The sequence below is a fragment of the Vigna unguiculata genome, chromosome 10 (genome assembly GCF_037176805.1).
Source record: "Vigna unguiculata cultivar grain cowpea cultivar isolate G323 ecotype 2 chromosome 10, ASM3717680v1, whole genome shotgun sequence".
NCBI lineage: Eukaryota > Viridiplantae > Streptophyta > Magnoliopsida > Fabales > Fabaceae > Vigna > Vigna unguiculata.
The window spans coordinates 44,480,661-44,602,903 of NC_140801.1; the positions used below are offsets into that span (position 1 = coordinate 44,480,661).

The following is a 122,243-nucleotide window of genomic DNA, read 5'->3' on the forward strand; positions in this document are numbered from 1 at the left end:
AACTATGACTTGAATACCAAATCAAATTTATCTTTTCTTTAGAGAGTTATTTTTTCTTTTTTTTCAAATTTTGAACTCATGAAATTTTTCAAGTTTAATTTATGTAAATGCATTTTTTTCATCTTCATCGCAAACCTCCATCTTAAAAAAAACAGTTATTTTACCCTAACCCTAAACCACGTGTAAAAGGAAAATAGATTGCTTAAAAAAAAGATAGAAAATAAACTTACTTAAAAGAAGAAATTGTTCTGTCTAAAATGGTCCTTAAATCCTCAATTTCAATGTGGTAGAATTTGATTTTGAAAATAATGAAAGATTGAGATTGAAAATTGAGTAAGAAAGGAGAGGTGAGAAAGAGATAGAGGTATGGAAGAGAGAAACCAAAAAAAGAAGAAAATGAAATACAAAAGGGAAAAACTTTGTTTTCAAGCGTAAACAGAAAACATTTTTAAACTAACTTAATATACATATTATAATTATTAGATATATTATATTTTATGTTAATTAAGGAAACATAACGTCTATTGTTTATTAGAAAAATATAGACATTATTTGATATGGGTAAATATTGTTGACATTTTTTATAACAATATTTTTTATTTACCATATTTATGTTTGATTATCATATATATTTGTATCACTTTTTATTATAAATATATTAATCCTATGTGTATTTTAGACACAAAGAAAATTAACTCTATACAATTTTTTATATATTTAACTAGTATAAAATATAATTTTAAAACATATTTAAAAAGCAAAATGAAAAAGTTTTGGAAGAAGCGTGACTCTCCTTGATCATTAAGAAGGAAGTAATTTATATGTGTATGTTTATATAAGTACTTTAGATTGTATTAGATTCCTAATGAAAGAATTATTGTGAAAGAATTATTGAGGAAGATTTTGCATAATGCATTACTTGTCCTGTAATAAAGATTAGTTTAAGTAAGTTAAAATTGAATGGTGTTATTTGAACTATTATTCACTCGAGTAAAATAATCATAAACTAGTTATGAATTATAACTTTTCATGGTAAATACTTGATTCAATATATGATGGTAAATTAAAAAAATTTGAAAGAAAATAAAATATACATCAGACTAAGCATGATCAACCAATTAGTGGGTTAAGATTAGGGATAATAACCCGACAAGTGAGATAAGTTTAATTATCTCATATTCATTCTCAAAGAAAAAAATCATATTTATCTTTATACTTATATCCATACTTAACAGGTATAACATTTTTATTTGATCATCATCTCCACCGGATAACAGACCCATTTAGAATTTAGGGTTTAGGATTTAAAATTTTGTGTGAGTCTAAAAAATAATTTGATATATCCATTCAATAAAATCGTACAAAGAAAAAATAAATATATAATTAAATACGTAATAAGATGAATAGTACCTTGAAAATATAAGAATTTTTTTCTAATATTAAAATATAAACAAACTATTAAAAGATAATGAATATTATTTTAGCAAAACAAATGTTCTTTATATAAAACAAAAATTAAAGATCAAATATCAAAGATAAAAAAAAAAAGATACATTCTTCAATACTACCAAGTAAAAAGATTTATGTGATTGAACGGACATTTGAAATTGAGAATCGTATATATATATATATATATATATATATATATATATATATATATATATATATATATATATATATATATATATATATATATATATATATATATATATATATATCAAAGATAAAAAAAAAAGATACATTCTTCAATACTACCAAGTAAAAAGATTTATGTGATTGAACGGACATTTGAAATTTTTGAGAATCGTATATATATATATATATATATATATATATATATATATATATATATATATATATATATATTCTTTTTATTAAGTTTTATCTTTCTCTATAATTCCCAATCTTAATACACAATCTTACATAATTCTATTTTGAGCGTGTAGCTCTTATGTTACCGGTTTTAATCTTTTGGAGATAGAACATGGTAAATATGAAATTGTGATGCTCTTGAGACATAGATTTACAAAGTTGTCAGGATTTGTTGTTTTTAGGTATATGAGGTGCGATTGAAGTGGTCTAATACGTTTTAAAGTTTAATATTTAATTTGTATATTTTTATTGTAATACTTTTTTATATTTTTATCGACAAAAAATATATTAATTAGGGAGCATTTGAAGTGCTCCAAATCTTATACATATCTAAACACAGCCAAATAAAACTCTGTTAATCTTGAAATCAATATTAACAAAAGAACTTAACTTGATGTTCTATGAATATAACTAGAGTGAATTCATGGAATTATTGCTTCACTCTATGCTATTTAAAAATAACTTTCTAGCTATTTAAAAATAACTTCCTAGCACTTTTGTATGATTGTTTTTCTTGAGATTTTGCTTCCGGCTCAGAACTCTAGTATATTTTGAATATAATAATTTTGAATAATTATTTTTTTAGTGTTTTTGTCTATAGATTAGAATACTCTAAATACTCATCAAATTCTTGTTGATAAAGTAATAATCTAATAAAAAGTTATTATTTGTATGATTTTTAAGGAAATTTCTATTAGATGGTGATTTGACTAAAATAATCCATATTAAAATAAGAATACTCACTTTAATTCAATGCTTTATTGGCTTGGAATGCCATTTAAAGGAAAAGGTAATGTAGAACCCAAAACCCTAAAACAATTTTACACCGTTAATGTATTTTATTTGTGTTTCTCTTTCTGAAATGTATAATATTGGTGAAGAAGAAAGTTGGAGATTAGAACCTAGGAAGTGAGTTGGTGAAGGAATCGTTGACTACAAAATGGAAAACGATGCTTTTTGTTGAGCATTTATTTTAATGTAGCCGTTTGGTTTTATTTATTGTTTGTTTGTTTGTTGAGAAAGAGATGGGGTGGTTTGGTGCATTATCACACTTCAATTTTTAAGTATTAGGGTTTCTTTCAAGTTGTCCATATCTCATAGAAGAGAGAGAAGGAAGAAAATAACGTGGAGAGGGAGAAGAAGACGGAACGGTACTTACGGGACTCACCCTTAAAATAAAATTTTATTCTTCATCATCCAATGCCTCCACTATTTCTTTATTATTATTATTCATCTTCATCATCATCTTCTTATCTTTTAATGTTTCATCCAAGGAGTTCAAATACCTCTCAAATATTGTTGATGAACTCACCATTGTTATGATCAAGATGTGGTTAGAATGGCATCAAGGGTCATGCCTCCATGTTTCTTCTATTTCAAAATTTGGAACTTGTTTATGTGATTTTGTGAAATATATTCCAGAGATCGAATATTTGACGAATATAATGTCAATTTATAGTATATAAATATAAACAACTCTCATCTTACAAGTCAGTTCTATGAGAATGAATTTTAGTTAAACTCACATCCTAATATAACATCGGAGTCTATCATAACAAAACTTGTTACATAAACAAGGTCTATTAAGTCTATTGTGTCTCCCTCTGTCAAGTTGTTATTTAACTATTCACAAATATTTAGTCACATACACGAGATATATATGTTTTGATATAAGAGGGGTTACAGATTCCACATAAATCCTCACTTTATAGATGATTGTATGTGAGTTAGACTTAAACTCACTATTGATATGTATGTCTTATATGTTTACTAGGTTTTAATTGAAGATTAACATATCAAGTCTTCTCATATTTAACATTCAATCTAAGGCCAATTTTCAAAATAGTAGCCAAAATCTCATATGGAAAGGCATGTAGATAGCAATTATATGGAGAATTTGGAAACATGGAAATAGGGTTATTTTTAGGCAAAGGAGGGTGGATTTAGAAGAAATATTTGATTTAGCCCAACTGAGCACGTGACCTTGGTTGAAACACAAGATGTCAAATGTTAATTTCTTTTAAAGTGATTGGTGTTTATGTCCTTATTTATGCTTAAAATCTCTATGAAACGCTAATCTTTGTGTGCTTCTTATTGCCTTAGGTAACAAAATAACACTGGATAAACAAAGGCTTAAAGCATGGTTATAGGGGGAGACACATAATAACAAATTTGCAACTTTTGCTATGAAGTCAAGAGGAAATAAAAGAAATACCAAGTCTGGCTTTTATGAAAGGCATGCTAAAATTACAAGGTTTTAGGGTTAGTTTGGTTATCTTTGTTGTTTGTTCAGTGAAGTGCACACTAGGCTCCTTATGTATTTATGTATCTCTGGTGGGTTTTATGGATATTGAATCACGAGCAGAGTTAATTTGTTGAGTCATAACCATGCTCATATATTGAACTAACTCATGTATTTTAAGCAGCTTCTCTTTTAGTATCTTCACAAATATTATTATAAGGACTAACAATGTGTTTTTTTGTAAAAAAGGTTAGAGTATCCCGTAAGTACTTTCTATATATTCATTTATTCTTTGTTGATAAAAAAACTTTGGGAATTAATTTTGATTTTAAGTGTTAATTACTATTAATTTTAGTTTCAATATATCAGTTATTTTAAATTTATAATTAAGAAATTAAACTACAGTGAATTCATATATAAGTTAATATATTTTTTATATAGTTTATTTTATAAGTTTTTAGCTTACACATAAATTAATTTGAGCTTATAAAGGGTTAACTAATTTTTCTCGCCTTATTTTATCTTTTAAAAGCTTTTAAAGAAAGTATATTCAGATATACTTATTATTTAAGGAAGAAAAACTATATATTATATATAAACATTATTGGTATATTGTTTTCTAATCATATTTAGAGTTTCATTTTAATGCGTTTAAGGAAATATAAAATATTAAAAGAGAAACTTTAAATTGGATTCCGCAATACCAATAGTAATATATATATATATATATATATATATATATATATATATATATATATATAGCATCGTAAGTTTTGTCTTAATTTAAATATGTTATTTTCAAACATATTAAGTTATTAGTTATTATCAATAATAATTGGTCATGATTATGAGAAAACTCTGTAATATTAAAAGTTTAAATATTAAAAGTCAAATGAAGTTTGATCCGGACTTTACCTAATGATCTCTTCTATTAAAATACTAATTTCACAATTGTACGGATAATACTCAATCAAACATTAAAAAAGTATATTTTATGTCAGCACGCCACTAATCAAGATTTGATTTATAATTTGAATAACGTGTAATTTTATTTTCATAAATTTAAAAAAGTTATTTTTTTTAAAGTAGGTACATTTGGCTCCATTGAGAATTTTCTTCCACTCAAACCTCTCAATTTTGCAGGTTTTATCTACATGTTTTATCAAATTTTACAATAAATTTGATATATGAAATGATATTTTAAAATTTTACAATAAATTTTACATATCAGATAAGATTAGTGTTTGTAAGGTATAAATTTTGAATTTTTTTTTTATTGTTTGGATATGAAATTTGACAATTTGTTTAGCAGTTTTTTCATGAAAGTGGGTGAAAAATCAAGATTTACATGAATAAAACTGGGGAAGAAACTAAATTTTTACCCATCATTAGAAGTAAAGATTTAATAAACTAAAAGTAAAAATATTTGTTTTATTAGAATAGAAAAATTACATCTATTATTAATGTTAAAAAGCAATTGTCAATATCACTTGAGTTTTAAGTTTTAACTAAGTGATAGAGGATTTCACGATACAAAAAATTCATCCAGAAGTGTCTCTCACACAAAAACTAAAATGATAATAGATAATTCGTAAAAGAAATAAGTTAAATGAAGAAAAAATAAAAAACAATGCGTACAAAATAATAGTTAGAAGTTAAATGCATGAATATAAAACACTTACGCAGTTCAACGTGTACGTCAACAAAATTGTCCAACTCACTTGATTATATATAGCAATATATTATCAAAAAATAAAAAATAAAATGACTACATCATTAAGAAAACAAACACAAGGTTAGTCTCACTATAGATTATTATTTAGGTCCTCAAAGTATAGGAGACATTGATCCTAAACTTGGGTCTCAATCTTCAAACACTTGATTTAATATACAATATAGTATGTATATTAACTTTATTTTAATCTAAAAATGTATATTAATTAATCTTGTTATATTATACTAGGCGGATACAACCGACATAAGCAAATAGTCGGTTAGTCATCAATCTATAGTACTACTTTAAATAGATAATTTGTTAACTATATATGGAAAACAACATATATAACGATTAAAGCCGCCTATTTTAAACATTACATACGAATAAAGTTGGCCTACTCAAAACTTGGGAAATAACAGTGGAACTCTTAGTGTCAAGTCATAGGCCTGACACTTGGGCCTAGACATGGCTCACACAAGCCCAAACTCAAAGGATGACTCAACGAAGATGAACAAAGACCCTACTAATAAAGCCAGATAAACCATGATTAATATTTTATAAATACATGTAAACCCCAACCATTAAAGTTACACAATTCATTAATTACTAAACTGTGATTTAACTTTTGAAAGCTCTCGTTGATTTGATCGTTGGAGTCCTTTCCTGCAGGTAATCTCCAAAATATACAATCCTACAATAAGACATAAAGACATGTCCGACATGATCAAAGAGTATCCGTCTCAAGAAATTGAAGATCGGGTAAAATATAATTTATGCTTCCTGATATGATACCTTACTATTGTTTCTACAGGAATACTTATATTAAAAAGTAAAGATTTATGCACCGTTGAACTTCGCTAGATACATTCCATGCATGCACCAATTTATAAAAGAATTTAATAATTCGATAATATATATTTACAATTTTCCTTCTTCGATATTTTAATAGTAATAATGCTATTTTTGTAAATGTCTTGCCAGAAAAAAAAGTATTTAAGTTGTAAATTTGAATGGATAAGGCAACAAAGAAAAATATATGAGTTTTTACCCATATATATGTTTATATTTGAAATGAATTAAAATATTGTACTTTTGTTTATGAACTAGGATTAGTTTACAGTAGATTATATGAAATGGGTTGGGTTGTGAGTACGTGGAATGGTTGGAGAGAGAAGATGTTGATGACAGAGACAGGGACAGCGTCTGAGGGAGAAGTTGTGTGTGTCTGTGTTTTTCTTTGAGTGGAATAAGAAAATGAGGAAAATGACAACACATGAGGCGTATGATTGGGTCTCTTTCTTCTCTTCTTCTCTCTCACACCATTCTCAGTCTCCGATGGTTTTGCTTCTTCAGACACACAAACACGCCATGCTTAACCATTCCACCAACACCACTCACTCTAAATTTATGCTTCTATTACTCTTTACTTTCATCTTTTCTCTATGTTCATACTCCCTCTGCCACCTTCTTATTATTATTTATTTTATAATATATAATAATACTCTAGATTTTTTTTTTTTTTGGATAAGTAGATAATATTCTGATATCTGCTATAAAAATTGAAGGGAGATTCCTCCTGCACTAGCATTTTTTTAATAACCAATTTTTTTTTAAAACCCCAAAATAGTTCTTTAAACTTTGGTTAGAGTAATATTTCTTTCTCTTGTATTAAGTTCCTCACAACACTTAGCCTCCCACCCACCCGCCAAACACCACACGAACCTAATTTCTCTTCCCTAAGTTTTAACCTTCTCCCCATCCCAACACCCACTTTTTTTTCCTCTTTCCTTTTACCGGATTTACAACTCATGTTAGTTAAGCAAAATCGGATTTTGAAATCCAATTAGGTATGACAAATGGGTACGATGACGAGTTTTGCTATCCCATATCTATTTCTAAAAAAAAAAATACATTCGCATCCATATATCTAAAACCAACAAGTATTAAACTTTTGTCTAATCCACAACTCCACTAAGTAGCCAGTATATTTTCATACTCATACTGATACCCGTTTTCTTATTGTTTCAATATTAATTAATTAATTTTTATAAAATAATAAAAAATTACGGTAAAAATAATATAATATATCAAATATTCAATATTAAGAGGAAGATTGTTTCTTCGATATAAAATATTTAGAAAGAAATTATAATTGCATACCTTTTAAATTAAAATACCAAATAAAATTTCGTAAAAACCAAAACATTTATTAAATTTGCAAATATTAATGAAACATAGTTAATAAAATTTAAAAATATTTTTAAAAAATATAAAACAAAAATAAATATTCAAATTAAAATATATTTTAAATGTCTATTTACTTCAATTTTTAAAATTCTAATGAATCTCTTTTTTATACACTAATAAAAATTATAATATATCAAAATCATGCAAAGAACAAATATTAAACTAATAATAATAATAATAATAATAATAAAATTTTAAAATAAATCTTATATCTTTTGAAATTCAATATATGTTGAATGGTGATAAAAAAATCATGGAAATACATTAAATTTTATATTAATGTAAATAAAATTTATTTATACAATTATAGTGATAAAATTACAACATGATTATAATGAGTTATAAAATAAAAAATAATTATATAAAATATATCAAAATAGTATTCTACATGATAAAATCAAACAAATAAAAATATTAAAAAATTATCAAATGTGTCTTAGAAATAATTTGAGCGACTATTAAATGAAATTGCAGAAAGAAAAAACAATGTATAATACTTAAAAATTGGTGTTATTTAATCCTTAAGGGCAGTTAAAAAACATATGCATTAAATATATAAACTAAAAATAAAAAAATTCTATAAAGATGGGCAGTTAAAAAAACATATGCATTAAATATATAAACTAAAAATAAAAAATTTATATAAATATATTTTACTAAAATACTTGGTGAATTTTTAATAAATCTTTTACTAAATTTAATAAAAATATATATATTTGTTAATTCTTTAGTTAATATTTCTTCCTAGAGAAAATGAAGAAAGTGATGATTTTGAATTCTTGCCTTTTCCCTTGGGTTGACCAAATCATTTCACCAATTTTTTGGTGCACCAAGAAGCCAAGTTTCTTGTTAATTTTTATAATATATAGCAACAAGTTTCTTGTTTATTATTAGATGTTGACATGATAAAACTTAATGATATATTTAAATGTAGGATTTCAACTACCAACTCCACAGCCATATAAAATGATAATTGTTAGCTTTTGTTTTTCTTTTTTTTTTTAATTGTGTCTTTGAATTTGTATTTAATATTAATTGAGCTTGTTTATGTAATTTTTTTTTTTTTGGTTTTTCTTGGAAAAACTTATGAAAGAATTTCGGATTGAGTATATATATGCAGATGTGAGAATTATAGTTGATGAATTTGATGGGGAATACCAGATTCAGAATTTATTAATTTAGATATGTTTAGATTGTGAGTATACTTAGTTTACAAAGATGAAGATATTAGATTCAGAAACTAATTAGATCCTTATGGTTAATTTCAGAAACAAAAAAAATATGGAAAAGCTAAATTAAAAAGAATTGAAGAATCAATTTTAAATAAAAATGAATTGCTAAACGACCTAATTAGAAACTATTAAATATATAGTTCAAGTGCTTACAAATTAATTAGTTTAACCTATATAATATAATTAATTTTGTATATATAATTCGAAATTTCAAGTCTTCTATAGATAAGGGTGGAAACAAATCATATCATCATGCGTTGTTAGATCTACAATCTAATCTATTTAGACAAGAAGTTATTAATCTATCGCATACAATAATAAGTTATTTTTTTCAAACAAATTTAATGTTATTAATCATAATGGTAATATAGCTTATATTTTTCTTGGATGAATGAATGTTTAAGAATATTTATATTTATTTAATAATCTTACTAGTAAAAACACGTGCTAATATGTGTGTATATTTTTTTCACTTTTTTTATTCCAGCAAAAAATTATTAAAATAATTTTTTTAATTAAAAATAATTATTAAAATAAATATTTTGTATATTTTTTATTAGTAAAAAGGATAAAATAATAAAATAATTATTTTAATAAAAAACTAATTACATTTAGATTAACGGTAATTTAAAGGGTAAAATTAAAAAATGTAACTATTTTAATTTAAAATAAAGGTTAACAGAATTGAAAACAGAAAGGTGTATATAAAAAAGGAATTTATATATATATATATATATATATATATATATATATATATATATATATATATATATATATATATATATAGGTTATTGCGGTTTTTTCATAAGTTTTGTGATATTTTTTATATAATAGCATCAAAATTTGTTTTATTTTCATTTTATAAATTTAATATATATATATATATATATATATATATATATATATATATATATTTTTAGAACATAGAAGATTGATTTTAGGAGCGATTATGTTTTAAAATAATGATTTGTTTATGTCTTGAATTTCTAATTTTCAATTAAATCCGTAATAGATTTTTGTGGTAAATCCTTAATATTTTAAAATTTTTGATCGAGTTTTTCTAGTTAAATGTTTTTATAATTATGTGATGTGGTCATTATGTTATAGGATTAGTCTCCTTAAACTTCATCATATATCGTCATATTGTTATAAAATAAAGAGATCTTTTCCAATTATGTACCGTATTTAACGAAAATTATTTTTAACTTCAATTAAAATTATAAATTTCAAAATAAAAAATATAAATTATAAAAATGTTAAATATATAAATATAAAATTATCAATTATAAAATTATAAAATTACAAAAAAACCAAAATAAAAAAATTACAATTTGATAATTTAATAATTTTGTATTTTCAAAATTTCACAATTTCACAATTTTATAATTTTATAATATTATAGTTTTATAATTTTATATTTATATATTTTTAATTTCGTAATTATTAAATTATATATTTTTATAATTTTGTAATTTGTTAACTTTTGCAATTTTATATTTTTTAGTTTTTTGATTTTATAATTTTGTATTTCATAATTTTATAAATACATATTTTATATTTTTATAATTTTTATAATTTTAATTAGATTTAAAAATAGTTTTTGTTGAATACAGTCAAAATTTGGGAAACATCTCGTCACATCACAAAGTTAATAACAATATTTAACTGGGGACTCAATTAAAAAGTCTTAAAATTTTAAGGACCCAATAGACGACACAAATTTATTATGTACTCAATTGAAAGTTCTCAAATTTATCATAGACTTAAAACATAATTAAGTCTAAAATAATAAGATACTATTATTTAAATAATAAAAAACTTACCTATAAATAGAAATTTCATAGCAGGATCTCATTACTTGGAAAACACTTTATCTCTTTAAAAATACCTTTCTAAGAACTCACTCCCTTTTCTTTGGAGTTTATCTTCTTGTGTTCATTTTTTTTAAGATCGAAAACTGCTAGAGTGATGCTTGTGGCGGACTCTCCACTTTTGTCCGACCAGTTTCTTCATTTGAGTAAGTTAATTCTCTGCTCTTTTCCTTGTGTCAATTGTTCATAGACATGCATGTGAGTAATTCTAGCTTGTATGTGGCTTCTAAGTCCTTATGAGTTTTTGTTGATCAATGGTTTTAATGGTATGTCCTGATCATGTTTGTGTTGTTCCTAGGTTAAGTTGTGTGTTATGATAGTTTGAAGGGGGATTTGATACTCCTTGAGCATTTTGAGTCATCCTATAAGTAAGGGAAGCTAGTGGTTTTAGTGTGAGTGAGTTTGACTAGATTCTATAGTTCTTATTGCTATAAATTGGAGTGAATATATGGTTGTGAATATGTACTATGATGTTGTTGAAAGAATTTCAAGGAGAAGTTCTAGGTTGTGATATTTTAGTGTATGCATTAACATAAGGGTTTAATATGGAGGTATTCTTTCTCTAATAACTACTCACACTCAAATAGAGCATGATAGGTTGTGTGGTGAAGAGAAGAAGGAGGTCATAGTCACTGGACCTGTTCGATCCTAGGCACAAAGGAGACTTACCTTATGAGTGGTTAAGTGATAATCCCCTACGGCCAAACTATGCAGAGTTTGGGAACCACCACATGTGCACACCACTAGTGAGTCTAATGTCAAGTGTATGTATCCAGATAATTGAGTTTGGTGTCAACTGTTTTTGTGATTATACATATATGTGTGTTATACTGTGACATGAAATTTGTGGCATGATCTTGATTTTATATGGCTAATTATTTTAACCTAAACCTCACAACACTCCATTACAAGAGTATAAGAAAAGTCAAATACAAGTTTAAAGTGTTTTTGACTAGGGTAAGAAACACCATAAACTTAGAGTCCATTATATAGCTAATATCACCCATTCCCTTGCTTATCCTAGGTAATTTGGAACTTTCCAAGATGTATTACTTTCCTCAACTCAACAATCTCCACCCTGACTAAATAAATAGATCGTCATTGGTTATACCAGCAATCATACTCTACCATAGAAAGCATACTCACTTGGAATTAAACATCCCAATAATTTTTCCTTTCATTGCATACTTGCATCAAAGCTAACCAATGCCCATGTATAATCATCACACACCGTACATCAATGCAAATCAATGCTCATGTATAATCACCACACACCCTATGTGCATGAACACTATACACCCTGCATAAATGCTAAACAATGCTTATGTATAATCTCAGCTAGGAAGGAATCATCCTAGCACTCATAATCTATTAAACCAGATGCTTCCACGTATCACAGTCCTCCACTTTAAAATCTGATCAACCAGGTGATGCCATATACCATAATCCTTTACTCTCAAATTTAACGAATCATGGGTTGCCACATTATCTACATCTTCCTCAAGAAGATCCACAACACAACCAATAACATCTTCACCCATAGCCACCACCAGAATTCCATGCAGTCATCAAAGCACCACTGGAAAACGCAAATGTGAGCTACCGCAATAGCCATAGAAACCCAAATCTCACTCCACATAAGCTAATATCCATGAGCTACATCACATGAAAAACCGCAGAGCGCCTCCTTCATGCACCTGCTGGAAATCGCGACTCACACATACCAAATCTCCATTGTACAAAACATATATGAAATGCACTAAGACAGTACGATCCACCACAAGCACTAACTACAACCTCGTTTGTAGATCCAAGAGCACACTCACTAGGAAACACGAGTTTCACTACAGATCTAGCGCAATTAACTGTCCTTGCACTTCGTCAGATATCCACTAACCTAGCTGCAAATTTACTGCGCTAGGACGACATCTCCGCCAACCGTGAACATTCCATAAAATTTCTTTATGTGACATTTGAGAGCACTTGAAAATGTCATCACAACTACAACAACCAAGAATGATTCTCCAACAACAAGAAATTCATCTTTTATGATGTGGAATATCAGATTAAGTTGCACATAGAGCATACTAAGATACCACTTTGATGGAGAAAAATGCGTCATCATGAAAAATATTAATGTCTTTACTCTCGAGAATCATCCTACAAGTACATAAATAAATAAAAATAATCAACACTAGAGAAAAAACCATGACTGTTGTTTAACGATAACCAAAGAATAATAATACGATGTACAAACACACACAGACAAACACATGCTCATGCACACGCGCACACACATAAACACACATTTCTTGAGATGTGTTAACTAAGAAACATGTTTCAAACGTCTAAAGATGCTAAAATATCAATGAATATAAATGATTCTTTTTTTATATCTCCTTTGGGTTGAATGATGACAAAAGAAAGATAAAGTCTAAGAAAGGAATCATCAAATTTGATAACAGTAAATCATATTGGTGAATGGTGAAGAAACAAAGCTAAACAAAACTAAAAATCCGCAAAAGAAAAAAACATGTAAAATACAAAATTGAAAAAGAAAAAAATGTAAACAACAAAATTGAAAACCTTGCAAAACGACTCCCCTTAGTTTAGATATTCCACAAAAATCCAAAATCCCTTAACCATAATTTTGAGATGACAATTTTTTAAGGAAAAAAAACTATGAAAATTGTGTTTAGTCTTTAAAACAAAGTTCAAAGATAATTAATGTAAAATGGTAAAACCCAAATAAGACAAAATGAATAATGTGCTTGCTAATGTTAGAGGAAGCAAGAATCTTTATAAACAAGCAAAGAAGAAGAAGAAAAAGAGGGAATCCAATGCATTCAATGCAAGTTAAGCCAAACCAATGTATCTATTGTGAAGTGACAGAAAAGATACGTTGTTCTTCACTCATTGTTTTCACATTCACCACACATGCCCCAACGAATATTCTTCTTGAGGAGAATATATATATATATATATATATATATATATATATATATATATATATATATATATATATATATATATATATATATATATATATATATAAAGGCATAGGTGAGATTGGGATAGTTTGATCTTTTCAATTTTGTTGGAGAAGAATGAATTCACTTTTATATTGTTAACATTACGTAAAGTTAAAGAGTAAATGAGCTTTTGTTCACATTACAATAAATATGATACAAAAATTTAATGATAAATATAAATTTTATTATTATTTATATAATATTTGCAACTCCGGTTTAATTTGTTAGAAATATTGTTTATAATAGTGATAAAATAAAAGAATTGTCACAATAATTATATTACAAAAATTAAAATATATGTCATTTATTTAAAGATGTTTATAGGAATAAAATTACTTTTCTTATATCAAATTATAATTAATACAAATTTATTAAATTTTAAAAAAATTAATATTTATTTATTATTAAATTATGAATTATTATAAAAGTAAAATATTTATAACAGTAATAATGTGTCATAAATTCATTATCAGTGAAAGTTAACAGAATTTTTATTTGATGAAAATGTAATTAACATATTTATATATCGTTTAGTGACTATCTTTAATTTTTTATATTTTTTATTTAAAATGATAAAATATATATGTTACAAATAATAAAAATAAATTAAGATTTTATAAAGAGGTAAGTAGAAGAAATAAATAAAACATAAAAATATTAAAAATGAGTGGGTTAAGTTCACTCTACGATGTGAGGGTGCGTAGAGATGGTATGGACTTACCTGTTTGGTGAGGGCTAAAAAGTGAAGAAGAATAAAATGAGTGCTTTTTGTGAATGGAAATGTGGAGAAGAAAAGAGGAAACTCGAATGAATGTAAGGAACCCGGAAGAAAATGGTATCCGATGGAGTTCAGGTAAAAAATATTTGTTCTTGCACATAAATCTTTCATAAGTGGTAATTGATTTCTTTTAGCTTTCTCTTGTCCTATATGTTCACTATAAATTGCATAAATTTTGATTATATCGATTTATTTATTTATTTCAAAATATTATATATTGTTAAAGTTATAAAAAGCATTTATTCATATTAATTTTAAAAATTCAATAAAAAGAAAAAAAAATCTTTATATGTATATAATTCTTTTTTAATTCTTAATTTTAATTTTATAGTAAATGTCAACTTGACACATGATCCATGATTCAATCCTAACCCACTCTTGAATAAGAATTAATGTTAAAAATAGCCTAGAGTCGATCCCGACCTCAACCCAAATTCGGCCCCACCATTAGTCAAAGGTCAAGACGAATGGGTCCAAACCAGAGGTTGAGACAAGATAAATCATGTCAATGGTCGTGACAGGTCGACCCATGGCCTGAGTCGAAGATCAAGCCTAGTGTGACTAGGGTCGAATATCGAGATTGGTTAACGTCGCTTAGGCTAAAGGTTGACTTGGACCGATCCAGGCTAAAGTTTGAGAAGGGTCGATCTAGCTCGAAGGTCGAGACAAGCATATTCATACTAAATGTCGAGACGAGTCGACCTAAATTGAAGGTCTAATAATATATTTAAAAATAACATTCTTTTCATGTTTAAAAAGAAAGTCCATGGACCGACCTTATATACATAAGACTTTTATGTTTTCGTTTTCACATTTTTTTTGTTATGTTTTGGCGATTTGGCTTCTTCCTTTGTGTTTTGTTTTGGTTTGTATTGTTTTGCTTTTCTTTTCTGCTTTTTTAATGGTGTTCTGCCTTTTTGTGGTTGCATTTTTTATTACGTATTGTTACACTATGGTGGGAATATGTAACTCTCACTGTTGTTGCATCCTCTTCCGTTGTATTTGATTTACATGCTCTCAGGTTTTTATTTCTAATATGAGACAATGATTTTATATGTTGTTTATTTGTTTTACATTAGATAGATGTGATTAACTATTTGTTTAAATATATTGTTTGATTTTCTTACATTGAGTTAGCCTTAGTTTCTCATTTGAAATTCAATACGAAAATTATGTATTGTCCCCAAGTTTTGTTTTTGAAGAAGTTTTTTTTTAAATTAATATTATGAGAGACAATACTAATAATTTATATGTATTGAATTTTGAATTGTCCGTTTGGACTGTTTAAGAAGATAAATCACTTTCTAGTAGTTTATTAGTGCATATATATATATATATATATATATATATATATATATATATATCTTAAAATTCATGAATATTTGTTAACTTTTGTTAATTGTGTTTTGTATTGATCTTTGGGTGCATACTTGATTGTGGTTGATAATTACTTTCATTTCGTGTATCCTAAAGACCAATGCAAAATATTGGAAAAATTTCGTGAAATTTAAGATATATATTTTTTAAATTAATATATATCAATAAAATAAAGAACGTGAATCTTCTTGAATGGGATAGGGTCGCACCTTGAATACACAAGTGACATGATGTATGATGATGTGGAGACTCTATTGTATGTCGGTTCAACTAAGTTCACGCAGTTGTCAGCGATTTTAAGACTTATTAATTTGAAACCGACTAATGGATGGATGGATAAAAGTTTCATAGAATTGCTGGTGCTCTTGAGTGAAATGCTTATAGATGGAAATACACTACCCACTCGTAATTATGACGTCAAGAAAAGTCTTTGTCCGATAGGTATGGAGTATAAAAGGATACATGCATGTCCTAAAAATTGCATATTATACAGAAAAGAATTTGAAGATTTGAAAAAATGTCCAAAGTGTGGATTATCACGATACAAGTAGAAAACAAACAGTGAAGATAGTGGTCAAATAGAAAATGAAGGATCCACTTTGAAAGTAGTCCGGTAACTTCCAATGGTGCTCAAACTTAAGCGTTTGTTTGTGAATCCAAAAGATGTTAAAAACCTTATATGACATGCAACTGAGATGTGACATACTGCTTCATCATCCATTTGATTCAATGCAATGAAAAATATTGATAATTAATTTCCCCAATTCTGTAAAAAATGTAGAAATGTTCAGTTTGGTGTAGCTACCAATGGAATGAATCCATTTGGTAATTTAAGTTCCAACCATAGTTGTTGGCTCGTTATATTATTCATTTACAACTTATCTCTTGGATTGTGCATGAAGAGAAAATGAATGATGTTCTCTATGATGATATCTGGTCCAAGGCAGCCTGGAAAGGACATAAATGTATACCTCAATCCATTAGTTGAAGACCTAAAGTTGTTGTGGGTTGATGGGGTTGAATTATTTGATGTTGTTGCTTTTGAAGGGTTTTACAAGCTAATCATTCTTATCAAAGGTTAAAGAAAGCATTTGGTGGACACCAAGGGAATGACAAAGCACCAATTCCATTGACCGATCTTCAAATTCATGAAAAAGGTAATGAAGTACATCATGTATTTAGGAAAACATCCAATAAGTCATTTGTATCGAGTCATTGGAAGAAAAAATCAATATTTTTTTCTTCCATAATGGTCGAAGTTACAGGTTAGGCATTGCATAGATGTGATGCATGTAGAAAAGAATGTGTGTGATAGCTTGATTGGTACACTACTGATGAACATATAATATATAGGTATATTCATCCATTAGTTTAGAGCATTTTTATTCATTTGTGCATTATTGACCTCATTTCATCATGCATTATCTAGTTTTGGATCGTACATTTGGATTGGTACGTTGTGTGTGCAAGTTAGACACAAAACAACATGTTCCATAAGTGCCTGGTGGAGTCTTCCACGACTTGTGGATTTGGCTTCAAAGATGCAAGTTTCAAAACAGTTTGTTCTACAGGTGCCTGATAGATTTTTTCATGACCTGTGGTTTTTTGCAGCGAATTGGAGGATACAAAATAGTGTGTTCCACAGGTGCTTGGTGGGTTTTTCCATGACCTGTGGAGTTTGCTTCAGAAGATCATGCGCAAAATAGAGTGTTCCATAGGTTGCCTGTGGATTTTTCCACAACTTGTAGATTTTCTAGCGAGAAACTTAAAGATTACGTGGACTGACAAAGATTTAAAAGGAAAAGAAAATATAAACAAGAGAGATAGGGAGAAACGGTTAGAGGAGAGAGAAAATCACCTCAGCAAAGGAGAGAACGTGGGAAAAGATAAAAGGAAGGCATTCACGGAAAAAAACTTCTTCTTCTTCTCTATTTTCGTCTGCTGTTTTGGCTACCGTTTAGAGTTTTTCATTTCATTATGCAGAAATAATTTTTTGTTGGAGGATTGATATAAAACTCTAGATTATAGATTCTACTCTTTACATTTGATGTTTTGTTAATGTTCTCCATCTCAGTGCTTTGTTTATGGTTTTATCGTTTATTTATGAGCAATTTCACAATTGGAAAATTGGGGATTGTTTGCGATTATAAACAAGACAAATTAGATTATGTCACAATTGGGAAATTGGGCATATATAATTAGTTTGCAATAGAGATGATTATTGATTTTTCATGATTTTATTGAATTTTTGTAAACTGGCCTAAGGAATTGGGGGTTCGAATTCAATAAATAGATTTTACCTACTAAGGGATTAGGGGTAAAACAACTCTTATTAAACTCAAGTGGATGATTACATTACTTGCATCGATTGAGAAGGAGTAGAATTCTATAGGAAAAAGTACGAAATCAATCCTCTAAGGATTCTTCTATTGATTAAAGTTTTTGTTATAAATTTTATGCTTGCAATTATATTGATTCGCATTTACTCAAAATTACGTAAATTAGGAATCTAGTATTCAAAAAGTCAATCCCGGAGGACAATATTTTATTACTACGTTAACGATTGGTTCACTTGCCAAACGTTCTTAAACTACTGAACATTCAGGGAAAGACAAAAGATGGAGTAAATGCTCATTTGGATTTGGTTGAAATGAAGATCCAAGAAGACTTGGCACCAAGGGAGATTGTTAAGCTTACTTATTTGTCCCTTGCATGTTACACTATCTCCAGACAAGAGAAGATAAGTTTTTGCTTTTTCTAAAAAGTGTCAAGATACCTCAGGGATACTATTCAAATATTCAGAGTTTAGTGTCCATGCAAGACTTGAAGCTTGTTGACCTAAAGTATCACAATTGTCACATCTTAATACAGTAATTGTTACCGGTGGCTATTTGCGAAATTTTATCCAAAATCGTTCCACAAATTATAACTTGTTTGTGTGCATTTTTTTTCTTCAATTTGTAGCAAAGTCATTGATCTTGTAAAGTTAGATGAACTTCAAGACGAGATTGTTATCATATTATGTCAGTTGAAGATGCTTTTGTTAACATCATGGTACATTTACTTGTTCATTTGGTAAGAGAAATCAAGTTTTATGGATTGAATAAATGATATCAAATAATTGAATAATATTAATAAAACATTGACTCTGACAAATAGAAGAGAAAAGGGGAATTGTTCAGCTCCACCCATATCGGGGGATGACATGGACGAAACTCATCCATGTTAGCTATATATTTGAGATGGTATAGGAAAGACACTAAAGGCTTGTGGAAAAGCATTTAAGGCAACCACAATTCTTCATGTTATGGAGCTATCGAAGGATAAGGTTAAGGTCATGGTAGAGGAGGTTCTCATGTTATATGCTTTAGTTCTTGTGCCAATATATGAGGTATGTACTATGGCACATGCATTTCAATGTTTCCTCGACTGACTTAGAGATTTGGTTGATTCTAATTTTGACCTCCCCGTTACAAACTCTCAAACCCATCATTTACTAAGTTTTTAAGTTTACATGTTAATTATTTTCAACCTTAAATTGTATTTCATTTAAACTTAGTTGCATCGACATGAAAGTTCTCAACCCAAGAAGATTCATCTTTCTCTTTGGATGATCCTCTTGATGCATTACACCACCTTGTTAAAATCACAATTGATAAGCCGATGTAGGTTCCTTGGGATTCTAATATTTTTTGGAGAGACCTTAACATCCTATTATACTTGTATAGACAAGATGTCTTAGAGCTTGCATCGGGAAAAGAAGAATAAAATATTACCATTATTAAGTTATGAATGGTGTAAGTCTTTCAATTATTACCGTTATTTGATTTATTTATCTAGTTACTTATATCAAATCAATTTTGTGTTCAAGTATATGTGTGGTGTCATTGATAAGATGAGGTTGAATGATGTATATGGGTTCATAGACCCCCAACTCACTCATGAAAGCATTAAGTTTGATGACATCCAAGCATAAGTGACAAATGCTTTCAAACGAGGAAAAATAATTTATTTTGTCCCTTATATTGTTGGGTCAATTTACTTTGTTAACTTGTGAATATAATGTACCATTTTAATGCAAAACAGTGAATTTATTTTCTTCTCAGGCGTCATTAGCAGCTACTTATGGTTTCCTTGAGGGAGAACCTTGCCATGTGATTTTGCTCCTTGCACTGCCCTTCCCCTAACCATCTTAGACAAGTAATACATTGGTAAGAACCTCAATGTTATGAACATTATTTTTTACGTAAAAGTATCCTAAAACATTCTCTTTATCATAGTTTAATTGTTGGACATAACATGTTGTTAGGGAGATTAACTACTAAGGCAAAAAAATCTTGCATGTTTGTCCCTCTAGGTTTGGTATTTTGATCCATATATTTATAGGTGTTTGATTTGGTTTCTTTCCTTAATTATTTATAATTGTGTTGATATATTGTTAAACAAACTGGCTCTTATGAGTGCAGTTACTATGTAATGCAATGGATGATAACCATTATATGTGCTCGTATTACAACTAGTTGGGAAACGGTAATATATATTTGAATTTAAACAAATACTTTGCAACATTGTCTTTCTATATATTAATTGAAGATAATGTCTTATTTTGCAGACATTCAAGAGTATTGTACCAATTTTTTAGAATTCCATAAAATTTGGTAGGCTAGCTTGTGCACATTTTATAATTCAAATGTAGTATTTATGATATTCACTTGTTGTAATAAAAGACTTATAGATGAATTTAGATTGTGGATAATATTAGGTTTGATAAAATGTATTGTGTTGTTTATGTTCTAGTCTAGTTTGTTGAATATATGCACGTTCAAAAATGTAGGAACTATAAAAAACATAAAGTTTATTAAAAAAAAAAATAGTACATATGGCCTTAGTTGTTACACCAACCGAAGCAGAAAGTCACATATGGCCTTGGTTCCAACCACAATCGAGGCCAAACATTTTATGGATATGACTTCGGTTAACCCATAATTGAGGCCGAAAAAGAATCTTATTTCAAAAATAATTTCGTAATTTTAGGCCATAAATCGAAGCAGGATATGGAGTTTTCTGCTTCAATTCGGAATCAAGGCAAAAATCATACCCTTTTTTGGCATTGCTTTAATATGCCTCAGTTTTGGAACCAAGACAAAGTGACAAAAATAACTGCAGTCAATATCTTTTCCTGCACTGGTGTGTATTTCTTAGCCAAGAATAGGGGTTGAATTGCTAAGTACTAAAAATTATGCTTAATTAAAACTTTTAAAAACCCTTTTAATTCAAATTCAATTGACCAACAAATCAAAGTTATATTGCTATTGGGCCACACATTTCAATTGATTGAAAAATAGAAACAACATATTAATTTGTTCATGTAGTATGATTTAACATATTGAAATATAAAATCAATCAACTAACATTCTGGGAAATTATGCAGAAACACGAAATCAAAGCACATGTAACCTTACAAAGATTGATTTAGTGAAATTTCTTGAGATTTAAAGAAGAATAAGATAAGGGAGAGATGATCACACATTGATTTTTACACTAGTTCACTAAATATCTGAGCTACATCCAATTTATCAGAATAACCTGAGCTTGGTCATGCACTATATCAAAAGAAATACAAAATCCCTCAAAGATTACACTTTTGAATTAAGCAAAACACCAAGATTCTTGAATCCCATAAGAACCTTAACCCCTACACTGCAAGATCCCACTTGTAGACCTGAAATCACACTTGGAAACACTAAGAAGCACAAGAGCAACCAAACTTGAGTGGTGACTCTCCCTAGCCAACCAACAACTTGTTCTACAAGCTTCAACACAAGCAAAACTTTGCTCTAAGATTCAAAGATCTTCAATCACAAGTTGTGCACTGTGTAACCAGAGAGAGTTTTCCAAATTCGTCTCATTATTTTTCGCGCTCAGAAATCTCAAGTGTTACTCCACTATATGAAAAATCAGCTAATATAGCTTGGTCATAAGTGAATTCATCAAGTTGCTCTGTCCGTAAAATTTGTTGAATTGACTTGACTTAAGTGAAATCAACCGATTGAATAACAATTCAACTAATCTAATACAATCATACTAGAACTATATGCAACAAGTCTTTTAATTAAAATCCTTTTTAACATATTGAAAAAGGGCACACACAAGAAAAAATGACATCAACACTATGTCATATAGTCTACGAATATAATTCAAACTTCAAGATTTGTGATCTTCATGCCAATTTTAGATTCAATGCACCCCAAGCTTGATCCACAACAAATCACTTCATTTCTTCATTAAGTCTTTATCAATCTCATATAATCACATGCACTAGCTTCATCAAATCCATGCACAAAGTTCATTTGTGCTAATACATTTTGGCCTTACGAGCTTTTTCAATGGGCCCTTTTTTATCTGGTGGGGTTTTTTAGCCCAACCCACATGGAACATAGCCAAACCCTATATATTATAATTTGGTCTTACTCCTAGTAGATGTGAGAACTCTAACACATCTCTCTCACATCCAGAAATGAACATATGAAGCATGACATTAGATATTATGGGTGGTTCAAAAGAGCTCAATAACAATGACATAATATCCTTAACAAATCTCGTTAGAATAGACTTTTTTATATGACTTTGGTACCATATTAGTAAGTGGATTTATGCATAATTCAACATCATAAAATCAACTTACAAGATGATATTACACTCTACTATATATATATATATATATATATATATATATATATATATATATATATATTATTTGGCCTTATTAGTAGATGTAGAATCTCTAACAGTAGTCACCATCATTGGAGCCACTAAAGTATGTTATGTTTTAACTCCTTTTATGTGGTAATTATGACTAGAGAGATCACCGTCATATGAATCCTCCCCCCTCCTTAATTAGTCATTATTAGATCATTATGAGTAAAAAGATCACGTGTATATGCATTCCCCCCTCCTTAACTAATCATTATTTGAACCGATGGAATTGAGTTTGAGAAGTAATAAATGACTAAATAGGATGACGTCCAATGCGCAATTAGTTTGTACTAAAGGACAAGTAATAACTTGAGCAAAATGAATAATAATTTACAAATAAGTTACAAATCACAATCATTATTAGAACCAATAGAATTGAGTTTGAGAAACAATAAATGACTAAGTAGAATAACATCAAACACACATTTAGTTTGTACTAAACGACAAGTAATAACTTGAGCAAAATAAATAAGAGTTTACAAATAAACAAATCACAATCATTATTAGAACCGATGAAATTGAGTTTGAGAAGTAATAAATGACTAAGTAGAATGACGTTCAACGTGCAATTAATTTGTACTAAACGACAAGTAATAGTTTGAGCAAAATAAATAAAAATTTATAAATAAATCACAAATCACAAATGATTATTAGAATCGATGAAATTGAATTTGAAAAATATAAATGACTAACATAAAATGATGTCCAACACAAAATTAGTTTGTATTAAAGGACAAATAATAACTTAAACAAAATAAATAAGAATTTACAAACAAATCACAAATCAAATAACATATTGGTTAATATACATCATAAGTAGTTGAATAATATGCAATTGTCAATTTGTAAGAATTCGCCAATATAATGTATGAAATACGTAGTATGACAAAAATAATTAAAAAATAAAAATTACAAGGTTGTAAAAGAATCAAACTATATAAAACATCGATTTAGTTGTTAACTCGATTAAGTCACAAACTTATAGTGAAGATTAAGAATCATTGTATGACTGTAACTTTAAAAAAATAGTAAAAAATGTCATTACTTAATAAAATTGCGTTAAAAATATCTTAATACTTTAAAAATTACATACATAATTCATGGACAATCTTGAAGGAGTTGATGGAAAGATTAATCAACCCTAAAACATTTTAATAATATTATTAGAGTATTTGTTGTCATGTATAATAGCTTTAATACCGATTTATTAAAAATTGCATAACCTATAAATTTTACACCGCTAAAAAATATAGAATATTTAAATTACTTTTCCAATAATATTGAAGATTTACAATTTACCAATAAATACTCGTTAATAAAAAATAATAATCATTATTAGATCTTGTAAAATTTATTAATTTTAGATAATACTTAAAAAATAATTATAAGGTAGTTTATTGATAATTCAATTTTTATACTAACAAAGTCGATATAATACTTAAAAGAATTAATAAAAAATTCTTAATACCAATCTAAAAAAGTTAAAAGGAGAACCTATAAAAAGAAACCAACTATATTAAAAAGAGAAAAGAAAAAGTAAGACTATTAATAACATTCTACCATAAAAGTCTTTCATAAATGATTAATTTAGTCTAAATATATAATATTATATTTCTCAATTAATTTACTATGATTCTTAATTTTTAAATTAAAATCCAAACCAAAGTCATTGTCAAGAAAATAAAATAATATATTAAAAATATAAAAAGATAATTTTGATCAATCTTCCAATTATTTTTTTAATTGATTCAATTTTAAACATTTCCAATTTCTTAGTTAATAATTAAGAAAGGTCATTTCCATAATCCCTTCAATAACCGATACATTTATTTTACTATTTTAATCTTATTTGGAAAAGTTTGAGACGATAACCCCAAAACATACTAAGTTTCGGTATGTGGGGGCTATGTGCAGAAAGTATGATGCATGCACGTGCAATAAGTTGGAACGTTGCGTTTGAGCATGATAAGGTGGGGCCAACATCCAACGGTGCCTGACATCTGCATCTATCATCAGGTGGCCCTCATCCCTCTAACCATACAATGTATCACTCATAAATATACTTGTCACATATAAAGGGATGATTATGATTTGTAAATATATTTTTATGTACATTTTATTTTTACTCATGAATATAATAAATTTGATTGATTTATAAAGAAATTATCCATTATGAATAATAATTATTGCAATAGAAAAATGACAACTACTTTTATTATATAACTACAATATTATAAAATTAGTAAAATATAATTGTTTTTATATATGATTTCCTATGAATTTAATAGCTATTTTTTCATTTAAAAATTACTATTATAATTAATTTTTAATTAATCGTCTCTTTTTTTATTTATTGCAAAATGTAATGCACACATACATTTATGGACTTGTTTGTACTATGATTCATAATAGTTATTATTGTATTACATAAAAGTTATTGTATAATATATACTATATGGCTAAACTATATGCCCCATTTAGGTTGTAATTTCTATATTATAAAGATATTCATAAGAAAATAGAAATACAATATAGTTATGAATTTAACTAAACAACCTAAAGGAATAAACTTGATTGAAAATTAAGAATTAAAGCTCAATGAAATTAAATTTTAAGTAGAGACTTGGCTTCATAGACATTGTTGGAAGTTTCATATCGACTAAAGATAAGACAATTTCGTAGTATATAAGTGGAGTGCAAACCTCACCTCACCTTATAAGCCGATTTTGTGGGATTAAGTTAGGCTTTAAACTCATTTCTTAACATGGTATCAAAATATGCTTAAAAAGCTTTTCTTAGCAAGATTTCTGTTTCTTGGACCTATAGTTCCACTTGTATCTCGAGTCGCTATCGGACCACCCATTTTTAGTCCCATGCACGAGATGTATATACATCAGCGTGAGGAAAGTGTGTTTGAAGTTCCACATCGATTAAAGATAAGACAATTTCATAATATTTATGAGATACAAATCTTACCTTACAAGCTGATTTTGTGGGATTATTGTAACTTTTAAACTCTATTACTCATAAATAATAGAGTGAATTAACAAAATATGCATGTGATATTTGTAGACCCAAGTGGAGTATGCGTGTGAAGAGTTTAATAAAATATTACAAATATATGTTACTTTTAGATCATAATAAAAATGTATTTTATGTCCATAAGAAGTGAAATTAATTTTTATAACTAAAAGAATATTTCTTTCCATCAAATAACAAGTTAAAAATAAGAAACAAGATGAGTTTGAGGGTGGGGGAAGGACACGTAAGAAAGTGGAGCCTACAAACTTAGAATCTCCAAACAAAAAAATGAAAGAGAGAAACTAAAAAAACAATATAGTTAAAGGCACTTTCATGAGTCTTCACACTCACCTTAATTTAGGTGATGGTCCCTTCTCCAATTTCCCATAGACCCCACCTGTCTCTTTCACATTTTTCATAATCATAAATAAAATATTCCTTCTTTTATCGTTTTTAATACAAGACTTTTTTTAATATAATCATATATTTAAATACAATTAATTCATTTAATTGCCTTTATTAGTTTCCTTTAAATAATATTAATGCATTAAATTTAATTTTTATTATTTTCATTAATATATATAATATTAATAATAATGTCTAATTATTAATATAAAGGAGAATATTATTTGTGATTTTAGCTTGTAACAAAAAGTCTTTTCACTTACTTTCTTTTTTAGTTCACAACTTTACGTTACAACTATTACGTAGTAAATATAATGTTCCACAAGAACTAGAAATAATATCAATTCATAAATATAAGTGATTAAAAACTAGTTGAGATGTTGAGTTATTAGATTAAAGTTCATTTCTTAATATAATATTAATGTCATGAGTTGAAACCTAACCTAGTAAAAAAATTATTTGTTGAGTTTATTAATACATGTTAAAAGTTCTATATTGACTAAAGATAAGATCAATTTATAATATAAAAGTTGGTGCAAACCTTATTTTCTTAACATTTTCTTTGGTAAAATTATCTTCTTAACAAATTATTATTCAATGTTTAGTGTTTTTTGTATTAAGTGTTTTGTTAGTTCTAGGTTTGAAACTTTTTTATTCAAACAATTCTCTTCTCTGTTCTATTATCTACACCCAAATATTTTGAATCCGTTCACCTAGCTCCCCTAATCTCACTTAAGCACAAATCAAAGGTTTGAATTAAAAAGATGTTTGAGTATGCAAAATAAACAAACAAAACATTACATATTTAGATTTTGCTTACCAAAAAAATTGGTCTCTAAGTTAGTCTTTAATTAGAAAATTAATTTTTAAATTGGTTTCTAAACATAATTTTTAATTATAAAATTTACTTGAAGCGAATCATAATACTAATCTTTCGAAAGAAGTCTAATATATATATATATATATATATATATATATATATATATATATATATATATATATATATATATATATATATATATATATGAAATGCTTGAAAGAATTATATAATAATTTTATTTTATATCTTCTTTTATTTTTTTTATCATGTAAGGTAATTAGTCTAAATAGAGGTTTCTTTCTTTCTCTTTTAACTTTTATAGCTAATTTTTTAAAGCCAGTCTTTTCTTGAAAATTTTAAAAGTAAAATTGATTTGATACTGAGTTTATATTTGATGAAGTTAAATGAAACATTACAGTTTTAAGTCTTGGGTCAATTAATTTAAAATTCATCTAAACTTATCAGCTCAAATTTCCTAGATCTTTGTTAGTTTTTATAATAAAAAAAATGTATAATTGCATGACTTACGAAAGTGTGGTTCAAAAAATTGACTTAACTTTATGAACAAATTTTGAACTTAAATTTCTTTTATATGTTTGAGGCTATAATGTTCCACGTTGGAAAAACACTTAAACATTAAGATTTTCACAATAAATATTGTACATTTCTTAAAAACGATGACGGGAAGGACTGAATAAATTATTTACTTCAACATATGGATGAACATAGTAAAAGATTGTTTAGTTCATTTTTAAGGTAAGTTGATTATAAACCTTGTTCAAAGTTGTATAATTTTTTTTAATGGAACTACTTATGGAATATTATGTTTTTAATTAAATAAACTATTAAAGCATATGTATTTATAATTAATATATGTCATCAATTTTATGATTTAAACAAGTGAGTTAAATATTTATTTAAGTACATTTAGTAATATATTAAATTTTTGCATAAAGTGTTTGAATGTATGTAATTTTTTTTATAAAATTATAGTAATTAATTTATTTAAGCAATGTATTAGAAATTTTTTAACTACATCATGTAAGTTGTTCTAGGCTAATTATTTTTACACTAATAAAATATTTTTTTTTATGTATCACACGTGCTCTCTGAATTTTAACATATATATATATATATATATATATATATATATATATATAATACTATGAGTTTAACATGTTAATTAATTTTGTATAGAATATTTAATATAAAAATAATAATAATTAAATTAAATAACCTGTTAATTTAATAGGGAAGGAAGATAACCTACTATTGGTTTTTTTTTCAAATGTAAGGAAAGAAAGTCAAATATATATATATATATATATATATAATACAGTTTTATTTCTTTTAATTAATTAATTTATTTCTTACTACACCTTTGTCATGTATTTCATCAGTCTCCAAATATTTAACCCAATTTGTTTTTTATACGGGACCCATTTGGTGAGACCATTAACCTGTAATTTTCTTCATTGACTATCAATTGAAACTGTTTAAGAGATAAAACTAACTTAAAACTAAAAAAGAAATTAAAAGTTAAAGAATGAGAAAGTTTTGAATAAATATAATCCATTACTTTCAAGGATCCAACCTTTTGGAATGTTTTGCATTGTATTTTCTTTCACATGGAGGAATAATATTTATCATAATTAAATAATAAAATTTAACCTAATCGAGGTTTTGTTCATAGCCATTTTTTGTATATCTTGTTTGGTGAAGGACAATTAACAAATGATTAAATTTTTTTATTGTTAAGTGTTTCATTGATATAAATAAGTTACAATAATTTATGAGTTGTTCCAATATATTAAATATTTTTAACCATCCATAATTAAATAAATTATCTGAGACAATCATCTAATAAAAATGGTCATACATGCTAACATTGTTTATTATTAATTTGATCTGTAAAAACTATTTACAATGTGAATACACATTTAACCTGTAGGAAACGCCTTATAGTTGTAAGGTCAAAGTAATAATATTTATGAAAAATACATTAAAATCATAACTTTTTAATGAATGACTTCAATTTTAAATTAAGCGTTATGCCATTACACGGTCAAAATGTGTTTTTTTTTTATCAGTTTTTGCTATCTGATATGGTTGAACACGGTTTTCTTTGACTTCACATTTTTTTTTTCTTAACATTTAACAGTGAGTTAGAAACAGTCAAAAAGATAAGTTGAATTCAAGTATATTCTTTTATTGGTAAGTACTATAATATTTTTCAAACTCTATAACTTTTATTTATGTATATTGACCATAAAGGACTCCTTTAAAATATAGATATGAAAAAAAATATAAAATAAACATTCAACAAATCTTATTATTTTTGTGACATTTTTTTTTCTACTTGTTGCTATTATTAACTGTTACATTATACCATGAACAGAATCTTCTTATTATTTCATGATTAAGAAACATAAAGTTACACAAGAGCAACACATCAAGATATCGTACTTCTAGAAATCATTTGAAACACCTAGTACCTGGTTTTTTATTCAGAATCAATGATTATCAACTTTTTAATACCATTTTACTAGTTTCATGGAAAAACTAACAATAATAAAAATCCATGCACATAGATTATACTAATCCATCCAAAAAAAAAACGATTTTCAGGATCAATCAAAGACGTACCCTGGTATTAATTAAGCTACAATATCAATGTCTGGTTATAACTGTGTTGAGTAGTATATAGTTGTTCTGGTGTTGAAAATGTTGATATAATTAATACATATTATGTAAGAAGAAAGTTTAGAAGCACGGGATGTGGGTGAAGTTTGAAGAATAGTGATTCTGAGAGGCAACAGAGGAAGTGATAATGAGTTTGAAAGGCAAAGTGAGAGTGAGAGAAGGTGCTGACTGAAAGTGAAGGTGTTCAGAGAGATCACAGCAAAAGAGCTTAAAGATTAAGGATTATGGAGTAAGGGTTTTGGCCAATGAGTTAAGGACACACTGTGTTCTTATTTGCAGGCTTTTTTGGGATAGAGAAGAAACCTACACACACAAAAACTTGGGTTAAGAAAGAGAAAGGGACATAGAGAGGAAACAAAGCATGGAAGTCTTCAATAAAGTGGGGCCCCCAGAGAGAAGTGTGGGACCCACAAACACCGCCCATGCGCACGCTGTCTTTCTTACCAATATCTAACCCATCATCCATCATCCATCATCGATCCGATTCCTTCGACCTAACCCTAACCCAAATGGGGTTTCATTTCAACTCACCCAAAAACTAAAAAGCCAAAAGTAAAAATAAAATAAAATAGCACCACCATCTTCTTCCATATTAACCCAACACAAAAGCCACTCCAAGGTGTTTTTCTCTTCCCCCTTCTTCTCTTTTCCCTTTCTTAGGACACTCTTTATTACCTTATTCCCTCCAAACCCTGAACTACCTCTCCCTTACTCCCATAAAGGTAGCTTAGCTTCACATGCCAATCATCAAATTAACCAAGCCTCTCTACTCATACAGACCATAATCACTAAATGGTGCCTTTTTCAGCTCAAATTTTGGTGGGGTTTTGCAAACAACCTTAAATTTCTTCTCTTTCCTTTTGTGGTTCAAGGTAAGTACTAAGTAGCATGCTCCCAACACCCCAAAGGAAACAACCCAAACAAAACCAAACAAGCCCCCACAAAAGAGAGAACACCACCACCTTCTTCTAGATCTAAATTTCCAATCTTTTCAATTGGGTTCAACCTTTTTGCTTTGTGGCTGTTCATTGCTCAAGGCCTCAAAATCTAGGGTTGTGTGATAAATGGATCCTGTAGCAGCACAAGGACGACCTCTCCCTCCCCCTTTTCTCACTAGAGATCTTCAGTTACACCCTCACCACCAATTTCAGCCCCACCACAACCACCAGAACACGGAGGATGAAGCCGCCAATGGCCGCGGCCAGAAGCGGGATCGCGACGAGAACGCCGGCGCTGGAGGCGGCTCCGCCACACCCCCGCACGGCGCCGGAGACGGCCAGGAACCCGGGTCGGGAGATGGAGGAGGAAGTGAAATGGCGAGAAGGCCCAGAGGAAGGCCTGCGGGGTCCAAAAACAAGCCCAAACCACCCATTATCATCACAAGGGACAGTGCCAACGCTCTCCGATCCCATGTTATGGAAATCGCCAACGGCTGCGACATCATGGAGAGCGTCACCGCCTTCGCCAGGCGGCGACAGCGTGGTGTTTGTGTGCTCAGCGGCAGCGGCACCGTCACCAACGTCACCCTCCGGCAGCCGGCTTCCCCCGGTGCCGTTGTGACCCTTCACGGAAGGTTCGAGATTCTATCTCTTTCCGGTTCATTTCTGCCGCCGCCGGCTCCGCCTGCGGCGTCAGGACTGGCCATTTACCTTGCTGGCGGACAGGGACAGGTAGTTGGTGGAAGCGTGGTGGGACCCCTGGTGGCTTCGGGTCCTGTTGTTATCATGGCTGCTTCATTTGGTAATGCTGCTTATGAGAGACTACCCTTGGAGGAAGAGGAACCTCCGGTGGCGGTTCCGGGCACCGGAGGATTAGGGTCGCCGGGAATTGCAGGGACACAGCAACAATCGCAATCGCAGCAGCAGCAACAGCCGCAACAGCTTGTCGGAGATCCTAACAGTTCTTCTCTCTTCCATGGAGTTCCGCAGAATCTTCTGAATTCGGTTCAATTACCTGCTGAGGGTTATTGGGGTGGCACTGCTCGCCCCCCTTTTTAACAACAATGTTTCACTTTCATGGGGTTTTCGATTATCTTTGTTTTCTTCTTTTTCTTCTTTTATTTTTGTTCATGTCTCTCTTCTTCTTTTCAATTTCGACTCTCACTTTATGATCTTCACTGTTCATTCTCCTTCTTGCTTAATTATAACTTAGTTTAATTACTGTTAATTAAAGCCTTTGATCGGTGTTGTTGAGTTGCAGAAAGAATGTATAAATTCATGAAATTTTCGGTGGGGTTTCATCATTATTATTACATATCTAATTTCTCGTTAATTACTGTATATATATATGTCGTTGCTTCGAGAGGAAGCAGCTATATCATGTGCATTTTTTCTCTCTCTCTTCATGTTTTTGCTGCAATTCCAGTATCTTGTCTGATAATTTATCAGTCGATCTCTGCAGGAAGTAGGAAAAAAAAGAGAACGGTTTTCCGTTTTCTTTTCAAATTTTTCTTTCTTTTAACTGTTTGGAGTGGTTCTTCTAGGACTCCGAACCTAGTTTCAGATTCCAAAACATGATCTAAAAATACGAATAACCCCACAGTAAAACATAAATTATCATTCCACATCAAGAAAAAAGAAAAAAAAAAAAAAGAAGTCTTGGACACAATAATTAGCCTCTTGTACTTAGAAAACTAACTCAGCCACCCATCATTACCACTCTCACTCTCACTTTCTCTGATACTAACACCATCATTACATCCAAACACACCCTCAAAATTAGCACCATCATTACAACCATGTCTGATGAACAACATATTTTTCTCCGTCTTTTAAGCATTCTAGTATACTAGAAGACCACCCCTTGTATTGCATCGCTGCTGCAGCTAATTAAATGCTTAGAGTATTTTATTATTAAGTTGATAACTCTTAGACAGTAACAGATGTTGGACAGTTAAATTCATGCATTTCTAGGAATAAGGGGAATGGTGGGGGTTATGGGCTTCACTATGTTTTGTCTGTCTCTGTGTGATTAGGGTTTACTAGTATTATGGTGGCAGAGGAGAGCATTGGGTGTTGGGTCACACGTGCGCTGCTCTGGAACAAAAAAAAAAAAAAGGTTCCTTTTCGAGGCAACAACCAGAACAAACAGACCTCAAGAGCTAGCAAGAGTTAAAGCCTCTCCCTAAAGTGCCAATGGCACTAGACAAATAAAAGGGTGCAAGTAAAATCAAAACTTTGAGGTAAGTAATATATACTATATATTATATTATATATATATATATATATATATATATATATATTAATATTCATATTAATATATAGTAAGGGGAGAAACTAGAGAGATAAATAAACTCAGAGTTTTGTCTTGACTATAGAATAGATGCTCCTTGAAACCCTAGCTAGCTCTCTCTCTGCTTCTTTACACTGTTATTCCACCAATGCCAATATGTGCTTTGTTAATTTATTAATAATTTATTAATATCCATCTTTTCCTTGGATTCTATTCTTACCTCTACCTCAGTTTTTCCATAGATCATCACTTCCCAAAGATCATTCTCAATAATGAACAAACACTGCCTGAAAAAGTCTACATACAGCATTTCTTGTGTTAAGGGAACCATTTTGGATTCACTGTTCATTTTTGTTCTTCTGAAAAACATGCAATAATAATAATAATATATAAGATATGTATTTGCTTGAACTAGTTATCATTCTTCTTCTTCTTCGATGGATGAATCTCAGTTCTCTTATAATAATATCATTTTAGAGAAATATTGGTTTTTTATGTTGTTATAAGTATATACTTATTTTGTATACACTATTTGTTTACTATTATTATATTTTGGAAAGATATATAAAACACTGCTCTTATTAATATTCAAGATACAAATCCCATGACTCAGTGATAAGAAAAACATATATCTGCAATTAATTAATACACTGAATTCAATATATATTTATTTACGCTAAAGAAAAGAACCAGGGAATCTTGAATTTATCAGCACTTTAATTAGAGTCCTCTCATTCAGAATGAGAAACTGTTATGGTGTAGTAGTTTCATACACCATGTTAATTATTTTTTTTTCTTTTTTAATTTTTAGTTTTTGGACGAAGCTCTAGTTAATTATCACTTCACGTTTAGGTAGCTTAGAGCATCAAAAGCCTGGAATAAATACCAACACGTAGCTTTAGTTCTTTATCTTTGTTAATTTGATAATGAATAGCTTTTATACATGTTTTTAGATCTGTAATGTTCATATTGGTGGACCATGACTACTGTGCTTTAGATTAGATGATTATACCTTTCTGCTTCATCATGGTGAGCATCACTTGGAACTTGGAACTACATTATAATAATATAGTACAATTTATGAGATAATAACATACCATTATAATCAATGTCTTTTTTTTAGTCGAAATTATGTCGGTTTAGTGTTGTCATATGTTACATCTTCAATATATATTGATTTTAGTATTTAAAAAGAAATTCTAATATATTTTAAAATATTAAAATCGGTATATATATTAGTATATATTGATATATTTTAAAAACACAACAAAAAGATAACACTAAAAGTAAAAATTTAATAAAGAATTCAAATTCTTTATTTTCACCTCATTGTTTGTCATCAACCTTGGTATAATATCAAAGCTGACATTTCCCATTTCCATAAACATCATCTATATGTATACCAATTTCACAACTTTTCTGAAGTGTTGTTCTTCTTGGACAAATTTTGTGAGAGGTATTCGTGATATTGGATAGAGGAGAGAGATCAATTTGTTCTTAGTGAAAGTAAAATTGGAGGATTAAAAGAAAACTTAATTCAGTAATGTAGCCTACACGGTTTTAATTTCATTTGCAAAAAAATATGAATTCAACTTAGATTTTTAGCTTCAATTTTTCGTTAAACTCGGATGAAACATCTATAATTTTTTTCTTTTGCATCATAACACAAAAATCATTAGTGTATTAAAAATTATTTTTTTTCCTCATCCAATTATATGGTCAAAATTACTTATTTCAACCATCAATTTTTATTTTTATTTAACACCAACTAAGTTTAACATGGCTAAAAAATAACTAGATCACTCTCCAGGTAGATTATAGGGGTTTGATTATAAGTTATGTAAGTGGGAAATGTTTTGCTACTCAAAGTCCACTTATTCATCACCTTCAAACAGTCCTCAATTCTTTGTTATGAAATATAACGATAAATAATGTTATTTATACAATTTGAATTCAAATAGCTTGAATTTCTAAAAAAAAAAAAATTATGCTTCATAATTTCACCATTTTGACTAAAAAACAGTTTTCTTTTGCAAGTTAAAGAAATTAAGATCAAATAATGGAAATAGTTTTTCATGAAACTTCATGTGTTGTGTTGTTGCTCCAAAACAATAAATTTTTCAAGCAAGTATACTAGGTAGTATAATACAACAAGTGTCATATCTACATAGATTTGGAAGAATAAACGATGTTTAAAACGTGTTTGATTTAAATAAAACAAACAATATTTGATTTGTATAAAATGAAGTAAAACATATTTTAAGTAAAATAACTTATTTCAATATGCTAAATACATGTTGAGATAAGATTTCACCACTTATCCCTCTCTTGTACTAATCCAATTTTTACTTGTTTAGATGTAACTATTCATATCCTGAAAGTGCTCTTAAATGTAACTCTAAATCCATTCCTAGTATCTAGAGTCTAAGATCATCAAACTCTAGTATGATTTCTTAGTGACTGTTTGAATGAGTCACTTGCTTTGAGTGTAGGACTCTATAATTAGCTTGAGTCTTAGATTTCTTTCTAGCATCTAAAAATAGCAGGATAATTAGTTGGACTGCAACTTGAAACCAGTTATCCCTCAATCCCAAACCAATGAAATAAGATGAGTGACTAGTCCATCCAACAACAAGCATAAACTAATTCACAAACATGTAAATAGAAACATACTTAAATAAATTAAATAGTGCAAATACAAGACAGTTCAAAGGGTTACATTAGACATCAACACAAGAGTTTATCTCCTCATGATGGGTGTGAACAATACATAAATTGGAGTAATCATAGTTCTCTTATGCTCTCTAAAGAAATACAATGAATACAGAGAATAAGCCTAAATTCTACCTAAAAAGTCTGACAAAAGGCTCTACAAAATAAGCTCTCCAAAATAGAGGTGCAACTTTGTTTTTATACATTGTCCAGGGCAGTGCTCAGGTGCGTCTTTTGGCTCTACAACAAAGGTTTCCGTACGATATGGGTTTGCTTTATGACTTGACCTCTAGTTATGAGACTCATCTATTGAGGTAACTTCTTTGGGAAGGAGTCTCTATGACTCAACAATTTATATGGTGCTTGAAGTTTCCTCTTCATGAGGGTTTACTCTCTATGGCTCAACACAATTTCTACCAGTCAATCACATCGATTCAATTTAGCCACATTTTGCTATATCTTCTCTAAATTCTTCTGAATTTTCCACAATTCTCTCTTCTAGTCATGTATTATGCAAAACAAACTAAATTGGGGTGAATTATCAAGTTATCAACAATTAAAGCTAGATAAGTGCCAAAAATCATATAAATTTTCACTTAAATTGGGCACTTATCATGTTGCAACCCCTCAACAAAATGGAATTGTTGAGTGGAAGCATCTTCATCTTCTTATATGTAGAGCTCTTCTCTTTCAAGCAAAAATACCTAACATATTTGGGTCACATTCTCTTAAACTTGTTCGTATTATGAATAAATTATATACTCCTTTTCTAAAAAATAAATCTCCATGTGAACTTGTTTATTGTCCTAATTTCTATAATCTCAAAGTCTTTTGTTGTTTATCATACATATGTACTACCACTCTAGACCACACTAAACTTGGTTTTAGAAGTTTAAAATGTGTTTTTCTTGGATATAAATCTTGAAGAAGAGGCTATATTTTGTATGATCTTCAACCAAAGTCTTTTATTTTGTGTCTAGAAATTTGATTTTTTATGAAAATAAGTTTTCCTCTTTACCTCTTTCAATTGCCATAGTTCTTGTAGATGATACTAATACTAATTCTTTCTACTCTTATTTATGGTAACTCTTAAGTTACATTATCTGACCACAGAACTTCCCTTAGAGTCAAAAAGAGGCCACAATACTTTGATCAATACTATTGTGGTGATGTTTCCACTTCTCAATCTCCTTTCTCTACTCCTTATCCTGTGCATTTATTTATTTCCTATGATAGATGCTCCCTTGACCACACTTCCTTTTGTCACAATATTTCTATCTAAATTGTACCTTCTTCCTTTAAAGAAGTTGCTCTACTTGACTGCTAGAAAGCGGCTATGAATGTTGAATTGAACACTTTGAAAAGAAACCACACTTGGTCATTAGTTCCTCTTCTTCATGGCAACAAGCCAATGGGCTACAGGTGGGTCTATCGCATGAAACATAAAATAGATGGGAATCATATTAATTGATCTCTTTTTTCTATTGAAAAATTTAAAGCAAGGCATTCCTCTCTTTTCACATGCCACAATATGCCCCTTTATGGGATCATATTAATTGATCTTTTCCTATATTTGTATGCCAATCTAATAGCCCATTGATTTTATCACTAAAAGGGGATTTTTTGGTTTCGGTTTTGAGTTGAAGCATAAACTTCGACATTAGACTTCAATTGTCTCTAAAACTGAAGTTCAAAACAATAAAAAATTATTAAAAAAGAATAGGCTTCGGTTTTGAAAACAACCAAAGCCTATTTGACTATATGCTTCAATTTTGAAAAATAATTGAAGTCTATTGTGGTATTTAAAAAAAAAATCATTCAGTATTTCTCAAATGAACAAGAAACAAACAACTAGAAACAAATAATAGATATTCAAGAAATTTTCATGTTTTCATGATATTTATACAAACAAAAAAATCAAACTTATCATCATATCATTTTTAGGGTTCAGAAGAGGGGAATGCAAATCTAGGAACATAGTCTTGAATGAGAATTGAGTCCAACAAGGTTTGAACCTGAACAAATGATAAAAAAACAAATGATAAACATGATGATGAGAACCTACGAATGAAGGACTTACGAATGAAGAAACCTGCGAATGAAGAAAGCAAACAAGAGAGAGAAACCAAGACATAAAGCAAGAAGAGAAACAAAGAGAAAAGAGAAAACCTGAAAATGAAGTTCGTAGCAACGACATAATGTTGTGGCAGAGAAATAACTTTTCTAAAAATTTAACCCTAGGTAGAAGAATATGATTTGGTTTTTCATAGAACCTAAACCTATACTAGTATAGACTTCGGTTATTTTAGAATCAAAGCATATAGTTATGCAAATAATTTCAAAAGTGTCATCGCATTTTGAAAGACTTTGTTTTTCTTGAAACTGAAGCATATTAGATGATTTCGGATGTGTTTTTTTGCATTAATATATGCATATATAAAACTAGGCATAAATACAATTAGAATAAGGAAACTTAGTTTTGAAACTTTATTTGTAATTCAAGTCCAAACCTTTATTTGATTTAAGTTGAATGCAAACTAAATCAATATCAAATAAACAAATTTTATATTTTATATTTTATATTTTGAAAATCCTTTTATTGACTTTCATTCCTCAAAATTCAGATTTTTATTATGATATACAGGACATAAACTAAGTATTTGTTGACTATCCTCTAACACACTATAAGCCCTTGTTATGTGCCAACATATAAACTTGAATGTGTTACTTCTAAAACTTACATTACTAAACTTGAATGGAGAGATTTTTCTTACGACTATTTCTTGCCTTTTTAAAAGAAAATCTATATAAAAATATTTATAAAATAGTAAAAAATTTAAATAGAGTTAGACCATTTAGTTTCTCAAATGATAATATTCAAATTAAAACACAATTGCAAGTTTTAAAGGACTTTGTATATTACATGAAAACTTTTAAATAATGACTAATTTTAATGACAAAAAATATGTTTAGAGACTAATTTAGAGACCAATTTCTCAATTAGAGACCAATTCCTTTAATAGTCAAAATCTTGGTGTTGACTAATTTAAAGATCAATTCACAATTGAAACTATTTTAGATACTAATAATTTTTAATTTATAAATTGATATCTAATTTAATCACTATAATTATCATGATTCAATTATGTTTTTACAATAATTTTGAACTATTTTTAGATACCGATTAATTATTTTTTGACAATAAAATTGATCAATGTTCAAAAAGATTTCAGATAAAATTTTTAGAAACTTACCAAAACTGTAATTCAAAATTGAAGGAAAGTGGACAATGTCAAGCTTATCCTTTGTTGTATTTGATGGTGAGGTGTTTGTATAAAGAGTGTGATATTTAGTGGAATTAAAGCTAAACTTTGATGGTGGCACCAACCAGAAAAGTGGTTAGTGAAGTTTTTTTGTGGAATCAAGACAGGAGTTGAAGAAGAAGTGCAGAGACATAAAAGAGAGAAGTAGTGAAGATGAAGATTTTAAAACAAGGCAGAAAGTTAAAACTATGATATGATCCCATCAGAGATAAAGAGAAAACAGAAGAGAAAAAGTGTGGGGAAAATTGAAGTTGAAGGAATATAGTTCTCAGATTTTTCAGAGTATGAACAGTAAGTTGATCCATTTGGCATTGTCTTAATAGGTGTGTGGTGGTTGCTAAAGGGTGCCATTAATGCATGCATTTGAAACTTGAAAGTGAAGAAAAGCCTCTGTGTTTATCTGCAATTCATCTGGTATATAGTATTTCATTCTGCATTTTCTGATGGACTAAGTTCAATCATACTAGATTAGACCTATTCTCATAGCAGCCTTTAAAAATGTGACCACAACTTTGCTTACTACATAGGCTAGTGTTTTATTTGCAAAACCCTGCCCAATTGTATATGCAGAATTGGTTAATTATAATTAAAGGGCTAAAAATGTTTTTAGTTTCTAAATTTTAACTTAAAATTAAATTAAATTAGTTTCTGTCTCGAACTTTGATACATTTTGGTCTTCAAACCTTACAAAATGAATGGATATAGTCTTTTTAATTTAATAACGTTAAATTTTGTTGCATTTGTTATATGGTATTTCAAGCTGACATTTGAGTGTCAAAATGATCTAAACAACTTAAACACTATTTTAAAACGAAATTGACAGGTAAAAAAGATTTAACATAATATAAAAAAGAATAATGACGATTGACTTTAATTATTATATTATATTAAATCAATTTTATTTATAAAATTATAGTGATAAAATTACATATATGATAATGAGTTAAAAATAAAAATAATTATATAAAAAACATGAAAATAATATTCTACATTATAAAAATAAAAAAACAAAAATATTAAAAAATTATCAAATATATATCTTAGAAACAATTTGAGAGACCATTTGAATGAAATTGAACAAAGGAAAACAAATGTATAATTAAGGGTATGATGAGATGAAAAATAACTTAGAGATCTAAGAAAACTTTTCAAATATCAACTTAGTTGATGATTGACATATAACGAAAATAGTTTTAGCGAAATAAAAGAATTTTTCAAATGAAATAAAAAATAATAATTGAATAAAGAAGATAAATTTTTCATATTGCCTAATAAATGAAATGTTTATATTATGAAACACTTAAATTGATAGGGTTAAGGATTCTTATGTGAAAATAAAATATACAATAAATAAAAATATTAAAAAGAGAAAATATTCAAATGTGAGACATAAAAAATATTTAATTAATATAAATCATTTGAATATAATTACATAAAAGTTTGGATAACACGAGAAATATATTGAAAATAAAAAATGAATTTTATGACAAACTAAATACTAAAATAAAAATAAGAAGAAGAAATGAAAAATAGAAAAAAAAAAAAAATATATATATATATATATATATATATATAAAATTACATGATAGACGATCAATATTTTAATAATTTAAACTGGGACGGAGATATGGCGGGAATGGGTATCATTGTGGGTATGGGGACAGGAACAAGCGGATATGTATGTCTCCATCCCCATCTCCATATTCAAATGAAAAACAAGTCGGATATTTTTCATACTCATACTCAATTAATGCGGGAATTCTTCCATAAAAACAGACCACGAGTTCAGAAAATACTCACAAAAATGAGTTTATTTGTTTTCTTAGGCTTATGAAAATTAAGCTAGAGCGAGGTCAAGATATGGAATTGTGCATTATGCTTTTGGAATGTTGCGGCCAAGAGAGAACCTATCTCGGACACTATGGTCTTCAGGGACAACGTTTCTGCATGATGAAACAAAGTATACCAAGAAAATTTTGAAAAGTGGTTTCAGTGGCAGTACTCCATCATTCACCAACTTAAAACAAATAAAATGCGTAATGTGGCAAAAGTTTTTGCTCATTTACTTGCCACAGATGCTTTACCTTGGCATGTTTTAGTCAATTCTCTTTTTGTTTTATTTTCTGCATTGCATCTTAGTATTACATTGTTTAAGAGGGGATAGGCTTTAGGGTCATTTCATAATGTACTGATTTTTCCTCAGCAGCATAGTTCTGATTTTAAATTTTCATGCTTTTACTCATTCTCTGTGCCAATTAGAGGCATTTATGATCGTTTAATATTCAAAGAACCTGTTCATAACATTCACATAGCATTTTATCATGTTAATACGTGATCTTGCCGTCATCTAATTCTCACATGCAATAAAAATAAAAAAGTTAAATAAGTCTCATAAATTTATTATTGTAAGATATTAACACCACAATATATCTTTTTAATGAAATTACGTGTATTTCAATAAGTATTCTCTTTTGTGATTTAATATTTTCATCTATTAAGACTTGATTTTTAAATTAGGACAATTACCCTTTTAAAAATGTGAAAATTCCTTAAAAAAGAGAATTTTATTATTTTGAAGGATAAAATAAATTAAAACCAACTCGATAAATATTTGAATTTTGAAGACATAGATTATATAATTTTACAATATGTAACATCCCATTTAATAGCTTTTTCATACTATCAAACAAAACATTATATCATGATAGAACATAGCAGATAGTGGGATTTACAGTCATACACACAGTTTAACTATCTAATACAGTCTTCCATACTTCTGCATCTATAAGCACGTATACATAAGGTAAGAGTATATAGAAAGGATGATAAACTACATCCAAAACCTCAAAATACAGTGAAGGTTTAAACCATAGAGGAAATCCTTATCAGGCTCCAACTTCCACTCAAGAGGGGGCATCTCCATCTAGTTTCCGCTCTGCTCCCACCAAACATAGGTGATCATTGCAAAAGAGGTGATATACAAAAGCAACAACGCGAAATAAAAGGGTAAGCTAACTGAAGGAAACAATATCAACACACTTGTAATTAAAGGTATCATTTATAGCAGCAATTCAATATTAATATATATATAGACTCGACATCCGGATCGTGTAAGTGACGTCGGAGCTCTTGGTGGCTTGCACCTGCAACGGTTCCCAGACTCTGCAGAGTCTGGACACATGGAGTATTCACCCGACCGTTCCCAGGGTAAGTCCCCTCCACGTCTAGACTTGATCCAGTCTGACGACGAGGACCTCCTGCTACTCCTCACGACATAATTCATTCCACTCTATTTGAGCTTGAATGATTATTGGAGTTTCAGGATACCAACCATTATAGATTCCTTACATCCTTACACACACTACAATTTTACACTTGGATTTCCCTTGAAATCCCATTCAACTTTATCCCTTCATACTTACGTTTATCCAATTACATCATTCAATTCATCAATGGTAACAATCCAATCATACATAGTCTATATTGTACAGGAATGTTTTAAAGCATGCATTTTTATTAAGGAGAACAGATTTGAAGTACTTCAGCTGCAGTACTTCTCGCTCAGGCTAGAAAGTCTAGCCTAGGCGAGGAGTCATCTCGCTCAGGCGAGTCAGTCTCGCCTAGGTGAGACACTAACAGGGGCAAAAATAACAATCTGAACGAATTCTCGCTCAGGCTAGGCTGGCTCGCTCAGGTGAGATTCGCTATCTCGCTCAGGCGACCCCAGCTCGCCTAGGCGAGACTTCGCACAGGAACAGAAGTGCATCCCCTGATGCTCTCGCTCAGGCGAGAGTAACTCGCCTAGGCGAAAATACCAGATTACACACCTGTTCCCACATGCAACAAACCAGATTCAAACACTCAACAAGCAATTTTCACCAATACACCCCATACCAACACGAATTCATCACCTAATTACATAATTTAAGCTCATCCATGGATTTTCTATACAAATTCGAGAAGAGGAGTTAGCTTCCCTTACCTCGATATATCTTTCTAATAACTAGGGTCCTCCCACTCACAACTTCAGCTGCAACACTTAGAGAACTGGAATTACAGGTTTAAAATGAGATAGGTTTTCCACAACAGAAAGGAATTCCATCAATTGTCGAATTAAAGAGAATTGAAATGGTTGGGAGTGACTTACATGGAAAGGAGGATGAGTTGAAGCTAAGGGGAGAAATTCTGAATTTGACCTGGGTTGGATTCTGCAATAGAGAATAGTGGTTTAGGATTTTCTCTTTTGGTAGAGAGATGGCAGAGAAGAGAGGAGAAGAGTGTTTTCTGTGGTGTGGTGGCAGAGAATGAGAAGGTAATAGAAGCTGAAAATTTTGGGTCTTCACAATCTCCCCAACAACAAAAATTTTCGTCCCGAAAATTAAGACTCACCAGAGAACAGGTGTGGATATGATTTCTTCACTTCCTCCTCAAGTTCCCACGTGGAATCTCCCATTCTCTTGTCCCAGTTGACCTGAACTAGAGTGATCGACTTCCCCTTGCGCTGTCTAATCTGGCTATCACCAAGGCTTACCGGCTGAACTTCTACTGAGAGGTCTCTTCTAACTTGTAGATCCTCTGACTCAAGCACATGGGATGGATCGTACACATATTTTCTGAGTTGAGAGACATGAAATACAGAATGAAGGTTGGACAACTGAGGAGGTAGAGCGATCTCGTAAGCTACTGGCCCAATCTTTCTCAGGATCTGATATGGACCGATGAACTTAGGAGATAGCTTCCTTGAGCGAATAACCCTCCCTATACCAGTGGTTGGGGTAATCCTCAAGAAAACGTGATCCCCCACTGCAAACTCTAAAGGTCTTCTCCTCTGATCAGCATAGGATTTCTGTCTGCTCTGTGAGGCCTTCATCCTTACTTGTATCTGCTTGACCTTTTCTGTAGTTTGCCTCAGCAATTCTGGCCCCACCACAACCGACTCTCCGTCTTGGTACCAGCACAAGGGGGTCCTGCATCTCCTGCCATATAGAGCTTCATATGGCGCCATGCCAATGCTTGCATGAAAACTGTTATTATAGGTAAACTCCACCAGAGACAGGATTTCATCCCACGTGCCAAGGTGATCTAGCACACACGTCCTTAAGAGGTCCTCCAAAGACTGTATTGTCCTCTCGGATTGGCCATCCGTCTGGGGGTGGTAAGCTGAGCTCATAGTTAGTCTACTACCCATGGCATTCTGCAAGGTTTGCCAGAAACGGGAGGTGAAACGTGGATCCCTATCAGAGACTATGCTCAAAGGCACTCCATGCAGTCTCACAATCTCATTGATATACATCTGTGCCAACTTCATCATGGGCATTCTTAGGTTCACTGCGAGAAAATGGGCGCTCTTGGTTAGGCGGTCTACTATAACCCAGATAGCATCGTGGTTCCTCACCGTCCGTGGTAAATGGGTAACAAAATCCATAGCAATGTTATCCCACTTCCACTCTGGAATCTCCAACTGTTGCAGCATCTCTCCAGGCCTCTGGTGTTCTGTCTTAGCCTTTTGACAGATCAAACAGGATGACACATATCGAGCAATGTCCGACTTCATGCCCGTCCACCATAACGATTCTCTCAGATCGTGATACATTTTAGTCATGCCTGGATGCATGCTAAAACGACTCTTGTGCCCCTCTTCAAGAATCATGCTTTTCACCTCCAAATCTTCAGGTATGCAGACCCTGCCCCTGAATCTCAATATTCCATCACTCCCCATCTCAAAGTCCTTGGCTTTCTCTGTGCCAAGACATCCCGCTGTCTCCCGTAATTTGGGATCAGATAACTGTCTCTCTTTTATCAGGACGAGAAAATCATTAGATACGACTAGGCGGTTGCATCTAATGACGCCCTCTCCCAAAGTCACCTGTAACTGCATGTCTCTGAACTATTCCACCAATTCCAACTCTCTGGCCATCATATAAGAGGCATGAACTGTTTTTCTGCTTAGAGCGTCTGCCACCACATTCGCTTTCCCCGGGTGGTACAGCAGTTCAAAATCGAAGTCTTTTAAAAACTCCATCCATCGTCTTTGTCTCATATTCAATTCTTTCTAGTCGAACAGGTACTTCAGGCTCTTGTGGTCACTGAAAACTTGGAACTGAGCACCATACATATAATGTCTCTAGATTTTCAGTGCAAACACTACAGCCGCTAACTCAAGATCATGTGTGGGGTAATTCTTCTCATGACTCTTAAGCTGCCTTGAGGCGTAGGCAACCACTCTCCTTTCTTGCATCAGAACACACCCTAACCCCTGATGGGAGGCATCACAGTATACTTCAAAGGGTCTACTAGTATCTGGAATCACCAAAACGGGAGCACTTGTCAGTTTCTGCTTCAACTCTTGGAAACTATTTTCACACCGATCAGTCCAAGCAAAAGGCTGATCCTTACGGGTCAGCTGAGTTAAAGGCGCCACAATCTTAGAAAACCCTTCAATAAACCTCCGGTAGTATCCTGCCAGTCCCACAAAGCTTCTAATCTCCGTCGTTGATCTAGGACGCTCCCATTTTAAAACAGCCTCGACTTTGGATGGGTCCACTGATATGCCTTGAGCCGAGATCACATGTCCCAAGAATTGGACCGTGGTCATCCAAAACTCGCACTTAGACAGCTTTGCATAAAGCTGCTTCTCTCTCAAGATGCTCAGAACTGTCCTCAAATGCTCCTCATGCTCTTCATGAGTTCGAGAGTATATCAAGATATCGTCGATGAAAACCACTACGAACTTGTCTAGGAAAGGCCTGAAGATGCGGTTCATAAAATCCATGAACAAGGCAGGGGCATTGGTCACACCGAAGGGCATCACTACATATTCGTAGTGCCCATATCTAGACCTGAAAGCAGTCTTCTGCACATCACCAGACTTAACTCTAATCTGATGGTATCCTGATCTCAAGTCGATTTTTGAAAACACTGCAACGCCGTGTAACTAATCCATTAAGTCATCTATCCTTGGCAGAGGATATTTGTTCTTGATAGTTAGCTTGTTGAGTTGTCGGTAATCCACACAAAGCCTGGAGCTGCCATCCTTTTTCTTAACTAGCAACACCGGTGCTCCCCACGGTGACACACTGGGCCTGATGAATTGTTTCTCTAGCAGTTCCTCAATCTGCTTTTTCAACTCTGTCAGTTCAGCAGGAGCCATCCTGTAAGGTGCTATCGATACTGGCCCTGCCCCAGGTACTAGGTCAATAGAGAACTCGATTTCTCTAGATGGGGGCAAGCCAGGTACCTCATCAGGGAAAACATCAGAGAATTCCCTCACCACTGACGTCTCAAGGTGTCCGCCCTCCTTCTCAACAGATAGTTGAGTTAGAATCAAGAAACACTGAGATCCCTCTTGGATGGCTTGATCCACCTGCTGTGAGGACATCAACACAACATCATCCTCTGAGCTGGGAAACATCACCCTCTTCTCTTTGCAGTCTATGAGAATGTGATTAGCAGATAGCCAGTCCATTCCCAAGATTACATCTAAGCCCTCCAAAGGTAAACAAATCAGGTTTACCCGGTATTGACGTCCCTCAACCTCAACCCGGCACCTAGCACACACGGTCGAGGTTCTGATCAACCCAGAAGCAGGCGTGGACACCACCAGGTCATACTGGAGCTCCTTCGCCGGAAGACCTAACTCCAACACTATAGACTCTGACACAAAAGAGTGTGTCGCTCCTGAATCGTATAGTACACATAGGCTCCTACCACTAATCATGCAAGACCCAAAGATAAGGTTACCTGCTCTGTTCGCCTCTGTGCTCGTCATGGCATACACTCGGCCAGCTGCCTGAGGTCTAGAACTTCCTCATATCTGTTGTGGCTGTGACTGCGCCGAAGGTCTTGGCACCATGCTCCTGCCAGTGGGACAATCTCTGATAATGTGACCTTCCTGGCCACATTTATAACACGCCCGCCTACCACCAAGCTGAGGACAAGCGCTTCTCATGTGGGGCCCTCCGCACTGAAAACACCGAGGTCTGGGAGAAAGGTGCTGAGAGGACTGATACTGAGGAGACTGAGATTGATGTGTCTGCGGTGAAAATCTCCTGGAGCCCTGAGGCGGAGGTCTGGAATATGGTTTCCTCCTATCATCCTGTCGGCCAGTGGACCCAGATGGTCCTCCCACCTTCTGTTGTGACCGCTGCTGGGCCTCAACTTCCACTTTCAGCTTCTCCATTACTCTTGCTTTTTCTACCAAAGCAGGAAACTCCTTTATAGAGAGTGGAGCCACCATGAGTTGGAGATCACCCCTCAACCCATTCTCAAACTTCCTACACTGCCAGTCTTCTGCCATCCTCAAAGTATGGAATCTGCCCAAGTGTTTGAACTTTTCTGCATACTCGGATACAGACATCTCCCCTTGCATCAATTGTAAAAACTCCACTTCTTTGGCATACCTCACACTGTCTGGGAAGTACTCAGCATAGAACTTCTTCTTGAATAGCTCCCAAGTGATGGTCTCCCTACTGTCTTCTAACATCATTTTCATACTGGACCACCAATGAACAGCCTCTCCAGCCAACAAGTACTCAGAATACGCCAGTCTATTCTCGGCTGGACATCTTTTGGCCTCAAAAATCCTCTCCATATCTCGCATCCACTGATCCGCCTCATCTGGAGTGGTCTTGCCGTCAAAGCGGAATGGATGATGCTTGAGAAAGTCCTCCAAACTCCACTCTTGCACTCGTGGTGGTGGAGCTTGGGAAGATCCAGCCGCAGATCGATTCTCCCCTAGCTGATGTAAGGCTTCCAAGTGCCTCTGTTGGGTGGCCTCTGCTGCGACCCTAGCAGACTCCATCTGCTGCAAGGCCAAGTTGTGTTGGTTCACCATGTTAGCATTTTGCTGTTGCATGGCTGCCAACATCGCCTCAATAGTCCCCACCAAGTGAGAGCTATCCGGGTTAGGAATAGGAGGAGGAGGAGGTCTAGGTGCCATAGCTCTAGCCACACAAAGAAAGAGTCATCAGTTTATCTAACAAACGCCACAACTGTACCAAAACACTATAAGAAACACACAACAGAGACTAGGCAAGCTCACACCTACAGATCCTAAAGGAACTACTGCTCTGATACAAAAAATGTAACATCCCATTTAATAGCTTTTTCATACTATCAAACAAAACATTATATCATGATAGAACATAGCAGATAGTGGGATTTACAGTCATACACACAGTTTAACTATCTAATACAGTCTTCCATACTTCTGCATCTATAAGCATGTATACATAAGGTAAGAGTATATAGAAAGGATGATAAACTACATCCAAAACCTCAAAATACAGTGAAGGTTTAAACCATAGAGGAAATCCTTATCAGGCTCCAACTTCCACTCAAGAGGGGGCATCTCCATCTAGTTTCCGCTCTGCTCCCACCAAACATAGGTGATCATTGCAAAAGAGGTGATATGCAAAAGCAACAACGCGAAATAAAAGGGTAAGCTAACTGAAGGAAACAATATCAACACACTTGTAATTAAAGGTATCATTTATAGCAGCAGTTCAATATTAATATATATATATAGACTCGACATCCGGATCGTGTAAGTGACGTCGGAGCTCTTGGTGGCTTGCACCTGCAACGGTTCCCAGACTCTGCAGAGTCTGGACACATGGAGTATTCACCCGACCGTTCCCAGGGTAAGTCCCCTCCACGTCTAGACTTGATCCAGTCTGACGACGAGGACCTCCTGCTACTCCTCACGACATAATCCATTCCACTCTATTTGAGCTTGAATGATTATTGGAGTTTCAGGATACCAACCATTATAGATTCCTTACATCCTTACACACACTACAATTTTACACTTGGATTTCCCTTGAAATCCCATTCAACTTTATCCCTTCATACTTACGTTTATCCAATTACATCATTCAATTCATCAATGGTAACAATCCAATCATACATAGTCTATATTGTACAGGAATGTTTTAAAGCATGCATTTTTATTAAGGAGAACAGATTTGAAGTACTTCAGCTGCAGTACTTCTCGCTCAGGCTAAAAAGTCTAGCCTAGGCGAGGAGTCATCTCGCTCAGGCGAGTCAGTCTCGCCTAGGCGAGACACTAACAGGGGCAAAAATAACAATCTGAACGAATTCTCGCTCAGGCTAGGCTGGCTCGCTCAGGCGAGATTCGCTATCTCGCTCAGGCGACCCCAGCTCGCCTAGGCGAGACTTCGCACAGGAACAGAAGTGCATCCCCTGATGCTCTCGCTCAGGCGAGAGTAACTCGCCTAGGCGAAAATACCAGATTACACACCTATTCCCACATGCAACAAACTAGATTCAAACACTCAACAAGCAATTTTCACCAATACACCCCATACCAACACGAATTCATCACCTAATTACATAATTTAAGCTCATCCATGGATTTTCTATACAAATTCGAGAAGAGGAGTTAGCTTCCCTTACCTCGATATATCTTTCTAATAACTAGGGTCCTCCCACTCACAACTTCAGCTGCAACACTTAGAGAACTGGAATTACAGGTTTAAAATGAGATAGGTTTTCCACAGTAGAAAGGAATTCCATCAATTGTCGAATTAAAGAGAATTGAAATGGTTGGGAGTGACTTACATGGAAAGGAGGATGAGTTGAAGCTAAGGGGAGAAATTCTGAATTTGACCTGGGTTGGATTCTGCAATAGAGAATAGTGGTTTAGGATTTTCTCTTTTGGTAGAGAGATGGCAGAGAAGAGAGGAGAAGAGTGTTTTCTGTGGTGTGGTGGCAGAGAATGAGAAGGTAATAGAAGCTGAAAATTTTGGGTCTTCACACAATACAATAAAAAAGATTTTGAGAAAATAATTGACAAATTAAATTGTTAAATTCCTCACGATGATAGAGGAAAAAACTGAAAAAAAAAATAAAAAGAGAGGAAAATTTGCGATATAATTTTATTAACTAGAATAAGACATCAATAAATAAATTTTATTTATTTTAATTGAAGTTATTTCAAACAGTTGGAATATATCTCTTCGTGATAGAAAAAACATGAGATTCTTAACGACAATGATCTTACCTTTAACTCCATAAGACTTCCATTTTAAGTTAAAATATAGTATTTTATTACCAAATCTATTTAAGGATTATGATACTTTCTGAAAAATTTCACAAACAGTGCGATAATGTTACAATTTAATAACATATAACACCGATTCCTCTGTCAACGCTTGCAATCCCCGTCGATTCCTTTGTCACAAACCGTTGTTCAGAGCTTCAATCGGGTCGGATCATAGTATCAGTTTCAGTTCGGGTCAAGTCACCATGTTGAAGAACCATTGTAGTTGCAGCATGTCGATCACAGAACCCACTTCAGTGTTTTTCCGCTCCCTTGCCAGAACTTGCAGCAAGAGGTAAACGTAAACTCTTTTATTTTATTATTATTTTTTAAATTTATATACATTACTTTCCTTCTCATGGTTGTTTTTTTCTACACTGATCTTTACTTGTTTCTGAATATTCCTAATTTTAACTTTGATGTATGTATGGACATATATGAAGTTACTAAAATGATGTAATAGTAGATAAGGTTGTCTAATGTTTCATCGGTGTATTATTCATAATATAATTTATAGTTTTTAATGAAATTAACATGTAGAAGAGACATGAGATTGGTGGGAGTTATCTTTAGATCATATTTTGTTCATTCTATTTTGGAGAATAATCATTTTATCTTAGTCATTTCCATATTTTCGTGAGTTTAATCTCTATTTTGTGTTTGTGCAGAAAAGATGCTAAGAATACATACTGGAAGCCTCCACAAGCATCTGCGGGAAATGATTTTCACTTCCCAATTAGCAGTTCAGTGGTTAAAAATAGGTGGATTTTTGAATAATGAATTCATGTTATATTCTCTTCCATGAGTTTTCTTTCTCCTGTTAAATTGCATACAATCTGTTTGTTATTATTCCAACAAGAACTTATTTTCTGTATTATGTGTACTATGTTGGAACATTTGAAATCTCTTCTCTGGGTACAAATTCTGGAAGCCACGGGTATTGCTTTTCTAACTCAATGATTTGAGATTTAGTTTGGATACATATACAAGGCTTGCGCGTTCTATCAAGTTCTGTCTGTATCTTTGATCTCCAACGCAGTTTTATAACAAAATATATGATACAAATCTGCAACTGGCATGTATATTTTAAGTTTTAAGGAATGTGCTAAAAGAATATAGATGCTTATGCCCTTGTAGCTTTCGGATTTTGTTGACAAAGCTACACTTGCTAACCAGATTTTGCAATTATGTTCACAAACATCTCAAGCTGCACTTGTTCATGGAAATAAATTTGTATGTGCAGGACATCAATGGAGGGCATTAGGAGTCTGCGATTGATAACAGCAGTTAAAACTCCTTATCTACCTAACGGCCAATTTGATCTTGATTCTTATGATAACTTGGTGGATATGCAGATTGCAAAAGGCATTGAAGGTATTCTTGTTGCAGGCTCAACTGGTGAAGGCCAACTAATGACCTGGAGTGAACAAATAATGCTTATTGCACACACAGTTAACTGTTTCGGTGACAAAGTTAAGGTTGTTGGTAATGCTGGAAGCAACTGCACATCAGAGGCAATTAAGGCCACTGAGAGAGGTTTTGCTGTTGGAATGAATGCTGCACTTCATATAAACCCTTACTATGGCAAAACCTCTTTGGATGGTTTGGTTGCTCACTATAACAGTGTACTTTCCATAGGCCCCATCATTGTATATAACATACCTACAAGAACTAATCAAGATATTCCTCCCAGTGTAGTTCAAACCTTGGCCCAAAGTCCTAATTTGGTTGGTGTGAAGGAGTGTGTGGGAACTGAGAGGATCAAACAGTATACAGATGAAGGGATTGTTGTATGGACAGGAATTGATAAAATGAGCCATGATGCTAGATGGGATTTTGGAGCTGTTGGAGTTCAATCTGTTGCTAGCAACCTGGTTCCTGGTTTGATGAGAAAACTCATGTTTGAAAACAAGGATGTTACACTGAATTCAAAGCTGATTCCTCTGTTTGATTGGCTTTCTCAAGAGCCTGTCCCTATTGCTTTGAACACTGCTCTTGCTCAACTTGGGGTCATCAAACCAGTTTTCAGGCTACCCCATGTTCCCTTGCCTGTGGATAAAAGGATAGAGTTTATCAATTTGGTGAAGCAAATGGGTCGAGAACATTTTGTTGGAGAAAAAGATGCTCAAGTTCTTGATGATGATGACTTTATCATAGTTGGTAGATATTGAAGTAGATTACCATGTTCTACTCTTGGTATAAGTTAACACCTTTGGCCTTCTTATTCTATTGATGGCTTGGTCATGTTCAAAAACCATATCATGTAACATAGAGTCAGTTCAAACTTAAAATTCAGAGTAAAAGTTCAAATTTTAGAAAATTATCAATTTCTTGACTATGAGATTGTTACTTGATTCTGAGAGACCAACATCTAATTCAGAACAAACGAGAGTACAATTTAATTATTCTATACTTTTATTACTAAAAGTAAGATGATGAAAATTAAGAATAAAACAAAACAAATTTGTTTAACTTAATCTTTTTGCAACTATCATTATTAATAAAAAATGGAAACAAAAAATCAAATTATAAATTTAATGTCATTTTATATAATGAAAAAGTGAAAAACTAAAAGAAACTATAGGTATATAAGTGTCTATTTATATTATCAATTAGTGGTAAAACAATAGAAGTTAACATGTAGCTTTGTTTATGTTGAATAAGTATATAGAATTGTTCGGATAGAGTTCTCTCTCAGCATCTCTGGAAGGAAAATAAAATCAAATGATGAAATTAATATGTTTATAAGATAAAATTAGTTTGTATGTTAGTTCACTTATAAAGCTTACTGTTTCTTATTCTCTTTTTTTTTTTTCTTTTTTCAAGATCCAGTTTTCAATTTATACTTATTAGTTTTAACTTATAAATGAGTTAGTTTTTTTCTTCAATAAATATCTATAAAAATTTCCTCCAAAAATTATATCTAAGATAAATAAGTTATTGGTTTTAATTGAGTCTTTATATCTTAAGGATCATAATGTAAGACAGATCATGCATATCAGCCCATAACTCAGCAGTAAAAAACACCAGGGTAAACTAAAATCTAAGTCCAGATAATTATTTCTTGGATTCCATTTTCGAAATGAACATTTTATCTTTTGTAAAAGTGATTTTCAGATTATGAATTTCAGAAAAAAGCTTTTCAAAACAGAATTTTCGGAATTTTCAGAATAACATTTTCGAAACGAAAATTTTCAAAACAGAATTTTTGAAATGAAATGTTCAAAACACAATTTTCGCAATAAAATTTTCGGAACATTTGAAATACATTTCGAAACACATTTTCTCGAAATACACTTTCTAAAATGCATATATACTTTATGAAATGAATTTTCTTGAGCATCCTTATCATTACATGAAATGAGTCTTGGAAATAGCTTTCCAGAACATATGAAATATTTCTCGAAAAAAATCTTTTTGAATTCTTATAGCATCTTCTGCAGCAGCGGTCCAGTGGTGGTGATGAGAATGGCACTGACAACAACAATGAAAGTGAAGGGTATTTAAGTATTTTTGTTTATTGATGGGTGCAGGAAAAATTAATGAGGTGCAGGAAGCAATTGTCTTGGGTATATTAACTTTTATAAGCTTTTCTATGCTTAGTAGAAATTTCTTCTTACACTTCATATTTTTTAAATCCCCTGCTAAAAAGTAATATAAAATTATTGTGCGAGGAATGGTTAGGGTTTTTTATTTTTCTATGAGTTGGTCTTTCTCATATGACGGTGGTGCTTCTTTGTGGTTAGTGAGTTTGGGTGGTGGTTGTTGTTGGGCATGAGAGGTGGCTGCTCGTCACTCTTAATTCTTTAGTGTGTGAGAAGGGAAATAAATGTTACTGGTAGAACATGGGGCGTGTGTGGCATCATTATTGTTAGGTCCGATGACAGAGTATCCCTTCATTGATACCATTTGTTAAGTTTACATAGTAGGAAATTTATTGAGGAATACAACATCAATGAGACCTGAGCCCAACTACATAAGACATTGACATCATTCTCAATTCAAAATTTTAAGACAATGAGTTTATGAATCTTTATCTTATATAGTGCTTTACTTTTTTATTTCTAACTAATGTGAGATTTAAACTCACACTTATATTCTTAACAATTATAGGAATCATTAGCCATTTATTTTTTAATTGTATGGGATATGTCTTTAGGGAACTATGACCCACCCAAATATAAATATATATATATATATATATATATATATATATATATATATATATATATTAATTAATAAAATAAATTATTTTAATATTAATGTATTTTATATATCTAGTACTTTCAAATTATTATACATCAATCATGATCTCTATAAAATATTTCTTGAAAATCCACCATTTACGACAATAAAGATATGGAATATGTGAGTGTTGGGTAGGAAGATTATTTGTATACTATAACAGTGCAAAAATTCATTTTAGATAGTTTCATCGTCTAGGACAAAATATCAAAGGTAACAAGGTGTGGCCGTGTATATTATCTATTATTATAACCCATTGATCTCATGATTGGTGATCTTTTTGGCAACAGGGTTATTGTCCAAAATTGTTTGTTAATCATGTAAAAAATATAAGTATTATGTCTATTAACGAATGTTAATATTATTAAAGTTTATGGGATACTTGGAACTCTTTAATGTATAAGTTCCTAAAATTTGTGTTTTATATGTATATGCTTACAAATTATGAGGAAGAAAACAAATTATGTTATTATTATTGAAAAAGACATTATGTTTGAATCCATCATGGATGGAGTTCTCATTGAAAAGTCAAAGTCATATTAAGGAGAAATGGATGATACAATATTACATGGAAAGTAACGTGTCGATTAAATGATGTGCAAGTGTCATGATTCTTGTTATTTTGTACTTTTAATTTTGAATAATGATGGAACCAATTTATATGAAGTCCTTTAATACACATTATGTTTATGTATTAAAATCACATATGTTATAACGTCATGAGTCAAGTAGGAGAATGTTGAAATTAATTGACGAATTAATTTTATTATGCGATTCATTTGAAATATTATGATGAACCCAAATATGATTTAATAAAATATAAGAATTTATTGGTCATTATGGAATATTATAATAAAAATAAAGTAAAAACCAACTTCATGAACTTTATTATGGATTAAAGTGAAAAATGAAATTGAAGAATGTATTATTCTGAAATAAATTTTGAACGTAGGAAAATTACATATTACTTACACAATGATCAAGTTGTTTTTCCTAAAGAGAAGTTTGGAAAAATAGAGTAAACCGTAGGTAATACAAGGAATGTCTTCAAACACAGTTTTACTGTCATAGTTTTATGTAGAAATTAAGAAAAAGAAAAATAAAACCAAAGTTGGCGTCGCCCGGACTTGAACCGGAGACCTTCAGTGTGTTAGACTGACGTGATAACCAACTACACCACGACACCACATGCTTCAAATTTTCACTTAATATTTCATTTCATAAAGCAATGAATAATTTATTCCTGAAAATATATTGTACTTGCAAGTTGGTTTCTAAAATCAAAAACTTGATAAAAATGTCCCTAAAATTAAAAGGTGTCAGCTACATTTAAGCTGATATGTTAATGTGACAGTATTGTATGTTTGATGTTGAATGAGATGGTGTATGTATAAATCATGAATGTGTTGAAAACTATGGAAGATTAATTACTTGAAACTTTCTTTTTTTTTTCGGAACAAATGATGCTAATGTTTCGGTATTAGTATACTTATAACATGACGAAAATCATACTTGGACAATCCCCACTCATAACTTTTTTCTTCCTCCTCACGCCTTTTCCTCATTTTTTATCTTCATTCCAAAAATATTTCGAAATATAAAATTCAAAATGTTTTTTTTTATTATGGAACACACAATTCAAAGACTAAATTTGTATTTCAAGTTGTGCATCTAAAACCCCTTTATATTTTAGAATCTATAATTCGAAATGTAATTTTTACTTTCTAGACTGAACATTGACATATCCAAATTGTAAATTCCAAAAATTAAAATTGAAAATTTTAAGAATGTGAAAGTACAAGAAAAAAATTATGGAAGTGTCTCGACTTTTATTTTTGGAACTTCTTCATCTAAGAAGGTTCGTAGCAAAAGTTGTATTTATTTGAAGTTTTTAATCACCAAATCTTGACAACTTTAAATCTATGACTAATATGTTATATGTGAACAACTTACAATTGAACATAACATAATAGAAATTATCACAAAAAACTGAGTGAAAAATCATTTTGTAGTTATTTTTAGTGAATTTTACAAGACCAGGATCATACAGGTTAGGGTAAAGCTAAAACAGAGAGAGATGAGAAAAATCAACCTAAATGTGAAATGGAATTGGAGAGAATGAAAGTTTTAACCCAAACAAGCACTAAAACGGCAAGATGGAGTGAAACGGGTTATAAAATTTGCTCCTACAAATTTGGCGTTGTTGCACTTTAGTTGGAGGTTGTGCACAAGAGTAAGAGAAATGTGAGAGTTGGCACTTGTGTGTGTGAATGATAAAAAAAATCAAAAAACACAAGAAAAAAGAAGGAGAGAAACATAAATCATTTCAACGATAAACAAAATAAATAAAAAAATGAACAAAATGAACAAAATGAAGAAATGAGAAAAAAAAATAAATAAACCTACCTCTACAAATCGAGATATCCATGGAAAGAGGTAGAGAGCGAAAGCGAGAGACCAATGTTGAGAGGAAGAGAGTAAGAATGACAAGATTTTTTAAGATGTCTAAGGTTTATGAATAAAAGAGGAAGACATGATTGTGGTTCGAATCAGAGAGAGACAATGTTTGGAAAAATGTTGATGACAACTAGGGTTTCCAATAAAAGATATGAGGTAGCCTTGGAGGGAAATGTAAGAGTTTTAAAATATTGGACACATGTTATTTTTTAAGTGATCACGTGTTAGAATGTGATGTAACCACTTGTCATTATCTGAGTTAACCTTTACCGTGCAAGAATTGTATATTAATTTTGTTGTCCTATTCCACATAATTATTGGTCAGGACTACAAGTCAATCTGCATAAACAAAAATTATAAGAAAAAGTTATATAAATATTATAAAAATTAATCTTATTTTAAAGTTATGTTATATCTCATTGATTTATAATTAATAATAAAATTAAAATAAATTAAGTAAACATAAAATTAAGATCCACATAAAATAAATATGTAAAAGTTAAACTTTTAATTAAATAAATTATTGTCTAAGTTAAACAAATTATAATAAATAATCGATGCTAAATGCAATTTCAAATTCAAAAACGAAACGAAGGAATAACAACAAAAAATAAAAGAGTTTTATTTAACTTAGAAGTAAAATATAAAATTTTCATTGCAAATTATGTAGGTCAACCTATCTCATCCGTCATTGACCTATCTCATCAAACTAAAATACGCAGTTCATCTTACATTTTTTTTTTCGTACATGCTTGGAGCACCCGATATATATATATATATATATATATATATATATATATATATATATATATATATATATATATATATATATATACCACTGATTTTTTTATTTTTGTTTTCTCTTTTTTTTTCTCATTCTAATTATAAACATGTTTTAATCTATGCCAGATTTTAGGCATAAGTCCAATGAACAATGGTTTTAGTTTTTTTTTTCATACTTTTAAATGTTTATTATTAATTGTGATGAAATATTTCTTAATGTAACATAATTATAATATGTGTATATATAGGTATACCGTATTAGTATCCATCATTCAAGTGTAATGTTACTGTTTATTTGTTTAATTAACTAACTATTAATTACATAATTTCATTTTTATATAACTTAAATTTTATGAATAAATGTAGGATCTATGAAAAAGAGATTTTGATAAAGATGTTAATGGAAACACATTTGATTGAAGATTCCTTTTGTGTTGACTATGTGTCTATCTTCCTCTCCGTGTGAGTATATATATGTTGAAAATCATTTTAAACAAATTTCAAAATATGAAACTGCATCCACTTTTTTTTTAATATCAAATATTTAAAACTTTGGATGATGATGATGTGTTGAAAATAAAAGAATATTATATTAATATTACAAATGGCTTTACATTTTAATGAGTATTATAATGACGAAACTATTGATTTATTTTTAAAAGTAAAGATATTATAAGAACTACAAAACAAAGGCATACACCACTATAAATTATTATTCGATTACATTATCTATTCTTGAAAGGAGTGTTTTAATACTGAAGTAAACGTTTTTGTATTAACTACTTTAAAAATAATAATTGATGCATTCATCAACCCAGGTATTAAGAGTAAGATTTCAAAAATATTTAATTAAAAAAAAATTATCAGTAATTTTATGATTGATAAATATAAGAGTTGAGGTGTTTTATTAAATTAAACTATGAATATGATTTTGACCTAATCTTCCAGTTTTCTAAAACGTTGAAATACATGCTCGGTAATTTGAGTTGAGCAATGTGGTTGATGCTGAAATTTTTGACTTCCTTTTCTCCAACTTGCTGTTATACAGTAAAAAAATGGAGAAAATTTAAGGGAAAACTATAATAGAGACGTGTGTTAGCAAAATATTAAGTATTATTATATCTTATAAAACCATATCTATTTGTATTTTATATGTAATTGAAAAAAATTTAGCCGACGAAATAATAATATTAAATATGAGCAACTATTTTTCCACGCTAAGTTTGAATATAACTTTCAAAATGTGATTGATTGATCATACAAAACATCATGCCATTAATTTTTACCCAAGATAAATTTAAAAGAAAATACATGCATGATTAATTATATGAACATAAGATTAGGAAAACTTAGAGGGATTCACATTGCTAATATAACTAAATTCCTTGTAAAGGTTTACAATTAAACTCTTGCAAGAAATTAATTGACTAAACTGATAGAAAGAAGGAACTGAGGTAAAAGAAAGACACACACATAAAGAAGGATTAGTGAAATCTAAAAGTGTATTAGCTATTATTTGGTTTTGATGTTACTTTGTTGGGAAACTTCTCCTGAAGCTGAAATAAGAGAGTTTGATTCTCTTTGTGAAGAAGCAGTGCCTTCTTCCTCAACTTCTCATTCTCCTCAATGATGCTTTTGTTCTCCATGTACAACTTCAAGTTTCTCATCTTCATTTCTCTCTTCAAAACCATCTTTTTCCTTCTCCTTGCTTCTTGCACTTGTGCTCTCCTTCTGTATCATTATATATATATATATATATCATCAAAACAATATCACAATATATATAGTTTAATCATTTAATAATATGCATGTAACAAGAACGAGATGATACAAGTTGTGATGTGAAACTTTAAAGTGAGAGAAGAGAAAGCATGCAAGGAGAAATGTTGACGTTGAAAGTCGCACATTGATCAGTGATAAAACAAATTCATAGTATATGAGTTGGGTGCAAACCTCACCTTACAAGTCAATTTTAAAGGATTGAGTTAGGTTTAAGTCCACTTCTTAACATAAAGACATGACTGAAACAAATGATTACCTTTTTTGGAGGCTGAAGCGAAGGTTGTGACGGTGGTGGTGGTGGTGTGTCTTGGAAGAGCAGGGTGGGTGAAGGGCAAAAAGAAGGGGAAGATATGGTGGTTGTTGTGAAGAGAAAGAGCACATATCTTTTGTTGATGAAATGAAAAGATTATGTGAAAGTGAAGCGCAACCATTGGGGTTGAAGGGGTTTATATATAGGTACAAAGAGAAAGTTGAATTGAATTGAAGATGAGAAAAAAAGAAGACAAAGGTGTGGTTTTGTGGGGATGAGAGAGAAGAGCAATGATGATAGAAGAAGTGATGATTACAAAGGGCAGCAATAGATGAGAAAATTGAAGAAAATTTGTTGTTTCTCTTTGTTCTTTAATTTCTTGGCTCCTTTGATTGCCTAGTTAGTCTATCAAACTCAAACTTGGGTAGTGGGTAACGTAGAGATGAGATATGAGGAGTGGACACAAAAACAAACTACTACACTCCTCCACCCAACTTCCTTTTATATATACTATATTCATAAATAATGTCAATGTCATCACAATTGTGATCATCTTATTGTTTGTAGACACTTAAAAAAACTTTGGTATTGTCATCTAAAGTAAGCTAACAAGTATAAATCATGATATAAAAATAATTAAAATGTTTAAAAATCATGATATCACTTTTAATATAAAAAATTAGGATAATAAGTTTTATTTCTTATATATTGCTTCATATCTTTAATTAATTTATAGTTGACGTAATCCTTTCAATTTATATTTAGATTCCTCATATTTAGAATAGTTAAATATGATTTCTGTTTCTAAATTTGGACGCGAAATTGAAATGTGTTTTTATCCAAAATTTTGATATATTTTGGTATCTAAACTTTAAAAATGAATGAATAACTATTTTAACCTAATAACATTAATTTTTTTCTTACATCTAAAATGTTTCGGATTGTCATTTGAGTTGGAACGTGTCAAATGTTATAAACAGTTCAAACACAACCTAAAGTACAATCTAACACGTCAAAAATGTTTGACGTAATTAAGTTAAAAATATCGTAATCATTCATTTTTAAAGTTTAAGAGTCAAAAAGTATCAAAGTTCAAGATAGAGACAAGTTTTAGCTTTTAATCTAAATTTAAGAACTTATATTTAACCTTACTTAAAAAATTAAATATTTAAATAATTGGTAAACGCCACTCTTATTGAACCGGTATCGGAACACATAACACAAAATAAAAGAATTAAAATAAAAATTTGAAGAAATTTGAGTGAGCTGGATTTTGGTGATAGCACACTAAAGTGAAAAAGTTAACCTACAGTACTTTTTTTTTTTTTGCTGAGTGGAACTTCAGAAGTTTCCCTTTGAATTTAAAGATTTATGTTGAAGGATTTAAAAAGTTGAAAGAGGAAATAGACATAAAATCACGTGGGGTGTTATGAAATTGGTATGATAATTATTGTAGAAGACAATTTTGACATAATATTCAACGTGCCAACCTGCATTTACTTCTGTTGATATAGAATGAATGAATGAATGAATGGGCCATTGCATTGCATGGTTGATTATAGTGTGAAGGTATACCTATGCCTGCACTGCACCATCACTGTGCTCTCTGCATGCCTACTGTTTTCACCCACTGCCACACACACACACACTCAACAATATTCATTAATCAATGCTTTTTCTTTCTCATATAATAAACCTTCAAAATATATATATACTGTGGCTACAAAATAGGAATAAGTTTGGATTCATATGCCAGCAATTAATTTTTTTGTTTATTTTGATTAATTTAAATCAAATGATATTGGATTTGATTGGTTTAGTTTGGTTAAGGTTAAATTCAATAATTAATTAAGGGTGTGTTTGATTAGTTGTTTCTCATTCAACATGAATTTTTTATTCTTTAATTGATTTTGAAAATCAAACATGTACTAATTCTGTGTTAGAAAATCAACTTTATTCAATTCTACATCAAATTGATGTAGAACCAAACACACACTAAATTAAATATCTGAACCAATTTAATTAGTTTGATTTGATTCTTATAATGATCCCATATAACAAATCTTATTAAGAAAATGCTAGTTCAGTTTTTTTTTTTATTGTCCAGTTTTTCAATTTAAATTATATGGATAATTTTAATTATATCTTTCGATTAAAATAATATAGACGTGTCTTTATTTTTTTTACTGTAAGAAAAGCTTTAATTTGTAACTAATTTTGGAGACGAAAAATAATTAATTATTATAATAATTAATTTATAGATTAAAAATTATTGATATTTAGAATAATCTTTATTATAAATAAATAAAATAATTTATACATATATTTTGAAATAATATTTAGGTCCATGTATGATATTTAAGTGAAAAAATCTCAAAATAATCATATATTAATTAAAGAAATTTTATTCTCTGAGACGTGAAGTTTTGACTATAGTGAATTTCTTACGAACAATCAAAATTATATTTTCCTTCAATTCAATCCACTTACATCATTCTTCTGTTATGAATCTAAACGTTGTGATTTGGTGCCCTAACACGTACTTAATAAGATAAACGTTTAGTTTAAAAAGCAGGTTTTTTAGGTTTCTCTTAGTTGCACTAATGAAATCCAAAACACCGTCATTAAGATTAATGATTGCATGATTTGAAAAGTAATTCAAAGTGTCTTATCTATATGTAGTACTGACAAGATTAGCACACATATTAACTTTGCTTTTTAGCAACCTTATTAGAGACGTAATCAATATTAATTAAATGTTGAAGTTTGAAACTGCTTCCAATTATATATCCCATTTTACACTATATCGTTATGTCATAGACTAATAGCCAATTAAATTTAATATGGTCTAGGTCCCACCTAGTTCATCTTCAAACATGAGAATAAGATTTTAAACCAATTAAGAATTAAGATTTTTTTTAGTTTTCAATAAATTCTGGTTAATAAAAGATTAACCATGTGTATTACTATAGTGTTAAGAAGTGGACTTTAAACCTAACTCAATCTTACAAAACTGATTAGTAAGGAGAGGTTTCAATCCACTTATATAATGTAAATTGGTCATATCTCTAACAATGTGGAACTTCCAGCACACACTCCTCAAATCGAAGCATGTACATCTCGAACGTAAGACTACACATTAATGAGTGGTCTGATAACATATCGATAGTAAGTGGAACAATAGACCTAACAAACCATAAACTGTTATGATAGACTTTAACTTATGACTTTTATAAAAAATGGACTATGAGTAATAATGTCGTTTAGTGATTAGATGGAAGGGAAGGAAAAAGTCGTAAGTTTGATCTTCCTGCTAATAATTAGGAGAAAATACTACAAGAAAATACTTCATTAGTAACCAATTTTAGTCACCAAAATTGTTAGTCACTGTAGTGACTAATTTAGATATTAATTTACAACAAATATTGGTTACTAAAATAGTCGCTATTATAAATAAAAAAGGAATTGATTTCTAAATTAGTCTATAATTAATTAGTGATCAATTTAGCAACCAATTATAATTTTTTTATTCACAATAATGATTATTTATGTAGCCAATAGTTTTTTTTATATATATTGGTATCTAAATTGATCACTATAGTGACTAACAATTTTTTGTCACTAAAATTAGTTATTAATGAGATATTTCATTGTAGTGTATTTTTTTTTTACATTACATACATATGTATGTACGTATACAAAATAAATAAAAATTAAATAAAGGTAAAGTATAAATAATGAAGTAAAGTTAATCTTATTTAATATTTTGAGAATACCAATTAAATATAAATAAAAAAAAAATTAAAAACAAAAACACTTAAAAATACTAATAGAAGAACTATAAATCCTAAAAACTGTGCACATTTTTTAATAACTATTCTTCTTGATTTATTAGTTCTATAATTTTCAATAAATAGTAAAATAAAGTGTAGCAGTATGTGCTTAATGATTAACACTTAAAAATCAATTCAACTATGATGTTTTAAATAATTACAAAATAGACTGATTAAAAATACTGTTGAAGAATATAAAATTCTCCATAACCTACTTTCTTGTATTTATCTTTAAAAAAAATGAGTGCAGTATAGGAAGAGAGGGATACCTGTAATGAAGATGAAAGGGATAGTAGGGAATATGGTTAGGTCCATTTTGTTGTCCCTTTTCTTGAAGTAATTGAGTACCAAAGCCATACTCATTTATTTAGAAAATCAATCTCCAATTTCCCTTCATCTTCTTCTCCATCATTATGGCCACCATTTCAGCCACTCCCTCTCTTGTTTTTGTTCATATCATCATGTTATATGTATAGTGGAACCTATATACACTGCTCCAATTTTAGTATACCCACTCCTGCTCAACTTTCCTTCAACCAGTGAGAAAAAAATTAGAATATATATATATATATATATATATATATATATATATATATATATATATATATATATATATATTATTGCAATTATTTATCCCATTTGGTCGACTTAAAAAGGTTTCTTATAGTATTGATATTATCCATATTAGTGTAAACACATGTGTAATAGTGTATGTGTGTACGTATTTTTTTAAATATATATGATATTATAGTAGTAGATGATAATATTGTAATATTATTCAGTTAATATACAAGATTAATTTATATTTATTGAAAATAAAGTGAGATGAATGAAGTAAAGAATAGGAAATAACTATTCATGAATAGGAAAAAAATGAGAGAAAACAGACAATTTTATAAAAAACATGTAGAAGTAATTGTTAATTTTTAAAAATTTGACAAATGATTATAAAGGGTAAAATTAAAATTATGAGACGTGGAAACAAAAGAGGAAATCCTCTTTAGTTATAGATGGTTGTTGCTAGACGAATGTCATCTTATTCTTAGCGTGGTTTTGATTTTTGATATCTATTTTCGCCAACGTCATACGTCAACATTCTTGTAGTGATATATAGATAAATTTCAATAAAAAAATGAATTTTTTAATTTGTATTTTTTTATTAAAAAATAATATATAAAATAAGAATATTTGGAGTATCCTAATTCATATAGAGATCTTATTTACAAAGCTAAAAGAAATGACGATATTATTCTTCAAAATTCCTCATCAAAACCTATCATACAAGCATACTAAATATCAGAAAAAATATCAAGGTATCAAATTAAGTGTAATAGCATGAAGCTTAATCTATCATATATTAACAACAGCGAAATAATACAACATAATAAATATCTCAAAATTTTTAATGTGTTTCCGAAAATTGATCACAAAGTATGATGGTGAAAAATCATGAATTGATTTGTTGTGTAAATACAGTAAAGTAATTTAGCTAAAGATGCAAAGTGCGTGTTTGATTCTGCATCAAATTGATGTAGAATTGATTTTCTAATGCGAAATCAGTACGTGTTTAGTTTTTAAAATCAAGATTAAAAAATTCACGTTAAATGAGAAACAACTAATTCTTATTTTTACGTTGGAGAATTGATTTAGCTGGAATCAATTTTCTAACACTGAACCAAACACACCCAAAGTAATGTGGAGAATGTAGTTAGGAAAGGGAATTGCCATGCTAGGGCAAAGGAAGCAATATACTAATCATGGTTATTCAATTTTACAATAGAAGTTTAAAATATCATTAAAGTTTATGGTTAGAGATAAAATGTATAATATATGGAGAAAAATGAAGGCGTGATGATGTGGTTTTGAAGATGGAAGGTTAGGGCATTCGATGAGGAGAAGGACCACTCACTATCTTTCACTCATTATTTGTTGTATTACTACAGCCAGAATACTACCAAGCACTACCACCAGATATCAACATGTTCATAGTCAACTATGATATCAAAATCCCCTCATATTTTCAACAACCTTTTATTTCTACTCTATTTTCTTCTTCTTCTTTTTCCCATAATATTCATCTATATCTCTTTTTCTCAAAATTGAGACACATTTTTGTTTGGATTGTTTTCATGTATAATTAGTTGGACCAAAACGATATTTCTAATAATTTCATGTTAGATATTAATACAAATCGTGACATCAATCTTGCTTGCACCCAAAAATTTATTATAATTTGTCATTACATGAAATTCTATTAAAATAAAATGAATACAGAGCATGGGGACTACCAAATTCATAATAAAAAATTACACTTTATTAAACACATACAAACTATACTTAATACGAAAAGAAAAACTAAATAAATATATGGAAATAAAATATTAAACTACTTATAGTGTTTTCTATTAATAAAAGTTAAAAATTAGTTAATTTATTAGTACAATATTTTTTTTTTTCAAAAAAAATATAAAATTTTTTGAATTGTGTATACCTACAAAAATCCAAACACTAGCTATTATTATCTCCATGGGGAATAAGACTACCCTCGGGACCAAGACTAGTCATTCACATTTTTTTTTCTTTTGGGCAAACTAAAGAGCACGTTTAATTCTTTTTGTATATAGTTTGGTCCAAAAGCATATATTTTACTAGAACCATCTATCTCTCTTAGACACATCCACTCCTTATTTTCATACTGTTTTAAAGTTTGGAGTTTTTTTTTTTTTTATTGACAAACAATGAATATATAAATGTACACGAGACAAAGTATCTCAACCTATATATAAAAAGAAGTTCTAAACAGGGATATTGCAAATAAAACACAAACTTCCTATCAAAGTCTATCAATGTAATAGTTTCTAAAGTGGATAGTTCCCTCCTTATAATAGTGCAATTTTAACTTTGAATGCAGTCGTGAATTTGTTGATGATTGGCATTGTTTGGTCGTCTTGTATGTCCCCTGAAAAATTGTTCAACTTAAGAGGTACTGAACATTTGGCTAGCTTAAGAGGTGTAGAAATTGCACACTCTATGGCTTTGCACTTCAAAAAGGCAAACATCATTTGAACTGGTACTACTCCACAACTTCCAATTGAGATCTTAGCTACTATCGTACACAACTTTTGAGCTACTATAAAGGACATAAACATCTGCAACAATCTTTCTTAACCAAGAGAACAAAGATGTTGCGAAAGAATCCAAGCCACCTTAACCAATTCATTTTTTCCCTGCAAAAGTAAATAACTAAAGTCGAAACGGAGGCTTGCATTCTTGTTAAGCAAACACTATATGATATTAAATCCAATAAATACTTCTAAACATGAGATATTGTATTCAACCTTAATAAAATGACATCAGGTAAGCCCCATTTAGGCCTTATTTTACTTGTTAAAATTTCCAACAACCCTAAAAGCATTGTTACTGTCCCCATTTCTAGCAACCCAATATCCTACTATTAGCAAATGTCCCCATAAGTGACCTGTCTATTTTTTCTTGGTATCCAATTATCATTCAAGCTACTTTGCACCCATATGTTCCATTACTATTAATACCCTTTTTACTTATCTATTAAGTTATGGATTTTACACATATAGATGGGTTTAAGCATAAGTCAGAGTATGTGAAATTTGCCTTTATATATTTGTATTTAACCCATACTCAAACGTTTAACTATGTCATGTAGAAAATCTCTTATGCATCCACTCTTCTATTCTTGAAGATAACATTGTTCATGTGGTTCCATATAGTCGAGATGATTGCTACCCACCTATGATGCATCGATACTTCAATTTTGGTCATATATCTGTGTCCGATATTTTAGGATATTTTATCAATACTTATTAATGAAGTATCTAGTTTATGAAGTTGTAGTAGACTAGACAAAAATCTTTGAATAATTATCAATTTTAGTGACAAAAAATAATTAGTCACTATAGTAAGCAATTTATGTACCAATTTATAAACTAAACATTATTAGCAACTAAAATAGTTTAAAAAGTTATAATTGATCTCTAAATTGGTAACTAAAATAGTTTCTATTATAAATTGGTCACTAACATTAGCTACCAAGGTTTTAATTTGGATTCATAGAATAACAATCATATATTTATTATGTTTTTAAAAATTATTATACACTTTTCAATATTCATATATCATGTATCTATTACTTATCATATCCTATTATTTTCAAAATAAACGTATCGACATATCGGATATGTGTTGTATCCGATACACGTATTGTATCAATGCATCATAGCTACCCACAAACACCTCCATACTCTGTTTCCTTTTTCATTAATTTCCATTAGGCAGAAATGTTGGAAGTTCCTGTAGGCTTAGTTATGAATAACAATACTTGTCCCAACCTAATTATTACACATATTTCATACCAGTCTTGCTATCTTACAACTAAAGAACAAATGATTAGCAGATTTCTCCGTTGATCCACATATGGGACAAAGATACTACACACTTTCTATTTTTTTATTTCTCACAATTGATTGGCTTGTTACAAAATCAATGTGTTAAAGGTTTAATCATGGTTTTTTAATTTAAATTAGATTATAGCGGATACGGGCATCCACGGGTATGGATATTCACGGGTACGGATACTATAATACTCATACTCGTTGTGTTAATATGCGTGTATAAAAAACACTTGTACCCGTTACTCGTGGGTATCCATTTACAATATTTATTTCTTACCCGTTGCGGGTTTTATCCACGAATATCCGTGAGTATGGATATTTTGGACATCCCTAATGTTAATTGAATATTTTTTGTCTCACATTTGAATATTTCTACTCTTTTTTAATATTTTTACTTATTGTATATTTTCTTTTGACATGTTTTTGTTTCATTTGAAGAACTCTTTTGTATCGCTAAAACAATTTTCGTACCTCTCAACCATCAACTAGGTTGATATTTGAAAAGATTTATATGTTATTTTTCATCTTATCATACCTTTAATTATAAACTTGTTTTTATTTGTGTGGTTTCATTCAATGGTCTTTTAAATTGTTTCTAACACACACATTTGATATTTTTTTAATATTTTTATTTATTGTTTATTTTTATCATGTAAAATACTATCTTCTTTTTTTTTATATAATTATTTTTATTTTCTAACCCATTATCATACATGTAATTTTATCACTATAATTTTATAAATAAATTTTATTTACTACAATATATTAATTTAATTCAATTGCCATGAATATTTTCTATTACCATCCAACATATATTGATGTTCAAAAGATGAAATATCTATGTTAAAATTTTATTATTATTAGTTTAATCTCTTATTCCTGTGTGATTTTGATTAAGTAATCAATATAAAAAAAAGATATTTTATTAGAATTTAAAAAATAAGTAAACAGATATTTAAAATATTTTTTAATATAAATATTTCTTTTCCTTTTCTATCTTTTTAAAAATATTTTTAAATTTTATCAATTAGTTTTCATTAATGTTTACAAATCTAATAAATGTTTTGATTTTCATTAAATTTTATCTGACATTTTAATTTAAAATATAGATAATTATAATATCTTTTTAAATATTTGTTATTAAAGAAATAAACCTCCATTTAATATTAAATATTTGATAATATTATATTTTTTTACCATAATTTTATATTCTTTTATAAAAATAAACTAATTGGTATTGAAATAATAAAAAAATAAATATAAATATAAATATATATCTATTATTCGATAAAGACATAAATAAAACAAATATTTAATACTAGTTAAATTTAAAATTAGATATAAAAATAAATTAATTAAACTCATCCCACCTGGTTACCATCCATATAGAAAATGAATGAAGATGAATGTTGTCGTCCATCTCAACATTTTCATTTATCATCTTTCTTCTCTCTTTGCCACTCAATTATCCACTGTCATTCATTGTCTTCCTTCTCCTTCTCATCATCATCACTTAACTTTCTTTCTCTATTAACATCACCATCATCATCATCATCATCATATTTTATTTTATTTTCTATTCAACACTCTGTTCCCACAGTATCTGTTTGGGAAATGGAACTCTCACTGAAACTCTTTGTGGACCCCTTCCTACAACAACAATCTAGGATATGGAAAAAAAAAAAAAATCTTAACTTTTTACACTCTCTTTTGCCACCAGGGAGAAAAGATGATAAAACTATGGGTTATATATATATATATATATATATATATATATATATATATATATATATATATGAAATTAAAATGTGTATATATTTTGAATGGAAATAATTTTTTAATTTAACGTTGTTAAATGTTTTATATGTTAAACGAACTGTTAAGTTAACATTTAAATTCAAACCTGTCGATTAGTATACACAGTTCAAACACTTAAAATACTATTTGATAAATAAAAAGGTTTTAATATAACTAGATTATGTGAATTATATCTATATTAGAAGAATTATATATATTTATTTTTTAAATTTAGAATCGAATAAAAATACAAAATTGATGGAAATGAAATAAAGTAAAAACCTTTTTAAAAATATTGAACTTTTTAGTCTTTAATAAATAAAACTATTTTCTATAAAATCTGTATTCTATTTTTTGTCTCGAAACCATTATCTTGAACACTTTATTTCATTCTTCAAACACTATTAAGAACGCTGTTGGAGAATTAAAAAAATATATTAAAGATGAGAAGACTAAAATAAATATTATAGGTCCAAATCAAAATTCAAAACTATATTAAGTCAATATTTTTTATAATATTCTTCTCGGTAAAGGAACTGTTTCTATGAAATGAAAAACTCGATTTAGAATGTGATGCAAACAATCTCAAGTTACTTATGAGAAAAGTTTTTCAATTTGTTAGTTGAACATGAAATTGTTATATTAAAAATATGATTCTGTTGTGGATGTGAAATGAAAATTCATGTAATATTTTTATCAAGAAAAATAAAAGACACAGAAAATTATAATATTGAAGTGAAAGTATGTGTAGAAATTTGATATTATTGAAAAATGAATATTTTGATCTGCTTCCATCTGAAGAAAGAAAGATGATGATGAGAATATTTAAACAAGTGCAATTATAGCCCTGCATGAAAGCAGAGGCTGCCATTGGAATCTCATGCACCACTGGAAAACAATTATTAATGTATTACTTTATTGATCTTATGCTACTGTGTTTCGTATTATTAAACACTTCATAAATAATTAAATTTAAACAACTTATTGAATTTAAATTTGATATTTTTAAGTATAAATCAAAGAAAGGGTTAAATATATTTTTAGTCTATAAATTTTAATGTAAGATATATTATAGTTTTTAAATTTTAAAAATAAATAGACGTACTTCTCTAATTCAACTGTGTTAACTTTTGTTGCCATATCAAATGTATTTAAAGATGAACTTTGAGTTGTTTTCATTGTGATTTTGACATATTTCAACTCAAATTTTAGTCTGAAATACTCTTGAATAAGTCTAAAAAATCAATACAATAATTATATTTACTACGGTAAAATTCTTAAATAATAATAAATTTTAATGATAAAAAATTGTTAGTTATTATAGAAACAAATTTATATACCACTTTATAAAATAAAAAATTATTGATTATTAAAATAGTTACCCTTATAAATAAAAAATTATAATCGATCATTAATTAAATGAAAATTAATTTAAAACATCACAAATTTGTCGTTAAAATTTGATGACTAAAAATATGTCAAAATTTACAACATGACAAATTTTAATTTTAAGGAAAAAAAAAATTGAAGCTTTCATTTTTTTTGTGCTCAACTTAAATATACAAAAAGAAGAAATAGAGGTTAAAGATCCATTTTTGTATGACCATAACAAGAACGAACAAGTTATAACATAAATAAATGTTGTTGAAAAGAGGTAAAGATTGTGGGTAGACAAGAAAGATAACGGATTAAGATAAGCAGAAGCAAGAGGGAAAAGATTTCTCACAAACAATGATTATCCTAACAAGTTACTCAACAAATCCACACTTTTACAATTTTCTAAACAAGTTTGAAAAATTTTTGATGAGAAGAATTTTTCTTGCAAAATGGAAAAAGTCTGAGGAAAAGTTTTGTGTACCTTAGAAGCTTAATAAGGATGGGAAGAGATTTAGCTGTCATCCAATTACATAAATTTAAATAAAAGTGCATAGAACATTTATTATGGTTCGATACGTTAATCTTCACATCCAATAATACTTTCAAACAAAAACAAAAAATTTGTGATCAAAATAGACAAATATTTTCATGTAATTTTTATAGGAAAAATTGCAAACATATCATGACACATAATTACAAGTCTTCACGTATCCAACAGTCTTATTGAATTGTTGTAACAATATTTAAATCAATTGTTTTCTTTAATTGGAGTTTCTTATTTTTACTTCTTCATATTAATCAATGTAGAATTTTAATCAATCTAGAACTTTGATAAATACTTACCTTAGAACCAATTTTCTCATCTCTTATCTCATATCAATGATACATTTACTAAAATAAATGTTTATTATTTAAATGAAAAAAATTACTCTTTTAAAATTATACTGAATATCTTCTAAATTATATGTTTGTCAATAGATTCCAAAATTTTGCATCCAAGAATAAGTTTTGGATTTGTTATTTCTGGAAGCTTGTAATTATTTTTTTTATAGTTATTTACATATTAAATAATTTAGAATCACTTTTTTCAAAATTATATTTCAAATTAATAATCCAAAATTATATTTTGGATTCTTAATAGTTATAAATATATTAATTAAGAAATTTAGAATTTTGTGAATTATGCAATTTAAAAATATATAATAGATCATGTGTTGGAAAGTGATATATTAAATTTTAAATTGTATAAAATATTTTTTACATGAATCACAAAAATGGATGTGGATTACCATGTAGGAGATGGCCGTCAAAATGAGACCAAGAACTAGAGAATTAAGGCCACTGAAAGTGTGATTGGACCAAGTTACAACAATCATGTCAACCATCCAAACAAAAATAAACTTCTTCATAAACATTTAACAAAGAAAAAAATCATTATAAACTAAAATTAAATCGTGCATAAATTAATTTATATAATTTTTCTTATTAAATTTAACCTTTTTTGTAATTTACATATACACTTATTTTAACTTTCTTTTCTTAAAGACTCTTAAGAATAACTTAAACAAATCCTAAGAAAGGTGAAAGAGTGTTTTTTCGGTCAGGAAAATCCATACCAAAATGAATATATGCAAAATGATTCAAAATTTCCTGTGGCTCAATTCAATCTTCTATGAGATCGAGTCCGTTAATTTTTATTTTTTTTTATAATTAATCGAAAAATTGAGCCTAATTTGTTTGAAACTAATCTTAAAATCTAGAACATTTGAAGATTATGAAATTGAAAAAAGAATGAATTATTGTAACACTTTATTTTTTTAATATATTATTTAGTGTATGTAACATTTCTATTTTAATCCTAAAGTCTTGTTTATTTTATTAAATATAAAAAACTAAAATTTATTTTAAAATTCAAGTGAATAGTCCCTTTAAATAATTTAAGTCTACAAAAGGTTTTACCTATTTTAACATCACAATTCCATGGAATGGAAGGAGGAGATGCAAATAGCCTCATTCATGTAGCAAAAAAGGTTTATAGGACAAAGCTACTTTTACCCTTAAAATTACACGTATACAAATTAATTTTTGAAAACATCTCCAGACATTTTATATCTTTAAGCCATCACTGGTAAATAATTTCACGATTTGGAAAACTCATTTGTAAAAAACAAAAGCTTTCTATGACAAAAAAAAAATGCATATCTTAGAGTCAAATTGAATGTTAAATAGATAATATATTAGTAGTTAGTTAAGCACTATATAAGAATCATGATACAAAGCTAAATATAGCACCAAACTCGGGATTCAGTGTACATTTTTACTACTTTCTCAAAAATGCTTCTTTAAATTGGAAGTGGGTAAGCATGAACAGACACTCAAATCAATCTTAAGAATAATTCCCCTGTCCTAAACTTAGATTTTACAAAAGAAAAAACTGTTGAGATAAAAATTAACCAGCAAGAGGATTAGCATGTATTGTTACACGATTGAGCCTTATCTCTGCAAGTGGTCGATCTCCTGCTCCAGTTTGAGTCTGCACGACAAAAGAAGAGTATTATTTATTCGTTTGTAAGTACACAACATTCTCTAGACAAGTCGCATGAATATGACACCAAAAAAAAAATGCAGATATTGGTTGAGTTGCAAACCAAGCCAAGACCAGAAATCAGCTTAAGCTTCAACCTAATTTTTGTTTAAAAGAGAAAAAACAATTACAATAATGACAGAAGAATGAGATACCTTTTCCATGAGATCAAGAACTTCAAATCCATGAATTACTCTTCCAAACACGGTGTATAGCCCATTTAAATGTGGCTGCTTTGCGTAAGTTAGGAAGAACTGACTTCCGTTAGTATTTGGACCACTGTTAGCCATTGCCAATATTCCCCTTGCATTATGCTGAACCATAAACGAGGGCAACTTGTTAACTACAATTATTATCACAGATGAAAAAAATGCATATAATTATTGCTTCATAAAGGCAAATAAAAAATGAAAATTCTGCCATTATCTGATCTCATACCACAGCTCACAATTAACATCATAAACAAGATTATAAATTAACAACATTTGATGAGATACTTATATATAACAGCCTTAAGATGATTATATTGCAATATAATAAAATTGACTTTCATCAACCAGAAGAATAAGCCAATCAAGATACATATAAATATAGTACAATTTACAAAAAAGAAAAAATTCACAGTTAAAAGATGCAAGAAAATAACTCCTGTTTCGGATAAAGCAGCTTAGTGAATTATTTTTTCAGTTATAGGGATAACTCTCAAATAAGACAAATTGCTTTGAGAAACCTACAAAGCCACTTTACACACAAATTTCTTCAATTGTATCATCCTGACGACAGTATATCTCAGTTGTAGTCTTAATTTTAAGACATGCTAACAAAAGTGGTATTCATCCTGTGGAAACCATGAGCCATTTTCCATGCTCAAATTCCAATATTGACATTCAGAACCAACACAAGCATAAAAACATTTCAACCCTTTTGAGCAGAACTTCAAAACATTTGATCCTATCTCCTGACATTTTACTGTTAAAATACATCAAACATGAATAGAAACCTGAAAAAGAAATCATATTTTATCTTATTTCCCACCTCTTCCAACACATCAATGAATTGCTACCTGACAGAATAAAAAAACTCAAGACATGGATTCATCGTGGTTGAACTCACCTTCAGTGATTCTCGTATCTCGTCATTAAATTTCTTGCCCCATATACTGGTTCCCCCTTTGCCAGTTCCAGTGGGATCTCCACCTTGAATCATAAAACCCTTAATGTTGCGGTGAAATATAGTCCCGTCATAGTAACCACTTCCACACAGCGCTAAAAAGTTCTGGATTAAAACACATTTACACACAAGAATTCAACCGTTAGTTGCAGCCCCCTTCAATACAGAGAAACCAATAGTAAAACCACAGATAGAGGACATTAGTTATAGCGTTCGATCATTATTAAGCTAAAACACGAATTCATACATTCAGTCAGTCAGTAAACAAGAACTATTAGATGATGACTGGATTATTCATATTTTATTTCAATAAATATAACTTGAAATACACGTTTAAAATACAAACATCCTATTTACACCCTAACAGTCCGGATTCATGACTGCATGAATCAAGGATTTTTAAAATGGTATGTGATTGTAGTTGCCACATCAGCTGCATTTGTCTGCAGTTTCCTTAAGCATCAAGGACCACGAGGAAAATGCAACCGAGAAAGCAATTTAAAACTTTGGAATGATTCCACACAACTCCCGCTAATAAATTGCACAACTGACTGATCTTGCTCACAGTCACAGATAATTCCAACTATCCTAGAACAGTTTATTAGGTGTAAACACCTAAAACTTAGAACAGCTTATTCGGTACTTTTAGTGTTGGAATCAAAATTGAAATTACAGCTAGTATTCAGCACAATAAATATTTGAAGTAAAATTCACAAAAAGAGAAAGCATGCTCTAAGTATTGTCACTACTTTCCAAAATCGGGGTACCAAAACCAATTTGGGTCTTCTTTTTTGTTTTTTCAGAACAAAATTTTGAAAAAAAAATATAGAATAAGAGTAATTTTGTGCACCTCGATGTCAAATTTGCGTAATTTTGAAGTCAATTTAAAACATAAAGCACATCACATTAAAACCAATTTCACCTAATTAAACTTAAAAAACATCCATCCACACACACTTAGCGTTCTTCTCCAATCAGCATAGAAATTGTATCTAACAAAAAACTGAGTTAAAATTCATATACTAAGGAAATGAAAAATAGCCCTAAAAGAACAAGTACGCACGCGCCTAGGCTGTGTCCTCTGTTACAAACGCCAGTCGTTTCGACAATTAGGGTAACGAAAACAAACCACTTTGGGTCTTTTCTTCTCAAAAACAAATCGCAAATTCGAAAACAAATAAAGGACAGTATAACTGAAATTACGGGGAGAAATAAACCTCGGAGGTTTTGGGAACCTCGTCGCAGAAGATTTCGCACTTGATGTCACCTAGGTTTGTGTGCAGAGTCACCGACTGAAGACAAAAGATCAACACAAAAACGAAAGCAGAGTGAGTTGGAAGCAATTGAATTAACAGATAGACACAAAAGTGAATAAGAATGAACGAGTGATTCCACAAACCATTGTATTCGAACTGTTTTGATTCGAACGAACGAGTCAGTGAGTGAGTTCCGAATAAAAACCTTCGATTTTCAATAACTGGTAGATTGTTGTGGAAAGGGATTCGTTGCGTTGTGTTATTTTCTGGGTTTCGGAGTAAGCTTTTTGAAGATAATCAATTCTGCAAGAGAACCGTGTTTTGCGATTTGTCTCGGTGTTTTAAAAAATAATAACTTTATATTACTTTTAATTTTATTTGGTGTAATTAAATCTTAATATATCAATGTAAGATAGATATTATTAAGAAGATAACATAATTAATTAAAATATAAAAAGATAAACTATGTAAAATTTGTTTTAAGATTAAAATTAGAGGAATGCAAAAAACTACAACTTACAAAAGATAAAAAATGACTTGGATTGAAGAAGAAATTCCAAAAAAAATATTTAGACAAGTTGAGAATGGTTTAATTTGAAAAGTATGGGAGACTAAGGTTTGGCTGAAAAAAGTAACATAAATATTTTAAAATTGTTGTTAAATGTGATAAGTTTTATGCAGTGTTCCTTTGTATAGATGACTTGATTTGTACGAATGGACTTGTGAACTTGCGATGGTTCTTTTGAGAGAATGTGTGTTATTTGCAAGAACGGATTTGCAGGGTCGTTTGCATCTTGCATCTTCGCTGTTATGCCACAATTTGAGAGTATTATCATCAATTTTACAAAATTAACCCTGGAATTGGGTTATTTTCACCAAACACATCAACTGTTGCTAGTGGTGGTGGTGTTATTTAATGGCAACATGCAGTGGTGTGGGTGAAGTGAACCAGTGGTGGTGGTGTTATTTAATAGCAACATGCACTGGTGTGAGTGAAGTGAATCAGTGTTGGTGTGGGTGTGTGACTGAAGGAAGATGGGGTAGTGTATGTTGCGCACTGGTTACATAACCGGTACGGTGATGTGTGTGTGGCACCGTTACGTAACCAGTGTTGTGTGTGGGTGGTGATTTTTTTGACTGTTTTCTCTTCTTGTATGGTTATGTGTGATGGTTTGTCCAATGCCTTTTCCATTTTAACCAACAAATTAGGTACAAATTTTAATTTTAACTTTATAAATTTTGTCCTCTTCATAAATTTTGTCCTGTTCATACAAAATTATATTTATTTATTTTAACATTTTATATCATTTTATATTTTTTTTTAAATCCTTATTATTTATTTTTAATTATTTTTATAACATCAAATTGCAAAATCATTCTCTTTTTTCATCAAGGGTATTTTGGTAACTTTCAAATTCTATATATTCTTACAATGTTTTTTATCTATCATATCAAACAAATCTCTCACTAACTTTCACAAAATTTATCTCAAAATTCACTCATTAACTCTCACAAAATTTATCTCCAAATCCACTCATTTTATCCTCTAAATCCACTAAAAAAACACACATATCCATCCACTCAAATCTACACAAATTCATTTTCAGATTCTCTCTCAAATTCATCCACACAAAGGAACACAACCTTAAAGTTCGTGATACCATTGGACTTGTCTGAATCTAACGTTTCAAATGTAGTTCTTTGGATGAATATGGTAATTGAATTTTCAATTAAAATGAATTTTAGTACATTAACAAAATATTACCAAATCAATTTTTTAAGAATTTTAAGTATTTTGATATTTAAGTGTTCTCTATTTGTTTCGGGTACATGATTTAACATCCATTTAAACAATTTTTAAGTCTTTCAAGTCTCATGTTTTGTTGTCTGTCATGTGTTTTTGTTCATCAACCGATCAGGATACCAACTAAAGATGTTTCGATGCTAAAGTCGACGCATGATCCATTGGTCAAAGTAATAAATGTTATAATTAATGTGATACAAAAATTCCAACAATCATATCTTTAACTTGTATTATAGTTTCTCAATCATTTTGCATTGTTCTTTCTTAAAAGAACTCCCTTCTTTGCCAAATCTACTACTTTGCTTTGCTTTCTTCCATCTTCCACATGAGGTATTTTTTTGTATTCAGGGTCTTTTTTAACTCAAATTTGTAAACATGGGTCAGTTGAAATTTCTTTTGTAAAATAGGGGTAAGTCGTCAGGGTGGAGGACGACATTATAGGTGAAGTCATCCTCTACCCTACTGGTTTCTCTTTTTACTTTTTTTTAAGAAACAAAGTCGTCATCGAATAGACCAGTTTTTATTCATGTAAAAAGTGAAGTTGTCCTCATACATGACGACTTTACTTTTCATTCATAGTACTGTGGCTTTTTCTTGGAACCCCATTTTGAATTAGTGACATCTTTTACCGAGTTTCCACTATATGTTGCCCACAATTTCCCTGATTTTGCATTTATTTAGTCACCAAGTGTCTTATTTTCTTCTAATCTAAGTCTACTACACTTAAACCCAAGTCATCAAAAGAGTCATCATACTCATCTTCATATTCATATTGTAAAATCATAGGAACAGTTTTTTATGTATCTTTCTCGTCCTTATTATCTAGAATACTACGATCAGGCAAATTAACTTTGGAATTTCTTATAAAAAAAGGAAAAAAAAATCAAAAGTGAACTCTTCATGTATGAGGACGACTTCACTTTTTACATGAACAGAAACTGGCCTCCTCAATGACGACTTTGCTTTTTGAAAAAAAAAATCGGTAGGGTAAAAGACGACTTCACCTGTAATGTTGTCGTCCATCTTGATAACTTGTCCCTATTTTATAAAAAAAAATTCAACCGATCCATTTTTACAAATTTAAATCGAAAAAGATCCTAAAATACAAAAAAACCTCCACATGATGAACTTGCTTTCTTTGAAACTTCTGCTTATAGGGTCTACTCTCAACCCAAAATCTTAAGACAATGAGTTTATAAGTCTTTATTCTTATATAGTACACTACTTTCTTATTTCTGGTCAATATAGGACTTAAATTCACATTTGGATTCCTAACAGATATGTCTATAGGATCTTTCCACCCTATTTTGTTCTGTCACCACTCATCCACATGCTCTCATAGGATTACCAACAAATGCAACCTGTGGATGGGATCTACTACGGATTCTTGATCGTGCATGGATAACAGCTCATACTGTCGTGTAAACTGTAGCTTCACTTTTTTTGTTGCAGAATATCTCAAGCCCCTTCGTTATTTGGACTTTGACAATCTTCTCAAAATTAACAAGATCCACACCTTGATGTAGAAGACAACATGCCTTGAAGTTTTTTTTTTTCCGTGGTTGCTGCATCTGCATGCTCTCTAGTGTCTTCTTTCATAGTATCAATGACTTTTTGATAACCAAGAATGACCTCCATTATTATTATCATCCTGTGATCATAATTCTTTCCATCCAGAATTGACAAATTAGATGAAAAATTTCCTCCTCCAAATAAAGTCATCACACCTCTATAAGGTCCTAAAAACTTACTGCTCTAAATACCACTTATTAGCTGGTTGGTAAGGAAGGAAAGAAAGGGATAAAGGTCACTGTTAGAGAAACTTTCTCTTCTCTATATTGGATATACGTCACACTTAGTTTATACAAAAAGACTCTATTTGTAGAGTCTGTTTACATGAATCCTAATTACAAAATAATTAGGAACTATTAATTACTTGTTGAATTAGTTACTGCACAAACACCATCACTACAAACATTCTAATATATATATATATATATATATATATATATATATAAAAGGACAAAGTTTCTTTCTTAACTATGGGTGTTACATATAACATCATTAAATTCGTATTTTATTTTTAAGCATATATCTTTCATAATCATTATCATAAGTGTCACTCTTATAAATTGTTCATATTAATAAAATAAGGTTAAATTATTTCGTTGTTCTCCATTTTTGTAGAAAGATCTTAAGTAGATTCTATTTTTTTGTCTTAGGTTCCTATTTTAAAAATTAGGTTCTTTCATACTAACAAAATTAACTATGAACCATGTATCATTATGTGTTTTTTTTGTTTTTTTTATAATTCTTTAGAAAAAATATTTAAAAATTGTCACGTGTCAAGTTGACGATGTGCCACATGGTAGAGGTAGTGTGATGTGATAATGGTAGTGTCACTTGTCACTATTTAATGTGAAAATTCTCAATTTAGTCTCTATACTTGTTATTTTGTTTCAATTTCGTTACAATTTTTCCAAAACTGGAGTAATTTCATCACAAAATTTAACTTTTATATAAATGTCACAATGATATTTCTAACAATATTAAATTTTTATTTTACATTGAACTTTATTTAAATATTGTTTCAAATATTTATATATCAATAATTTATAGATAAATGTTAGAGTTAGTTTAAAAATAACAACTTTGTAAATTGAATTGTAAAATTTTAAATAAATATGTTTATTTTAAATTGTTATAAAATTGCTTTAAAATTTTATATTTGAATTTATAAAGTTTTAATTCTTAAAGTACCTCTCACATTTATCTATAAATTATAGATATATAAATATTTTTTAAAAATAAATAAAGTTCAATGCAAACTATACATTTAAATAAATTTAATTTTGTTAAAAATATCAATTATAATAAAAATACCATTATAAAATTTATATAAAAATTAAATTTGGTATATGATGAAATTAATTTCTTTTTAAAAAATTGGGAACAAAATAAGGAATTACATGTAGACTTTTCACATCAATAATGACACATGACACTCTCACTCTCCCATCACATTATCTCTGCTAAGTGACATGATGCCTGTTTGACAACACGTGATAATTTTTTTAAAATTATAAAAATAAATTATAAAATTATAAACAAAAAAAAAATGTGCGGACACATGGTATGTAGTTATTGTCATTAGTGTATTACTAACGAAAATTACTTACTTGTAACGAATTCTTCAACATAAGACCTAATTAAGACAAAAAAAAATATTTATTTGAGATTTTCCTACAAAAATAAAACTAATGAAATGATTTAACCATCAAATAAAAATTTGCAAAAACTTAAAAATAAAAATTTATCAACATATAAAATAATAGAATGTAAAGAAGTTCCAAATTTATTATTAAAATAAAAATTAAATAATATATTAAAAGACCAAAAATAAGTAGTGGAATTCCAAAAGTTTGGCCTAAACAGAATCCATATATCTCTTAGCTTCGAAAATCTACAACAGTGAATCTTTTCTTCTTCCAAAATCACCTTTTCATTTTCTTTTCTAGAATACTGGAAAATCTTTTCGGATTCTTAAATCTTTTCAATGCATATTAAACTTTTAAAATTTAACTTCATTTCTTACCTTACTAACTCTATAAAACCAAAAGATGGTTCCTTCTATCATTCTCACTTTCAACCCAGTCCCATTTTTTTTGTTTCCAATTCATTTAAGAAGTAATCCCTATATTTCTTACGTGTTTTTATTCAAGTTTTCTATTGTCAGTGTATTCAACCACACTGAAATGCCAAAATCTATCTTCACATCTTAATTCTTTTTGTGTGAATGTCTACTGGGTAATATAATCATAAGTAAATATTAACATTTCTTTCTTTTTCCGGTTGAAATTTACAGAATTACCGAAATGGAGAACAACACTAAAAAGTGTAAACTGATGTTTAAGAAGTATATTTGGAGGATCAACTACTTCTCTAAAGTGAATCGCAAAGTGCTATGCTCCGACAGGGTTATATTCAATGATCTTCAATGGTGATTTATTGAAATAATGTTTACTGTTTGTACCTCTGAGATTATTTCCTTCTGTTTGTTTTAATAAATACTTTTACTTTGCTTTTAGGCGGATTGTTATTGGCCGAATACATGGCCTTAACAGTTACTTGAGAATTCATTTACAAGTCTATAAGGGTGTAGGTGCTTCTTATCTTAGGGAGCGGAAGAAAAAATTACATTGCAATTTGGCTTTAATTAATCAGGTTGATGAAAAAATGACTATAAAAAAAGGTATTTTTCTTAGTCTCTCTAAATTTTAAGCTTTTGTTTATTGCTTTTGTCAAAGTAGACTCTAATCTATTTAAAGAACAACTTTATTTACTTTCATGATTATTATTTTAAAAGTTAGGAGAGGAGATTTTAGATAGAACAATTAGATTATGTATTAACGAGTCTACTATTTTAATCCGGAATTTCTAATCCTTGTATATGAATTTTCAGGACTTGAAGTTGAGTTTACTTCTCCCGTTTTATGGTTTCACTGATTTCTTACCTGTACATGAACTTAAAAACCCTGATACTGGGTTTATCTTGAATGATACCTGTATGATTGAAGTTGGGATTTTTATGAATAATTATGTGTGAGGATGAAGAATATCAGCCTATTGGCAAGATTCAGAATAACAATAATCCTTTATTCCATGAAATGTTCAGAAGCTCATTTGGAAATATAGAGCAAAGTTTTGTTTCAATATTAGAACAAGTATGTCTACAACATCCCTCACTTGTTGAAAGTCAAGAAAAAAGAAGTTCCAGGTTTACTGAATGGGCATTCACAGCTTTGGGTCGAGTTCTCCCTTTTTTGAGCACCAAAAAGATGAATGATATGTGATCATCTTCAAATTTTGTGGGATGAGCTCAAGACATGTGGATTTGATTTGACTTGGTTAGAATCTGATGTTGAATTTGCCTTGAATGGGAAAATTTTCATGAAGAATGTTGATGAGATGAGACAGAATGTGACTGATTTAAAGATTACAATAGAGAAGTTGAAGGCAAGTTTGATTGAAGGAGAGAACGAACTTGAAATGGCAATTAGTAAGTTGGTGAAAGCAGAAGAAAGATGTGAAGAATCAATTTGGATGCCAAATTAAGATATTGAAGGGACACATAACCTTTATTGTAGGATTACCAGATATATCTGAAGAAACAAGAAATCAAGTTAGTTTTGTTTTGCAAATGAACATGTTAGAACTAATTTTAATTTTAAGTTTTCATATTTTAAGAAATTTTTAATTTTAGTTTCAAAGTATATTTTTCACAAATTTGAATTTATTTATAACATGCTGACAAACAATAAAGCTGCTTCCAACCCATAACATTCCCCGTCTTGAGCATACCCTGAAATTATTGGACTCCAAGAAACTGAATCTCTTTTGGGCATTTCGTCAAAAACTCTCCTAGCCTCATCTAACATTACCCACCTTGAATACATTGTTACAAGCACATTCCCAACAAAAACTTCACAACCAAATCCACCCTTAACCACCCAAATAAAATCCCATGATCACCCCAACAAAATGAAAGAGCAGTGGTATATCTATATGTCACCTGATCAAAAACTATCCCACGAAAATGCATAGAACGTGCAAAATGCAAAGCACAGTATTCCAAGACACTATGTCAGGATGAGTCAAATTCTCAAATACAAGCAAAGTCTTCCCGAAATTCCCAGACTTGCAATACATTTTCATGAGAGAATTAGACACGGAAACAAGCAAAAACAAACCCACTACTCACCAGGAGTCTGTGGATTTTGACATCAGAGTTTCATCGCTCCTTGACATGCCTTGAGGGACAAGGTTAGGCATCTGGTCAAATATTGAAGAGAATGCAACTGAAACTGGTCCGTAAATGTAGCAAGAGCTTGAAGGGGGGAAGGTGGTTGCGCAAATGGTTGAGCATGAAAGGGTTAACCAAGGCAACATTTGGGTGGTGAATAAGGTCGAACAGGTGGTGTTCATGTTTTGAGTGCATGGAAGAATTTGGAGCCATGGTTGAATGATAATAGTAAGGGCACTTTATGGAGGATCTTTAGAAAGTATGGGATCACTATTAAATACCAAAACTCGATCGTAATGGTTCCCCTATAACCCAACCAGTTGCAACTGGTTAAGGTTATTTGATGCACGAACGCAACCATGTAACTTCACAGAAACAAACGAGTTTAAGTTTGCCTTTACCCGATGTGTATACATATATATGAAAAATTATTTTTTAACAAATAAATTGTGAAAATTTTTATTTTTTAAGTGGTTTTATATATGTATTTTATTTTTTTTATATTTCAAAATTATTTAAAAACTGTTATCTCATATTATAAAAAAAAATTCAAAATATTATTATTATATATGTATATATATAAAACAATTTTTTAATAACTAAATTGTGATACTTGAGACTGAGACTTTAAAATATATGAGTAGTGGACAACAGTACCACTCTCCTCCTCTTATATTTATAATGAAGCAAGTACATATGAAAAGACTACTCTAAGATACTAGGCATGATTACATGCAACAGTAGATACGGCAGTAGGTAGTTTCTCACACTCAACACCCTACACATAGGGTTAATAATACAATAGGTAATAATTCTAACAGTGATAATTTCTTTTTATAACTTAAATTGATATTTTTTATTACATTTTTTCTTTATCTCATATTATAAAAATAATTGTCAAAATATTATTTTCATATATATATATATATATATATATATATATATATATATATATATATATATATATATATATATATGGATTCATACATAATATTTGTTTACTTTTTTTATTCTCGGACAAAGTTATTAAATTATTAAATAATCTTATTAAAAATAATTATGAAAGAAAATAATTTGTACATTTTTATCATAGATAATTATTTGAATTTAAAAAATTAATTATTAAAAATAAAATAGTAGAATAAATATTTTAATTTGTAAAATAATTAAATTTATATAACATTCATTTAAAAAGTAAAAATAAAAATGTAATGATTTTAATTTAAAATAACACTTACTTGAAGGATAAATTATCCAATGTATCAATCATATCATGGCTACTTCTCGATGTTGGTAGTATATATTTATATCTTTAAACCTTTCTCATCACGGAGAGAATTTATTTGTCTCGATACAAAGACCTCATTTAGTCTCAAATCTCTCGACAACAAGCATACAACTCACAACAAATAGCCTTAGCAACCTTTCACGCAATTGACAACCTACTATAATGACGAACTAGAGAATAATTAACACACTTATTACAAAAATTAATGGAATTAGCGACGAAATTTTAATTATCGACGAAAAAATTCATTGCTAGTATAGATTTCATTTATCGATGAAAAAAATCATCAGTAAAATCCGTCGGTAATTTAAATATTTTTTATCGACGAATTTGTCGGTAAAAGGAGCGGGAAATTTTTCGCCCAAATTCGTATTGTCGATGAATTATTCCGTCAATAAAATTCTCAATACTTACATAAATTAAAATCTGTTGATAAAATTCATTGATAATTTAATTTTTTTATCGACGAATTTACCGACGGATAAATTCACCAGTAAAAGTAGCAAAAATTTTACATCCAAATTTGTATTGACGACGAATTATTCCGTCGGTACTTACATAAATAAAAATTCGTCGGTAAAATTCGTCGGTAAAATTCGTCGATAATTTAAATTTTTTTATCAATGAATTTACCGACGAATAAATTTGTTGGTAAAATGAGCGGAAAAAATTTCCTACCCAAAGCTCACCTTAAAAGAAGATGAAAAGAAGAAGAAAAGAAGAAGAAAAAGAAGAAGGAGAAGGAGGAGGAAGAGAAGAAAAAGGAGAAGAAGGAGAAGGAGGAGAAGAAGAAGAAGAAGAAGAAAAAGAAGGAGAAGAAGAATGAGAAAAAGAAAGAGAAAGAGGAGAAGGAAGAAGAAGACAAAGACGACGACAGTGACGATGATGGCGACGACGACAATGACGGCGACAACGACGACGAAGAAGAAAAAGACGAAAAAAATGAAAGAGGGAGGAGGAAAAAGATGAACATTACGCGTTATTTACCTACGATTTTTTTTGTAATTACCGATGAATTTTTCGGTGGGTAATTACCGATGAATTTTTCGGTCGGTAATTACCAATGAATTTACCGATGGATTTTTGGGTCGATAATTACTGACAAATTTTTTCGTTGGTAATTATTGACATATTTTATCGACAGATTTTCCATCAATAATTACCAACCAAACATGATTTTCGTCGGTAAAATTTTACTGAAAAATTTTTGACCGTCGATAATTCTGATTTAGCAATGAATTTTGACCATTACCAATGGATTTTGACCGTCGATAATATCAACTTTTCTTGTAGTGACTAAACAAATTATCTTTGGGCTATAATAAGATTAAGAGTGATTAGGCCTTCACAAGAATCAAGGTAAGGCCTGGACTCATTATTACCTCTATGAATACAAGTAGTTTGGTAAGAGGTAGGTGGTTCTTCTTCGATATACATTTAAGACACCTAATATTGGAATCAAAATCTAACTTGATCGTAAGAGTATCTTTTAGACATCCATTTGACAAATTAAGAAGAAAGACATAATTGATAGTACCAACACGAAAAGAAAATAAAGGCAACTGAGAAAATTACAAAAGAAATGTTAGGTGTTACTATATCAACTAGTCCTTGTAAAAACACTCACATTAACTTCAATTTCACTATAGCAAATGTCGTCTTAATACATTGTTAATCCATCTTTCTCTCTCAACTATATCAAGTTGTAATTTGACACGACACCACTTAATTAATCACAACATAAGATAAATTGTTTGATAAATATAAGCACCTTATAAGTTCACTATGTAAATTAACTTTAACTCTTCTCGATCAAACATTGTGTCACCAACAAAAATAAGTAAAGGTTCAATAATTTAATAATGCAAGAATACCAATTTAATTAGTCACGTAAATTACTAAATAAATATATAAGCAATACATGGAACTTCAACTCAACTCAACGGAAATTCACCTTTAATTCTTTATTGATATTTCCTTCTTTTTTAACATCAAATTGCATATTTCACTATAACAAAAAGTCTCATTAACAACTAATTTTAGTAAGCAAAAGTTGTTAGTCAATATAGTGATAAATTTAGATACCAATTTACAAAAGAAAAAATTATTGGTTAGTAAAGTAGTCACTATTATGAATAAAAAATTATAATTAATCTCTAAATTGATTTCTAAAATTTAGCTACTAAAGTAAATTGGTTGCTAAACATTAGCTACCAAAGTTTTTTATATCAAATGAATCAATTTCTAAATTAATCTTTAATTAATTAGTGACCAATTTAGCAAACAATTATATTTTTTATTTATAGTAGTGGTTATTTTAGTAACCAATACTTTTTTATTTTATAAATTGACACTACAACAAAAATATTTTATAACGACAGTTATTTCCTGGCGGTTCTTGATGACTGACACTGTCTTATTCAAAATTTAAATTTATATTGTATTTAAAGTCAATTTAAAACTGACGGGAAATGAAATAGTTAATTTTTCTCTTTTTTTCTTCTTCTCTTACCTTGATTTCTTTTCTCGTGAGTTCTTTCGTCTTCCACTGTTGCACACGAGTTCCTTTCGCTTTTCAAGCTTTTTTACCAATGCAAGTTTCTCAAGCTTCTTTCTCATTCTATATTAATGGAGAGCTCACCATTTCCGTGGAATCATCAATTTCGAAACTGTTATGAAACTCTCGCATTTTCTTATTAGTGTGAAATCATCTCTTCTCCAACATCTTCTCTTCTATCCAGAGCCATTTTCTCCTTCATTGAATTCTTGTGAGTGTTTTTTCTCTCTACTTTAGTTGTTTCTTTTTCTCCACGAATAATTTTGAGTTTTAGCTTGTTATAAACCTAACTTCAATTTTCGAAACCTAATTTCAATTTTTATGTTCAGATTATAAATCATTATACGTTAATATTGATTATTGGTTTCGTACTCCTTTTATTCATAGTTTTTTTTGTTTTTCCTTGAATGCAATATGATAAATAAATGTTAACCTGAACCTGCAGTATTGGGGAGGAAGCGTTAGATTGGATATATTTGTGTATATGAGTGTAAAACTTAGGTTTAAGTTAGCTCTGTTTACAAGACATGTTTAAAATAATTTTGAAAGCATGATCTTAGAATTTTTCTTTAAGTTATTAATTGGAATTGTCACTATTGTGTTTTAAAATTTTCTAGTTTGGATGCAATATATGTGATGGTGAGTGGGAATGTAATTTGTCAAGAGAATGTCAAATTTATTCTATTATGTTCAAAATTCTCAAACGACTTGAAAATTAAGAACATGTTTATAATTCTGAAAAAAATGTTATTCATAAAGGAACCCAAGTAGAAGAAGGGTTGAACCTCTTACATAAAGAAGAGGGAATAGATGTTCCAGACAACAACATTCATATTTCTTCAAGTTTCTAATTTGTTATTTTCTCATTTCCATCCTATATTTTTAGATCACCCTTTCAAAAATTTTACAGCTTCTACAGATATCCGTATAAGATGAGGAGCATATAAACATTTTGTTGCTCTGGATGATGATCAAATTGTTCTTCTAGTGGAGGCAATAACAACATATCCTCATCTTTGGAATGCTTGCGAGCAGTTTAGTTAGTGTTTCAAGCTTGGAGGTTGAAAAAATGTTTTGTTATTTTTTGTGAATGTGGATTTTCTGTTTCTCCTTAAAATACATTTGGTAGCATATGCAATTCTGACAAGGTTGATAACATCCATTTTTGAGTTTTTTGTTCTTCGGCTTTAAGTTTGTTACACAAGTGGAGTAGTGGGGACGTGGTACTAGATTCCCAAGCTGTTGAACAAGGTGATGGGCCTAAAATTAGCTTCGACGAAGGTTCTAACTTGGAAATTTAGTTTGAGACACATCTTATATAAAATGTTATGCTTATGAACATGTTTATAATTCTGAAAAATGGGAGAGAAAAATTCATGGTGTCCCGGTTCTTCTTGATCCTTCATTGAAAGCATTGGTGTAACATCTATAACTAGTGTGCAATACATTATACATGTTCCCTTCTGAATAAAAGAAGAAGAAATCTTTACATAAATAATTAAGATTCAACTGTTTACAACTTTTCTTCTTTCAACAATGTTATAGCAGCATATACATGCTTTCTTTGGGACACAGATGATGGGGAAAGCTGAAATTTAGAGGCAGAGCCATGTTCAAGTGATATTCTGCAGAAAAAGGTGCCAAATAAATGCGTGTGGTTGCTGGTGAATTAAGAAACTACACACATTGAACATATCTAAGCATCATGTTTAACTCATACACAATAAAGAAAACCATATTATTTATTATGCATTTCTTTGGCCTTTATTTTTCTAGAATAACATGTATCTAATGTTGCAGCAGGACAATAATAGCTTATGATTTATGATTATGTTAAAAAAACTCAACTAGTTAAGATAGATTTCTATCCATAATTAGTGTTGCAGTCATTGAGAGTGTACCCTGTTTAATTCATGGACCATATTCTAATCTATTATAATACTATATATTGTGCCCATCCTTTTTACGTCAAAGAGCTAATTAGGGATAAAAATTTCTCCTGTAGCCACACGAATAATTATATGAAAAAACCTGCACTTTATTTTATCAAGATGAAGTTATGTTAACAATAATATAATTAATAACAATGATAGAGACAACATAATACTATCACTTCTTTTAATTGCGTTCCACAAATTTGTAATGGAAATTGTAGTTTGAAATGTCCAAGCTCACGTACAATAATTTCATTTTTTTGTTAAAAATATATTAGCAAAAGATATATAGTTTACTAGATTTGTAAGAAGTTTCTACAGGAATAATGTAGTGAAAGAAATTATAAATTGCTCATTTTAACAAATATTACAAAATAATTGACCATACATATAGTTTTATTTAGAAAAATTAAATTTCATCACATTTTATTTCTGCAACTTCATTGCAGTGTTTGCAATATTAGGGATCCAAGAAATTTTTATGTGGCCAACATTGTTTTTTATCTAACGATCTAAAAACGAAACAAGGAAATCTAGTTGTTGTTGCGGTCATGGGAGAAAACCTACCTCAAAGTGGTTATGAAGTATAAGGGTTATGTGAATTTATTATTGATAAGAACAATGTAATTATCAAAATATATTGATAAATAGATTTTAGATTTTTTTAATTTCAAAATATATTGAAAAATAAATTTTAGATTTTTTTTATTTTAAAAAAGTCATAATTTAGTGGCGGTTCCAACCGCCGCTAAATTTTTATATCTTTTGAACTTCCTGACGATTACAACTACCACTAAATAATAAATAATTTTTTAAAACTCTAAATTTAGAGGCGGTTAAAACTGACTTTAATCCTCTTAGTGGTGGTTATTTCGGCGATTATAATAATTGACGCTATAGTACTTTTGTGGCGCCAAATTCTATGTCGGTTAATTAACTGACGGAAAAGAAAATAATGGCGGTTAAAACCGCCACTAAATACCACTTTTAACCAATGTTAAAATTCAAAATTTTAATAGTGTGATATTTAAATTGGTAAATACAATAATAACATGATCACTAAAATTAATTATTAATAAGATATTGAAACATTGTTGTTAATGCAATACTATCCACATTTATAGATACATTACTCTATAAATGTATGTGTCATATGCGATTTCAAGAAAAACTAAATTTTTCTAAAATTTATAATATAGTAAGTCGATATTAGAGGGCACAATTTTAATTATATTTAATCTTTAGTATTATTCATTTTACAAATTGATTTGGTGATTCAAGTTTTCAAAAATAGTAATAAAAAATTTAGAGCACCGAAAACACAAAATAAAATCAAGAAATCAAATGCATTGCTCGAAAGTTAAACTATTAGAGAATGAAAGTATTGAAAATTAAATTGCTGAAAATTAAAGTCAATGAATTGAAGGACAAAAACATTAAAAAACAAAAAAATTAAAGAGCAGAAAATTTAATTGTAAGAAACTAAAGAACAATAAGAACATAATATATAAATAAATCAACCACAAATTTAAGAACAAAACAAACAAAAAATCTTTTAAATTGAACTATTTTTGAACATGTGAATTGATCCTCATTGTTGAACAATGCAAACGTGACAGAGAAAATAGAAATGTGAAAAAAAAAATATGAGAAAAAAAAGAAGAAGAGAGGACAAAAAAGAGAGAAAATAAAGAACCAAAAACTCTAAAATTTTGCAAATAAGTTTTATATATATTTTATTAGTACATTGGAGGTCTTATAGATCCTAAATGATTTAAAGTTAAATTGGACCTAATTTGGAGTTCAATAAAGTTTCTGATCCCAATCACATAAGATAAGTCAATTCAAGTAAAAAACTAATATACAAGCTTTTGTAAACAATTTTTTAGTAAATATTCCTTAAATTCTAAAAATTATAAAAAGTAGTAAAAAAGTTCAAATTCAGCAAAAAATATATAAAATTAAAATTTTGAAAGTGTAGAATCTGATACAACTATAACCAATCTAAAATGATATCTAAAAAATATTTATAACTGAAATAATAAGTGAAAATAAGATAAGTTAAAAATGTAAAATTATTATAAAATCTAATTTATTACTAAAAAACTAAAATGAACTGACCACAGAAAATAAAATATTTAAAAAAATATAATCACTATATAATAAAACTATAAAAATGTATAAAAAATATATCTTATCATTCACCTATATAAGTTTCCATTTGAACACGTACACCTTTAATTCGTTGTTTATACATCATTATTCTATTGAAGACATCAAACAATGTCAAACAACACTATACATATAAATGAGAAATAAAAATGAAACTCTATAATACAATAATAGTGTATCATAAAATAAATTACTCATAATGTATACAAGTTCATGATATTTTGCTTTATACTTCAACTTTTTTATCATTAAATTAGCTTTTAAGTATATTTTATTAATCAAATATTATTTTTTCTATCTTCAATCACGTTAATTAGAAATAACACAAATCTATTATAATATATAAATAAAAAATATTTTTATCTTAAAAGATACTTTTGAAGAAATGAATAATTAAACCTATATTCATTTCTCCATACAATATTAGAGTTTTATATTAATTAACTTATTATCTCCTTCAATATCAAATCACACTTCCATACATATATCTAATCATACTCAATATATGTCCATGTTTCAAAAGAAGTTTATTTTAGATCTAATTTTGGACTAGAAATAAAGTGAATAAGTTAGACTTAAACACTATTTGTTATCATCCATTATCAATTTATATAACACAGTGTCATTAAAACTAATAATACATGAAAATTGAAAAAACAAGTGTTCACGCGCCAAACAACTTTGAAACAGTATGTATAACGTAAGGATTATTTTGTTTGTCTGAACGTGACTGCTGCAAAGTCTCGCAACGTAATAAGATGTTTGTCAGAAACTTCTGACACATCTTTCTCTCTCTCTTTCTCTCTCCACTCTCTTTCTTCCAACTTACAATTGAAGTAAATGGAGGCAAGTGCAGAAGCACTTCCGTGCCCAGCTTACCCTTTTTCAAATCCTCTTTTAACATTTTCTCATTCACACAGAAAAAGTAAGAAAAAGAAGCTTTTTTCCCCTTCATCATCACTATCAGAGACAGACCCTCTAAAGAAAAAGAAGAAAAAAGCCCTCATGTGAATGTGACAATGGAAGCTAAGCCTCTTAGGATTGTTCCCTCTTCACACAACACTTCTGGTTTCTCTTCCACTCTCTCTACTTTCCCCCATCATCACATGTTCTTCATTGCCACCTTTTCTATTCTTCTTCTTTTTTGTTTTGTTTTTCTTATTTTTGTTCTCAAGTTTGTGTCTTTTTTTGAGGGGTAGGAGGTGGACCCCGGAAGAAGATTGACATTGGACACGCGATGAGAAATGGTGGTGCTGCTGGTGGTGTTGATGTTGAGAGAAGGAGGGTTTTTATGGTCAAGGAAGAGAAAGAGAAAGAAAAAGAGTACTCTTCCAATAGTGTTGAACTTCATCTTGGGGTTGATGCTTCTCATTCTGCGCCACCAGAAATAAACCATGTGATCACTGAAGCTCAGAGGCGTGAGCTTCACCACCAAGTTTTCATCTTCAACCACTTGGCTTATAAACTTCCTCCTCCTCATCACCGTGTGCAATTCCCAAGCAACATGTCAGGTTTGTAATAAATAGCCTTTGATCAAGTTATCATTTATAATAAAGTTTTACCCTTTAAAAAAACTGTAATGTAATGTTGCGTTTATTATAGGATGAATCAGTGCCTTGTTTGATTCTGTTTCTGGAATGAATTGTTACATAGAAACTCCCTATTTCTTTGGAGTTAATTGTTGGCATTGTTTTTGTTTTGTTTGGTGCCAAGATTTAAGCAAAATGCTCTTACTAGTAGATTTACTTAGTTTTGGATACATTTGGGATTTAAATATGTTCAAAGGTAGGCTTACTTTCATAACTTTTGATGCTAAAAGGGTATGTTTGTTGATGTACTTGTAAGGTAATGATGAGTTTGTATGTTCAAAGTGGATTTACTTAGTATTGGGATCCATTTGGAATTTTGATATGTTTAAAGGTAGGCTTAGTTTCATATCTTTTTTGATGCTAAAAGGGTATGTTTGTTGATGTATTTGTAAGATAATGATGAGTTTGTTTTGTATGTTTTGTTCATTGGTTTTGGTTACAGAATACAGTTTCCTTGGTTTTGATCATGGGAATGTGGTGGATCCAGAACCTCATAGGTGCAGAAGAACTGATGGAAAGAAATGGAGATGCAGTAAGAGTGTAGTGCCTGGTCAAAAGTACTGTGAAAGGCACATGCATAGAGGTAGAAATCGTTCAAGAAAGCCTGTGGAAACATCTCAAGTTAACTCTCCTTTGGCATCAAAACCTTGTGGCAAGTCACCTACCAAATCAGCCTCAAAGACAAGATTTGAAATTTCAAATCCAAACCTCACCATGGCAATGCAACCTAGTGAAACACCTTCCAGCACCCCATCAAGGAGCCTCAGCATTGACAATTGCTCTTCCATGAACAGGTCCCTCATGGTGTTTCCTTCGGCCTCTGCGGCGGCATTCCCGGGCTCCGGCCTTGCCACTGCCGGTGCTCCTAAGGCGGCGGATAACAAAAGTTGCCTAAAGATGTGCCAGAAAGATAACCAGTCCAAGAGCCGTGTCAGTAACAGCACAGGCAATAGAAGTGATGGGAAAGGAAGCATTGTTGTTGGTGATTCTAATAGCATCTCTACTGGAATAAGCTTCTCCCCAACAAGTGTTCTTCAAGGTAATTTTGATGTAGTTGGTTGCAATAGTTTATGTTTTTTTCACTACATTTTGTAGGACTATAGAATAACAGACACATCCCCATTCTTTCAACAAACTCTAAGCCAATCAAACATGTTCCATGGAGTGGGGTCAGTGACATGACTCTGTCATGTCATGTTTCACTTGATCATGAGGCCTCATGTAGCTCAAATGTTTCTTAATAGTCTCTCTCCCATGGTCCTACCAGTCCCTACTAACACAAAACAGAATCAATAGCAATATAGCATCATATCAAGCATGTTCTGTCCTATTTACTGTCATGCTTTTTCTGTGGGGCCTAATTCAAATTTTAGAATCTCATGTAGTTGACATGGTCGTTAAGTGTACTAATAATTGTGTGCTCAATTAGTCAAGAATCTAGATGCACTTCTCCAAAACTTACTCCTAACTTTACATGCACATAAGACACCCTCATAGATACTGGTCCTTTTTCTGCTTAGAATTAGGTGTGTTCCACAAAACGCACTTATTTTTCTACACTGTTTGAGATTGTTGGTCTTCATCATGTTAAGATACAAGTCCAGAGAAGCTGAATCCTTTAGTTTGAATCACTTGTTGGAGGAGATGTAAACCAAAGATTAGTTCTTGAGTAGAGTTATGCAAAAGATTCATTGACAGATTTGTAAATATCAACATTCCATTTTAAGAATAAGGGTGAACACTGTTTACTGTCAGAAACTACAATAGCAGCATGAATGTAAACGCCATGTGAATGATTGCATTTACATATATTATTAAATAAGTTAAATATATTTTTCGCCCTCAAACTATTATAGAAAATTGTGTTTTGCCCCTAAACTAAATTATGAAGTATTTCATCCTTACTTTTTGTGAAAGACATATAAAACACCTTACATGTTATTTATTGGAACAGATGTTATACATGATTATCATAGAGTGAAGGGATGAAATACTTTATAATTTATAATTTAGTTTAATGACGAAATACAATTTTTTTGTAATAGTTTGAGAACGAAAAACATATTAACCCTTATTAAATGATGCAAGTAAAGAAAAGTTAGTTTATCCCTGCTAAAAGCCTTGACTGTGGTGGAAAAGCCTTACTCCTTCCAATCCCTATCCAAGGGATATGTATTACTAGAACAATTCTATTTTAAGAATGGGAGAATTATAAATATAGATCATGTCAAACATTTAAATATGATTGATCTAATGATCTATATATTGTTCTTATTTCTCATAATAACCATTTTGTAACTTCCTCTTATCCATGTTAAAATTCAGCAATTTCCCGACTTACATTCGTTGAGAAACAACAAAGAAATACTATGTTGTGCATCTTTAATGTGTTAATGTTATATTACTAACTTACAAGAACAACCTTTCATGTGAAAACTGATAGAACATTGTTGGTTTCTTTTGGCTGCCATTTTCAGTTTTTGGTAACAACCCTTCTTACGTGAATGACAAAACCAACAACACAGAATCTGCACCGGACCGGTGCCGGCGAACGGACGGCAAGAAGTGGCAATGCAAGAGTGTTGTTCTTCCTGGTCAGAAGTACTGTGCCACACACATGCACAGAGGTGCTAAAAAGCGTTTTGCAAGCCATGAAATAGCAGCAGCTGCTGCTACAACCACCACAACTACTTGTTCTGCCGTTACCATTGCGCGGTTGCCGAACTCTCCGGCCACAACCAACATGCAGAAAGAGGATTCCGCAATTCCAAGCACAAATCTTTCCATGTCAGTTCCAGCAAGTGCTCAATGCAATGGGAAAGGCTCTAGTAACAATGACACTGATACCACCATCAGTGACACCTTGCAAGAGTGTAGCTATACTTCTTTCTGAGACATGCTTTTTTTCTTCCTTAATCCTGCTTCATGAACAAGTAGCTGTTGTAACATTTGAGATCAATTATGTGTGAAGTGAACAAAGATCTCCATGAAGAAAAAATTCAACCCCGTGTTTTTTATCTTTTATCATGTCGTCTTCACAAAGTGATAGATCAAATTAAAGTGGACTCGTACAAGAGAGCTTCAGTGGGTTAGACTAATCATTAGCATTGGTTAAATTCTTCATTTCTTCTTTTGAACAAGTGAACTGGATTTCTCCTTTTTGTTTCCCATAAGAGTTTGACATCAAGTTCACTAAAGTAGCATAATTATTATTAATTACTATATTTGTGTTTGTTTTAGGGTTTAATATTTCTGCTATGCTTTTAGGTGTTCATTGTGGAATGGCTCTTAACAAATTTATTGGATAAGTGTTTGTCACACAAATGATAAACATCAATAGAGAGAAACATCAAATAAGACAAGTAGAAGGTGAAGACAGTATATATATAAAGAACACAAACATGTAATATATTAACACAAATAGCATAATATATTAAAATAACACCTGGTCAAACATGTTCAACATCTAAAACCATGAAAATATCACATCTCCAATATAGTTTAAATGCATGTTACATGTATTGTACAACCCATAGTAATCAACAACCGCATCCACACCAAACAAAACAATATTATTAGGCTATGTTTTCTTCATATTAAGCTCAAAATTCTTTGTAAGTGGAACAATGAGCAATGCTAATTTGTCAAACACAAGAATATGCTCCCAAAACAACTTACAAACATCATCCAACATTATGTACTACTGCTTAGAAAGATCAAAACCAAACAAATTAAACAACATATAATTAAAAATCATAAACCAACAATAATAAATGAACATACCTTTAATGGGCATAACTTCACTACAAAATATTTAAAAAAACTTAATGAACACAAAGATTCAACGGACAAAACAAAATCTCTTGGAATAAAATATTCAATTTCACGCCAATATAAAGTAAAAGCATGTAATTTAAATTTTCTATCACCATATAACATAATTACATGTATAATAAATTTCATTCAAATTATAAAATCCTAATATTTTATAGGAACCACGAAATTTTTTCTCAATATCAATATCTAGTATTTAATTTAGACGTATTAAAATAATACTATTTAATTTAATTTAATTTGTTACCTAAAAAATACTCATAATTAATGATATTTTCCTTTTCATATTTTCAATTCAAAATAATTATATTCATTTTTAATACAGGTCAAAAAAAATTAAAAGAACCGACCCGTGCCTAATACGTTTGAATGTTAAACGAAGTATAAAAATACAAAAATACAATATTAAAATAATATCATTGGAAAAAAATGGCGTCGCCCGGACTTCAACCAGAGACCTTCAGTGTGTTAGACTGACGTGATAACCAACTACACCACGACACCGTATGTTTAAAATTTGCAAAGTAATACTTTATTCATTAAATACTTAAAACTATCCTCCTTAAATATGACACCATATTATGATTTATAGATAAAATAGTAAAATTAAAATTTGTATAAAGCTTTCATTAAATAAAAAATATTTTTTTTTCCAAAATAATCTTAAATGTAAGAAGTAAAACAATTTGATAAAAATATCTGAAACCGAAAATCTTCTATCAATTAATGGTAAGAAAATAATGTCAACTGGCCAGGCACGTCAAATATTTTGGTGAAACCATTGGAAAACTTTTTTTACTCAGAAAATCTGAGTAAAAGTAAATCTTTTCCTTAAGTAAAAAAAGTCATACCATGTTCTCTTTCTTCAAATCATAAGTAATGTATAAGAAAATAGAGTTCGGTTTCTCTATTTAATTTTTGTTATTTTTATTTAAATTAAAAATACATTATTTTAATATTTTAAAAGTAACTTTAATATATTTTTAAATTTTTAAATTAATAATCATCAATATATTTTAAAGACACAACGTAAAAACGACAGATAAAAATTAATAGAAAATCCAAAATCAAGAATGAACCATAAACAAAAATTTGAAATCGCAAGTGATATTATGATTTTTTTTCTCATAATTTATTTTAATATATATTCCTTTCCTGTATACTTATTTAATTATTGTAAATAATAAATTAATAATTTTAAAATTTGTATTTTCATTGTAAATATTTGTAGTTTGGAAGTTGAATAGGTGCAGTTGAAGGCATGGATGAGATTGATAGCAGCTTTCACAGGCATCCAATTTTGTCTTACTCCAAAGAATCACATTGCCATGTGCCTTTTGAATCTATTCTTCCTCAATATTGAAATTGTTGCTTCTGAAATTATGTGTTAATTTGTTGCACTTTCTTTTAGGCCTTGAGCTGCATCTACTCTGCAACCTAGTGAGTCAGACACATGACTCTGGCATGCCATCTTTCACTTCATCATGAACTCTCATATCTTACTACACTTTCTTCACTCTCCAATTCTATAACAAATTCCCACACACACAAAGGAATCTCATGAATGTGTATCGAGTTGCGAAGAAGTACATAAAATAAATAATTAATCTAAAAATATGAAGTTAATACAACTCTAAATCTATTGAGTGAACGATAAACTTTGATAATTGTGTGTCAGGAGAGTAATTGTACACTTAGAATGACAACGTTAAATTTGTTATCGTTATAGAATAAAGCAATACAGTTAATAATAATAATAATAATAATAATAATAATAATAATAATAGGGTTAAATGTGTTTTTTTTTCCATTAACGTTAGTAAATTTTAGAATAGTTTATTTTGAAATTTTGGACCAATTTAGTTCTTCATCTTTCGAAATACGTGAATTTAATCATTTTAATCAAATTTTGTTGAATTTATTTGACATTTCAAGCACGTTTTAATATAGTATTTGAGTTAACATTAAAACAAAAATATGTCAAATAGTGTAAACAACTCAAATACAATCCTGAAATGCGTACGAAACATCAAATAAACCTAACAAAATTTGATTAAAATGACGAAATCTACGTATTTCGAAAGATGCAGGACTAAATTGGTCCATAGTTTCGAAATTGACTAATTTCAAAATTCACTAAAAGTTAAGCGACAAAAAACATATTTAATCCTAATAATAATAGTAAAGACTAACGAGTCATACAAGTAATTATAGCAAATTAATAGACGAGTATCAATATACGAGTATCGATTCATAATAGTTATATATTTTTATTTAATTTTTAGGTTAAAATATTTCATTGGTCCACGTTTTTGTTCTAAAATCTCAAATAAGTCTTAAGATTTATTTATTTATTTAATAGGTCTCAAATAGGTCTTAATAGACATGTAGCACAATATTTTCTTAATTTGCAAATGATGAAATTGAAAATTGAAAAAAATGGATTGAAATGTAATCAAAATAACAAATATATAGACCAAATTGAGATTCAGACAATGACTTGACATGTGTCACCTTACTAACTTGACATGTAGTACAATATTGACATGACACGTGACATGAATAATTTAAAAAAAAAATTAAGAAAATTAAAAACAAATAAAAAAATTCAAAAACATGAGGAGCTGACACATGACACATCCTTAACATCGTTAACACCATACTAACGAAATAGACTTAATTGTTACACATTTTAAAAAATATGGACCTAATTGAGACTAAAAAGAAATTTTAAGACCTAATTGAGATTTTGGAACAAAAATGTGGACTAATAGAGTATTTTAACCTAATTTTTATATTCTTATTCATCGATATGTTTCCACTAAAAGAAATTAGGCTTAATTAGTGATTTAGTCATCTAATTTTTTATTTTAGTTTATTATTAATTTGGTCTCAAATTGGAAAAAATAAAATTGAATTATTTAAAAAAATGACTAAATTGAATAAAAAATAATAAGAGGACTAAATTGAACATTTTTAAAGAATTGGATGTCAAAATTGAACTAAAAAAATAATGCCGAGACTAAAATGACCAAAGTAGTGTGAACATTGAAACTTTTTCAATTTTTAGAACCAAATTAAAACCAAAAATTCATAGAAAAGAACAAAATTTATTTAGAATTAAACATTGAACATATATGCAACCTTGTATATAAGATTGAAGTCCATGGAATGCAACTTCTCTAGTTTGAGTTGGGAGAAGATGCAAAGCAAAGATTAGTTGTTGAGTGGAGTTATTGAGAAGACACATTTGGAGTAGCATAAGAAGAAAGATCATCTAAAGCAACATATGAATAAAGGGGAAAATACAGATTATAAAGTTATATCATGCAGTGTCTTATATGAATTATTAAAATTAAAGTAAGTAATTGGATTATCACTTTAAAACATCATGCATATTTATTTATATTTATGATTTATTGTAAGAATTTAGCAAATGTTCTGACTGTATTAACTCCTCTCTATCCATATTAAATTTAAATTATTGCATGTACATGAAGTTTCTGTAACTATGTGGGAAAAAGAAAAGTAGGACATGAAAGAAAGTTCAGCTTACAGTAAAATTGAAATGAAGAAAAACGTAAAATGTAAATATTAGCGTCGCCCGAACTTGAACCGGAGATCTTCAGTGTGTTAGACTGACATGATAACCAACTACACCACGACACCACATTTTTAAAACTTTTAATTAATATATTTGACCCATAAATAAATAAATAGTAAATTCCAAAAACTATAATGTACTAACAAGTTGTTCTAAAAGTAAAAACTTGAAAAGAATAATATCAGCCACATCTCGTAACACCTAAAAAATAGGTGTTTTTAGATGTATTTTATTTTATAATATATCGTTCATTTGCGTAAAGAAACTTAATTTATATTTATTTAACTAATACTATATGAAATAAAAATATATCACTAAAATATATTGTTAATCATACATAATATTTAAGTTGTTAAAAATAAATAAATAAATATATATATATAATAAATAAATAAATGTATGTATGTAAGAGAAATTTGTTTATATTTTTACCACAAGCTAAAGATATATCTTAATTTGAAATACATCATAAAAACTGGTTAAACTAGATCATTTGATTTAACAAAATAAAAAAATTATAATAAAAATTAAGGTAGATTAATCTTATTGTTATAAAGAAATAAGAATGATTATTTTTCTTATCTCAAACTTTTTTATAACATCTCAAAATTTACGGCATAATTATTCAAATGAATTTGTAATCGAATGAAATAACTTCTAAAAATTTTAAATTTGCATGAATAATAACTAATAATGCAAAAAAAAAATCAAGTTGATACAAAAAGAAATTTATGTATGTATATTGAGTCCAAGATGTTATACTTATCATTATCAATATTTTATTAAGCATATCTATTTAATTTGAGTTCAAACTCATCATTAAACTTGTCATAGTCATCATTTCAAGTATCCTGGACCCTTAAATGATATCATTATACCTTCCGAGTCATAATGGTCTTACATCAATATGGATAGTGTCATTAGGTCGTAAGCTTGCACAAATACAACGTGTGCACTACACCACCTTCTTCGTCTAAAAGCATAGTTAAGAGAACAAAAAAGAATAGAATGTGAGGCCTGTGATTTATTTTTACACGGCTAACCATGTACATCAATCGAGGGAAACCATGTCACCATCCTCTATTCTCCCAAGTCTACATGATCTTTCTCTAAACTCTATACCATGTGTATCTATCTATCTATCTATCTATCTATCTATCTATCTATATATATATATATATCCATAAAGTCCTTAATGACATTATATTTTCCCATTCTCAATTTCATTCACTATAATTTATTTTGCAATCATTCTTTCACATTAAATTTACATACAATTCTTGAAACTAAAACTTATTCACAAAGTTTTGGCAACATAATTCCCAAAATTTTTAAACAGTTAAGATTACACGACAACTAATGCAATTCATATATGTATGATATATATGACTATTTTAGTGTTTTGCTTATACATTTAAATCCTTCATCCATTTTGATTTAAAATATTATACAAGGGTGTCGTTCAAGAAAAATAGTATAAACACAACAAATTAAAACCAAAATAATAATTACAAAAGAAAACATATGTATTTTATAACTAAAACAATAAAATTGTTTTATAATTTTTAGTAAGGACGAGTATTGTTTGTTGAATGTGATAACCAACTACACCACGACAACACATGCATTAAGTCTACAATTAGTATCTGTTTTGTTGAAAAGTAAATAATTAGTTTCAAAAAAACAAGTTAGCTTCTAAAAGTAAAAGGAAAACATGATAAAATGATGGTTTTTTTTTTTCATACTAGGCATTTAACTCAGGCTAAATACAAAATTAGGCATCTTTTAAAACAAATACATATTTAGGCAAAACATGCTGCCCCTATACGATTTATGAAAAGCAAAAACGTATATCCCGTAGAAAATTTCCCCTTAAAATGGAACGTGGTGGGCCCATGACGATTTTAAAAGAGAAATCGTGTACAACCCAAACGATTTCTAAATAGAAAATGTGTAACCCCAACACGATATCAACATATAATCGATTACATTCGAACAATTTGGATTTCCAGTATTGTGTAATCGATTACAAATGTCGAAGTAGAACTCTAAACTCATGTTCCATTTCGTTTCTTTTCTGTTTGGAAGCTTCAGTTATCCTTTAACCTTTGTTAGGGTCTTAGTTTTCACCTCCTTTGGTTCTGTTTTCCAGCTCCGTAAGTTGTAATCATGTTGTGAAGCTCTTCCTTTGGGGCTTATTCTTGGGTTAGCACCTGTCAAGGTAAGGGAAGTTAGAACTGCTTCTTTTCTTTGAAATGGATTGTACATATTTTCGTTCTGGAATGTGCTGAGTTTGTTTGATTAATATCAATGGATGTTGTAGAAGTTTGTTTTTATTCATTATTTTGGTTGATGTCTCATTTTTTTTATTAGCTTGTTGTATTTCGTTGTTTTATTTAAACTTCTAATCTTATTATCAGAAATTATGTGTTTTCCACGTGAGATATTGTTTGGATTTCAACAATATTTGTCGTGGTCTTGCTTTTTATCGAGAAATCTTAAAAATATAAGTTAATGATGAGGGGCATCTCATATGTGCATTATGTAGTTAATTGCATTGCATGTCTATAATGTTGTAGAATAATTTCATTTGCACGTCTATAATCTTCCTAGAATAATGATGTTATGAAATTGAGGTTTTTTTTTCTTAAGTGAATTAAAGTTCTTAATTTCCTAAATTACATTTCTCCCTCTCTATTTTGAATTGTGCACCCTTTTTCCTTGTGAGATGAATGAGTTGCAATTGTTTTTTTGATAATACAAATCTCTTAACAGTGAATCATTGTGGAAGAACTTCTCATCGATACTGTATTCCTTTGCAATTTATAGTTACCAACTAATTTTGAGCATCCTATCATTGGTTTTAATATTGGCGCTACCCATTTTTCTACATTGCATACTTTTCGTAAAATGAAGGCTCTAACTTCGTTAACCGTTGGATCAAGCTGAAATTTTAACAGCTGAACCTAGACACATAGTTCTTGACTTTGACCGGTCGAATCTTGAATCAGAGTATGTAGTGAAAGCAGTTTTTATCGCAAGGACCCTGTAGTTTTGGTTGTTGACAACATTGACCTATGTTGCTTGTTTGGTACATAACTTTCTCTATAGTTATTCAATTAAGTTGTTTCTTTTTGCATTTGGTTCTTGATTCAATCATCTTTTATTTGAATGTAAATACAAAATTTTTGAAGCTTTACACAAGCTGCTTTTTTTATTTCCAAAATCCCAAATTGTTTGCATAATGTGTTGTTAAGTTGGATTGGATAAAAATTATAAGAATTATTTATTTTCCAAGAGATACATATGTTGTATGGTTTTTAATATGTGTTTTCAAATGCTTGTGCGAGAATATAGGAGATTCCATGGGGGAAATCCTATTTGATTTAATTAGTAGTGTATTCATTGATGTAAGGAGTCGGTACTGGAGGTTTATCCTAATACTCTAATGGTCATTCAAGACTCATGTAGAGTGGAATAAGTCATGTGATGAGAGGGGCAGGAGGTCTTGTCTTCAAGAAAATTCCCAAGGTTCTTATGACGATTAAAGAGACTAACCTTGTATGGTAGGGTGAATCCCATTGACAATGACTCTGCAATTCTTTTGAGTGTTATATATATATATATATATATATATATATATATATATATATATATATATATATATGTGTGTGTGTGTGTGTGTGTGTGTGTGTGTGTATTTCTTTTTCTTTTTGCATTTAGCATACCCTTTCTCTTCTTGTGTTATGTTTTCTTGTGGTGTTTTCTTTTTTGCAATGATCACAAAATATTTGGTGTGAGTAGATGTGGGAGCTCGCGATGTGTATATTTCTTTTTCTTTTTGCATTTAGCATACCCTTTCTCTTCTTGTGTTATGTTTTCTTGTGGTGTTTTCTTTTTTGCAATGATCACAAAATATTTGGTGTGAGTAGATGTGGGAGCTCGCGATGATCATAGTGGTGATGGAGATGTTGTAGTTTAGTTAGGCTCGTTGAATTTTGCTCTATGATGGAGTCCCTTTTTAAGTATTGTTATCTTGTAGTTTCTTGCCCTGTGAGCAAATTTTCAAATTAAACTAATCCGTGTTTAAATTCTGTTTATGGCATGTGTTTTGTGTCTTAGTTTTCTTATTCAATATATTTTAGATGACCGTAAAAGGTTAATTCTAATATGCTTCTGCCTTGGCTCTACTTTATTATGATTATGCGACTTTTTATTTATTAGATTTATCTATTAAATGGGACGTCACATGATTAGTTATGATTTATGCAAATCTAAATTTTTTAAAAATTGCTTCATTAATTCAATTACAAATTCATTTGAATAATTATGTTGTAAACTTTATGATGTTATAAAAAATTTTTAGAGGATAGAGAAAGATTCACTCTTACTTTCTTTATTTTTGAGGAGAAGAAATTAAAGACTTAATAACAATGATATTAATCTACATTCACTTTTCATGTAACATTTTGATTTGAATACAACCGATAGTTTAGCTTGTTTTTGTGATTTATTTCAAATTAAGATTTATCTTTAATTTATTATAAAAGTATAAACATTTTTAATTTATTAATGATGATACATTTGAGTAATGCACTTTTAATTAGTCTAGTATTAGTTAAATAAAGATAAATTAATTTTCTTTATACAAATAAATAATACATAATGCATTATGCAAGGAACGTACATATGAAAATATCATTTCTTTTAGATGTTACAAGGTGTGGCTGACATTTTTCTAATTGTAGGAACATTCTTTCTCAAGTTTTAACTTTTAGAAACCAACTTGTTAGTACACTACAATGTTTGGAATAAATTATTCATTGCTTTATCAGATAAATTATTAAGTGAAAAGTTAAAACGTGTGGTGTCGTGGTGTAGTTGGTTATCACGTCAGTCTAACACACTGAAGGTCTCCGGTTCAAGTCCGGGCGACGCCATGTTTTTTGTTTTAAGTTTGTTTTTCTTAATTTCTGTGTTAAATTTGAGATTGCTTTCACAGTGCATTTGGAAAGATAAGCCTTTGTAGGAAAATAAGTAAATGTATATATTTGTTGACATACTAAAATTCTTTATGCAAAAGTTAAGTTGTAGAAACAATTAAGGATTTTGATTAGCTTTAGTTTTTGTTGTAAAATGTGAATGAAGTTTGGCGGGAGATGATTGTTTGGAAGGTAAAGATGCTTTCTGTTTTCCCAGTAAGAGTAACATCAATGCCTTGGAATGCTTCTTCTCAGACTCATTCCATTTAAATCCACAAACTTTTTATTGGGATTTCAAATATTTGTGTAATCACTCACTCTGTGGGAACTAACAAAAATAAGCGAAGCTACTGATAAAGTGCAGTATAAGAGAGGTTGTTGAAAAGAGAGATTTTTGAGAAAGGATGAGTATAGTTTGTTTGTTGAAGAAACTATATCAGCTGCATAAAAGAACACAGACCATGTAAACAACATGTCAATAAAACTCAAAATTCAGAACCTAAATCCTTCAAGTCACACTTTTCAGTTTTAAGACTGAGAACTGCAGAGTTAGATCACGCACTGTCTTAAAACAAAACTTGAACATCAAATGTTAAAACATTACTTTTAGAATAACACTCAAATGAAGAAAAACAAACCTAAAACAAAATTCATGGCGTCGCCCGGACTTGAACTGGAGACCTTCAGTGTGTTAGACTGACGTGATAACCAACTACACCACGACACCATATGCCTTAAAATTTCTGTTAACAATTTCTGGATAAAACAATGAATAATTTATTCCTGAAAATACATTGTACCTGCAAGTTGGCTTTTAAAAGCAAAAAATCGATAAAAAAAAGTCCCTAAAATTAGAAAAATGTGAGCCACACGTAATATGATATGTGCCTGTGAGAATGATGTATGTTGGATATTAAATGAGATGGTGTTTATAAATTATGAATGTATTAAGGAAGATTAATTACTTTATTCAACACATAAAATCACCTTTCTCTTTTCATAAAGCTTTACAATGATTGTTGTGGCATATTTGTCTTAAGATATCTTTACCTCATTGCAAAAAATATTATCGAATGATGGGATTTGAGATTCCTTTCAGTGATGATTCTTCAATGCAACTTTTTCACTTGGCAACTAGACTGAATAAGTCAACACATGGGTTGGCTTAATACATTTTAGCCGTGCAAGAACACATAATATTCTTATTTCTCTGTATAAACTTAATAATGACTCCACTAATTAATATATATCATTCCAAAATGTATTTCACATAAATAATTAGAGAAATATATTAAAAAAGATCAAAATTGACAAAAGAAAGTCCCATAATAAATAATTACAATTGTCATCTGCCCGAGGAAATCATATAAGTTATGCTTTTCATTTCTTTCTTATATAGTTTCAAAGCTAATTAATGATCGTGCTATGTTTTTTTTTTCTCTCTCATTGATACAATGTATTATTGAAGTTACTTACTATCCAACTTTATATAAATTTTGGATATGCCTTATCAGATTCACCTTAATGTAATCGTTGACAGTGCACGATGTAATCCGAATTTTGATTTAAAATTGAAATTTGTTCATATCTGAAATTTTGATATATTTTGGTTCCTAAATTTTAGAAATGAATGAATATAGTCCTTTTAATCCAATTATGTTAATTTTTTTTTGACGTGTCAAATGCTTTTCATGTTAGCATTGAAATTGTTTACATTGTTTGACACATTTGTAGTTCAATATTTACTGAGAAATGCATTCGACACAAAAAAAAAATTAATGCAATTAAGTTAAAAGAACTATATTCATTCATTTTTAAAGTTTAGGGATCAAAATGTATTGAATATTCATATTACTAATATAATTATCAATTTAATAATGGAATTAATATTATTAGTTAGAAGATCTTGTTAACTAGGATATTTAAAAGTAGTTTGAGGATAAATAAAAAATTATGTATCTATGTTAATATTGATCATTTTGTTCCTTGACATTATACAATGTGCCCAATAATTGTTTAGTTTATGAATGTTATGGCATATATATTGAGAACTAAAATGAATTAATATTACATGATAAAAAAAGTTTAATATAATTAGAGACCTTACATTGATTAAAGATAAGATAAATTTTTAAAACATAAATAGATACAAACCTCATCTTATAAAACAATTTTATAAGGTTGAGTTAGACTTAGAGTTTCATTCTTGAAATGGTCATAAGATCCATTCAAAATGTATTTTAGTGAGATCTATTGTTGTTAAGTCTTTGTGTCACTAGGTAAAATCCCCATTCACTAGTGCAGATTTGGACTTTTAAATTGCACTATATGCTTCGGTTAGAGTGGAACTGAAGCATATTAAGACATGATGACAATTTTTCAATTTTAACGAACTTTTATGATTCAGTTGTCCTAATAACTGAAACATACAAGTCTTTCTGTCTCGGTTTCGCAATAACTGAAGCCTAATGTCTCTATAATTTTTCAATTATTTTGAATTTTTTAATTTGAATACAAAGGTTTGGACTTCGATTCTTTTGAAATTGAAGCATCAAAGCTAATATGCTTCGGTTTTTACAACTCGGTGCCTATAAGTTCCTCAAATTTACAAAATTTTCACTCTTTTTTTAATTATTTAATACTCGAAATGAGTTGATTTCCCTACAACCAAGACACAATAAGGGCATATGCTTAAGGTCTTTAATAACCGAGGCTAAAAAGCTGGTCAAATTTTAAAAATTGTCATTGTACGCACCCTTTTAGGCCTCATGTTTTATTATAAACGAGGTAGTTAATCTTTTGACCTTGGTTTTCCAAATAACCGATGCTTAAAGGTGTTTCTAGGGTTCAAAATCGTAAAATATTTGTAGAGGAGGCCATTATTCTCACTACTTTGTCTTCTTTCTTTGTCTTCTCCTTCGTTTTGTCCTTTTTGAATAATGTCTTATTAAATTTTGGCTGCACTCAGAGCACAACCGATAATTCCTTGTTCGTACAAAATGATGATGCTTCTTTCACAACAATTTAGTCTATATTGATGATATCGTAATCATGGAGTAATAGTCTCTACATCTACATGATAAGTTGGATCAAACAACTTTTTCGTTTTTTGTAAAAGTAATCCAATCAACAAACATTCGCAATTATTTATAAATAGAATTATCATAATATTAATTACCATTAGCTCATTATAAATGAAATTAAATGTATGTTACAAAACAAATGTAAAATATTAGGATTCTTGTTAAATATCATAATATATGTTTAGTTTTTATTTATATTATTTGTGGTATGAGTTTGTTCATAATATGTTAATATTTCTTATCATTAATGTAAAGGTTTAAACATTCTTATGAAATTTTAAGTTAAATCACTTCAAATTAATTCTACATTGTCATGCCATTTTTAAGATTGTATTGCATTTGTGAGGTCTTACAAGAACACTTTTTTAAATATTTTTATTTAAATCTAAATTTTTCCATTTTAAAAAATTAATTTAATTATATAATTACTTTTTTTAACACTTAGGTTAGGGTCTTAAATAAGAGATCGATCTTAAATTAAGAGCCTCATTATATAATCAACATGGTTATGTAAGCTTTTTTTTTTTTTTATCTAATTTGACTGCTTATTTATCTAGTTCTGTCATGTTGAAAGATCCATAAGAAATAAGCGTAAGATTTTTTTTTTCCCACTGAAAGAAGATAGGAGATAAATAAAAGAAAGTATAAGAAAATAAAGTGAGAGAAAAGATATGAAATAAAATGAGAAATATGTCTATTCACTTAACATAAGCAGAAAAAAAATTGTGATATTCGAAACTAATAACTAAATAAGTTAATTAAAATTAAGTAATTGTACCCACATATTTATTATAATAGAGATGATAAAAAGATAATTTTTGAAAATACAAGTTTCTTTCATATTTTCCAATGTTTTTCTTCCCTAACTGAAAAACAAACTTGTGAAACTTAATAAAACAAAAAAAAAATGACATTTTCTAAAAAATTTTAAATCAAGAAAAATAACACAAGAGAAAATGGCTTAGCCCGGATTCGAACCGGAGACCTTCAGTGTGTTAGACTGACGTGATAACCAACTACACCACGAAACCGTTATGTTCTTAAATGTTCTGTTTAATTATATAAAGATTAGTTTCTCTTAAAACAGTTTTAAATACTACGGAAAATTAGGGTGTAAGATACAAGAAGCAGAAACTAAACTATATTATGTTCAATTCATTTTCCTGAAACAATTTCTATTCGAGTCACAAACAATATTTATTATACGTAAATAACAGTGGATGGTTTATAAATATATTATAAAATAAAAAGAAAATTATTAATTTATAGATTACTATAGGAGTAAAGTTGAATGTTAAATTATGTGTTTTAAATAGTAATATTATTTATTTTTATAGTTATTGGTGAGTTTTAGGTAAATTATAAAACAACAACTAAATCCATGAAAGCACTGTAATATAACTGAATTTAGGATAGGCCGTATAAATTCATTGCTTTAAAACTTCTAAAAGATTTTATATTTACTAATACTATATTTTGAAAAATAAAAAGCTGTAATAAATAACGGTTGGGAAATATTTTTGATGAACCCAACATATGCTTTTATAGCAAAAACCCTTACAAAGTTTTCTCGAAAAAAAAATCATTTATCCAATTATAGTTTCTATAGTTTCGTAAATATATAATTTTGGTTTTTAGAAAATTTCAATTGCATGTTTAGTTCTCCCGTTTTTCAAATTGAAACAAATTTAACTGTCGTTATTTATCATTTTATTATTAAAATAAAATGTTAATATATCCTTCCACGTAATATATATTAAATTAAAGTTTGTTGTTAAACTTCACTATTAACCTATCATGCTAGAATGTGTAATTGATATTATTTATTATTATTACTCAGAACGTTGTTTCATTTTGTTGTACTAAAAGTCTCCATGTTATGTATTTTTAAGCTCAACTTCTATGGGTAGAGAGTAAATCATTCCATTACTTGCAAAAAACTTATCATCTTGAAAATGATGTTGGCTTTGAGGTATTCTTGTTTACTTATTAGTTTAATTTTAGTTCATATGCACTAATATTCAATTTTTTTCTTATTTTTTTATAACAATATGAACAGAAAATTGTCCGAACAGAATCTTAAATCATTTTTAAAATATTAAGATACTAACATATGTTACTAACACATTTTTCTTTTGAGTGAAATTTATTAAATATCTATAAATTGTTTGGTTTCGTTAAAAAAATTGATGTGTCTCACCCACCTCACCCACCAACAACACAACAATTAAGCTGATGCATTTAGATGGACATGGATTTGTATAATTTCTTTACTCATTGTCATTTTATACCCTGTTTATCTCATCACAATCTCATTGAATATTTGATGAAATTAGTATAGAGGAACAACATCGTAAATAAGAAAAAAATTCACTCGTTCAATTAGCACAAGTGAATTTTGATAGATGATAATCATACAATTACCAGATTTTGGTGTGCTATTTGTGGTTTGGTATGCATTTTGAGCACAGAAACCAAATTACGACCATGTTCCAACAGAAAAAAAATTCTTGTCAGTTATTATGTTTGAAGAGTTTGGTATTGTACTGGTTGCATGCATTTCTCTAGAAAAATTTAGAGGGCGAACATTGTCAATGGTAAATATTCCAACACTGTAGTACAAACAAAAAGGATTAATGATTTTATGGAAAACAAATGCATTGGCTCACTCCAACTCGCCTGCGTTATTATTTTTGACAACGGTGCATAGTTTCACTCCAAAGAACACTTTTTCTCAAATGCTTGCTGCTCTTTGCGACACAAGTCAAATTCATTTGTATGGTAGTACATGCAGCCAACATAATCATCCATCTCCTTTGTGCACTTTTGATGCAGATCTTTCAAACTGCAGAAAAAGAATTTCATCATCATCACCTTGATACGTGAACCAACCATAAAATATTTTCATGTAACGTAACAATTGACAAGATAGTTCAGAAATCCAAGTTCTACCACTAATACAGCTTCTAGAAGCAAAGAGCTGCATCCATCTATTTTTAAGTTTGATAATTCATCTTTCAAACATGTGTTACTATCCGTTAAAAATTTGGCATTCCCAAGTCAACAAATGTTAAAATTTTAAAAAACTACCAAAGCATTACTTATGAACAAATCCATGAATTTGATGAAGAAAGGGTGTAAAATCAGCAATAAACATAGATGATATGGAAAGGACCACAAGGGACTTTCATGTAATGAAAAAATGACAGTCATCCATGTTCTAATACTAATACACGGTAAGGCTATACTTCCCATTTCAACTAATCTACTCTCCTTACTAAAGTTTCTATAGGTCTTCTTTACAGAAGTCCAAACCACCAAAGGATAGACCGAACTATTTCCTCAGGAATATGTTCTATACAAACTTTCTCTCAAATGTTTTACTCCTAATCTTATCTTGTCCAATGCATTGTCCATTTGTTCACTCATCCACAGCAACACTCTCATCTTTACTACTTAATTTTATCTACATCATGAGAAGAGAGAAACAAATAGTTTTTGAACTTAAGTACATTTTCCACCCAGCAGAATAGACTTATTTATATTCAAGAGCATTACAGAGATAATTAATGCCAAAAGAAATTACTAAAGAACAATTAATACGCTACTACTGCCTAAGATGTATTGAGAACCTAGCTATACCAACTTACCAAGTATGTAGGCTACTTGGAAAAAAAACTTTAAAGCTCTCATATCCTAAAATATTCCTACTTCCAACACTAGTGTTAGGCTTTAACTGCACAATTGCCCAGCACTCAATTCCAAAATTCCATACAGTATTACAGATCTTATACCTGTGCTGAAATTTTCTCGAGCTTGAGCAGTACCTTTTGATAGAATTTGGACAGTTCCAATAGGGGTTATGCTATGCAATGAGAAAGAAGATGGCCGAATTTTTTACATACATCAGTTAGATTCAAGAATAGCCTTTAGAGCTTATATATACTCAGCTTCTATTCTTTTTCATTAAGTGAAATAACATATGCTTAATCTTTTTTGATATGGTATGAAGAGCAAGAATTTGATCCGCAATGGTCAATTCAAGATCCCACCCATCCGCTTCCCAGTTTTTCTCCAAATTCCATAGTGGATAGACATGATGATTCCAATTTATCTCCATTGGAAACAATAAGTTGAACCTATCGTCAAGTCACTCAGACTTCACAGGTTTATTGCTAATTCTATTTTTCCTGTGTTTCCTTTCTGATGATAATTGCCCTATGGAGTTATTGATCCAACCTATGAAGAATGGGAAGTCCAGGATCAAATCTTGCTTTCTTGGCTTCAATCCACCCTGTCCAATCAATATTGTCTCGAGTTCTTAGAGTTGTTCATTCATATCAAGTGTGAGAATAAATTCATAGCCATTTCTTTTCAAAAATCAAGGCGCATGCTTGGCAGCTCTGCACAAATCTTCGAGCAAACTCCCTTGAAAACAAAACTATGCGTGAATTCTTGGGACAAATTAAATCCATTAAATCCATTGCTGATGAACTTGCTGGCCTTGATAGTCCTGTCAAGCATGACGATTGATGTCATTCTTCAGGGTCTTCCTCAAAAATATGCTCCCGTTATTTCTGTCACTGAAAGCACATTTGAAACACCTCCAATCACAGAAGTTGAGGCTCTTCTCCTTGCTCATGAATCTCATAGTATTCGCTCTCAGAGGAAAACTACTCTCAATCGTATGAAAATCCTTCTTCAAGATTGCACTATAGCAGTACTACTATAAAAAGAAATTTTAATCACCCAGCCTTTTCTGATCAGACTGCTTGTGACCGTGGTGGTTGTGGTTGTGGCAGCAGATTTGATTTGCCAACTTTCAGTGTTAAATTTGTCTCAAATCACACTGCAAATATTTGTTTCTACATTCCTGATTCATCCTATCAACCAAATGAGTCTCTTGTTCCATATGATCCAGCAACACATCAGCCACTGCAGTATTCTGCTTGTCAGTCTAAGCCAACACCTCGATCAAACACATGGGTCAATCCTACTGCAAGATCTCAAAATCAATCTTACCAAGGCATTCCAAGTGCTATGGTGACTAATCCTTCAGCACAAGAAAATGGAAATTCCAATTGGATACAATATTCAGGAGCCTCCTTTCATGTGACAGGTAACTCTTAGAATAATCAGAAATTTAATTACTTTGAAGGGACCGATCAAATTTATATTGGTAATGGTGAAGGTCTGAAAATTCTTGGTTCCAGTTCTTGTTTAAAAAATCCTACAAATTTTAATCTCTCTCTATTTACACAATTTATTGCATGTACCCTCAATTACCAGAAATTTGCTCAGTGTCAGTAAGTTTGTTCTTGATAATGGTGTTTATTATGAGGTTTCTTCCTCACTATTGTACTGTTAAATCTCAGGCAACCAATGAAGTCCTTCTTGGGGCATTGTTGGAACTGACGATCTATACTCCTTAAATGTCAGCATTCATGCCAGTTCATGTCCAACCGTGTCAAAGATTCCTCAGTCTTACTCTACTATCAGTATGGTTGTTAATCCTGACTCTGTTGCAACTAGTGTTTCTGAATCTAGCAACTTATGGCATGCTAGATTAGGCCATCCAAATTCTTGTGTTGAAAATTGTAATGACTCTTTGTAAATTCCACCCATCTAATAAAACTATAGATTTTTATTCATCATGGTGTGTTGGGAGATCTCACTGACTTCCTTCCTCTTCTGAAATATCATATATTGATGTAAAAACATTCAGTTTAACTTGATGTTAGTTTTTGTTTTCTGTAACCTATTTAGAAGACTTTAGAGCCTACATATCCTCAGCTTGTATTCTCTGTTTTCATCAATTGAAATAACATACAGTTCAGTTTTTGTTTAATCTTTTCTTTACCTTTTCTTGATATCCTTTTCCTGATAGAGCATATATCTCCATTCCATATTGGATTTCTAACACCAACACATATCCTTCTTAGGAGACATCTCAACGTTGTGATTATATATTGTGAGTGGTCTAATATCTACAAACTGGGTTGAATAACATGGTTGGCACAAAAATGCAATCCTATTAGCGTTCAATTGCAGACAAATGATGGCCATGGATAATATAAATAACACAATGAAATTGATTCTCAACATCACAAAGTGCTCATATAATCCAAAAAAAAAAAACATAGAATCAAGAAATCTCTCACCACTTCAAAATCTAAAAAAATCAACAAAAACCTATTCCAAATTTTCTAACCTACCAAACAGGGACAAAAGTCAGTAGAGACAAGAAAAACTCACAGTCCAAGGACACAGCGGGTAACATCCCGACCCTTGTCAAGACACTTTTCAGGGTTAGGATCTTTCTTTTTGCACTTGAGAAAATCCAAGTTCTCAGAGTGGCACCGGATCCCAATGTGCTTCGATGATGCCATCAGCACCGACGACGATGGGATTGGATTTCCCGAAGCATCTACAGCGCTCGCCATTTGCAGTTCAATACTTGTTAGCCACAACAAAAAAGAGAAAGCGCAATTCGATCAGTGTCTTGAGTTCCTGAAAAAATGAAAGAAAATTACTGGGAAAATGGGAAAGAGAGAATGGAGAATGGAAATACATTTACGAAATTGCCCTGATCCGTGCTTGTTGGAATGAAGCGAAGTGGACAAGATCAGAAGGGATGCTCTCGTAATTTGGTTGAGAAATAAGCTCCAATTTACTGTTAATATGGAAATTAATTTCATAGTAACATTATATTTCTACTTTTTAATAAAAATAAAATAAAATGCATAACTTCAATGGTCAGATTTTTTATTATTACAATAATTGAACAAATACAAACCTTAATTTGATCATTGAGCAATGTTACACATATAAAACAAAACATCTTATTATGTATTTTTTTTTTCAAAATTCTTCTTCACTGACTCGATTCTTATATTTCAATAGTTTTTTTTATAATTTCACCCGTCAAATATTAATAAATTGATTTAGATTAATAATTTTAAATCTAACTTAATCTCACAAAATTAATTTATAAAATTAAATTTACATTTACTTATTAAATATAATTTGATCGGTCATATAATACAAAATTTTTAACACATCTTTTCGATATATTTTGGTCAGTCATATAATATAAAATTTTTAATATACCTTTTCATAAAAAGGTACTAGACAAGTCAAGTGTGAAAGCAAAGAAAATTGAATAACGGATGCCACATAAATTCAATAAACTTTACTAAAATTGGTTTTACTACCATTTTAAAAAGTATATATCAAATCTATGTCAGCTTCACATAACTAATTTAATTAAATAATATTTGCATTGATCAAAAATCTCCACACAAGATTAATGGAAAGCTAAAATCTTACGAGACAACGATTCCTTGACTAATTTGCTAGGGTTCAATAAATGTTTTTTCACCTTAATCAGACAAGTTTCAATCTAGAAAGCAACTTTAAATAAGGTTATAAATATAATTGGTGTCAAAACAAGAACTACAATTTTGAACTTCAACAATAGTAATGTGTTTCAGGGAAAAAAAATTACATGGTTGATTTTTTATTTTGGTGTGCTACTTGTGGTTTGAATGTTTGGTGTTTTACTTGTCTACTTCAGTTGGCAGGAACCACCAAGGCATCAGAAATATGCATTTTGAACATATAACCAAATTACAACCATGTTGCAACAGTACAAAATTCTTATCAGTTATTATGTTTGAAGAGGTTTAGTTTGTCCTGCTTGCATGCAATGCTGCAGAAAATTTTAGAGGAAAAACATTGTCAATGGTAATATTCCAACACTGTTGTACAAACAGAAAAGATCAATGATTTTTTGGAAAACTGGCGCATTGGCTCAATCCAAATGGGCTGTTATTATTTTCGACAACACAGTGCTTAGTTTCATTCCAAGGAACACTTTTGCTCGAATGCTTGCTGCTCTTTGCGACACAAGTCAAATTCATTTGTATGGTAGTACATGCAGCCGACATAATCATCCATCTCCTTTGTGCACTTCTGATGCAGATCTCTCAAACTGCAGTAAAAAACATTTGAACACCATCACCCATAAATCTTCAAGGAAAAAAAAACCATGATAAGTGACATAATGCACCAGTCAATGAGAAAAGACCAACATACAAGGGAATACTGAAAGCTTTCAGCTATAATATATCAACTAAAACAGAAAATTATGTGCATCTCAAAATTATGGGAATACAATTCTCTTTTCTTTTTATGTACAACAGCAGTATAGGTATAACTGTCAATATAGTAGTACATCTGTTTCTTGAACTCCCAACTAACTCTAAGTTAGTTAGATAGATTAGTTACAAGTTAGTTAGAACTCTTTTGTATTCTGTTAGGTTTAGTTAGATTCATGGACTTCACTGTACTCTGTTACTCCGGGAATTACATGTTCCTTTTCACGGGATACCTAAAATTTTTCTCATTCTCTCTCAACCTTAATACAAAAGGAACATCTACCAGATAGAAGCAAATAGTACAAATCTCTGTCTATCTTTGTCAAGAGAAATACTATTACGAATATATTATATTATTTGTCACAGAAAAATGCATTATGCAGTGATACTAATGAAAGTAGGGATGATCATGGATTGGATTTTTCAAAATTCAGTCCAATCCAAATACAATAAAATAAATTCGATTTAAAATCTAAATTCATGTTAACTAGATCAAATTGATTTGGATTTTTCTAATCCAATTTAAATTGGATTAAATCTAGATAAAATCAACTTGATCAATTAGATTAAATCCGAGTGGGATTGACCTAATCGACCTTACGTGGGATATTCAACTCTACTTGACATGGGCTTAATGTATTAGCTGAACACATGCCTAATTTGCTTTAGCCCGGTTTGTCTCAATCCTACTTGGGTCTAATATGTTGGAGTTTGTTTGAAATTTTTCCCACTTTTTTAGGATTCTTTATCTCTTTTGGCAATTATTTTCTCTCTCTACAATTATACATGACCTATTCTGCATTGGTATCTTAGCATAATGATTGCAATAGCCCTCACAAGTCAGGTAAAGGACGTCAAAAGTGTGAACATTGACATTGGCTTAGTCACAGATTTGACTAGTGTTATGCTTTATGTGGTCATCCTTCTCGATTTGTTGTGGTTAACCAAGTTGCACCCTCGCAATCATCTAATTTGGGTCCAATCATCTGATAATTTAGGACAGCAAGTTATCTTCCATGAATTTCTCAAATGGTATGAGAATGGTCAAAACTCGGGTTCCAATGCTTATGTTGCACACACAAGTACATTTGATGGCCTCACTCACTCCAACTCTCTTGGCCCTTGGGTTTTAGACTTGGGTGCCACAAATCACATTACTTGTAATAAATATTTCTTTCTCTTCTTTGTCTACTTCAGGTTATTTACCTTTTCTTACCATAGCTAATGGCTCTAGGGCCTCCTTATATGGTGTTGGTACTATTCATATTTTTTTTTCTCTGTCTATTGGTAATGTTCTTTATATCCCTAGGTCTCTTTTTAACGTTCTCAGAGGAAATTACTTCACCCTTCGGAAAACTACTCTTAATCGTATGAAAATCCTTCTTCAAGATTGCAATATCAAAGTACTACTATAAAAAGAAATTTTAATCACCCAGCCTTTTCTGATCAGGCTGCTTGTGACCATGGTGGATGTGGTTGTGGCGGCAGATTTGATTTGCCAACTTTCAGTGTTAAATTTGTCTCAAATCACACTGCAAATATTTGTTTCTACAGTCCTGATTCATCCTATCAACCAAATGAGTCTCTTGTTCCATATGATCCAGCAACACATCAGCCACTGCAGTATTCTGCTAGTCACTCTAAGCCAACACCGCAAACACATGGGTCAATCCTACCACAAGAATCAATCTTATCAAGGCATTCCAAGTGCTATGGTGACTAATCCTTCAGCACAAGAAAATGGAAATTCCACTTGGATACAATATTCAGGAGCCTCCTTTCCTGTGACAAGTAACTCTTAGAATAATCAGAAATGTAATTACTTCGAAGGGACCGATCAAATCTATATTTGTAATGGTGAAGGTCTGAAAAGTCTTGGTTCCAGTTCTTGTTTAAAGAATCCTACAAATTTTAATCTCTCTCTATTTACACAATTTATTGCATGTACCCTCAATTACCAGAAATTTGCTCAGTGTCAGTAAGTTTGTTCTTGATAATGGTGTTTATTTTGAGGTTTCTTCCTCACTATTGTACTGTTAAATCTCAGGCAACCAATGAAGTCCTTCTTGGGGCATTGTTGGAACTGACGATCTATACTCCTTAAATGTCAGCATTCATGCCAGTTCATGTCCAACCATGTCAAAGATTCCTCAGTCTTACTCTACTATCAGTATGGTTGTTAATCCTGACTCTGTTGTAACCAGTGTTTCTGAATCTAGCAACTTATGGCATGCTAGATTAGGTCATCCACATTCTTGTGTTGAAAATTGTAATTACTCTTTGTAAATTCCATCCATCTAATAAAACTATGGATTTTGTTCATGTTGGAGTGTTGGAAAGTCTCACTGACTTTCTTCCTCTTCTGAAATTGCATATATTGATGTAAAATCACTCAGTTATTTAAAAGGATGTTAGTTTTTGTTTTCTGTAACCTATTTAGAAAACTTTAGAGCCTACATATCCTCAGCTTGTATTCTCTGTTTTCATCAATTGAAATAATATACAGTTCAGTTTTTGTTTAATATTTTCTTTACCTTTTCTTGATATCCTTTTCCTGATAGAGCATATATCTCTATTCCATATTGAATTTCTAATACCAACACATATCCTTCTTAGGAGACATCTCAACGTTGTGATTATATATTGTGAGTGGTCTAATATCTACAAACTGGGTTGAATAACATGGTCGGCACAAAAATGCAATCCTATTCCATACACAATCCTATTAGAGGTTCAATTGCAGACAAAAGTTGGGAATGGATAACATAAATAACACAATGAAATTGATTCTCAACATCAGAAAATGCTCATATAATCCAAAAAAAAAAAAAAACATAGAATCAAGAAATCACTCACCACTTAAAAATCTGAAAAAATCAACAAAACCTATTCCAAATTTTCTAACCTACCAAACAGGGATAAAAGTCAGTAGAGACAAGAAAAACTCACAGTCCAAGGACACAGCGGGTGACATCGCGACCCTTATCAAGACACTTTTCAGGGTTAGGATCCTTCTTCTTGCACTTGAGAAAATCCAAGTTCTCAGAGTGGCACCGGATCCCAATGTGCTTCGATGATGCCATCAACACTGACGACGATGGGATTGGGTTTCCCGAGGCATCTACAGCGCTCGCCATGTGCAGTTCAATCCTTGTTAGCCACAACAAAGAAAAGGGAAGAGGATTCCGATCAGTGTCGTTAATTTCTCGAGAAAATGGAAGAAAATTACTCGGAAAATAGAGAAAGAAAAAATGCAAAACGAAAACCAATTTACGAAATTGCCCTGATCCTTGGTTGAAGGGGGAAAGAGAATTGGACAAGAACAGAAAGAGTACTCTCGTAATTTTGTTTTGAGGGATAACAAAGCTTCAATTTAGTGTTAATATAATAGAACTTCTAATCTTAATAGAAATACTAACATAGTTTATTTTAAAGCTTCTTTAGTTTTGGGTTAAGTTAATAGACAAAATTTAGAACATTAGCATTTTAGTTATATAGAGAAGAAAATAAGTTTTGTTACTGAATAATTTATGTTTAAAAATCTGACTCAATAATGGAACAAGTTTTAAAATTAAAATAAGATAAGAATAATGATTCATGAACTCGAAAAAGTGTATTGACACCTAGTATATATTTAGAAAAAAAAAATAATGAATTTATAGGTTATGTAATGTAATAAGAAAAAAAAAAGTGTCTAATAAGTGTATACAATTAAAATTAAGGTGTTCATAAATTATTTTTCTTAAGATAACATTATTAAATTATAATTTCTTTTTGTGAATAAGCTTTGATTCTTATATTATAAATTACTTTTGGGAATAAAGTTTAATCCTTCTATTAAAAAGTTATAATTGTATTGCGCTCGTTAATCCATTTCTAGTTACAACGGACACAAATGTGGTTTGTCATCTTATATTGTAGATTCTTCATCATCATGGTACACAAGAAAGAAAGTTTGAATGAAAATGGAACAAGACATGAAGACTTTACCCAGAGAGAAGAGAAAGATGAAATAGTTAGAGGAGGAAATTAGAAAATATTAGAAATTTCCTTAATAATAATATAATTATTTCTTAATTTAAAATATGTTATAATTAAAAAAAAATTGTTTCAAAATAATATTTTTAGAATATTCTAAATATTCCTTATATATTTAAGATATTTCTCTAACTATCCATCACTACTTTGACTAAAGAAGTTGCAACTTCTTAACTATCTATTGGTTACAAATTTATATCATCATCATTCATATTGCTTTCATGAAGTAGTAGTTCTAAAATTCTGTAAATAGAAATATCAATTACTTCGTAAAATTACATTTGAATAAAAAGAAATTAGATAATGTTTTGATTACTGAGTCTATGTTAGAGTTTGATTCTTTGTTTTGGTTATTATCTTAAAAAATACTTTCAAGTGGTGTTTTTCGAGTCATGTGTATTGCACCATGGAATCTTTAAGTTTCTTTGGATGAAAAAAATCAAAAGTTGATCTTCACTATCTAGTTAGGATTACATCATAATCTCATGAGGACGCAACTAAGATTAAAAATGATAAAAAAATTATTAGAAGGGACATGACTAGAAAAAAGAAAGAGAACAAGAACATAGAGACAATACAAAGGAGGGATATCAAGGATAAGGACTAAAATAGAGAGAGAAAAATTGCGTACAACCAGAAGTTGAATTTTAGTCACAAAAAAAGATGAAAAGGGAAAATTGCATACAACCAAACCAAAGGGATAAAAGAAAAATAATAAAGAAGACAGAAAAATAGAACTACGTTTTTTACGTCTATATTTTGTGGAAAATTTTGAGTACAGGTAAAAAATTAGATATATTTACTGATTTGGTACTCCAATTTTTTGGTAAAGTTCAATTTGGTCTTCATACTTTTGGTTTGTTCAATTTAGTACCTCAATTATCTAAAAAGATTCAATTTGGTCATCTCAAATAAGTTGGAGTTAACACCCGTATAGGACATGTGTCAAGCTGTGATTTTTTTTTTTAATTTTTTAATTCTTTTTCAAAAAATTTAAAAATTGTCACGTGTCTACCATCGTGTCACGTGACAGC

General features: G+C 29.9%; 7 protein-coding genes, 2 long non-coding RNA genes, 5 other non-coding genes and 2 pseudogenes across 16 annotated transcripts; 5 read left to right on the forward strand and 11 right to left on the reverse strand.

The window, feature by feature from the left end:
* The first annotated feature begins 30,653 nt into the window (after window positions 1-30,653).
* On the forward strand, window positions 30,654-32,189 carry LOC114166148 (AT-hook motif nuclear-localized protein 18-like). Its single transcript, XM_028050818.2, has one exon. It carries the CDS (start codon window positions 31,138-31,140, stop codon window positions 32,068-32,070), a length of 933 nt encoding a protein of 310 aa, XP_027906619.2. The 5' UTR covers window positions 30,654-31,137; the 3' UTR covers window positions 32,071-32,189.
* A 9,896-nt stretch (window positions 32,190-42,085) lies between these two features.
* On the reverse strand, window positions 42,086-43,620 carry LOC114165973 (uncharacterized). The gene is made up of 3 exons (XR_003599825.2): window positions 43,487-43,620; window positions 43,322-43,386; window positions 42,086-42,274 (listed from the first exon to the last, which is right to left on the reverse strand). It is a non-coding gene; the product is annotated as an uncharacterized LOC114165973 (long non-coding RNA).
* A 2,653-nt stretch (window positions 43,621-46,273) lies between these two features.
* On the reverse strand, window positions 46,274-48,277 carry LOC146883302 (uncharacterized; annotated as a pseudogene).
* A 266-nt stretch (window positions 48,278-48,543) lies between these two features.
* Window positions 48,544-50,059, reverse strand: LOC114166046 (uncharacterized). The gene is made up of 3 exons (XR_003599839.2): window positions 49,921-50,059; window positions 49,756-49,820; window positions 48,544-48,706 (listed from the first exon to the last, which is right to left on the reverse strand). It is a non-coding gene; the product is annotated as an uncharacterized LOC114166046 (long non-coding RNA).
* Window positions 50,060-50,435: 376 nt separating this feature from the next.
* Window positions 50,436-52,728, forward strand: LOC114166241 (4-hydroxy-tetrahydrodipicolinate synthase, chloroplastic-like). The gene is made up of 3 exons (XM_028050946.2): window positions 50,436-50,696; window positions 51,070-51,162; window positions 51,645-52,728. The coding sequence occupies exons 1-3, from the start codon at window positions 50,608-50,610 to the stop codon at window positions 52,570-52,572; spliced, it is 1,110 nt and encodes a 369-aa protein (XP_027906747.1). The 5' UTR covers window positions 50,436-50,607; the 3' UTR covers window positions 52,573-52,728.
* Window positions 52,729-55,758: 3,030 nt separating this feature from the next.
* On the reverse strand, window positions 55,759-55,832 carry TRNAV-AAC (transfer RNA valine (anticodon AAC)). Its single transcript has one exon. It is a non-coding gene; the product is annotated as a tRNA-Val (tRNA).
* Window positions 55,833-59,244: 3,412 nt separating this feature from the next.
* LOC146883303 (uncharacterized) lies at window positions 59,245-60,354 on the reverse strand. The gene is made up of 2 exons (XM_085668009.1): window positions 59,925-60,354; window positions 59,245-59,617 (listed from the first exon to the last, which is right to left on the reverse strand). The coding sequence occupies exons 1-2, from the start codon at window positions 60,047-60,049 to the stop codon at window positions 59,392-59,394; spliced, it is 351 nt and encodes a 116-aa protein (XP_085524135.1). The 5' UTR covers window positions 60,050-60,354; the 3' UTR covers window positions 59,245-59,391.
* Window positions 60,355-73,566: 13,212 nt separating this feature from the next.
* LOC114166325 (Cyclophilin-like peptidyl-prolyl cis-trans isomerase family protein) lies at window positions 73,567-76,695 on the reverse strand. The gene is made up of 5 exons (XM_028051038.2): window positions 76,506-76,695; window positions 76,324-76,398; window positions 75,050-75,211; window positions 74,092-74,250; window positions 73,567-73,885 (listed from the first exon to the last, which is right to left on the reverse strand). Exons 1-5 carry the CDS (start codon window positions 76,506-76,508, stop codon window positions 73,802-73,804), a joined length of 483 nt encoding a protein of 160 aa, XP_027906839.1. The 5' UTR covers window positions 76,509-76,695; the 3' UTR covers window positions 73,567-73,801.
* Window positions 76,696-82,041: 5,346 nt separating this feature from the next.
* On the forward strand, window positions 82,042-83,327 carry LOC146883304 (MATH domain and coiled-coil domain-containing protein At3g58360-like; annotated as a pseudogene).
* A 9,393-nt stretch (window positions 83,328-92,720) lies between these two features.
* On the forward strand, window positions 92,721-96,536 carry LOC114166605 (growth-regulating factor 9-like). 2 transcript variants are annotated; one of them, XM_028051353.2, is made up of 4 exons: window positions 92,721-92,988; window positions 93,114-93,431; window positions 93,952-94,548; window positions 95,987-96,536. In XM_028051353.2, the coding sequence occupies exons 1-4, from the start codon at window positions 92,940-92,942 to the stop codon at window positions 96,400-96,402; spliced, it is 1,380 nt and encodes a 459-aa protein (XP_027907154.1). In that variant the 5' UTR covers window positions 92,721-92,939; the 3' UTR covers window positions 96,403-96,536. The 2 variants fall into 2 exon arrangements, with proteins under 2 accessions (XP_027907154.1, XP_027907155.1); XM_028051354.2 differs by having other exon boundaries at window positions 93,120-93,431.
* A 1,237-nt stretch (window positions 96,537-97,773) lies between these two features.
* Window positions 97,774-97,847, reverse strand: TRNAV-AAC (transfer RNA valine (anticodon AAC)). Its single transcript has one exon. It is a non-coding gene; the product is annotated as a tRNA-Val (tRNA).
* Window positions 97,848-105,813: 7,966 nt separating this feature from the next.
* TRNAV-AAC (transfer RNA valine (anticodon AAC)) lies at window positions 105,814-105,887 on the forward strand. Its single transcript has one exon. It is a non-coding gene; the product is annotated as a tRNA-Val (tRNA).
* Window positions 105,888-106,582: 695 nt separating this feature from the next.
* Window positions 106,583-106,656, reverse strand: TRNAV-AAC (transfer RNA valine (anticodon AAC)). Its single transcript has one exon. It is a non-coding gene; the product is annotated as a tRNA-Val (tRNA).
* A 3,313-nt stretch (window positions 106,657-109,969) lies between these two features.
* Window positions 109,970-110,043, reverse strand: TRNAV-AAC (transfer RNA valine (anticodon AAC)). The gene has a single exon. It is a non-coding gene; the product is annotated as a tRNA-Val (tRNA).
* Window positions 110,044-111,510: 1,467 nt separating this feature from the next.
* Window positions 111,511-115,712, reverse strand: LOC114167443 (NADH dehydrogenase [ubiquinone] 1 alpha subcomplex subunit 8-B-like). 2 transcript variants are annotated; one of them, XM_028052535.2, is made up of 3 exons: window positions 115,584-115,712; window positions 115,268-115,468; window positions 111,511-111,857 (listed from the first exon to the last, which is right to left on the reverse strand). In XM_028052535.2, the coding sequence occupies exons 2-3, from the start codon at window positions 115,453-115,455 to the stop codon at window positions 111,725-111,727; spliced, it is 321 nt and encodes a 106-aa protein (XP_027908336.1). In that variant the 5' UTR covers window positions 115,456-115,468; window positions 115,584-115,712; the 3' UTR covers window positions 111,511-111,724. The 2 variants fall into 2 exon arrangements, with proteins under 2 accessions (XP_027908336.1, XP_027908335.1); XM_028052534.2 differs by lacking the exon at window positions 115,584-115,712 and having other exon boundaries at window positions 115,268-115,553.
* Window positions 115,713-116,609: 897 nt separating this feature from the next.
* Window positions 116,610-120,572, reverse strand: LOC114167442 (NADH dehydrogenase [ubiquinone] 1 alpha subcomplex subunit 8-B-like). Its single transcript, XM_028052532.2, has 3 exons — window positions 120,446-120,572; window positions 120,121-120,321; window positions 116,610-117,005 (listed from the first exon to the last, which is right to left on the reverse strand). Exons 2-3 carry the CDS (start codon window positions 120,306-120,308, stop codon window positions 116,873-116,875), a joined length of 321 nt encoding a protein of 106 aa, XP_027908333.1. The 5' UTR covers window positions 120,309-120,321; window positions 120,446-120,572; the 3' UTR covers window positions 116,610-116,872.
* Window positions 120,573-122,243: the final 1,671 nt, after the last annotated feature.

Bases quoted from the DNA above. Each gene is read 5' to 3' on its own strand.
- LOC146883303 (XM_085668009.1), bottom strand. From the start codon at position 60,049: ATGTGCTCTTTCTCTTCACAACAACCACCATATCTTCCCCTTCTTTTT. The intron at 59,618-59,924 runs GTAATCATTTGT...ATAATGATACAG, and splicing joins CGCTTCAGCCTCCAAAAAAG to AAGGAGAGCACAAGTGCAAG.
- LOC114167442 (XM_028052532.2), bottom strand. From the start codon at position 120,308: ATGGCGAGCGCTGTAGATGCCTCGGGAAACCCAATCCCATCGTCGTCA. The intron at 117,006-120,120 runs GTGAGTTTTTCT...TTTTTACTGCAG, and splicing joins ACCCGCTGTGTCCTTGGACT to TTTGAGAGATCTGCATCAGA.
- LOC114166325 (XM_028051038.2), bottom strand. The intron at 74,251-75,049 runs GTGAGTTCAACC...TTTATGGTTCAG, and splicing joins AGATACGAGAATCACTGAAG to CATAATGCAAGGGGAATATT. The intron at 73,886-74,091 runs GTATCTCATTCT...TTTGTCGTGCAG, and splicing joins TTCTTGATCTCATGGAAAAG to ACTCAAACTGGAGCAGGAGA.
- LOC114166605 (XM_028051353.2), top strand. From the start codon at position 92,940: ATGGAAGCTAAGCCTCTTAGGATTGTTCCCTCTTCACACAACACTTCT. The intron at 93,432-93,951 runs GTTTGTAATAAA...TTTTGGTTACAG, and splicing joins ATTCCCAAGCAACATGTCAG to AATACAGTTTCCTTGGTTTT. The intron at 94,549-95,986 runs GTAATTTTGATG...TGCCATTTTCAG, and splicing joins CCCAACAAGTGTTCTTCAAG to TTTTTGGTAACAACCCTTCT.
- LOC114166148 (XM_028050818.2), top strand. From the start codon at position 31,138: ATGGATCCTGTAGCAGCACAAGGACGACCTCTCCCTCCCCCTTTTCTC.
- LOC114166241 (XM_028050946.2), top strand. From the start codon at position 50,608: ATGTTGAAGAACCATTGTAGTTGCAGCATGTCGATCACAGAACCCACT. The intron at 50,697-51,069 runs GTAAACGTAAAC...GTGTTTGTGCAG, and splicing joins GCCAGAACTTGCAGCAAGAG to AAAAGATGCTAAGAATACAT. The intron at 51,163-51,644 runs GTGGATTTTTGA...TTGTATGTGCAG, and splicing joins AGTTCAGTGGTTAAAAATAG to GACATCAATGGAGGGCATTA.
- LOC114167443 (XM_028052535.2), bottom strand. From the start codon at position 115,455: ATGGCGAGCGCTGTAGATGCTTCGGGAAATCCAATCCCATCGTCGTCG. The intron at 111,858-115,267 runs GTGAGTTTTTCT...CTTTTTCTGCAG, and splicing joins ACCCGCTGTGTCCTTGGACT to TTTGAAAGATCTGCATCAAA.